A 141,060-nucleotide genomic window follows, 5' to 3' on the forward strand; every position below is an offset into this window, starting at 1 on the left:
TCTGGATGAAGGGACTGAGTCTAATTTATCCAAATTTGCGGATGATACAAAACTAGGTGGGACAGTAAGCTGTGAGAACACAAGAATCTGCAAGATATATATATATATATATATAGATAGACTATGTGAGTGGGCAGTAAGGTGGCAGATGGAGTATAATGTAGGGAAATGTGAGGTTATTCACTTTGGTAGGAACAACAGAAGAACAGAGTATCTTTTAAATGATGAGAAACTTTTAAACGTTGGGGTTTTGAGAGATTTGGGGTGTCCTTTTGCAAGACACACAGAAAGTGAGCATGCAGGTACGCAAGCAATAAGGAAGGTAAATGGTTTGTCCTTTATTGCAAGGGGTTACAGTATAAAAGTAAGGAGGTCTTGCTACAATTGTACAGGGCCTTGGTGAGACCACACCTAGTGTACTGGGCACACTTTGGTCTCCTTATCTAAGGACGGAAACACTTGCCTTGGAGACGGTGCAACAAAGGTTCACAAGATTGATTCCTGGGCTGTCTTATGATGAGATAGTGTGTAGAATGGGCCTATACACTCTCGAGTTTAGAATAATGAGAGGTGATCTCATTGAAACATACAAGGTTCTGAAGGGGATTGACAGGTTAGATGCTAAGAGGTTGATTTGCCTGGCTGGACTGTCTAGAACTAGGGGGCACAGCCTTAGGATAAGTGGTAAGCTATTTAAGACAGAGATGAGGAGGAATTTCTTCATTCAGAGGGCTGTGAATCTTTGGCATTCTCTCCCCCAGAGGGCTGTGAACGCTCAGTGTATTCAAGGTTGAGATAGATAGATTTTTGTATATTAAGCGAATCAAGGGATATCGAGATCAGGCGGGAAAGTGGAGTTGAGGGCGATGATCAGCCATGATCTCATTGAATGGCAGTGCAGGTTCGAGGGACCTTAAGGCCTCCTCCTGCCGCTATTTCTTATGTTGATATCCAGGGGGCTCTAGATTTATTAGTCCCACCCTTTTTCTTGAAGGTAATATACTTCCTCTGAACCCTCATTATCTCCTCATTGAATGCCTCCCACTGCTCTGAGACTGATTTAACTTCAACATAAGAACATAAGATTTCAGAGCAGGAGTATGCCATTCGGCCCCTCGACCTGCTCTGCCATTCAATGAGATCATGGTTGATCTTCTACCTCAACTCCACTTTCCTGCACTATTCCATATCCCTTGATTCCCTTAATTTACAAAAATCTATCGATCTCTGTCTTAAATATGCTCAAAAACAGAGCCTCCACAGCCCTCTGGGGTAGAGAATTACAAAGATTAAGAGTAAATAAGTTTCTGCTCATCTCAGTCCTAAATGGCCAACCCCTTATTTTGAGACTGTGACCCCTGGTTCTAGACTCCTCAGGCAGAGGAAACATCCTTCCTGCATCTATCCTGTCATGCCTTGTAAGAATTTTGTATGTTTCAATGAGATCATCTCTCATTCTTCTAAACTCTAGAGAATACATGCCTAGTCTACTCAATCTCTCCTCATAGCACAATCCTCCCATCCCAGGAATTCAGTTTGGTGAACCTTCGTTGCCATCCTCAACGGCAAGTACATCCTTCCTTTGGTAAGCAGCCAAAACTGTACACAATACTCCAGGTGTAGTCTCACCAGGGCCCTATATAATTGCAGTAAGACGTCTTTACTCCTGTACTCAAATACTCTTGTAATAAAGGCCAACATACCATTTGCTTTCTTCATTGCTTGCTGTACCTGCATATTAACTTTCAGTGATTCGTGTACAAGGACACCAACGTCCCTCTGAACATCAAGGTTTCCCAATCTCTCACCATTTCAAATAGCTGTTTCGAGTTCACTTTGGCTAAATCACATCTCAGCTTCGTAAAATTGGCTTCTCCCCAATTGAGAACTTTTATTCCTAGTCTATCTTTGTCCTTTTCCATAACTACCCTAATTCTAACTGAATTATGATCACAAGCACCAATGCTCTCCCACTGATACCCCTTCCACCTGTCCAGCTTCAGTCCCTAATACAAAGTCCAGAATTTCCCCTTCTCTTGTTGGGCTTGCTACATACTGGCTAAAAAGTTCTGCTGGTTGCTGACCCCTCTGTTAAGGGAAATAGGTCCGTCCTATCCACTATATCTAGGCCCCTCATAATTTTATACACCTCATTAAAGTCTCCCCTCAGCCTCCTTTGTTCCAAAGAAATCAAACTATTAAGAGGGTTGTTGGGCTGGAGGAGGTTACATAGATAGCGAAGGGTGAGACCCTGGAGAGAGTTGAACATGAGAATGCGTATTTTAAAGGCTGATGCCACCAGCCATCTCGCCCAGCACAGAATGTAACTCACTACTAACAGAAAGGATGTTACTTTAATACTACGAATGCATAATGCGGGGAAATCAATATCTGTCCCTTTAACTAACAGCGTCATGGAAAGAGGGAAATGAATGACCTTTAAACAACTGATTAACTTGGCACTGAAGTGTCAGAAACTCATAATTGGAACTCCAGGAAAACAAAATACTGAGCAATGTTGCATTGCTTTTTTAACAAAAGAAATCTCGACTTAACTTTTAAAAGATAAATTGTTTAACAGGGGTTCACACAGACTCACCCGACAGGCCGACTCAGGATCCACCCCTCAAGCACCACGATTGGTTGCAGAACTCGCTGCTCACTGGGCCCAACGTCCCCTGACCTCTTTCCTGTTGGTTCCCAGGGCAATCAATCATCACTCGCCAACATTATACTGCCAGATTAAGTTGAGGGGCTTGAAGAAAGAAATAAAACAAGACTGTAAACATGAGTGAAGAAATAAAATTAGAGAAGCATGATGAAATAAACGAGGAGAGACAATATAAACTAAAGGGTACAATCCGAAAGGGGGTGCATGAACAGTGAGACCTGCGGTTATATGTGCACAAATCACTGAAGGTGGCAGGACAGGTTGAGAAAGCAGTTAAAAAAGCTTACCGGTTTCTGGGCATCACAGAGTACAAAAGCAAGGAAGTTATGATGAACCTTTGTAAAACACTGCTTCGGTCTCAACTGGAGCATTGTGTCCAATTCTGGGCAGCGCACATTAGGATGTGAAGGCCTGAGAGGGTGCAGAAAAGATTGACAAGAATGATTCATGAGATGAGGGACTTCGGTTACGTGGATTGACTGGAGAAGCTGGGGTTGTTCCCCTTGGAGCAGAGAAGGTTGAGAGGAGAATTGATAGAAGTGTTCAAAATCATTAGGGGTCTGGACAGAGTAGATAGAGAGATACTGTTCCCACTGGCAGAAGGGTAGAGAATCAGAGGAGATGGATTTGAGGTGAATGGCAAAAGAACCAAAGGTGACATCAGAAAATCTATTTTACGCAGCGAGTGGTTAGGATCCGGAAAGCACGGCCTGAAAGGGTGGTGGAGACAGAGTCAATCACAGCTATCTAAAAAAAAAGTTGGATAAGTATCTGAAAGAAAACATTTGCAGGACTGGGGGAAAGGGCAGGCAGTGGGACTAGCTGGGAGCAGGCAAGGGTTCGATGGGCCGAATGGCCTTCCGTGCTGTAACCATTCTCTGATTGTGTGAATAGAACCACTCTGTTCCCTGACTCAATCTAAAGCCTTCCTGATTGTGAGCACCTCTGTTAAACCTGCCCTGCATCTTCACTGCTCCAAGGAGAACCACCCCAGATGCTGCAGCCATCATCTTATTGAATGGCGGCAGGATCGAAGGGCCAAAGGGCCGACTCATCTCCTATTTCTGATGTTCTCATGTATTCATGTCACTGGTCCCCATCCTGCACCTGCACCCTGCAGTAAGATGGCCGCCGCGCATGTTCCCTGCCCTGCAGCGGGACAATGGAAAGTATTGTGACATCGAGGAAGTCCCGCCCCCCGTGGCGGGCGGACCTGTGCTGCCCAAAGATGGCGGCCAAACTCCCGGCAACTCCCGACAGTAACTAAGGCCTGTTCCCGGCCGAAGGTGCCCCACAAGCCGACTCAGCGGCAAATCTCACCGCCCGCAAGTGTCCGTGAGTCTGTGAGTCCACAGGGAGGCTGGGCGCACTGCCTGGGCTGCTCATCCATTCTCCGCGGGGGAGGCAATCCGCAGCTAATCTCCCACAATAGGCTGGCCCCGCGCCTGCGCACAACTCCGCCCCGCCTCACCTGGACCCCGAGCTCAAAGGCTGCGAGCGGAGCACACCAACAAACCCCTCAACCGCAACACTCAGCCCGCAGCCAATGGCGAGGCGGTGCGGGGCACCAGCTCAACGCTCCGCACCAATCAGTGGCGGGGGGCGGGGCCGCGGCATCAATCAATCACTGGTCCATGAAGGTACTGACTCTGGCTGGGTTCAGATCTACACTCACTTGTTCCCATCCCCTGAAGGTACTGACTCTGTCTGGGTTCAGTTCTGCACTCACTGGTTCCCCTCCCCTGAAGGTACTGACTCTGGCTGGGTTCAGGTCTACACTCACTGGTTCCCCTCCCCTGAAGGTACTGACTCTGGCTGGGTTCAGTTCTACACTCACTGGTTCTCCTCACCTGAAGGTACTGACTCTGGCTGGGTTCAGTTCTACACTCACTGGTTCCCCTCCCCTGAAGGTACTGACCCCTACTGGGTTCAGTTCTACACTCACTGGTTCCCCTCCCCTGGAGGTGCTGACTCCGGCTGGGTTCAGTTCTACACTCACTGGTTCCCCTCCCCTGAAGGTGCTGACTCTGGCTGGGTTTAGTTCTGCACTCACTGGTTCCCCTCCCCTGAAGGTGCTGACTCTGGCTGGGTTTAGTTCTACACTCACTGGTTCCCCTCCCCTGAAGGTGCTGACTCTGGCTGGGTTTAGTTCTACACTCACTGGTTCCCCTCCCCTGAAGGTGCTGACTCTGGCTGGGTTCAGTTCTACACTCACTGGTTCCCCTCCGCTGATGGTACTGACTCTGGCTGGGTTCAGTTCTACACTCACTGGTTCCCCTCCCCTGAAGGTGCTGACTCTGGCTGGGTTCAGTTCTACACTCACTGGTTCCCCTCCCCTGAAGGTACTGACTCTGGCTGGGTTCAGTTCTACACTCACTGGTTCTCCTCCCCTGAAGGTACTGACTCTGGCTGGATTCAGTTCTACACTCACTGGTTCCCCTCCCCTGAAGGTACTGACTCTGGCTGGGTTCAGTTCTACACTCACTGGTTCTCCTCCCCTGAAGGTACTGACTCTGGCTGGGTTCAGTTCTACACTCACTGGTTCCCCTCCCCTGAAGGTACTGACTCTGGCTGGGTTCAGTTCTACACTCACTGGTTCCCCTCCCCTGAAGGTACTGACCCCTGCTGGGTTCAGTTCTACACTCACTGGTTCCCCTCCGCTGGAGGTGCTGACTCCGGCTGGGTTCAGTTCTACACTCACTGGTTCCCCTCCCCTGAAGGTGCTGACTCTGGCTGGGTTTAGTTCTACACTCACTGGTTCCCCTCCCCTGAAGGTGCTGACTCTGGCTGGGTTTAGTTCTACACTCACTGGTTCCCCTCCCCTGAAGGTGCTGACTCTGGCTGGGTTCAGTTCTGCACTCACTGGTTCCCCTCCCCTGAAGTTACTGACTCTGGCTGGGTTCAGTTCTACACTCACTGGTTCCCCTCCCCTGAAGGTACTGACTCTGGCTGGGTTCAGTTCTACACTCACTGGTTCCCCTCCCCTGAAGGTACTCACCCCTGCTGGGTTCAGTTCTACACTCACTGGTTCCCCTCCGCTGGAGGTGCTGACTCCGGCTGGGTTCAGTTCTACACTCACTGGTTCCCCTCCCCTGAAGGTGCTGACTCTGGCTGGGTTTAGTTCTACACTCACTGGTTCCCCTCCCCTGAAGGTGCTGACTCTGGCTGGGTTTAGTTCTACACTCACTGGTTCCCCTCCCCTGAAGGTGCTGACTCTGGCTGGGTTCAGTTCTGCACTCACTGGTTCCCCTCCCCTGAAGGTACTGACTCTGGCTGGGTTCAGTTCTACACTCACTGGTTCCCCTCCCCTGAAGGTACTGACTCTGGCTGGGTTCAGTTCCAGACACTGACATCATTCACTTTGTTCCTGCACAAATATGGCCGCGCATGCGCGCTGCTACTCTCTGAATCAAAATGGCGGAGCGCTGAACCTGACTTCCTGCACGAAGATGGCCGCAGTCAGCCTGTGACCGGGAGAAAGCCCCGAAGCTGCAACCGCCGATATTTTGGTTATTATTACCGGCTTGCGGCGGGCACGGGTTGTTTATGAAGCCTCCACGACTCCCTGCTGGTCCATTACTCCACTCCGCCCCGCCGAAATGGACACTTCTCAGGAACCTCTGAAAAACATGTCCCTCCGCCATTACATGCGCCGCGCATGCTCCAAACACTGTCTGGGCCCGCGCCTGCGCACTGAAATCCTGTAGTCTGGGTGCGGCAAATTCTCCCCCGCGGGGCATGCTGGGTACATAGCACCATGAGAAATCGGAGCAGGAGTGGGCAAGACACTGCACGGTTATATACAGAGTAAAGCTCCCTCGATGCTGTCCTAAAGAATCCTAGGGCAGGTACAGCACGAGTTCGTCACAATTTAAAGCTTGCTGTACGCTGATTCATCAAACACTCCCAAGGCAGGTACAGCACATGTTAAATACTCAGCAAGGATCCATATGCACTGTCCCACCATGTATTCCCAGGGTATGCACAGCACAGGTTAGATACAGAATAAAACTCCCTCTGCACTGTCCCAAGAACCAATCCCAGGGCAGGTACATCACAACTATTTTGTTGTTGACCTGTAAATCAAATGCATCCTGATTAAAGGAGGGAGGGGAACTATAACCGACAAAATAAACCAAATAAACTTTGGACGGTAATCTTAAATCAAATTAAAATTTTGCTTGCTGGAGGTGATGATGCACTCCAGTCCCTCCGGCGCCGACCTCTTAAAGAAGGCGGCAAGCGTACTGGTGGCAGGTACAGCACATGTTAGATACAGAGTAAAGCTCCGTCTACACTGTCCCATCAAACACTGCCAGGGTAAGCTTGCAGGGAATGGAGTACGAGAAGAAGCTTGCAGGGAATGGACTGCGAGAAGAAGCTTGCAGGGAACATTAAGGCGGATTGCAAAAGTTTCTAAAGGTATGTAAAGAGAAAAAGGTTAGTAAAGACAAACGTAGGTCCCCTGCAGTCAGAATCAGGGGAAGTCATAACGGGGAACAAAGAAATGGCAGACCAATTGAACAAGTACTTTGGTTCGGTATTCACGAAGGAGGATACAAACAACCTTCCGGATATAAAAGGGGTCAGAGGGTCTAGTAAGGAGGGGGAACTGAGGGAAATCTTTATTAGTCGGGAAATTGTGTTGGGGAAATTGATGGGATTGAAGGCCGATAAATCCCCAGGGCCTGATGGATTGCATCCCAGAGTACTTAAGGAGGTGGCCTTGGAAATAGCGGATGCATTGACAGTCATTTCCCAACATTCCATTGACTCTGGATCAGTTCCTATGGAGTGGAGGGTAGCCAATGTAACCCCACTTTTTAAAAAAGGAGGGAGAGAGAAAACAGGGAATTATAGACCGGTCAGCCTGACCTCAGTAGTGGGTAAAATGATGGAATCAATTATTAAGGATGTCATAGCAGTGCATCTGGAAAATGGTGACATGATAGGTCCAAGTCAGCATCGATTTGTGAAAGGGAAATCATGCTTGACAAATCTTCTTGAATTTTTGAGGATGTTTCCAGTAAAGTGGACAAAGGAGAACCAGTTGATGTGGTATATTTGGACTTTCAGAAGGCTTCGACAAGGTCCCACACAAGAGATTAATGAGCAAAGTTAAAGCACATGGGATTGGGGGTAGTGTGCTGACGTGGATTGAGAACTGGTTGTCAGACAGGAAGCAAAGAGTAGGAGTAAACGGGTACTTTTCAGAATGGCAGGCAGTGACTAGTGTGGTGCCGCAAGGTTCTTTGCTGGGGCCCCAGCTGTTTACATCGTATATTAATGATTTAGACGAGGGGATTAAATGCAGTATCTCCAAATTTGCGGATGACACTAAGTTGGGCGGCAGTGTGAGCTGCGAGGAGGATGCTATTAGGCTGCAGAGTGACTTGGATAGGTTAGGTGAGTGGGCAAATGCATGGCAGATGAAGTATAATGTGGATAAATGTGAGGTTATCCACTTTGGTGGTAAAAACAGAGAGACAGACTATTATCTGAATGGTGACAGATTAGGAAAAGGGAAGGTGCAACGAGACCTGGGTGTCATGGTACATCAGTCATTGAAGGTTAGCATGCAGGTACAGCAGGCGGTTAAGAAAGCAAATGGCATGTTGGCCTTCATAGCGAGGGGATTTGAATACAGGAGCAGGGAGATGTTGCTACAATTGTACAGGGCCTTGGTGAGGCCACACCTGGAGTATTGTGTACAGTTTTGGTCTCCTAACATGAGGAAGGACATTCTTGCTATTGAGGGAGTGCAGCGAAGGTTCACCAGACTGCTTCCCGGGATGGCGGGACTGACCTATCAAGAAAGACTGGATCAACTGGGCTTGTATTCACTGGAGTTCAGAAGAATGAGAGGGGACCTCATGGAAGCGTTTAAAATTCTGACGGGTTTAGACAGGTTAGATGCAGGAAGAATGTTCCCAATGTTGGGGAAGTTCAGAACCAGGGGTCACAGTCTGAGGATAAGGGGTAAGCCATTTAGGACCGAGATGAGGAGAAACTTCTTCACCCGGAGAGTGGTGAACCTGTGGAATTCTCTACCACAGAAAGTAGTTGTGGCCAATTCACTAAATATATTCAAAAGGGAGTTAGATGAAGTCCTTACCACTCGGGGGATCAAGGGTTATGGCTAGAAAGCAGGAAGGGGGTACTGACGTTTCATGTTCAGCCATGAACTCATTGAATGGCGGTGCAGGCTAGAAGGGCTGAATGGCCTGCTCCTGCACCTATTTTCTATGTTTCTATGTTTCTATGTACAGCACATGTTAGATACAGTGTAAAGCTCCATCTACAGTGACGAATCAAACACCCCCAGGTCAAGTACAGAACCGGTTGGATACGGAGTAAAGCTCCCTCAACACTGTCCCATTAAACACTCCCAGTGCAGGTACAGCATGGGTTAGATACAGAGTGAAGCTCCGTCTCCACTGTTCCATTAAACACTCCCAGGGCAAGTACAGCATAATTTAAATGCAGGGTAAACCTCTCTCTAAACAGCCAATCCAAAAATCCACAGGACAAGCACAACACAGGTTCGGTACACATCATCATCATCACAGGCAGTCCGTCAAAATCGAGGAAGTCTTGCTTACACTCTCAAGGTGAGTTCTTACGTGACTAAACAATCCAGTACGGGAATTACTATCGCTGTCACAGGTGGGACAGCCAGTCGTTGAACGACAGGGTGGGTGGGACTGGTTTGCCGCATGCTCCTACGCTTGGTTTCTGCATGTTCTCGGCGATGAGACTCGAGGTGCTCAGAGCCCTCCCGGATGAACTTCCTCAACTAAGGACGGACGTTTGTCAGGGACTCCTAGGTATCGGGGGGTTGTTGAATTTTATCAAGGAGGCTTTGAGGGTGTCGTTGAAAGGTTTCCTCTGCCCACTGTAGGATCGCTTTCCATGTAGGAGTTCCGAGTAGAGCCTTGCTTTGGGAGTCTTGTGTCAGGCAGGTGAACAATGTGTCGAGCCAGGGTATCGCTGGAGATTGAGCATGCAGTGTCCACCGGTAGACTCGTGGCCTTCCATGAGAGGTGAGCACCAGAGAGACTGGAGTGCATCATTCCAGAGGGAACAGAATTGTAATATTAATTCATTTGATTTGATTTGACAAAAGTTACCTTTATGTTGAATTGTTAATTTGTGTTTTTGATTCCCCCCAAAAAAACAAGGGGGCACGTTAATGAAAGTTTCTGGAGTGTGACCCCCCTCCACCCTTTAATCAGGAGGAACCTGATGATTGCTCCACTTAAAATAGTTGTGAACAATGTGGACCACCCAATGCAGCTGGTCGAGTGTGGTCAGTGCTTCGATGCTGGGGATGTTAGCCTGATCGAGGAAACACCAGGACTGGTTTGATGAGAATGACCAGGAGATGCAAGAGCTAATTAATCACAAGCACAGGGTATTTCAGAACCTAAAACAACAACCCAACTCGGGAGCAGCAAAGCAGCATTATAGACGGCTGAAGGCTGAGGTCCAAGAAAAAACCTGTGACCGAAAGCATAGATGGTGGGTGGAGAAATCACAGGAGTTTCAGCAGCTGGCCGACAGCCATGATGTGCGAGGATTCTTCACCGCAGTCAAGGCCACCTATGGTCCAATAACCCAAGGCACCGTCACACTGCTGGCCAAGAATGGGGAAACACTCATCAAGGACACTGAGGCAGTCAGGACCCGCTGGAAGGAGCAATTCGAAGATGTCCTTAACCGAGACTCTGCCTTTGACTCGAGTGTCCTCGACTCCATCCTGCAGCATGCTACCCGCCAACATCTCAGCAAAACCTCAGCCCTGCACGAGATAGAAAAGGCCACGCACCAGCTCAAGAACAACAAGTCAATGAGAGCGGATGCAATCCCCGCTGAGGCACTAAAGTATGGTGGAGAGGCAATATTGGCATGAATGCATGACCTCATCTCTCTCATCTGGAAGGAGGAGAGCAGGCCTGGAGATCTCAGAGATGCAGTAATCGTGACCATCTTTAACAAAGGGGACAAGTCCGACTGTTGCAATTACAGATGAGTCTCCCTGTTACCAGCCACTGGGAAAGACATCGCTAGAACCCTCCTCAACCGTCTTCCCCTGTGGCTGAGGAGCTCCTACTGGTGTCACAATGTGGAATTCGTCCTCTACGGAGTACAACGGACATGGAGTAGATACAGATTAAAGCTCCCTCTACACTGTCCCATCAGACATTACCAGGGCAAGTACAACATGGGTTATGTTATGTATGCAACACTGTGTAACCAGCAATATACCGCCATCAGAGGGCATATATGTTGGAGTCCCAAGGGATCCCAGCATCCCTTGGGAGCACTGTATATAAGCAGGCCTCCCATGCTGTACGTGCAATCTGGAGTTAGAAAAACGAGACCAAGATCACACTTACTCATGTCTACAGTAGTCAATCACGTTACTTTAAGCTGGACATAACAATTGGCGACGAGATAATGAACCATCATGTGAAAATGCAGAGAACTGTTGGTATCCTGGAGACATTCTCAGAAGGGGACGATTGGGAGGTCTTCATGCAGCGACTCGACTAATACTTCATGGCCAACGAGCTGGCAGGGAATGTGAATGCTGCCAAACAAAGGGTGATCCTCCTCACTCTCTGCGGGGCAACAACCTATGGCCTCATGAAGAATTTTCTTGCTCCGGTGAAACCAACAACCAAATCGTATGAAGAACTGTGTACACTGGTCCAGGAGCACCTAAATCCGAAGGAGAGCATTCTGATGGCAAGGTATCGATTTTACAAATGTCAACGGTCTGAAGGCCAGGAAGTGGCGAGCTACGTCGACGAAATTAGGCACCATGCAGGATATTGCGAATTTGAAGGATGCCTGGAGTAAATGCTGAGAGATTTTTTGTGCTTGGCATTGGCCATGAGGATATCCTTCACAAACTATTGACTGTTGAAGCACTGCACCTGAGCAAAGCCATAACGATAGCCTCGGCATTTATTCCACCTGCGATAACACCAAACAGACTTCGCAGCGTAGAGATGTTTCGGCAAGTACTGTACACAAAGTAACATCGTTTTCAGGCAGGAATGCATATGGCACAATGTGCACGCCTGCAGCTGCATGATCTCAGATGATTCAGAGTCTGCCATCAAGCGCTAATGCGAGGCAGTTAACAGTTCGTTGGCACTGCGGAGCTGATCATCGAGCCCATTAATGCAGCTTCAAACACTGTGCTTGCAAAGGCTGTGGAACACGGGGACACCTCCAGCAAATGTGCAGATGAGTTGCCAACACTGCAAAGCACCACATTGCAGTGGAAGACCGATCCATGGTGGATCAAACTGAATTAGAGACTCAAACCGAGGAGGCAGAAGTGTATGGGGTACACACCTTCATCAGGAAATGTCCACCGATCATGTTAAATGTTGAACTGAACGGAATTCCAGTATCCATGGAATTGGACATGGGTGCGAGTCAGTCCATCATGGGAAAAGGGCCTTCGACTGGCCCAAGCTGAGCCCCATTCACACCAAACTGAAAACTTACACTAAAGAGCTGATCCCTGTAATTGTCAGCACAGTATTAAAAGTCTCTTATGATGGAACCGTGCACGAACTACCACTAAGGATAGATTCAGTAGATGGCCCCACACTATTCGGCAGAAGCTGGCTGAAAAAAATACGCTGGAACTGGGAGGGCATCTGAGCGCTTTCATCCATCGATGATGCCTCATGTGCCCAACATCTGAGCAAGTTTCCTTCGTTGTTTGAGCCAGAGATCTGAAGTTTCTTGAGGGCGAAGGTGCAGATCCACTTGATTCCCGGTACATGACCCATCCATCACAAGGCAAGGACAGTGACATCTATGATGCGAGAGAAAGTGGAGATCGAGTTCGACAGGCTGCAAAGAGAGGGCATCATCGCACTGGTGGAGTGCAACGAGTGGGCCAGTCAGATTGTTCTGGTTCTCAAGGGCGATGTCATGGTCAGAATTTGCGGGGACTATAAAGTAATGATGAACCATTTTTCGCTGCAGGACCAGTACCCTCAACCAAAGGCAGACGAACTATTTGTGACACTGGCAGGAGAAAAGACATTCACCAAGTTGGACCTGACCTGGACCCACATGATGCAGGAGCTGGCGGAATCTTAAAAAGGCCACACCTGCATCAACACGCAAAGGTCTGTTCATCGACATTAGATGCACGTTTGGAATTCGATCGACCGTGGCTATTTTTAAAAGGGACATGGAGAGTCTGCTAAAGTCGGTTCTGCACATCGTGGTTTTCCGGGATGATATACTGGTCACAGGTCGGGACACCATCGAGCACGTGCAGAACGTGGAAGAGGTTCTAAGTCGGCTAGGTCATGTGAGACTCAGGTTGAAACGTTCGAAGTGTGTTTTCCTGTCGCCAAAGGTCGAGTTTTTAGGGAGAAGAATCGTGGCAAATAGCATGAGACGCACTGACACCAAGATGGAGGCCATCAAGAACGCGCCGAGACCAAAGGACGTGACGGATCTGCGATCGTTCCTGGGTCTCCTCAATTATTTTGGTAATCTCCTACCCGGGTTAAGCACCTTGCTAGAACCTCTACATATATGGCTGCGCAAGTGAGATTATTAGGCATGGGGGAGATCAAAAGAGACTGCTTTTGAGAAAGCCCAAAACCTGTTATGTTCCAACAAACTTCTTGTCCTTTATGATTCATGAAAATGTTCAGTGCTAGCTTGCGATGCATCTTTGTACGAGCTCGGGTGTGTGTTACAATATGCAAACGAATTGGGAACATTGCAACCGGTCGCCTATGCGTCCAGGAGATCGTCCAAGGCCGAAAGCACCTACAGCATGATTGAAAAAGAAGCTCTGGCATGCGTTACGGGGAGAAAAAATGCACCAGTATCATTTTGGGCTTTAGTTCGAGTTAGAAACTCATCATAAGCCGCTCATATCGCTATTCACAGAGAGCAAAGGTATTAATACAAATGCTTCTGCTCGCATCCAAAGATGGGTGCTCACGCTGTATGCATATAAATATGTAATTCACCACTGGCCAGGCACAGAGAACTGCGCTGATGCCCTCAGTCGTCTACTTTTCCCACCACCGGGGTGGAAATGGCACAGCCTGCAGAATTGCTCTTGGTGATGGATGCATTTGAAAATGAAAATTCACCCGTTACGGCCGCCATATGTGGACCTGGACCAGCCAGGATCCTTTACTGTCCTTTGTAAAAACGGTGTCCTCCATTGGAGTTGGTCCAGCGCCCCAGCGGAGATGCATGAAGAGATCAAGCTGTTCCAGCAGCGTAAAGACGAAATGTCCATACAGAGGGACTGTCTTTTCTGGGGTAATCATATAGTTTTGCCCACGAAAGGCAGGGAAATGTTCAAACGCGACCTACACTGTGCCCACCCAGGCATAGTAATGATGAAAGCTATAGCCAGACACATGTGCGGTGGCCCGATATCGACTCAGATTTGGAGTCTTGTGTGCGCCAATACACCACTTGCTTGTAACTGAGCAATGCACCCAGGGCACCCAAGTTTGTGGTCATGGCCCTCCAAACCGTGGTCTAGGATCCACGTTGACTTTGCTGGCCCATTTCTAGGCAAAATGTTCTTCGTTCTTGTGGATGTTTATGCTAACTGGATTGAGTGTGTAATAATGTCTGTAAGCACGTCCACTGCCACCCTCGAAAACCTACGAGCCACGCTGATATCCTTGTCAGCGACAATGGGCCATGCTTCACCAGCGCTGAATTCAAGGAATTCATGACACGTAATGGGATCAAGCACATCACATCTGCACCGTTCAAGCCCGCATCCAATGGCCAGAGAGAACGTGCAGTCCAAACCATCAAGCAAAGCTTGAAACACATGTCAAAAGGCTCCCTGCAGACCCACCTGTCCCGAGTCCTGCTCAGCCACTGCACCAGACACCATTCTCTCACCGGGGTTCCCCAGCTGAGCTGCTCCAGAAAAGGGTGCTCAAAACAAGGCTTTCTCTCGTTCACCCTGATCTCCATGATCAAGTCGAGGGCAGGCGGCATCAACAAAGCATGTACCGTGATCTCACAAATTTGTCACACAATATTGAAGTCAATGACCCTGTATTTGTACTTAACTATGGACCTGGTCCCAAATAGCTTGCTGGCACTGTCGTAGCCAATGAAGGGAAGAGGATGTTTCAGGTCAAACTCGCAAATGGAATAACTTGCAGAAAGCATTTGGACCAAACCAAACTGCGATTCACAGACAGCCACAAGCAACCAACTTCGACCATCTGACGCACACACAAGTCGCAACCAACATCATGGTTGACCACGAAGCTGAACTCATCATCACCAGCAGCCCAGCAAGGTCAGCTGCGCAGCAGACCAGCGAAGAACCAACCAACTCACCTGCACCTGCATTTGTACTGAGACGATCGACTCGGGAGCGAAAAGCCCCAGATCGCCTCAACTTGCAAATAAGTGTACTATTGACTTTGGGAGGGAGTGATGTTATGTATACAACCCTATGTAACCAGAATTCTATCACCACCACAGGGCGTATCTGTTGGAGTCCCAAGGGATCCCAGCGTCCCCTGGGAGCACTGTATATAAGCAGACATTCCATGTTGTACGTGCACTCTGAAGTTAGAATAAAGAGACAGGTCACACTTACTCACGTCTACAGTACTCAATCACATTACGTTTTCTGGACTTAACAGGTTAAATATAGAATAAAGCTCCCTCTATACTGTTCCACCAAACGTTTCCAGTGCAAGTACAGCACAGGTTAGACACAGACTACATCTCCCTCTAACTTGTCCCAGCCATTCCAGGGCAGATACAGCATCTGTTAGATGTCGAGAAAATCTTCCTCTATACTGTTCCAGCGGATATTCGTGGGGCAGGTGTAGCAAGGGTGAGATACAGAGTAAATCTCCCTCTACACTGTCCCATCACACACTCCCAGGACAGACACAGCATGGGTTAGAGACAGAGTAAAGTTTCCTCTACACCGTCTCAGTAACCATTCCCTGGGCAGGTACTACCAAGCTCATGGTCTACAGGGCTGTAGTAATACCCGCCCTCCTGTATGGCTCAGAGGCATGGACACTGTGCAGTAGACAATTTTTCTCGCTGGAGAAATATCACCAATGATGTCTCCGCAAAATCCTACAAATCACCTGGCAGTACAGGCACACCAGCATCAGCGTCCTCGTCCAGGCTAACGTCCCCAGCATTGAAGCACTGACCACACTCGATTAGCTCCGCTACGCAGACCACATAGTTCGCATGCCAGACACGAGACTCCCAAAGCAAGTGCTCTATCTGGAGCTTCTTCACGGAAAATGAGCCAAATGTGGGCAGCGGAAACTTTACAAGGACACCCACAAAGCCTCCCTGATAAGGTGCGATATCCCCACTGACATCTGGGATTCCCTGGCCAAAGACCACCCTAAGTGGAGGAAATGCATCCGGGAGTCTCATCGCCAAGAGCATGCAGAAAACAAGTGCAGCAGTGGAAAGAGCGTGCTGCAAAGCAGTCCCAGCCACCCCTTCCTTCAACGACTATCTGTCCCACCTGTGACAGAGTCTGTGGCTTTCGTATTAGACTGTTCAGCCACCAAGTAATTCACTTCAGTTGTGGAAGCAAGTCTTCCTCGATTCCGAGGGACTGCCTATGATGATAATGATGATGACAACACAGATTAGATGCAGAGTAAAGCTCCCTCTGCAATGTCTCACCAGACATTCCCAGGCAGAGACAGCTTTGGTTTTTGAAGGTTAAATCTCCCTCTATCCTGTCCCAAACACTCCCAGGGTTGGTACAGCATTGGTTAGATACAGAGTCTAATCTCCCTCTACACTGTCCCATCAAACACTCGCACAATAGGCACAGCATGGGTTAGTCAGAGAGTAAAGCTCTCCATAGACTTATCCATCAAACACTCCCATCGCAGTTACGGCATGGGTTAGATATAGAGTACAACTCCTGCGACATTGTCCCATCAAACACTCCCAGCGCAGGTACAGCACAGGTTACATACACTGTAAAGCTCCCCCGACACTGTCCATCAAACACTTCCAGGACAGGTAAAGCACGGGTTAGATACAGAGTAAATCTCCCTCTACACCGTCCCATCAAACACACCCAGGGGAGGAACAACACGGGTTAGATACTGAATAAAGCTCACCCTACACTCTCCTATCAAACACTCCATGGAAAGATACAGCACGGATTAGATAAGAGAGAAAAGCTTGCTTTCCACTATCGCATCAAGAACTGCCAGAGCAGATAGAGCATGGATGAGACAGAAAGTTTTAGGCTGGGTTTTCCAGAACTTGGAGCCTGGGCAACAGAAGGCACAGCCACCAATTATAATCAGGGATGCTCAGGAAGACAGATATTTCATAGGCGGTGTGGTGGGTGGGGGGGTGGTGGCTGGTGGCGGTGTGGTGCTGGTTGGGGCTGGAGGAGTTTACACAGCCAGGGAGGGGCGAGGCCATAGAGAGTTTTGAAAATAAGTATTAGAATTTTGAAATCAAAGCGTTGCTGAACCAGAAGCCAATGTAGTTCAGCGAGCACAGGGCTGATGGGTGAGCTGGACTTGGTGAGAGTTAGGGCACGGGCAACCTAATTTTGGATCCACTCTAGTTTATGCAGGTGAGAATGTGTCAGGACTGCGTTGGAATAGTCAAGTCCATAAGTAACAAAGGCAGGGATGAGGGGTCAGCAGCGGATGAGCTGAGGCAAGGGCGATGTTACAGAGGTGCAAATATGCATTCTTAATTATGGTGAGGATATGTGGTCAAAAACATACTTCAGGGTTAAGTATGGCACCATTGTTGCAAACAGTCCGGTTCAGGCACAGACATAAGTTGGGGAGAGGGATTGAGTCGGTGGCCAGGGAACTCAGTTTGTGGCAATGAAAATTACAAATTCAGAATATTTCACAGACTATCACGTGCAAAATGTGTGGATGCATTTTAAAATTCAATTGGTTCCAAAACCAGGTTACAGAAAGTAACGGATTTCAAATCTTATGCAAGGCAGTTCAATAAAGGGGCGGTCGAAAGACTTTCAGCTGAGTTTAAAGTAAGACACTGCAGTTAAGTCTACTACAACTACAACTCGTGTACTCAAACGGAACAAGTTTGGGGTTTGATATAATAGAAGGTGAACTAGGTGAGAAGTGATGTAAGTGAGATTAAGAAAATGCCCTAAAATGGAACAGTCGGTCACAGAACATCAATTGGTCTCCTCTGATCATGGAGGAATCAAATATTCGACATACTGTGTTAGAAACGAAGACAATTTGTTCAACATTTATACAAGATATTAATCTCCAGCCCATATATAGGAGTTATTAAGATAATAAGAAATAAACAAGAGCTGCCACAATGAACATGGTTCAGTGCCCAAAGCAATCCCAGTAAATCCTGTCCTAGTTACAAATGCAGCTTTTCTCCTCACACCATTTAAAACTGAGATGAGGAGGAATTTCTTCTCTCAGAGGGTTGTAATCTGTGGAATTCTCTGCCCCAGAGAGCTGTGGAGGCTTGGTCATTGAATATATTTAAAGCTGAGGTAGACAGGTTTAACAGAGGTGCTCACACTTAGGAAGGCTTTAGATTGAGTCAGGGAACAGAGAGGTTCTGCTCACAAAATCAGAGGATGGTTACAGCACGGAAGGGCATTCGGCCCGTCGAGCCCTTGCCGGCTCCCAGCTAGTCCCATTGCCCCGCCCTTTCCCCCCGGTCCTGCAAATGTTTTCTTTCGGATACTTATCCAATTCCCTTTTGAAAGCTGTGATTGAGTCTGCCTCCACCAACCTTTCAGGCCGTGCATTCCAGATCCGAACGACTCACTGCATAAAATAGATTTTTCTTACACTGTCTTTGGTTCTTCTGCTCATCCACCTTAAATCCGTCTCCTCTGGTTCTCGACCCTCCACCAATGCGAACAGTATCTCTCTATCTACTCTGTCCGGACCCCTCATGATTTTGAACACCTCTATCAATTCTCCTCTCAACCTTCTCTGCTTCAAGGAGAACAACCCCAGCTTCTCCAGTCAATGCACGGAACTGAAGTCCCTCATCTCGTGAATCATTCTTGTCAATCTTTTCTGCACCCTTTCTCAGGCCATCACATCCTAATCTGCGGTGCCCAGAATTGGACACAACGCTCCAGTTGAGACCGAACCAGTGTTTTATAAAGGTTCATCATAACTTCCTTGCCTTTGTACTCTGTGATGCCCAGGATCCTGTAAGCTTTTTTAATTGCTTTCCCAACCTGTCCTGCCACCTTCAGCGATTTGTCCACATATACCCGCAGATCTCACTGTTCTTGCATCCCCTTTAGGATTGTACCCTTTAGTTTATATTGTCTCTCCTCGTTCATTTAATCATGCTTTTCTAATTGTATTTTTCAACTCAGATTCACGGCCTCATTTTATTTCTTCCTCTGATCCGCTCAAATTAATCTGGCAGTGTAATGTTGGCGAGTGGTGATTGATTGTCCTGGGAACCAACAGGAAGAGAGGTCAGAGGCCGGAGGGCCAAGGGAGCAACGTGTTCTGCAACCAATCGCGGTGCTTGAGGGGTGGATCTTGAGACGGCCGATCAGGTGAATCTGTGTGAATCGCTGTTAAACTATTCATCTTTTAAAATTAAATCGAGATTTCTTTTGTCAACAAAACAGTTTAACATCTGTCAATATTTTATTTCCATTTATGAGTTCCTATTATGAGTTTCAGACACTTCAGTGCCAAGTGGACCAGGTATTTAAAGGTCATTCATTTCCCTCTTTCCATGTCACTGTTAGTTAAAGGGACAGAGATTGATTTCCTCTCATTATGCATGCGTAGTAGTAAACATAACATCCTTCCGCTTGGTATTGAGTTACATTCTGTGCTGGGCGAGATGGCTGCTGGCATCAGCCTTTAAAATACACATTCTCTTGTTCAAGTCTCTCCAGGGTCTCACCCTTCCCTATCTCTGTAACCTCCTCCAGCTCACCAACCCTCTAAATAGTTTGTTTTCTTTGGAACAGAGGAGGCTGAGGGCAGACGTTAATGAGGTGTATAAAATTATGAGAGGCCTAGATAGAGTGGAGAGGAAGGACCTATTTCCCTTCGCAGAGGGGTCAGCAACCAGCTGAACCTTTTAGCCAGTACTTAGCAAGCCCAACAAGAGAGGGGGAAGTTCTGGACTTAGTATTAGAGACTGAAGCTGGGCAGGTGGAATGGGTATCATTGGGAGAGCATTGGTGCTAGTGATCGTAATTCAGTTAGATTTAGGGTAGTTATGGAAAAGGACAAAGATAGACCAGGAATAAAAGTTCTCAATTGGGGAAAAGCCAATTTAACTAAACTGAGATGTGGTTTAGCCAAAGTGGACTGGAAACAGCTACTTGAAATGGTGAGAGATTGGGAAATGTTGGTGTTCAGAGGGACCTTTGTGTCGTTGTACACAAATCACTGAAAGTTAAAATGCAGGCACAGCAAACCATTAAGAAAACAAATGGTATGTCGGCCTTTATTACAAGAGGAGTTGAGGATAATAGTAAACATAAGAAAAGGAACATGAGAAATAGGAACTGGGGTCGGCCATACCCCTCGAGCCTGCTCCGCCATTCAATCAGATCATGGCTGATCTGATCATAGACTCAGCTCCACTTACCCGCCCGCTCTCCATAAACCCTCATCCCCTTATCATTTAAGAAACTATTTCTGTCTTAAATTTATTCAATGTACCAGCTACCACAGTTCTCTGAGGCAGCGAGTTCGACAGATTTACAACCCTCTGAGCGAAGAAATTCCTCCTCAACTGTTTTAAATGGGCGGCCCCTACTTCGAAGATCATGCCCTCTAGTTCGAGTCTCCCCCCATCAGTGGAAACATCAGCTCTGCATCCACCTTGTTTCGATAAGATCACCTCTCATTCTTCTTAATTCCAATGAGTCGAGGCCCAAACTATTCAACCTTTCCTCATAAGTCAACCTGCTCATCCCTTATATCAACCTATTGAACCTTATCTGAACTGCCTTCAAAGCAATCGTAAATATGGAAAACAAAACTGCATGCAGTATTCCAGGTGTGGCCTCACCAAAACCTTATATAGCTGTAACAAGACTTCCCCACTTTTATACTCCATCCCCTTTGCAAAAAAAGTCAAGATACCATTGGCCTTCCTGATCAATTGCTGTACCTGCATACTATCCTTTTGTGTTTCATGCACAAGTAACCCCAGGGCCTGCTGTACTGCGGCACATTGCAATCTTTCTCAATTTAAATAATAGCTTGCTCCTAGACATCTTACTGCAATTATATAGGACCCTGGTGAGAATACACCTGGAGTATTGTGTACAGTTTTGATTGCTTACCTAAGGAAGGATGTACTTACTATTGAGGATGGCAACGAAGGTTCACCAAACTGATTCCTGGGATGGGGCATTATCCTTTGAGGAGAGATTGAGTAGACGAAGCCTATATTCTGTACAGGATAGAAGAATGAGAGGTGATCTCATTTTAAAATATACAAAATTCTTACGGGGCTTGACAGTGTAGATCAGAGGTGTCAAACATACGGCCCGCGGGCCGGACACGGTCCCGCAAGTCCCTTCCTCCGGCCGCCACGTGTTTTAATTCATGTGACCCCCTTCCCCCCCGGCCCCAGCCCCGATATTTTGCTTGCTGACTGGAACACAACCTGAATTTGTCGGCCGTCACGGAGCAGGAGGAGGGTGGCGGAGGCACGGGGAAGGTCAGTCAGTGTCCACGGGGAGCAATTCTAGGACAACGAGGGCACTCACATGGATTGTCAATGGGAGATAAGATTTGAGTGAGGCAGTGAGTAGATAAATACCGAGAGAGAGGGGGAGGAGTGTCGCTGGAACTCCAGGTGATGTAACAGATGATGGGGGTTAGTGCAGGGTAGGTAGTGAGGGGGTTGTGTTCCTGCAATTCTCCGCCATCCTCGGCCCCAGTGAGGCGCTGATTTTGAAATTCTCAGCATCCTGTTCACACCCCTCGATGGCCCCGCCCCTCACTATCTCTGTAACCTCCTCCAGCCCCTACACCCCTTCCTCTCTCTGTAACCTTCTCCAGCCACTACACCCCTCCGTTTCTCTGTAACCTCCTCCAGTCAATGGGAGATAAGATTTGAGTGAGGCAGTGAGTAGATAAATACCGAGAGAGAGGGGGAGGAGTGTCGCTGGAACTCCAGGTGATGTAACACCCCTCCCTATCTCTGTAAACTCGTCCAGTCCCTACACCCCTCCCTATCTCCGTAACCTCCTCCAGCCCTACACTCCTCCCTATCTCTCTAACCTCTTCGAGCCCCGACAGCTCTCCCTGTCTCTCTAAGCTTGTTAGGGTTAACTTCAAACCACCACTAGGATTCTGTTAGCCTTAAAGTAAATGCAGGTTTTATTAATACAAGCCGGCAGGGGAGCTATCCTTGAAGGAATGCTCGAAGATACTGCCAGAGACATCTTACTTTATACAGTTTCAGATTATAGCATTAAGTAATTACGCAAGTTACAATGATTTCATGCTGATTGATTAATACATGATTGATTGGTACAGCGCTTCCTCCAATCTGGCATCTACATGCCTTAATTGGCAATTCCAAATACATGTTGTTATGATTATTTTATTTAACTCTTATTTTGTTATACAATTCCAATTCTATGTTATCTGTGTCCATACCCAGCTCCCAAGGCCTTTAGTCTATGAATTGGAGCATCTGCTCCTCTGTGGAAGGCATCCCTCACATGCTTCCCACAAAAAACAGGCTGTGGGTTCCATTTTAAAAACCTGTTAACTCCATTTTAAAACATCACAATTATTATTATTCATTGTAATTACAATTTGTAATCTGCCCTTTCAGTCCCTCCTGTTGGTCCCTGATTATTTCTAAATAATCAGCTGACCACATATATGTTCTGAGCCATCTGCTGGAAATGGTGATATCAAGTCCATATCCCTGGGATCACTTGTAGTTCCATCTTTTGCGGAGTCTTTACATACTACCCCTGACCATTTCCCTGGGATATTGGCACATCACTTATATTTCGTTTTGTACATACAGTGCATAAGCTCGGGGTCTTGGTTGTTTCCCTAACGCGTTCCAAAGTCACTCGCCTCCCTATCATGCCTACATTACATAATTAACAGGGCTGTTTGCTGTTCGGCTAGAACCACGTGGTTGTATATCTCTCTGATCTTACACATCAGATATAGTTGGATCACGATACATATCCCTTCCACTACCATTATTACCACAATTGAATGCCACATCAATTTGAGGACTGCGTAGGCTTTAGGTGATCAGCCCTTAAAAAACCCACCATGAACAACAATTTTCCATTCCCTGCCTTATCCTTACCTGATTCCTATTTCTCCCGCCTCCGTTTCGTTGGTCAGGCGACAGGATTGGGACACTCATGACTCAGATCAGGTATTCATGCCGTCTTTTTGTTTGATTAACCTTCTTTGGATCTAGCAAAGGCTTTCTGCGTTCTTGGTTACGGGTCTTGGCCAATCTCTTCTTTCTGCGCCTCTTGTATCTGCCTGTACAGTCTCCCAGTAGCATCAACACCACTATCAGCTGCACTAGGACTAACACATGGGATATAATTCTAATCCCTATCTTGTAACTTTGCTCGGGTAAGCCTCACCTGTCTTTGCACTTGTTACATAACATCACCAACTAACTCAAGGCTATTACTATCTGTATTGCCACTAGGGTATGGGAAAGGATCCTTATCCAGGAATGTATAATCTCAAGTACCAAGGCGGGTTTTTCAGGTTATCCTTTATTTCACTCTCCAGTTCTTCAGCTTTCTCCTTCAGCTCTTAATATCTTTTAATGTTATTTCTTGAGCTAGTTAAATATTCAAGTAACAGGGGAATTGATTGTGCTTGCTCTTCCATGTAAACATCAATATCTTGCTTAATCTCATCGCTTACATTGTCTTCCTGGCATGTCATGCGTGCTCTTCCCCCTGCCACGAACAGTCTTGGAGTAACGTAAGTTCCCAGGCTAGTTACCACACAATATTGTCCTCGCCCTTGATACGTGTAATGTAGGTTCGGGCAGGTTTTATTCCAATGACGCACCCTTCCGTAGTATTGTCAAACCCGCATCTATCCTTGCTCCCGTCTCCCACTAGATGAGGACCTATAGTTAGGGTTCCTCCTCTCCGGCACATGGATAAAGATATTCCCCTTATATTACCATTCTTTTTGATCTCATACTGATCCATCGCGGATGTACTCTTCCCCTCGTATTTTGTTTGTTTCCCCTCTCATCCTCCTGTAACCGCATACACCCTTGTCATTCCTTTCAAAAAGGGCCACATTACAGCAAAGTCTAAAGGGACAAAGCGTGTTAAAAAGACAAGCCTGAAGGCTCTGTGCCTCAATGCGAGGACTATTCGTAATAAGGTGGATGAATTAACTGCACAGGTAGCAATTAATGAATATGATATAATTGGCACCACGGAGACATGGCTGTCCTGAGGCTGTGTCCCCTGGTTCTGGACTTCCCCAACATCGGGAACAAGCTACCTGCATCTAACCTGTCCCGTCCCGCCAGAATCTTTATGTTTCTAGGAAATCCCCTCTCATCCGTCTAAACTCCAATGTATAAAAACCAAGTTGATCCAGTCTCTCCTCATATGACAGTCCAGCCATCCCGAGAATCAATCTGGTGAACTTTCGCTTCACTTGCTCAATAGCAAGAACGTCCTTCCTCACATTAGGAGACCAAAACTAAACACAATATTCCAGGTGAGGCCTCACCAAGGCCCTGTACAACTGCAGTAAGAATCTGTTAAATCTGCATTTTACTGCAATTTTATGACATTCTGAACCGATAAAGAAATGGAATCGTGTCTCTCAGTCTCTGCCTCACTCTCTACCTCTGTCTCTTTAGAGATCTGTGCATGTGTTTGCGTGTTTGAGTCTTTGTCTCCCTCACTCTGCCTCTCTCTGACTCACTCTGTCTCTCCCTGTTTCTCTGTTTGTCTCGGTCTCTCAATCTGCCCGTGTCTTTCTCACAGTGTCCAGTTCTGTTGCAATGGGATTCTCTCAGTTTCTCTGTCTGACTGTCTCTCTCTTTCCCATCATTACTGTCTGTCTATGTCTCTGCCTGCCTGTCTCTCTTTGCCTGTCTCTGTTCGATCCTGTCCGTAACCTGTTGAGTATTTCCATCATTTTTTGTTTTTATCTCTGTCTCTCTCTCTCTATCTTCTCTCTCACTATCTCTCTCTCTCTCTTTGTCGCTTTCTTTGTCCATGTCTTTTTCTTTGTCTCTGGTTTTCCATTACTATTTGCCTCTCTCTCTTTATGGAGCACACACACACACACACACATCTCTGTGTATGTGTGTGTTTGAGTCTTTGTCTCACTCAGTCTCCCTATCCCTCTCAGTCTCACAATTGATCTCTCTCTATTTCTCTAGCTCGCTGTCTGTCTCTCCCTGTTTCTCTGTTTGTGTCTGTCTCTCAAAGTGTCTGTCTCTTTCTCATGATGTCCACTTCTTTTCACAGCTCGATTCCTGCTGTCTCAAAATCTACACCCGTCAGTCCATCATTGGTATAGTCGTGCGTATCCCTGCCTGTCACGCGGGAGGAATCATTTTCGAAATGTAGAATTGTACCTCTGTTATTCGGTATAGATTCATATTAACAGTTCCAGAGCAACATAGAAGAGTAAAAATACAGCAAGAGGAGATTGGCTCTTCCAGAATTTTAGGAAACAGAGACTTTTTCAGGACTCTGCGGCGTTCTGATGCAGAGAGATGGATGATTGAGTTTTATGTGAGTAACATTTAAAGAGGTAGAAACCCAGTCGTCGTGCCTGGGTGATTAAGGCGATGGACCAAAAAACCCACTGGGGTTTCACCGTGCAGGTTCGATACTGTCGACTACCGATTTCAGCGTTTTGCATTCCATTTCACAATTTAACCAGATCCCTGCAAAACGGATCCTGAGTTCGGTGGAATAACGTCCCACACCTTGCAACACTGACATTTTTTTCTCATGTTCATTAATTTGCAATATTCACGATACATACGGATAGAAAAACGCAAAAATCAGCCAAATTAGCGACAGTGATTCAGCCTGTCGATCCTTCTTTATACTAAGGCACTCTGTGTATGTCCATTGGTGCGTGTATATTTTTGGTTGTGTGTGTGTGTGTCTCTGTATCTGTCTATCTGTATGCATGTCACTGTGTATGTGCAACTGTCTGTGGATATCATCACCATGCATTTGGTATGTCCTGGAACTTTTTAAAAAGACTTGGGGAAAATAATATAGTTGTGACATTTGATATCGGCTTTGGTTCAGCGGCAGCATTTTCGACTTCAAGTCCCACTCCTGAGACTTGAGCAGAAAATCTTGGCTGACACTCAAGTGCAGTACTTGCGGAATTTTGCATCGTTGAAGCTGTTGACTTTTGGATGAAATGTCAAATTGAAGCTCCGTCTGCTCTCTCCGGTGAATGCGAAAGTTCCCACAGCATTATTAGATAAAGAGTAGTGAGTTGTCCCCGTGTCACTTTTATATAAATATTCTGAACTGCTCACTGAAAACCTGTGTGTATGCGTGTGTCTGTGAGGGTGGAGCTCAAGCCCAGATTCTCATCGAGACAGAATGTGAAGGTTCGCAAGTCCAGAATGGCTGAGTGTATAAGTCGTTGCATTTAGGATCTAATGGGTTTATACCCGCGTGGGTTCGAACCCCACTCCTCGTAGCTCTTGAATTTTGCACCGATTTTCTCCCATCCTGCTCAATGTTACCCGAATACCTTCTGTTGAATCTGTAACTCTGTCACACTCTCAACTGACAAAGAAATGGGATTGTGAAATGTATCTGTGCCTCTCACTCTCTGTCTTTAGAGAGCCCTGTATATCTTTATGTGTTTGAGTCTCTGTCACTCTCTGACTCACTCTGTCTGTGGACCTAGAAGCTGAATTCAGGGAGCTCGGAGTTAAATTAAAAAGTAGGACCTCAATGGTCGCAAACTCAGGATTGCTACCAGTGCCACCTGCTAGTCGGAGCAGGAATCGCAGGATAGCTCAGATGAATACGTGGCTTGAAATGTGGTGCAGATGGGAGGTATTCAAGTTCCTGGGACTTTGGAACCGGTTCTGGGGGAGGTGGGACCAGAACTAAACCGGAAGGTCTGCACCTGGGCAGGACCCAAAACAATGTCCAAGGGGGAGTGTTTGCTAGTGTTATTGGGGAGGGTTTAAAGTAATATGGCAGGGCGACGGGAGACAGAGGGAAGTCGAATGGGAACAGAACGAAAGATTAAAAGTAAAGGTGGAGGGCAGAGAATCCCACTGCAAAAATCAAATAGGGCCACTTTACAGCCAAATTCTAAAGGGTCAAAATGTGCTACAATAACAAGCCTGAAGGCTCTGTGCCTCATTGTGAGGTGTATTCGTAATAAGGCGGATGAATTAACTGCACAAGCAGCAATTACTGAATATGATATAATTGGCATGACGGAGACATAGCTCCAGGGTGACCAAGGCTGGGAATTCAACATTCAGGAAGCATAGGCAGAAATGAAAAGGTGTTGGGGTAGCGTTGCTGGTTAAAGAGGAAATTAAGGCAATAGTAAGGAACGACATTAGCTTGGAAGATGTGGAACATGTATGGGTGGTGCTGCGGAATACCAAAGGGAAGAAAACGCGAGAGGAGTTGTGTACAGATCAGCAAACAGTAGTAGTGAGGTTGGGGACAGCATCAAAGAAGAAATTTAGGAATGCATGCCATAAAGATACAGCAGTTATCAAGGACGACCTTGCTCTAAATGTAGATTGGGCTAATAAAACAGGAAGCAATACGGTGGAGGAGGATTTCCTCGAGCGTATTAGGGATGGTTTTCTCGACCAATATGTCGAGGGACCATCTAGAGGGCTGGCCATCCTAGACTGGGTGGTGTGTAATGAGAAAGGACAAATTAGCAATCTTGTTGTGCGAGGCCCCTTGGGATGAGTGGCCATAATAAGGTAGAATTCTTTATTAAGGTGGCGAGTGCCACAGTTAATTCAGAGACTTGGGTCCTGAACTTAAGGAAAGGTAACTTCGATGATATGAGACGTGAATTGGCTAGAATAGACTGGCGAATGATACTTAAAGGGTTGACGGTGGATAGGAAATGGCAAACATTTAAAGATCACATAGACGAACTTCAACAATTGTATTTCCCTGTCTGGAGTAAAAATAAAACTGGGAAGGTGGCTCAACAGTAGCTAACAAGGGAAATTAAGGATAGTGCAAGGAAGAGGCATATAAATTGGCCAGAAAAAGACGCAACCTGAGGACTGGGAGACATTTAGAATTCAGCAGAGGAGGACAAAGGGGTTAATTAGGAGGGGGAAATTGGATTATGAGAGGAAGCTTGTTGGAAACATAATAAAGTTCTATAGATATGTGAAGACAAAAAGATTAGAGAAGACAAACGTAGGTCCCTTGCAGTCAGATTCAGGTGAATTTATAATGGGGAACAAAGAAATGGTAGACCAGTTGAACAATTACTTTGGTTCTGTCTTCACGAAGGAAGACACGCATAACCTTCAAAAATACTAGGGCACCAAGGATCTAGCGAGAAGGAGGAACTGAAGCAAATCCTTATCAGTCAGGTAATTGTGTTAGGGAAATTGATGGAATTGAAGACCGATAAATCCCCGGGGCCTGATAGTCTGCATTGGAAAGTACTTGAGGAAGTGGCCCTAGAAATAGCGGATTCATTAGTGATCATTTTCCAACAGTCCATGGACTCTAAATCAGTTCGTATGGACTGGAGATTAGCTAATGTAACACCACATTTTAAAAAAGGAGGGAGATAGAAAATGGATAATTATAGACCGGTTAGCCTGACATCAGTAGTGGGGAAAATGTAGGAATCAATTATTAAAGATGAAATAGCAGTGCATTTGGAAAGCAGTGAAAGGATCGGTCCAAGCTGCATGAATTTATGAAAGGGAAATCAAGCTTGACAAATCTTCTGGAATTTATTGAGGATGTAACTAGTATAGTGGACAAGGGGAACCAGTGCATGTGGTGTAATTACTTTCAAAAGGCTTTCAACAAATTCCCACTCACGTATTGGTGTGCATAGTATTGGGAGTAATGTACTGACGTGGATAGAGAACTGGTTGGCAGACAGGAAGCAGAGAGTCGGGATAAACGGGTCCTTTTCAGAAAAGCAGGCAGTGACTAGTGGGGTGCCGCAGGGCTCAGTGCTCGGACCCCAGCTATTTACAATATACATGAATGATTTAGATGAAGGAATTGAGTGTAATATCTTCAAGTTTACAGATGATACCAACAGGGTGGCGGTTTGAGCTGTGAGGAGTACGCTAAGAGGCTGCAGGGTGACTTGGACAGGTTAGGTTAGTGGGCAAATGCATGGCAGATGCAGTATAATGTGGATAAATGAGAGGTTATCCACTTTGGTGGCAAAAACACGAAGGCAGAATATTATCTGTATGGCGGCAGTTTAGGAAAAGGGGAGGTGCAATGGGAGCTGCGTGAGGTGGTACACCAGTCATTGAAAGTTGACATGCAGTTGCAGCAGGCGGTGAAGAAGGCAAATGGTATGTTGACCTTTATAGCTAGGGGTTTTGGGTATAGGAGTACTGAGGTCTTACCGCTGTTGTACAGGGCCTTTGTGAGACCTCACCTGGAATATTGTGTTCAGTTTTGGTCTCGTAATCTGAGGAAGGACTTTCTTGCTATTGAGGGAGTGCAGCGAAGTTTCACCATACTGATTCCCGGGATGACAGGACTGACATATGAGGAGAGACTGGATCGACTGGGCTTGTAGTCACTGGAGTTTAGAAGTAAGAGAGGGGATCTCATAGAAACATAAAAAATTCGGACGGGACTTTAAGGTTAGATGCAGCAAGAACGTTCCCGATGTTGGGGAAGTCCAGAATTAGGGGACACAGTCTAAGGATAAGGGGCAGGCCATTTAGGATCGAAGTGAGGAGAAACTTCTTCACTCAGAGAGTTGTTAACCTGTGGAATTCCCTATCGCAGAGAGTTGTTGATGCCAGTTCATTGGCTATATTCAAGAGGGCGTTAGATATGGCCATGAAGGCTAAAGGCATCAAGAGGTATGGAGAGAAAGCAGGAAAGGGGTACTGAGCTGAATGATCAGCCATGATCTTATTGAATGGTGGTGCAGACTCGAAAGCCCGAATGGCCTACTCCTGCACATATTTTCTATGTTTCTCTGTTTGTCCCTATCTCTCAATCTGTCTCTTACTTTCTCACGGTGTCAAAGTTCTGCTCCAATGGGATTCTCTCAGTCTCCCTGTCTATTTGGCTCTCTCTTTCCCATCATCCCTCTCTGTCTGACTGTCTCTCTCTATCTGTCTATGTCTCTGCCTGCTGTCTTTCTTTGCTCTGTCTCTAACCTGATGAGTATTTCCATCATTTTCTCTTTTAGTCTCTATCTCTCTTTCTCGATCAGTCTCTCTCCTTGTCACTGTCTTTATCATTGTCTTTCTCTCACTCTTTCCCTCTCTCTCTGAATAGATCACACACACACATCTCTGTGTATGTATGTATTTGAGTATTTTTCACACTCAGTCTGCCACTCCTTCATTGTCTCACACTTTCTGTCTCTCGTTGTCTCTATCTCGCTCTCTGTCTCTCCCTGCTGTCGGACTAGAAATCCATTGGGATTTTCCCACGCAGATTCGAATCCTGCCAACTACGATTCTCAGCATTTTTCATTCCATTGCACAATTTAACCAGTTCTCTGCCAAACTGATCATGAGATAAATGGAATAACGTCCCACACCTTTCAACACTGACATTTGTTTCTCATTTTTATTAATCTGCAATATTCACGATACATCCGTTTAAAACATCGCAAAAATCAGTCAAAGTTGCGACAGTGATTCAGCCTGTCTATCCCTCGAGATGTCTCAGGCATCTGTGCATGCCCGTTGGTGCGTGTAAATTTTTGGTTATGTGTGTGTGTGTCTCTGTGTCTGTCTATCTCTATTTTTGTCTCTCCATATGTGCAACTGTCTGTGGAAATCATCACCATGAATTTGGTATGTCCTAGAACTTATAAAAAAGACTTGGGGAAAATAATACGGTTGTGAACTTTTGTATCGGCTTTGGTTCAGTGGCAGCATTCTCGACTGAATCGGGAGTTTGTGTGTTCATGTCGAACTCCTTGGACTTGAGCATATCATCTTGGCAAACACTCAAGTGCAGCACTTGGGGAATTTTGCAATGTTGAAGCTGTTGACTTTCGGATGAAATGTTAAATTGAAGCTCCGCCTGCACCCTCGGGTGGATATGAAAGCTCCCAGAGCATTACTCGAAACAGAGTAGGAGAGTTGCCCCCGTGTCAATATTCCTAAAAATGTTCGTAAATGCTCACTAAAAGACTATGTGCATGTGTTTGTATGTGGGGTTGGGGTTGAAGCCTAGTTTGTCACAGAGACAGAATCCAAGCTCTCACAGGACCAGGATAGCCGAGTGGTTAAAGCGTTGGCCTTAAACCTCAAAGGGTTTTCCCAGCGTGGGTTCTTCCCCGCTCCTGGTTTTTATTTAAATTAACACGGATATCCTCCCATTCTGATCAATGATGTCCGATTTTCATCGGTTGAATCAACAATTTTCTGTAACTGTGTGACACTCTGAACCGATAATGAAATAAAATTGTGAAAGGTATCAGTGTCGCTCGGTCCCTGCTTCTCTCTTTCTCTTCACAGAGTTGTGTATGTGTTTGGATGTTTGAGTCTTTGTCTCTCTCAGTCTGACTCAATCTGTCTGTCCCTGTTTCTCCGTTTGTCTCAGTCTCTCAATCTGTCTCTTTCTCACGGTGCCCACGTCTGTTCCAATGGGATTCTCTCAGATTCTTTGTCTGACTGGCTCTCTCTTTCCCATCATTTCGGTCTGTCCATGTCTTTGCCTGCCTCTGTTAGTCCCTGCCTCTAACCTGAGAAGTATTTTCATTATTTTCTGTTTTAGTCTCTATCTCTCTCTCTCTATCTGTCTCTCTCCTTGTCACTGTCTTTTTCATTGCCTTTCTCGCACTCTTTCCCTCTCTCTCTTAATAGATCACACACACACATCTCTGTATATTTATGTGTTTGAGTCTTTTTCTCACCCATTCTGCCTCTCCTTCTCAGTCTCACACTTTCTGTCTCTCGTTGTCTCTATCTCGGTGTCTGTCTCTCCCTGTTTGTCGGTTTGTCTCTGTCTCTCAATGTGTCTGTTGACTTCTCATTGTGTCCAGTTCTGTTCACAGCTCGATTCCTTCTCCAACAGAGCAGTTACCCGTCAGTTCCTCGTTAGTATAGTGGTGAATATCCTCGCCTGTCACGCAGGATCCCTGGGTTCAATTCACCGTGCGGGAAGGCAGTTGTTTCAAAATGTAGAATTTTACTTTTGTTTCTTGGTAGAGATACATATTAAAAATTACAGAGCGCTATCGAACTGCAAACATACAGGGAGAGGAGTTTGCCTCTTCCAGATTTTTAGCAAACGGAGACGTTTTCAAGATTCTTTGGCCGTCTGCTGCACAGAGATGGATGACTGAGTTTTTTCTGAGTAACGTTTAAAAAGCCAGCGACACAGTAGTCGTGGCCGAGTGGTTAAGGCGATGAACTAGAAATCCATTGGGATTTTGCCGCGCAGGTTCGAATCCTGCCGACTACGATTCTCAGCATTTTTCATTCCATTTCACAATTTAACCAGTTCACTGCCAAACTGATCATGAGATAATTGGAATAACGTCCCACACCTTTCAACACTGACATTTGTTCTCATTTTTATTAATCTGCAATATTCACGATACATTCGTTTAAAAAATCGCAACAATCAGTCAAAGTTGCGACAGTGATTCAGCCTGTCTATCCCTCGAGATGTCGAAGGCAGCTGTGCATGCCCGTTGGTGCGTGTAAATTTTTGGTTATGTGTGTATCTGTGTCTGTCTATCTCTATTTTTGTCTCTGTGTATGTGCAACTGTCTGTGGAAATCATCACCATGAATTTGGTATGTCCTGGAACTTATAAAAAAGACTTGGGGAAAATAATACGGTTGTGAACTTTTGTATCGGCTTTGGTTCAGTGGCAGCATTCTCGACTGAATCAGGAGTTTGTGTGTTCAAGTCGCACTCCTTGGACTTGAGCATATCATCTTGGCTAACACTCAAGTGCAGCACTTGGGGAATTTTGCAATGTTGAAGCTGTTGACTTTCGGATGAAATGTTAAATTGAAGCTCCGTCTGCCCCCTCGGGTGGATGTAAAAGGTCCCAGAGCATTACTCGAAACAGAGTAGGAGAGTTGCCCCCGTGTAAATATTACTAAAAATGTTCGTAAATGCTCACTAAAAGACTATGTGCATGTGTTTGTATGTGGTGTTGGGGTTGAAGCCCAGTTTGTCACAGAGACAGAATCCAAGCTCTCACAGGGCCAGGATAACCGAGTGGTTATGTCGTTGGCCTTAAACTTCAAAGGGTTTTCCACCGTGGGTTCTTCCCCACTCCTGGTTTCTATTTATTTTAACACAGATTTCCTCCCATTCTGATCAGTGATGTCCGATTTTCATCGGTTGAATCAACAATTTTCTGTAACTATGTGTCACTCTGAACCGATAATGAAATGAAATTGTGAAATGTATCTGTGTCGCTCGGTCTCTGCCTCTCTCTCTCTCTCCACAGAGCTGTGTATGTGTTTGTATGTCTGAGTCTTTGTCTCTCGCAGTCTGACTCACTCTGTCTGTCCCTGTTTCTCCGTTTGTCTCAGTCTCTCAATCTGTCTCTTTCTCACGGTGCCCACGTCTGTTCCAATGGGATTCTCTCAGATTCTTTGTCTGACTGGCTCTCTCTTTCCCATCATTTCGGTCTGTCCATTTCTTTGCCTGTCTCTGTTAGTCCCTGCCTCTAACCTGAGAAGTATTTCCATCATTTTCTGTTTTAGTCTCTATCTCTTTCTCTCTATCTGTCTCTCTCCTTGTCACTGTCTTTATCATTGTCTTTCTCTCACTCTTTCCCTTTCTCTCTTAATAGATCAAACACACAAATCTCTGTCTCTGTATGTGTTTGAGTCTTTTTCTCACCCAATCTGCCTCTCCTTCTCAGTCTCACACTTTCTGTCTCTCGTTGTCTCTATCTCGGTGTCTGTCTCTCCCTGTTTGTCGGTTTGTCTCTGTCTCTCAATGTGTCTGTCGACTTCTCATGGTGTCCAGTTCTGTTCACAGCTCGATTCCTGCTCCGACAGAGCAGCTATCCGTCAGTTCCTCGTTAGTATAGTGGTGAGTATCCCCGCCTGTCACACGGGAAAACGGCGTTCAATTCCCCGACGGGGAGGCAGATGTTTCAGAATGTTGATTTTTACTTCTGTTTCTTGGTAGATGCATATTAAAAATTCCAGAGCGAAATCGAACTGTGAAAATACTGGTAGAGGAGTTTGCCTCTTCCAGATTTTTAGCAAACGGAGACTTTTTCAGGATTCTTTGGCCGTCTGCTGCACAGAGATGGATGACTGAGTTTTTTCTGAGTAACGTTCAAAAAGCCAGTGACACAGTAGTCGTGGCCGAGTGGTTAAGGCGATGGACTTGAAATCCATTGGGATTTTCCCGTGCAGGTTCGAATCCTGCCGACTACGATTCTCAGCATTTTTCATTCCATTTCACAATTTAACCAGTTCTCTACCAAACTGATCATGTGATAATTGGAATAACGTCCCACACCTTTGAACACTGACATTTGTTCTCATTTTTATTAATCTGCAATATTCACGATACATCCGATTAAAAAATCGCAACAATCAGTCAAAGTTGCGACAGTGATTCAGCCTGTCTATCCCTCGAGATGTCTAAGGCATCTGTGCATGCCCGTTGGTGCGTGTAAATTTTTGGTTATGTGTGTCTCTGTGTCTGTCTATCTCTATTTTTGTCTCTGTGTATGTGCAACTGTCTGTGGAAATCATCACCATGAATTTGGTATGTCCTGGAACTTATAAAAAAGTCTTGGGGAAAATAATACGGTTGTGAACTTTTGTATCGGCTTTGGTTCAGTGGCAGCATTCTCGACTGAATCAGGAGTTTGTGTGTTCAAGTCGCACTCCTTGGACTTGAGCATATCATCTTGGCTAACACTCAAGTGCAGCACTTGGGGAATTTTGCAATGTTGAAGCTGTTGACTTTCGGATGAAATGTTAAATTGAAGCTCCGTCTGCACCCTCGGGTGGATATGAAAGGTCCCAGAGCATTACTCGAAACAGAGTAGGAGAGTTGCCCCCGTGTAAATATTACTAAAAATGTTCGTAAATGCTCACTAAAAGACTATGTGCATGTGTTTGTATGTGGGGTTGGGGTTGAAGCCCAGTTTGTCACAGAGACAGAATCCAAACTCTCACAGGGCCAGGATAACCGAGTGGTTATGTCGTTGGCCTTAACTTCAAAGGGTTTTCCACCGTGGGTTCTTCCCCACTCCTGGTTTCTATTTATTTTAACACAAATTTCCTCCCATTCTGATCAGTGATGTCCGATTTTCATCGGTTGAATCAACAATTTTCTGTAACTATGTGTCACTCTGAACCGATAATGAAATGAAATTGTGAAATGTATCTGTGTCGCTCGGTCTCTGCCTCTCTCTCTCTCTCTCCACAGAGCTGTGTATGTGTTTGTATGTCTGAGTCTTTGTCTCTCTCAGTCTGACTCATTCTGTCTGTCCCTGTTTCTCCGTTTGTCTCAGTCTCTCAATCTGTCTCTTTCTCACGGTGCCCACGTCTGTTCCAATGGGATTCTCTCAGATTCTTTGTCTGACTGGCTCTCTCTTTCCCATCATTTCGGTCTGTCCATTTCTTTGCCTGTCTCTGTTAGTCCCTGCCTCTAACCTGAGAAGTATTTCCATCATTTTCTGTTTTAGTCTCTATCTCTTTCTCTCTATCTGTCTCTCTCCTTGTCACTGTCTTTATCATTGTCTTTCTCTCACTCTTTCCCTTTCTCTCTTAATAGATCAAACGCACAAATCTCTGTCTCTGTATGTGTTTGAGTCTTTTTCTCACCCAATCTGCCTCTCCTTCTCAGTCTCACACTTTCTGTCTCTCGTTGTCTCTATCTCCGTGTCTGTCTCTCCCTGTTTGTCGGTTTGTCTCTGTCTCTCAATGTGTCTGTCGACTTCTCATGGTGTCCAGTTCTGTTCACAGCTCGATTCCTGCTCCGACAGAGCAGCTATCCGTCAGTTCCTCGTTAGTATAGTGGTGAGTATCCCCGCCTGTCACGCGGGAGAACGGGGTTCAATTCCCCGACGGGGAGGCAGATGTTTTAGAATGTTGATTTTTACTTCTGTTTCTTGGTAGATACATATTAAAAATTCCAGAGCGAAATCGAACTGTGAAAATACAGGTAGAGGAGTTTGCCTCTTCCAGATTTTTAGCAAACGGAGACTTTTTCAGGATTCTTTGGCCGTCTGCTGCACAGAGATGGATGACTGAGTTTTTTCTGAGTAACGTTCAAAAAGCTAGCGACACAGTAGTCGTGGCCGAGTGGTTAAGGCGATGGACTAGAAATCCATTGGGATTTTCCCGCGCAGGTTCGAATCCTGCCGACTACGATTCTCAGCATTTTTCATTCCATTTCACAATTTAACCAGTTCTCTACCAAACTGATCATGTGATAATTGGAATAACGTCTCACACCTTTGAACACTGACATTTGTTCTCATTTTTATTAATCTGCAATATTCACGATACATCCGATTAAAAAATCGCAACAATCAGTCAAAGTTGCGACAGTGATTCAGCCTGTCTATCCCTCGAGATGTCAAAGGCATCTGTGCATGCCCGTTGGTGCGTGTAAATTTTTGGTTATGTGTGTCTCTGTGTCTGTCTATCTCTACTGTTGTCTCTGTGTATGTGCTACTGTCTGTGGAAATCATCACCATGAATTTGGTATGTCCTGGAACTTATAAAAAAGACTTGTGGAAAATAATACGGTTGTGAACTTTTGTATCGGCTTTGGTTCAGTGGCAGCATTCTCGACTGAATCAGGAGTATGTGTGTTCAAGTCGCACTCCTTGGACTTGAGCATATCATCTTGGCTAACACTCAAGTGCAGCACTTGGGGAATTTTGCAATGTTGAAGCTGTTGACTTTCGGATGAAATGTTAAATTGAAGCTCCGTCTGCACCCTCGGGTGGATATGAAAGGTCCCAGAGCATTACTCGAAACAGAGTAGGAGAGTTGCCCCCGTGTAAATATTACTAAAAATGTTCGTAAATGCTCACTAAAAGACTATGTGGGGTTGGGGTTGAAGCCCAGTTTGTCACAGAGACAGAATCCAAACTCTCACAGGGCCAGGATAACCGAGTGGTTATGTCGTTGGCCTTAACTTCAAAGGGTTTTCCACCGTGGGTTCTTCCCCACTCCTGGTTTCTATTTATTTTAACACAAATTTCCTCCCATTCTGATCAATGATGTCCGATTTTCATCGGTTGAATCAACAATTTTCTGTAACTATGTGTCACTCTGAACCGATAATGAAATGAAATTGTGAAATGTATCTGTGTCGCTCGGTCTCTGCCTCTCTCTCTCTCTCTCCACAGAGCTGTGTATGTGTTTGTATGTCTGAGTCTTTGTCTCTCTCAGTCTGACTCACTCTGTCTGTCCCTGTTTCTCCGTTTGTCTCAGTCTCTCAATCTGTCTCTTATTCACGGTGCCCACGTCTGTTCCAATGGGATTCTCTCAGATTCTTTGTCTGACTGGCTCTCTCTTTCCCATCATTTCGGTCTGTCCATTTCTTTGCCTGTCTCTGTTAGTCCCTGCCTCTAACCTGAGAAGTATTTCCATCATTTTCTGTTTTAATCTCTATCTCTTTCTCTCTATCTGTCTCTCTCCTTGTCACTGTCTTTATCATTGTCTTTCTCTCACTCTTTCCCTTTCTCTCTTAATAGATCAAACACACAAATCTCTGTCTCTGTATGTGTTTGAGTCTTTTTCTCACCCAATCTGCCTCTCCTTCTCAGTCTCACACTTTCTGTCTCTCGTTGTCTCTATCTCGGTGTCTGTCTCTCCCTGTTTGTCGGTTTGTCTCTGTCTCTCAATGTGTCTGTCGACTTCTCATGGTGTCCAGTTCTGTTCACAGCTCGATTCCTGCTCCGACAGAGCAGCTATCCGTCAGTTCCTCGTTAGTATAGTGATGAGTATCCCCGCCTGTCACGCGGGAGACCGGGGTTCAATTCCCCGGCGGGGAGGCAGATGTTTCAAAATGTTGATTTTTACTTCTGTTTCTTGGTAGATACATATTAAAAATTCCAGAGCGAAATCGAACTGTGAAAATACAGGTAGAGGAGTTTGCCTCTTCCAGATTTTTAGCAAACGGAGACTTTTTCAGGATTCTTTGGCCGTCTGCTGCACAGAGATGGATGACTGAGTTTTTTCTGAGTAACGTTTAAAAAGCCAGCGACACAGTAGTCGTGGCCGAGTGGTTAAGGCGATGGACTAGAAATCCATTGGGATTTTCCCGCGCAGGTTCGAATCCTGCCGACTACGATTCTCAGCATTTTTCATTCCATTTCACAATTTAACCAGTTCTCCACCAAACTGATCATGTGATAATTGGAATAACGTCCCACACCTTTGAACACTGACATTTGTTCTCATTTTTATTAATCTGCAATATTCACGATACATCCGATTAAAAAATCGCAACAATCAGTCAAAGTTGCGACAGTGATTCAGCCTGTCTATCCCTCGAGATGTCTAAGGCATCTGTGCATGCCCGTTGGTGCGTGTAAATTTTTGGTTATGTGTGTCTCTGTGTCTGTCTATCTCTATTTTTGTCTCTGTGTATGTGCAACTGTCTGTGGAAATCATCACCATGAATTTGGTATGTCCTGGAACTTATAAAAAAGACTTGGGGAAAATAATACGGTTGTGAACTTTTGTATCGGCTTTGGTTCAGTGGCAGCATTCTCGACTGAATCAGGAGTTTGTGTGTTCAAGTCGCACTCCTTGGACTTGAGCATATCATCTTGGCTAACACTCAAGTACAGCACTTGGGGAATTTTGCAATGTTGAAGCTGTTGACTTTCGGATGAAATGTTAAATTGAAGCTCCGTCTGCACCCTCGGGTGGATATGAAAGGTCCCAGAGCATTACTCGAAACAGAGTAGGAGAGTTGCCCCCGTGTAAATATTACTAAAAATGTTCGTAAATGCTCACTAAAAGACTATGTGCATGTGTTTGTATGTGGGGTTGGGGTTGAAGCCCAGTTTGTCACAGAGACAGAATCCAAACTCTCACAGGGCCAGGATAACCGAGTGGTTATGTCGTTGGCCTTAACTTCAAAGGGTTTTCCACCGTGGGTTCTTCCCCACTCCTGGTTTCTATTTATTTTAATACAAATTTCCTCCCATTCTGATCAGTGATGTCCGTTTTTCATCGGTTGAATCAACAAATTTCTGCAACTATGTGTCACTCTGAACCGATAATGAAATGAAATTGTGAAATGTATCTGTGTCGCTCGGTCTCTGCCTCTCTCTCTCTCTCCACAGAGCTGTGTATGTGTTTGTATGTCTGAGTCTTTGTCTCTCTCAGTCTGACTCACTCTGTCTGTCCCTGTTTCTCCGTTTGTCTCAGTCTCTCAATCTGTCTCTTTCTCACGGTGCCCACGTCTGTTCCAATGGGATTCTCTCAGATTCTTTGTCTGACTGGCTCTCTCTTTCCCATCATTTCGGTCTGTCCATTTCTTTGCTTGTCTCTGTTAGTCCCTGCCTCTAACCTGAGAAGTATTTCCATCATTTTCTGTTTTAATCTCTATCTCTTTCTCTCTATCTGTCTCTCTCCTTGTCACTGTCTTTATCATTGTCTTTCTCTCACTCTTTCTCTTTCTCTCTTAATAGATCAAACACACAAATCTCTGTCTCTGTATGTGTTTGAGTCTTTTTCTCACCCAATCTGCCTCTCCTTCTCAGTCTCACACTTTCTGTCTCTCGTTGTCTCTATCTCGGTGTCTGTCTCTCCCTGTTTGTCGGTTTGTCTCTGTCTCTCAATGTGTCTGTCGACTTCTCATGGTGTCCAGTTCTGTTCACAGCTCGATTCCGGCTCCGACAGAGCAGCTATCCGTCAGTTCCTCGTTAGTATAGTGGTGAGTATCCCCGCCTGTCACGCGGGAGACCGGGGTTCAATTCCCCGATGGGGAGGCAGATGTTTCAAAATGTTGATTTTTACTTCTGTTTCTTGGTAGATACATATTAAAAATTCCAGAGCGAAATCGAACTGTGAAAATACAGGTAGAGGAGTTTGCCTCTTCCAGATTTTTAGCAAACGGAGACTTTTTCAGGATTCTTTGGCCGTCTGCTGCACAGAGATGGATGACTGAGTTTTTTCTGAGTAACGTTTAAAAAGCTAGCGACACAGTAGTCGTGGCCGAGTGGTTAAGGCGATGAACTAGAAATCCATTGGGATTTTCCCGCGCAGGTTCGAATCCTGCCGACTACGATTCTCAGCATTTTTCATTCCATTTCACAATTTAACCAGTTCTCCACCAAACTGATCATGTGATAATTGGAATAACGTCCCACACCTTTGAACACTGACATTTGTTCTCATTTTTATTAATCTGCAATATTCACGATACATCCGATTAAAAAATCGCAACAATCAGTCAAAGTTGCGACAGTGATTCAGCTTGTCTATCCCTCGAGATGTCTGAGGCATCTGTGCATGCGCGTTGGTGCGTGTAAATTTTTGGTTATGTGTGTCTCTGTGTCTGTCTATCTCTATTTTTGTCTCTGTGTATGTGCAACTGTCTGTGGAAATCATCACCATGAATTTGGTATGTCCTGGAACTTATAAAAAAGACTTGGGGAAAATAATACGGTTGTGAACTTTTGTATCGGCTTTGGTTCAGTGGCAGCATTCTCGACTGAATCAGGAGTTTGTGTGTTCAAGTCGCACTCCTTGGACTTGAGCATATCATCTTGGCTAACACTCAAGTGCAGCACTTGGGGAATTTTGCAATGTTGAAGCTGTTGACTTTCGGATGAAATGTTAAATTGAAGCTCCGTCTGCACCCTCGGGTGGATATGAAAGGTCCCAGAGCATTACTCGAAACAGAGTAGGAGAGTTGCCCCCGTGTAAATATTACTAAAAATGTTCGTAAATGCTCACTAAAAGACTATGTGCATGTGTTTGTATGTGGGGTTGGGGTTGAAGCCCAGTTTGTCACAGAGACAGAATCCAAACTCTCACAGGGCCAGGATAACCGAGTGGTTATGTCGTTGGCCTTAACTTCAAAGGGTTTTCCACCGTGGGTTCTTCCCCACTCCTGGTTTCTATTTATTTTAACACAAATTTCCTCCCATTCTGATCAGTGATGTCCGATTTTCATCGGTTGAATCAACAATTTTCTGTAACTATGTGTCACTCTGAACCGATAATGAAATGAAATTGTGAAATGTATCTGTGTCGCTCGGTCTCTGCCTCTCTCTCTCTCTCTCCACAGAGCTGTGTATGTGTTTGTATGTCTGAGTCTTTGTCTCTCTCAGTCTGACTCACTCTGTCTGTCCCTGTTTCTCCGTTTGTCTCAGTCTCTCAATCTGTCTCTTTCTCACGGTGCCCACGTCTGTTCCAATGGGATTCTCTCAGATTCTTTGTCTGACTGGCTCTCTCTTTCCCATCATTTCGGTCTGTCCATTTCTTTGCCTGTCTCTGTTAGTCCCTGCCTCTAACATGAGAAGTATTTCCATCATTTTCTGTTTTAGTCTCTATCTCTTTCTCTCTATCTGTCTCTCTCCTTGTCACTGTCTTTATCATTGTCTTTCTCTCACTCTTTCCCTTTCTCTCTTAATAGATCAAACACACAAATCTCTGTCTCTGTATGTGTTTGAGTCTTTTTCTCACCCAATCTGCCTCTCCTTCTCAGTCTCACACTTTCTGTCTCTCGTTGTCTCTATCTCGGTGTCTGTCTCTCCCTGTTTGTCGGTTTGTCTCTGTCTCTCAATGTGTCTGTCGACTTCTCATGGTGTCCAGTTCTGTTCACAGCTCGATTCCGGCTCCGACAGATCAGCTATCCGTCAGTTCCTCATTAGTATAGTGGTGATTATCCCCGCCTGTCACGCGGGATACCGGGGCTCAATTCCCCGACGGGGAGGCAGATGTTTCAAAATGTTGATTTTTACTTCTGTTTCTTGGTAGATACATATTAAAAATTCCATAGCGAAATCGAACTGTGAAAATACAGGTAGAGGAGTTTGCCTCTTCCAGATTTTTAGCAAACGGAGACTTTTTCAGGATTCTTTGGCCGTCTGCTGCACAGAGATGGATGACTGAGTTTTTTCTGAGTAACGTTTAAAAAGTCAGCGACACAGTAGTCGTGGCCGAGTGGTTAAGGCGATGGACTTGAAATCCATTGGGATTTTCCCGCGCAGGTTCGAATCCTGCCGACTACGATTCTCAGCATTTTTCATTCCATTTCACAATTTAACCAGTTCTCCACCAAACTGATCATGTGATAATTGGAATAACGTCCCACACCTTTGAACACTGACATTTGTTCTCATTTTTATTAATCTGCAATATTCACGATACATCCGATTAAAAAATCGCAACAATCAGTCAAAGTTGCGACAGTGATTCAGCTTGTCTATCCCTCGAGATGTCTGAGGCATCTGTGCATGCGCGTTGGTGCGTGTAAATTTTTGGTTATGTGTGTCTCTGTGTCTGTCTATCTCTATTTTTGTCTCTGTGTATGTGCAACTGTCTGTGGAAATCATCACCATGAATTTGGTATGTCCTGGAACTTATAAAAAAGACTTGGGGAAAATAATACGGTTGTGAACTTTTGTATCGGCTTTGGTTCAGTGGCAGCATTCTCGACTGAATCAGGAGTTTGTGTGTTCAAGTCGCACTCCTTGGACTTGAGCATATCATCTTGGCTAACACTCAAGTGCAGCACTTGGGGAATTTTGCAATGTTGAAGCTGTTGACTTTCGGATGAAATGTTAAATTGAAGCTCCGTCTGCACCCTCGGGTGGATATGAAAGGTCCCAGAGCATTACTCGAAACAGAGTAGGAGAGTTGCCCCCGTGTAAATATTACTAAAAATGTTCGTAAATGCTCACTAAAAGACTATGTGCATGTGTTTGTATGTGGGGTTGGGGTTGAAGCCCAGTTTGTCACAGAGACAGAATCCAAACTCTCACAGGGCCAGGATAACCGAGTGGTTATGTCGTTGGCCTTAACTTCAAAGGGTTTTCCACCGTGGGTTCTTCCCCACTCCTGGTTTCTATTTATTTTAACACAAATTTCCTCCCATTCTGATCAGTGATGTCCGATTTTCATCGGTTGAATCAACAATTTTCTGTAACTATGTGTCACTCTGAACCGATAATGAAATGAAATTGTGAAATGTATCTGTGTCGCTCGGTCTCTGCCTCTCTCTCTCTCTCTCCACAGAGCTGTGTATGTGTTTGTATGTCTGAGTCTTTGTCTCTCTCAGTCTGACTCACTCTGTCTGTCCCTGTTTCTCCGTTTGTCTCAGTCTCTCAATCTGTCTCTTTCTCACGGTGCCCACGTCTGTTCCAATGGGATTCTCTCAGATTCTTTGTCTGACTGGCTCTCTCTTTCCCATCATTTCGGTCTGTCCATTTCTTTGCCTGTCTCTGTTAGTCCCTGCCTCTAACATGAGAAGTATTTCCATCATTTTCTGTTTTAGTCTCTATCTCTTTCTCTCTATCTGTCTCTCTCCTTGTCACTGTCTTTATCATTGTCTTTCTCTCACTCTTTCCCTTTATCTCTTAATAGATCAAACACACAAATCTCTGTCTCTGTATGTGTTTGAGTCTTTTTCTCACCCAATCTGCCTCTCCTTCTCAGTCTCACACTTTCTGTCTCTCGTTGTCTCTATCTCGGTGTCTGTCTCTCCCTGTTTGTCGGTTTGTCTCTGTCTCTCAATGTGTCTGTCGACTTCTCATGGTGTCCAGTTCTGTTCACAGCTCGATTCCGGCTCCGACAGATCAGCTATCCGTCAGTTCCTCATTAGTATAGTGGTGATTATCCCCGCCTGTCACGCGGGATACCGGGGCTCAATTCCCCGACGGGGAGGCAGATGTTTCAAAATGTTGATTTTTACTTCTGTTTCTTGGTAGATACATATTAAAAATTCCATAGCGAAATCGAACTGTGAAAATACAGGTAGAGGAGTTTGCCTCTTCCAGATTTTTAGCAAACGGAGACTTTTTCAGGATTCTTTGGCCGTCTGCTGCACAGAGATGGATGACTGAGTTTTTTCTGAGTAACGTTTAAAAAGTCAGCGACACAGTAGTCGTGGCCGAGTGGTTAAGGCGATGGACTTGAAATCCATTGGGATTTTCCCGCGCAGGTTCGAATCCTGCCGACTACGATTCTCAGCATTTTTCATTCCATTTCACAATTTAACCAGTTCTCGAACAAACTGATCATATGATAATTGGAATAACGTCCCACACCTTTCAACACTGACATTTGTTCTCATCTTTATTAATCTGCAATATTCACGATACATCCGATTAAAAAATCGCAACAATCAGTCAAAGTTGCGACAGTGATTCAGCCTGTCTATCCCTCGAGATGTCTAAGGCAGCTGTGCATGCCCGTTGGTGCGTGTAAATTTTTGGTTATGTGTGTCTCTGTGACTGTCTATCTCTATTTTTGTCTCTGTGTATGTGCAACTGTCTGTGGAAATCATCACCATGAATTTGGTATGTCCTGGAACTTATAAAAAAGATTGGGGAAAATAATACGGTTGTGAACTTTTGTATCGGCTTTGGTTCAGTGGCAGCATTCTCGATTGAATCAGGAGTTTGTGTGTTCAAGTCGCACTCCTTGGTCTTGAGCATATCATCTTGGCTAACACTCAAGTGCAGCACTTGGGGAATTTTGCAATGTTGAAGCTGTTGACTTTCGGATGAAATGTTAAATTGAAGCTCCGTCTGCACCCTCGGGTGGATATGAAAGGTCCCAGAGAATTACTCGAAACAGAGTAGGAGTGTTGCCCTCGTGTAAATATTACTAAAAATGTTCGTAAATGCTCACTAAAAGACAATGTGCCTGTGTTTGTATGTGGGGTTGGGGTTGAAGCCCAGTTTGTCACAAAGACAGAATCCAAGCTCTCGCAGGGCCAGGATAAACGAGTGGTTATGTCGTTGGCCTTAAACATCAAAGGGTTTCCACCGTGGGTTCTTCCCCACTCCTGGTTTCTATTTATTTTAACACAGATTTCCTCCCATTCTGATCAGTGATGTCCGATTTTCATTGGTTGAATCAACAATTTTCTGTAAATATGTGTCTCTCTGAACCGATAATGAAATGAAATTGTGAAATGTATCTGTGTCGCTCGGTCTCTGCCTCTCTCTCTCTCTCCACAGAGCTGTGTATGTGTTTGTATGTCTGAGTCTTTGTCTCTCTCAGTCTGACTCACTCTGTCTGTCCCTGTTTCTCCGTTTGTCTCAGTCTCTCAATCTGTCTCTTTCTCACGGTGCCCACGTCTGTTCCAATGGGATTCTCTCAGATTCTTTGTCTGACTGGCTCTCTCTTTCCCATCATTTCGGTCTGTCCATTTCTTTGCCTGTCTCTGTTAGTCCCTGCCTCTAACCTGAGAAGTATTTCCATCATTTTCTGTTTTAGTCTCTATCTCTTTCTCTCTATCTGTCTCTCTCCTTGTCACTGTCTTTATCATTGTCTTTCTCTCACTCTTTCCCTTTCTCTCTTAATAGATCAAACACACAAATCTCTGTCTCTGTATGTGTTTGCGTCTGTTTCTCACCCAATCTGCCTCTCCTTCTCAGACTCACACTTTCTGTCTCTCGTTGTCTCTATCTCGGTGTCTGTCTCTCCCTGTTTGTCGGTTTGTCTCTGTCTCTCAATGTGTCTGTCGACTTCTCATGGTGTCCAGTTCTGTTCACAGCTCGATTCCTGCTCCGACAGAGCAGCTATCCGTCAGTTCCTCGTTAGTATAGTGGTGAGTATCCCCGCCTGTCACGCGGGAGACCGGGGTTCAATTCCCCGACGGGGAGGCAGATGGTTCAAAATGTTGATTTTTACTTCTGTTTCTTGGTAGATACATATTAAAAATTCCAGAGCGAAATCGAACTGTCAAAATACAGGTAGAGGAGTTTGCCTCTTCCAGATTTTTAGCAAACGGAGACTTTTTCAGGATTCTTTGGCCGTCTGCTGCACAGAGATGGATGACTGAGTTTTTTCTGAGTAACGTTTAAAAAGTCAGAGACACAGTAGTCGTGGCCGAGTGGTTAAGGCGATGGACTTGAAATCCATTGGGATTTTCCCGCGCAGGTTCGAATCCTGCCGACTACGATTCTCAGCATTTTTCAATCCATTTCACAATTTCACCAGTTCTCGAACAAACTGATCATGTGATAATTGGAATAACGTCCCACACCTTTCAACACTGACATTTGTTCGCATTTTTATTAATCTGCAATATTCACGATACATCCGATTAAAAAATCGCAACAATCAGTCAAAATTGCGACAGTGATTCAGCCTGTCTATCCCTCGAGATGTCTAAGGCAGCTGTGCATGCCCGTTGGTGCGTGTAAATTTTTGGTTATGTGTGTCTCTGTGTCTGTCTATCTCTATTTTTGTCTCTGTGTATCTGCAACTGTCTGTGGAAATCATCACCATGAATTTGGTATGTCCTGGAACTTATAAAAAAGACTTGGGGAAAATAATACGGTTGTGAACTTTTGTATCGGCTTTGGTTCAGTGGCAGCATTCTCGACTGAATCAGGAGTTTGTGTGTTCAAGTCGCACTCCTTGGACTTGAGCATATCATCTTGGCTAACACTGAAGTGCAGCACTTGGGGAATTTTGCAATGTTGAAGCTGTTGACTTTCGGATGAAATGTTAAATTGAAGCTCCGTCTGCACCCTCGGGTGGATATGAAAGGTCCCAGAGCATTACTCGAAACAGAGTAGGAGAGTTGCCCCCGTGTAAATATTACTAAAAATGTTCGTAAATGCTCACTAAAAGACTATGTGCATGTGTTTGTATGTGGGGTTGGGGTTGAAGCCCAGTGTGTCACAGAGACAGAATCCAAACTCTCACAGGGCCAGGATAACCGAGTGGTTATGTCGTTGGCCTTAACTTCAAAGGGTTTTCCACCGTGGGTTCTTCCCCACTCCTGGTTTCTATTTATTTTAACACAAATTTCCTCCCATTCTGATCAGTGATGTCCGATTTTCATCGGTTGAATCAACAATTTTCTGTAACTATGTGTCACTCTGAACCGATAATGAAATGAAATTGTGAAATGTATCTGTGTCGCTCGGTCTCTGCCTCTCTCTCTCTCTCTCCACAGAGCTGTGTATGTGTTTGTATGTCTGAGACTTTGTCTCTCTCAGTCTGACTCACTCTGTCTGTCCCTGTTTCTCCGTTTGTCTCAGTCTCTCAATCTGTCTCTTTCTCACGGTGCCCACGTCTGTTCCAATGGGATTCTCTCAGATTCTTTGTCTGACTGGCTCTCTCTTTCCCATCATTTCGGTCTGTCCATTTCTTTGCCTGTCTCTGTTAGTCCCTGCCTCTAACATGAGAAGTATTTCCATCATTTTCTGTTTTAGTCTCTATCTCTTTCTCTCTATCTGTCTCTCTCCTTGTCACTGTCTTTATCATTGTCTTTCTCTCACTCTTTCCCTTTCTCTCTTAATAGATCAAACACACAAATCTCTGTCTCTGTATGTGTTTGCGTCTTTTTCTCACCCAATCTGCCTCTCCTTCTCAGTCTCACACTTTCTGTCTCTCGTTGTCTCTATCTCGGTGTCTGTCTCTCCCTGTTTGTCGGTTTGTCTCTGTCTCTCAATGTGTCTGTCGACTTCTCATGGTGTCCAGTTCTGTTCACAGCTCGATTCCTGCTCCGACAGAGCAGCTATCCGTCAGTTCCTCGTTAGTATAGTGGTGAGTATCCCTGCCTGTCACGCGGGAGACCGGGGTTCAGTTCCCCGACGGGGAGGCAGATGTTTCAAAATGTTGATTTTTACTTCTGTTTCTTGGTAGATACATATTAAAAATTCCAGAGCGAAATCGAACTGTGAAAATACAGGTAGAGGAATTTGCCTCTTCCAGATTTTTAGCAAACGGAGACTTTTTCAGGATTCTTTGGCCGTCTGCTGCACAGAGATGGATGACTGAGTTTTTTCTGAGTAACGTTTAAAAAGCCAGCAACACAGTAGTCGTGGCCGAGTGGTTAAGGCGATGGACTGGAAATCCATTGGGACTTTCCCGCTCAGGTTCGAATCCTGCCGACTACGATTCTCAGCATTTTTCATTCCATTTCACAATTTAACCAGTTCTCTACCAAACTGATTATGTGATAATTGGAATAACGTCCCACACCTTTCAACACTGACATTTGTTCTCATTTTTATTAATCTGCAATATTCACGATACATCCGATTAAAAAATCGCAACAATCAGTCAAAGTTGCGACAGTGATTCAGCTTGTCTATCCCTCGAGATGTCTGAGGCATCTGTGCATGCGCGTTGGTGCGTGTAAATTTTTGGTTATGTGTGTCTCTGTGTCTGTCTATCTCTATTTTTGTCTCTGTGTATGTGCAACTGTCTGTGGAAATCATCACCATGAATTTGGTATGTCCTGGAACTTATAAAAAAGACTTGGGGAAAATAATACGGTTGTGAACTTTTGTATCGGCTTTGGTTCAGTGGCAGCATTCTCGACTGAATCAGGAGTTTGTGTGTTCAAGTCGCACTCCTTGGACTTGAGCATATCATCTTGGCTAACACTCAAGTGCAGCACTTGGGGAATTTTGCAATGTTGAAGCTGTTGACTTTCGGATGAAATGTTAAATTGAAGCTCCGTCTGCACCCTCGGGTGGATATGAAAGGTCCCAGAGCATTACTCGAAACAGAGTAGGAGAGTTGCCCCCGTGTAAATATTACTAAAAATGTTCGTAAATGCTCACTAAAAGACTATGTGCATGTGTTTGTATGTGGGGTTGGGGTTGAAGCCCAGTTTGTCACAAAGACAGAATCCAAGCTCTCGCAGGGCCAGGATAAACGAGTGGTTATGTCGTTGGCCTTAAACATCAAAGGGTTTCCACCGTGGGTTCTTCCCCACTCCTGGTTTCTATTTATTTTAACACAGATTTCCTCCCATTCTGATCAGTGATGTCCGATTTTCATTGGTTGAATCAACAATTTTCTGTAAATATGTGTCTCTCTGAACCGATAATGAAATGAAATTGTGAAATGTATCTGTGTCGCTCGGTCTCTGCCTCTCTCTCTCTCTCCACAGAGCTGTGTATGTGTTTGTATGTCTGAGTCTTTGTCTCTCTCAGTCTGACTCACTCTGTCTGTCCCTGTTTCTCCGTTTGTCTCAGTCTCTCAATCTGTCTCTTTCTCACGGTGCCCACGTCTGTTCCAATGGGATTCTCTCAGATTCTTTGTCTGACTGGCTCTCTCTTTCCCATCATTTCGGTCTGTCCATTTCTTTGCCTGTCTCTGTTAGTCCCTGCCTCTAACCTGAGAAGTATTTCCATCATTTTCTGTTTTAGTCTCTATCTCTTTCTCTCTATCTGTCTCTCTCCTTGTCACTGTCTTTATCATTGTCTTTCTCTCACTCTTTCCCTTTCTCTCTTAATAGATCAAACACACAAATCTCTGTCTCTGTATGTGTTTGCGTCTTTTTCTCACCCAATCTGCCTCTCCTTCTCAGACTCACACTTTCTGTCTCTCGTTGTCTCTATCTCGGTGTCTGTCTCTCCCTGTTTGTCGGTTTGTCTCTGTCTCTCAATGTGTCTGTCGACTTCTCATGGTGTCCAGTTCTGTTCACAGCTCGATTCCTGCTCCGACAGAGCAGCTATCCGTCAGTTCCTCGTTAGTATAGTGGTGAGTATCCCCGCCTGTCACGCGGGAGACCGGGGTTCAATTCCCCGACGGGGAGGCAGATGGTTCAAAATGTTGATTTTTACTTCTGTTTCTTGGTAGATACATATTAAAAATTCCAGAGCGAAATCGAACTGTCAAAATACAGGTAGAGGAGTTTGCCTCTTCCAGATTTTTAGCAAACGGAGACTTTTTCAGGATTCTTTGGCCGTCTGCTGCACAGAGATGGATGACTGAGTTTTTTCTGAGTAACGTTTAAAAAGTCAGAGACACAGTAGTCGTGGCCGAGTGGTTAAGGCGATGGACTTGAAATCCATTGGGATTTTCCCGCGCAGGTTCGAATCCTGCCGCCTACGATTCTCAGCATTTTTCAATCCATTTCACAATTTAACCAGTTCTCGAACAAACTGATCATGTGATAATTGGAATAACGTCCCACACCTTTCAACACTGACATTTGTTCGCATTTTTATTAATCTGCAATATTCACGATACATCCGATTAAAAAATCGCAACAATCAGTCAAAATTGCGACAGTGATTCAGCCTGTCTATCCCTCGAGATGTCTAAGGCAGCTGTGCATGCCCGTTGGTGCGTGTAAATTTTTGGTTATGTGTGTCTCTGTGTCTGTCTATCTCTATTTTTGTCTCTGTGTATCTGCAACTGTCTGTGGAAATCATCACCATGAATTTGGTATGTCCTGGAACTTATAAAAAAGACTTGGGGAAAATAATACGGTTGTGAACTTTTGTATCGGCTTTGGTTCAGTGGCAGCATTCTCGACTGAATCAGGAGTTTGTGTGTTCAAGTCGCACTCCTTGGACTTGAGCATATCATCTTGGCTAACACTGAAGTGCAGCACTTGGGGAATTTTGCAATGTTGAAGCTGTTGACTTTCGGATGAAATGTTAAATTGAAGCTCCGTCTGCACCCTCGGGTGGATATGAAAGGTCCCAGAGCATTACTCGAAACAGAGTAGGAGAGTTGCCCCCGTGTAAATATTACTAAAAATGTTCGTAAATGCTCACTAAAAGACTATGTGCATGTGTTTGTATGTGGGGTTGGGGTTGAAGCCCAGTGTGTCACAGAGACAGAATCCAAACTCTCACAGGGCCAGGATAACCGAGTGGTTATGTCGTTGGCCTTAACTTCAAAGGGTTTTCCACCGTGGGTTCTTCCCCACTCCTGGTTTCTATTTATTTTAACACAAATTTCCTCCCATTCTGATCAGTGATGTCCGATTTTCATCGGTTGAATCAACAATTTTCTGTAACTATGTGTCACTCTGAACCGATAATGAAATGAAATTGTGAAATGTATCTGTGTCGCTCGGTCTCTGCCTCTCTCTCTCTCTCTCCACAGAGCTGTGTATGTGTTTGTATGTCTGAGACTTTGTCTCTCTCAGTCTGACTCACTCTGTCTGTCCCTGTTTCTCCGTTTGTCTCAGTCTCTCAATCTGTCTCTTTCTCACGGTGCCCACGTCTGTTCCAATGGGATTCTCTCAGATTCTTTGTCTGACTGGCTCTCTCTTTCCCATCATTTCGGTCTGTCCATTTCTTTGCCTGTCTCTGTTAGTCCCTGCCTCTAACATGAGAAGTATTTCCATCATTTTCTGTTTTAGTCTCTATCTCTTTCTCTCTATCTGTCTCTCTCCTTGTCACTGTCTTTATCATTGTCTTTCTCTCACTCTTTCCCTTTCTCTCTTAATAGATCAAACACACAAATCTCTGTCTCTGTATGTGTTTGCGTCTTTTTTTCACCCAATCTGCCTCTCCTTCTCAGTCTCACACTTTCTGTCTCTCAATGTGTCTGTCGACTTCTCATGGTGTCCAGTTCTGTTCACAGCTCGATTCCTGCTCCGACAGAGCAGCTATCCGTCAGTTCCTCGTTAGTATAGTGGTGAGTATCCCTGCCTGTCACGCGGGAGACCGGGGTTCAATTCCCCGACGGGGAGGCAGATGTTTCAAAATGTTGATTTTTACTTCTGTTTCTTGGTAGATACATATTAAAAATTCCAGAGCGAAATCGAACTGTGAAAATACAGGTAGAGGAATTTGCCTCTTCCAGATTTTTAGCAAACGGAGACTTTTTCAGGATTCTTTGGCCGTCTGCTGCACAGAGATGGATGACTGAGTTTTTTCTGAGTAACGTTTAAAAAGCCAGCAACACAGTAGTCGTGGCCGAGTGGTTAAGGCGATGGACTGGAAATCCATTGGGACTTTCCCGCTCAGGTTCGAATCCTGCCGACTACGATTCTCAGCATTTTTCATTCCATTTCACAATTTAACCAGTTCTCTACCAAACTGATTATGTGATAATTGGAATAACGTCCCACACCTTTCAACACTGACATTTGTTCGCATTTTTATTAATCTGCAATATTCATGATACATCCGATTAAAAAATCGCAACAATCAGTCAAAATTGCGACAGTGATTCAGCCTGTCTATCCCTCGAGATGTCTAAGGCAGCTGTGCATGCCCGTTGGTGCGTGTAAATTTTTGGTTATGTGTGTCTCTGTGTCTGTCTATCTCTATTTTTGTCTCTGTGTATGTGCAACTGTCTGTGGAAATCATCACCATGAATTTGGTATGTCCTGGAACTTATAAAAAAGACTTGGGGAAAATAATACGGTTGTGAACTTTTGTATCGGCTTTGGTTCAGTGGCAGCATTCTCGACTGAATCAGGAGTTTGTGTGTTCAAGTCGCACTCCTTGGACTTGAGCATATCATCTTGGCTAACACTCAAGTGCAGCACTTGGGGAATTTTGCAATGTTGAAGCTGTTGACTTTCGGATGAAATGTTAAATTGAAGCTCCGTCTGCACCCTCGGGTGGATATGAAAGGTCCCAGAGCATTACTCGAAACAGAGTAGGAGAGTTGCCCCCGTGTAAATATTACTAAAAATGTTCGTAAATGCTCACTAAAAGACTATGTGCATGTGTTTGTATGTGGGGTTGGGGTTGAAGCCCAGTGTGTCACAGAGACAGAATCCAAACTCTCACAGGGCCAGGATAACCGAGTGGTTATGTCGTTGGCCTTAACTTCAAAGGGTTTTCCACCGTGGGTTCTTCCCCACTCCTGGTTTCTATTTATTTTAACACAAATTTCCTCCCATTCTGATCAGTGATGTCCGATTTTCATCGGTTGAATCAACAATTTTCTGTAACTATGTGTCACTCTGAACCGATAATGAAATGAAATTGTGAAATGTATCTGTGTCGCTCGGTCTCTGCCTCTCTCTCTCTCTCCACAGAGCTGTGTATGTGTTTGTATGTCTGAGTCTTTGTCTCTCTCAGTCTGACTCACTCTGTCTGTCCCTGTTTCTCCATTTGTCTCAGTCTCTCAATCTGTCTCTTTCTCACGGTGCCCACGTCTGTTCCAATGGGATTCTCTCAGATTCTTTGTCTGACTGGCTCTCTCTTTCCCATCATTTCGGTCTGTCCATTTCTTTGCCTGTCTCTGTTAGTCCCTGCCTCTAACCTGAGAAGTATTTCCATCATTTTCTGTTTTAGTCTCTATCTCTTTCTCTCTATCTGTCTCTCTCCTTGTCACTGTCTTTATCATTGTCTTTCTCTCACTCTTTCCCTTTCTCTCTTAATAGATCAAACACACAAATCTCTGTCTCTGTATGTGTTTGCGTCTTTTTCTCACCCAATCTGCCTCTCCTTCTCAGACTCACACTTTCTGTCTCTCGTTGTCTCTATCTCGGTGTCTGTCTCTCCCTGTTTGTCGGTTTGTCTCTGTCTCTCAATGTGTCTGTCGACTTCTCATGGTGTCCAGTTCTGTTCACAGCTCGATTCCTGCTCCGACAGAGCAGCTATCCGTCAGTTCCTCGTTAGTATAGTGGTGAGTATCCCCGCCTGTCACGCGGGAGACCGGGGTTCAATTCCCCGACGGGGAGGCAGATGTTTCAAAATGTTGATTTTTACTTCTGTTTCTTGGTAGATACATATTAAAAATTCCAGAGCGAAATCGAACTGTCAAAATACAGGTAGAGGAGTTTGCCTCTTCCAGATTTTTAGCAAACGGAGACTTTTTCAGGATTCTTTGGCCGTCTGCTGCACAGAGATGGATGACTGAGTTTTTTCTGAGTAACGTTTAAAAAGTCAGAGACACAGTAGTCGTGGCCGAGTGGTTAAGGCGATGGACTTGAAATCCATTGGGATTTTCCCGCGCAGGTTCGAATCCTGCCGACTACGATTCTCAGCATTTTTCATTCCATTTCACAATTTAACCAGTTCTCGAACAAACTGATCATGTGATAATTGGAATAACGTCCCACACCTTTCAACACTGACATTTGTTCGCATTTTTATTAATCTGCAATATTCATGATACATCCGATTAAAAAATCGCAACAATCAGTCAAAATTGCGACAGTGATTCAGCCTGTCTATCCCTCGAGATGTCTAAGGCAGCTGTGCATGCCCGTTGGTGCGTGTAAATTTTTGGTTATGTGTGTCTCTGTGTCTGTCTATCTCTATTTTTGTCTCTGTGTATGTGCAACTGTCTGTGGAAATCATCACCATGAATTTGGTATGTCCTGGAACTTATAAAAAAGACTTGGGGAAAATAATACGGTTGTGAACTTTTGTATCGGCTTTGGTTCAGTGGCAGCATTCTCGACTGAATCAGGAGTTTGTGTGTTCAAGTCGCACTCCTTGGACTTGAGCATATCATCTTGGCTAACACTCAAGTGCAGCACTTGGGGAATTTTGCAATGTTGAAGCTGTTGACTTTCGGATGAAATGTTAAATTGAAGCTCCGTCTGCACCCTCGGGTGGATATGAAAGGTCCCAGAGCATTACTCGAAACAGAGTAGGAGAGTTGCCCCCGTGTAAATATTACTAAAAATGTTCGTAAATGCTCACTAAAAGACTATGTGCATGTGTTTGTATGTGGGGTTGGGGTTGAAGCCCAGTTTGTCACAGAGACAGAATCCAAACTCTCACAGGGCCAGGATAACCGAGTGGTTATGTCGTTGGCCTTAACTTCAAAGGGTTTTCCACCGTGGGTTCTTCCCCACTCCTGGTTTCTATTTATTTTAACACAAATTTCCTCCCATTCTGATCAGTGATGTCCGATTTTCATCGGTTGAATCAACAATTTTCTGTAACTATGTGTCACTCTGAACCGATAATGAAATGAAATTGTGAAATGTATCTGTGTCGCTCGGTCTCTGCCTCTCTCTCTCTCTACACAGAGCTGTGTATGTGTTTGTATGTCTGAGACTTTGTCTCTCTCAGTCTGACTCACTCTGTCTGTCCCTGTTTCTCCGTTTGTCTCAGTCTCTCAATCTGTCTCTTTCTCACGGTGCCCACGTCTGTTCCAATGGGATTCTCTCAGATTCTTTGTCTGACTGGCTCTCTCTTTCCCATCATTTCGGTCTGTCCATTTCTTTGCCTGACTCTGTTAGTCCCTGCCTCTAACCTGAGAAGTATTTCCATCATTTTCTGTTTTAATCTCTATCTCTTTCTCTCTATCTGTCTCTCTCCTTGTCACTGTCTTTATCATTGTCTTTCTCTCACTCTTTCCCTTTCTCTCTTAATAGATCAAACACACAAATCTCTGTCTCTGTATGTGTTTGAGTCTTTTTCTCACCCAATCTGCCTCTCCTTCTCAGTCTCACACTTTCTGTCTCTCGTTGTCTCTATCTCGGTGTCTGTCTCTCCCTGTTTGTCGGTTTGTCTCTGTCTCTCAATGTGTCTGTCGACTTCTCATGGTGTCCAGTTCTGTTCACAGCTCGATTCCGGCTCCGACAGAGCAGCTGTCCGTCAGTTCCTCGTTAGTATAGTGGTGAGTATCCCCGCCTGTCACGCGGGAGACCGGGGTTCAATTCCCCGACGGGGAGGCAGATGTTTCAAAATGTTGATTTTTACTTCTGTTTCTTGGTAGATACATATTAAAAATTCCAGAGCGAAATCGAACTGTGAAAATACAGGTAGAGGAGTTTGCCTCTTCCAGATTTTTAGCAAACGGAGACTTTTTCAGGATTCTTTGGCCGTCTGCTGCACAGAGATGGATGACTGAGTTTTTTCTGAGTAACGTTTAAAAAGCCAGCGACACAGTAGTCGTGGCCGAGTGGTTAAGGCGATGGACTAGAAATCCATTGGGATTTTCCCGCGCAGGTTCGAATCCTGCCGACTACGATTCTCAGCATTTTTCATTCCATTTCACAATTTAACCAGTTCTCCACCAAACTGATCATGTGATAATTGGAATAACGTCCCACACCTTTGAACACTGACATTTGTTCTCATTTTTATTAATCTGCAATATTCACGATACATCCGATTAAAAAATCGCAACAATGAGTCAAAGTTGCGACAGTGATTCAGCTTGTCTATCCCTCGAGATGTCTGAGGCATCTGTGCATGCGCGTTGGTGCGTGTAAATTTTTGGTTATGTGTGTCTCTGTGTCTGTCTATCTCTATTTTTGTCTCTGTGTATGTGCAACTGTCTGTGGAAATCATCACCATGAATTTGGTATGTCCTGGAACTTATAAAAAAGACTTGGGGAAAATAATACGGTTGTGAACTTTTGTATCGGCTTTGGTTCAGTGGCAGCATTCTCGACTGAATCAGGAGTTTGTGTGTTCAAGTCGCACTCCTTGGACTTGAGCATATCATCTTGGCTAACACTCAAGTGCAGCACTTGGGGAATTTTGCAATGTTGAAGCTGTTGACTTTCGGATGAAATGTTAAATTGAAGCTCCGTCTGCACCCTCGGGTGGATATGAAAGGTCCCAGAGCATTACTCGAAACAGAGTAGGAGAGTTGCCCCCGTGTAAATATTACTAAAAATGTTCGTAAATGCTCACTAAAAGACTATGTGCATGTGTTTGTATGTGGGGTTGGGGTTGAAGCCCAGTTTGTCACAGAGACAGAATCCAAACTCTCACAGGGCCAGGATAACCGAGTGGTTATGTCGTTGGCCTTAACTTCAAAGGGGTTTCCACCGTGGGTTCTTCCCCACTCCTGGTTTCTATTTATTTTAACACAAATTTCCTCCCATTCTGATCAGTGATGTCCGATTTTCATCGGTTGAATCAACAATTTTCTGTAACTATGTGTCACTCTGAACCGATAATGAAATGAAATTGTGAAATGTATCTGTGTCGCTCGGTCTCTGCCTCTCTCTCTCTCTCTCCACAGAGCTGTGTATGTGTTTGTATGTCTGAGTCTTTGTCTCTCTCAGTCTGACTCACTCTGTCTGTCCCTGTTTCTCCGTTTGTCTCAGTCTCTCAATCTGTCTCTTTCTCACGGTGCCCACGTCTGTTCCAATGGGATTCTCTCAGATTCTTTGTCTGACTGGCTCTCTCTTTCCCATCATTTCGGTCTGTCCATTTCTTTGCCTGTCTCTGTTAGTCCCTGCCTCTAACATGAGAAGTATTTCCATCATTTTCTGTTTTAGTCTCTATCTCTTTCTCTCTATCTGTCTCTCTCCTTGTCACTGTCTTTATCATTGTCTTTCTCTCACTCTTTCCCTTTCTCTCTTAATAGATCAAACACACAAATCTCTGTCTCTGTATGTGTTTGAGTCTTTTTCTCACCCAATCTGCCTCTCCTTCTCAGTCTCACACTTTCTGTCTCTCGTTGTCTCTATCTCGGTGTCTGTCTCTCCCTGTTTGTCGGTTTGTCTCTGTCTCTCAATGTGTCTGTCGACTTCTCATGGTGTCCAGTTCTGTTCACAGCTCGATTCCGGCTCCGACAGATCAGCTATCCGTCAGTTCCTCATTAGTATAGTGGTGATTATCCCCGCCTGTCACGCGGGATACCGGGGCTCAATTCCCCGACGGGGAGGCAGATGTTTCAAAATGTTGATTTTTACTTCTGTTTCTTGGTAGATACATATTAAAAATTCCATAGCGAAATCGAACTGTGAAAATACAGGTAGAGGAGTTTGCCTCTTCCAGATTTTTAGCAAACGGAGACTTTTTCAGGATTCTTTGGCCGTCTGCTGCACAGAGATGGATGACTGAGTTTTTTCTGAGTAACGTTTAAAAAGTCAGCGACACAGTAGTCGTGGCCGAGTGGTTAAGGCGATGGACTTGAAATCCATTGGGATTTTCCCGCGCAGGTTCGAATCCTGCCGACTACGATTCTCAGCATTTTTCATTCCATTTCACAATTTAACCAGTTCTCGAACAAACTGATCATATGATAATTGGAATAACGTCCCACACCTTTCAACACTGACATTTGTTCTCATCTTTATTAATCTGCAATATTCACGATACATCCGATTAAAAAATCGCAACAATCAGTCAAAGTTGCGACAGTGATTCAGCCTGTCTATCCCTCGAGATGTCTAAGGCAGCTGTGCATGCCCGTTGGTGCGTGTAAATTTTTGGTTATGTGTGTCTCTGTGTCTGTCTATCTCTATTTTTGTCTCTGTGTATGTGCAACTGTCTGTGGAAATCATCACCATGAATTTGGTATGTCCTGGAACTTATAAAAAAGATTGGGGAAAATAATACGGTTGTGAACTTTTGTATCGGCTTTGGTTCAGTGGCAGCATTCTCGATTGAATCAGGAGTTTGTGTGTTCAAGTCGCACTCCTTGGTCTTGAGCATATCATCTTGGCTAACACTCAAGTGCAGCACTTGGGGAATTTTGCAATGTTGAAGCTGTTGACTTTCGGATGAAATGTTAAATTGAAGCTCCGTCTGCACCCTCGGGTGGATATGAAAGGTCCCAGAGAATTACTCGAAACAGAGTAGGAGTGTTGCCCTCGTGTAAATATTACTAAAAATGTTCGTAAATGCTCACTAAAAGACAATGTGCCTGTGTTTGTATGTGGGGTTGGGGTTGAAGCCCAGTTTGTCACAAAGACAGAATCCAAGCTCTCGCAGGGCCAGGATAAACGAGTGGTTATGTCGTTGGCCTTAAACATCAAAGGGTTTCCACCGTGGGTTCTTCCCCACTCCTGGTTTCTATTTATTTTAACACAGATTTCCTCCCATTCTGATCAGTGATGTCCGATTTTCATTGGTTGAATCAACAATTTTCTGTAAATATGTGTCTCTCTGAACCGATAATGAAATGAAATTGTGAAATGTATCTGTGTCGCTCGGTCTCTGCCTCTCTCTCTCTCTCCACAGAGCTGTGTATGTGTTTGTATGTCTGAGTCTTTGTCTCTCTCAGTCTGACTCACTCTGTCTGTCCCTGTTTCTCCGTTTGTCTCAGTCTCTCAATCTGTCTCTTTCTCACGGTGCCCACGTCTGTTCCAATGGGATTCTCTCAGATTCTTTGTCTGACTGGCTCTCTCTTTCCCATCATTTCGGTCTGTCCATTTCTTTGCCTGTCTCTGTTAGTCCCTGCCTCTAACCTGAGAAGTATTTCCATCATTTTCTGTTTTAGTCTCTATCTCTTTCTCTCTATCTGTCTCTCTCCTTGTCACTGTCTTTATCATTGTCTTTCTCTCACTCTTTCCCTTTCTCTCTTAATAGATCAAACACACAAATCTCTGTCTCTGTATGTGTTTGCGTCTTTTTCTCACCCAATCTGCCTCTCCTTCTCAGACTCACACTTTCTGTCTCTCGTTGTCTCTATCTCGGTGTCTGTCTCTCCCTGTTTGTCGGTTTGTCTCTGTCTCTCAATGTGTCTGTCGACTTCTCATGGTGTCCAGTTCTGTTCACAGCTCGATTCCTGCTCCGACAGAGCAGCTATCCGTCAGTTCCTCGTTAGTATAGTGGTGAGTATCCCCGCCTGTCACGCGGGAGACCGGGGTTCAATTCCCCGACGGGGAGGCAGATGTTTCAAAATGTTGATTTTTACTTCTGTTTCTTGGTAGATACATATTAAAAATTCCAGAGCGAAATCGAACTGTCAAAATACAGGTAGAGGAGTTTGCCTCTTCCAGATTTTTAGCAAACGGAGACTTTTTCAGGATTCTTTGGCCGTCTGCTGCACAGAGATGGATGACTGAGTTTTTTCTGAGTAACGTTTAAAAAGTCAGAGACACAGTAGTCGTGGCCGAGTGGTTAAGGCGATGGACTTGAAATCCATTGGGATTTTCCCGCGCAGGTTCGAATCCTGCCGACTACGATTCTCAGCATTTTTCATTCCATTTCACAATTTAACCAGTTCTCGAACAAACTGATCATGTGATAATTGGAATAACGTCCCACACCTTTCAACACTGACATTTGTTCTCATTTTTATTAATCTTCAATATTCACGATACATCCGATTAAAAAATCGCAACAATCAGTCAAAGTTGCGACAGTGATTCAGCCTGTCTATCCCTCGAGATGTCTAAGGCAGCTGTGCATGTCCGTTGGTGCGTGTAAATTTTTGGTTATGTGTGTCTCTGTGTCTGTCTATCTCTATTTTTGTCTCTGTGTATGTGCAACTGTCTGTGGAAATCATCACCATGAATTTGGTATGTCCTGGAACTTATAAAAAAGACTTGGGGAAAATAATACGGTTGTGAACTTTTGTATCGGCTTTGGTTCAGTGGCAGCATTCTCGACTGAATCAGGAGTTTGTGTGTTCAAGTCGCACTCCTTGGACTTGAGCATATCATCTTGGCTAACACTCAATTGCAGCACTTGGGGAATTTTGCAATGTTGAAGCTGTTGACTTTCGGATGAAATGTTAAATTGAAGCTCCGTCTGCACCCTCGGGTGGATATGAAAGGTCCCAGAGCATTACTCGAAACAGAGTAGGAGAGTTGCCCCCGTGTAAATATTACTAAAAATGTTCGTAAATGCTCACTAAAAGACTATGTGCATGTGTTTGTATGTGGGGTTGGGGTTGAAGCCCAGTTTGTCACAAAGACAGAATCCAAACTCTCACAGGGCCAGGATAACCGAGTGGTTATGTCGTTGGCCTTAACTTCAAAGGCTTTTCCACCGTGGGTTCTTCCCCACTCCTGGTTTCTATTTATTTTAACACAAATTTCCTCCCATTCTGATCAGTGATGTCCGATTTTCATCGGTTGAATCAACAATTTTCTGTAACTATGTGTCACTCTGAACCGATAATGAAATGAAATTGTGAAATGTATCTGTGTCGCTCGGTCTCTGCCTCTCTCTCTCTCTCTACACAGAGCTGTGTATGTGTTTGTATGTCTGAGTCTTTGTCTCTCTCAGTCTGACTCACTCTGTCTGTCCCTGTTTCTCCGTTTGTCTCAGTCTCTCAATCTGTCTCTTTCTCACGGTGCCCACGTCTGTTCCAATGGGATTCTCTCAGATTCTTTGTCTGACTGGCTCTCTCTTTCCCATCATTTCGGTCTGTCCATTTCTTTGCCTGTCTCTGTTAGTCCCTGCCTCTAACCTGAGAAGTATTTCCATCATTTTCTGTTTTAGTCTCTATCTCTTTCTCTCTATCTGTCTCTCTCCTTGTCACTGTCTTTATCATTGTCTTTCTCTCACTCTTTCCCTTTCTCTCTTAATAGATCAAACGCACAAATCTCTGTCTCTGTATGTGTTTGAGTCTTTTTCTCACCCAATCTGCCTCTCCTTCTCAGTCTCACACTTTCTGTCTCTCGTTGTCTCTATCTCGGTGTCTGTCTCTCCCTGTTTGTCGGTTTGTCTCTGTCTCTCAATGTGTCTGTCGACTTCTCATGGTGTCCAGTTCTGTTCACAGCTCGATTCCTGCTCCGACAGAGCAGCTATCCGTCAGTTCCTCGTTAGTATAGTGGTGAGTATCCCCGCCTGTCACGCGGGAGACCGGGGTTCAATTCCCTGACGGGGAGGCAGATGTTTCAAAATGTTGATTTTTACTTCTGTTTCTTGGTAGATACATATTAAAAATTCCACAGCGAAATCCGAACTGTGAAAATACAGGGAGAGGAGTTTGCCTCTTCCAGATTTTTAGCTGACGGAGACCTTTTCAGGATTCTTTGGCCGTCTGCTGCACAGAGATGGATGACTGAGTTTTTTCTGAGTAACGTTTAAAAAGCCAGCGACACAGTAGTCGTGGCCGAGTGGTTAAGGCGATGGACTAGAAATCCATTGGGATTTTCCCGCGCAGGTTGGAATCCTGCCGACTACGATTCTCAGCATTTTTCATTCCATTTCACAATTTAACCAGTTCTCGAACAAACTGATCATGTGATAATTGGAATAACGTCCCACACCTTTCAACACTGACATTTGTTCTCATTTTTATTAATCTGCAATATTCACGATACATCCGATTAAAAAATCGCAACAATCAGTCAAAGTTGCGACAGTGATTCAGCCTGTCTATCCCTCGAGATGTCTAAGGCAGCTGTGCATGCCCGTTGGTGCGTGTAAATTTTTGGTTATGTGTGTCTCTGTGTCTGTCTATCTCTATTTTTGTCTCTGTGTATGTGCAACTGTCTGTGGAAATCATCACCATGAATTTGGTATGTCCTGGAACTTATAAAAAGGACTTGGGGAAAATAATACGGTTGTGAACTTTTGTATCGGCTTTGGTTCAGTGGCAGCATTCTAGACTGAATCAGGAGTTTGTGTGTTCAAGTCGCACTCCTTGGACTTGAGCATATCATCTTGGCTAACACTCAAGTGCAGCACTTGGGGAATTTTGCAATGTTGAAGCTGTTGACTTTCGGATGAAATGTTAAATTGAAGCTCCGTCTGCACCCTCGGGTGGATATGAAAGGTCCCAGAGCATTACTCGAAACAGAGTAGGAGAGTTGCCCCCGTGTAAATATTACTAAAAATGTTCGTAAATGCTCACTAAAAGACAATGTGCATGTGTTTGTATGTGGGGTTGGGGTTGAAGCCCAGTTTGTCACAAAGACAGAATCCAAGCTCTCACAGGGCCAGGATAAACGAGTGGTTATGTCGTTGGCCTTAAACTTCAAAGGGTTTCCACCGTAGGTTCTTCCCCACTCCTGGTTTCTATTTATTTTAACACAGATTTCCTCCCATTCTGATCAGTGATGTCCGATTTTCATCGGTTGAATCAACAATTTTCTGTAAATATGTGTCACTCTGAACCGATAATGAAATGAAATTGTGAAATGTATCTGTGTCGCTCGGTCTCTGCCTCTCTCTCTCTCTCCACAGAGCTGTGTATGTGTTTGTATGTCTGAGTCTTTGTCTCTCTCAGTCTGACTCACTCTGTCTGTCCCTGTTTCTCCGTTTGTCTCAGTCTCTCAATCTGTCTCTTTCTCACGGTGCCCACGTCTGTTCCAATGGGATTCTCTCAGATTCTTTGTCTGACTGGCTCTCTCTTTCCCATCATTTCGGTCTGTCCATTTCTTTGCCTGTCTCTGTTAGTCCCTGCCTCTAACCTGAGAAGTATTTCCATCATTTTCTGTTTTAGTGTCTATCTCTTTCTCTCTATCTGTCTCTCTCCTTGTCACTGTCTTTATCATTGTCTTTCTCTCACTCTTTCCCTTTCTCTCCTAATAGATCAAACACACAAATCTCTGTCTCTGTATGTGTTTGCGTCTTTTTCTCACCCAATCTGCCTCTCCTTCTCAGTCTCACACTTTCTGTCTCTCGTTGTCTCTATCTCGGTGTCTGTCTCTCCCTGTTTGTCGGTTTGTCTCTGTCTCTCAATGTGTCTGTCGACTTCTCATGGTGTCCAGTTCTGTTCACAGCTCGATTCCTGCTCCGACAGAGCAGCTATCCGTCAGTTCCTCGTTAGTATAGTGGTGAGTATCCCCGCCTGTCACGCGGGAGACCGGGGTTCAATTACCCGACGGGGAGGCAGATGTTTCAAAATGTTGATTTTTACTTCTGTTTCTTGGTACATACATATTAAAAATTCCAGAGCGAAATCCGAACTGTGAAAATACAGGGAGAGGAGTTTGCCTCTTCCAGATTTTTAGCTGACGGAGACCTTTTCAGGATTCTTTGGCCGTCTGCTGCACAGAGATGGATGACTGAGTTTTTTCTGAGTAACGTTTAAAAAGCCAGCGACACAGTAGTCGTGGCCGAGTGGTTAAGGCGATGGACTAGAAATCCATTGGGATTTTCCCGCGCAAGTTCGAATCCTGCCGACTACGATTCTCAGCATTTTTCATTCCATTTCACAATTTAACCAGTTCTCGAACAAACTGATCATGTGATAATTGGAATAACGTCCGACACCTTTCAACACTGACATTTGTTCTCATTTTTATTAATCTGCAATATTCACGATACATCCGATTAAAAAATCGCAACAATCAGTCAAAGTTGCGACAGTGATTCAGCCTGTCTATCCCTCGAGATGTCTAAGGCAGCTGTGCATGCCCGTTGGTGCGTGTAAATTTTTGGTTATGTGTGTCTCTGTGTCTGTCTATCTCTATTTTTGTCTCTGTGTATGTGCAACTGTCTGTGGAAATCATCACCATGAATTTGGTATGTCCTGGAACTTATAAAAAGGACTTGGGGAAAATAATACGGTTGTGAACTTTTGTATCGGCTTTGGTTCAGTGGCAGCATTCTCGACTGAATCAGGAGTTTGTGTGTTCAAGTCGCACTCCTTGGACTTGAGCATATCATCTGGGCTAACACTCAAGTGCAGCACTTGGGGAATTTTGCAATCTTGAAGCTGTTGACTTTCGGATGAAATGTTAAATTGAAGCTCCGTCTGCACCCTCGGGTGGATATGAAAGGTCCCAGAGCATTACTCGAAACAGAGTAGGAGAGTTGCCCCCGTGTAAATATTACTAAAAATGTTCGTAAATGCTCACTAAAAGACAATGTGCATGTGTTTGTATGTGGGGTTGGGGTTGAAGCCCAGTTTGTCACAAAGACAGAATCCAAGCTCTCACAGGGCCAGGATAAACGAGTGGTTATGTCGTTGGCCTTAAACTTCAAAGGGTTTCCACCGTAGGTTCTTCCCCACTCCTGGTTTCTATTTATTTTAACACAGATTTCCTCCCATTCTGATCAGTGATGTCCGATTTTCATCGGTTGAATCAACAATTTTCTGTAATTATGTGTCACTCTGAACCGATAATGAAATGAAATTGTGAAATGTATCTGTGTCGCTCGGTCTCTGCCTCTCTCTCTCTCTCCACAGAGCTGTGTATGTGTTTGTATGTCTGAGTCTTTGTCTCTCTCAGTCTGACTCACTCTGTCTGTCCCTGTTTCTCCGTTTGTCTCAGTCTCTCAATCTGTCTCTTTCTCACGGTGCCCACGTCTGTTCCAATGGGATTCTCTCAGATTCTTTTTCTGACTGGCTCTCTCTTTCCCATCATTTCGGTCTGTCCATTTCTTTGCCTGTCTCTGTTAGTCCCTGCCTCTAACCTGAGAAGTATTTCCATCATTTTCTGTTTTAGTCTCTATCTCTTTCTCTCTATCTGTCTCTCTCCTTGTCACTGTCTTTATCATTGTCTTTCTCTCACTCTTTCCCTTTCTCTCTTAATAGATCAAACACACAAATCTCTGTCTCTGTATGTGTTTGCGTCTTTTTCTCACCCAATCTGCCTCTCCTTCTCAGTCTCACACTTTCTGTCTCTCGTTGTCTCTATCTCGGTGTCTGTCTCTCCCTGTTTGTCGGTTTGTCTCTGTCTCTCAATGTGTCTGTCGACTTCTCATGGTATCCAGTTCTGTTCACAGCTCGATTCCTGCTCCGACAGAGCAGCTATCCGTCAGTTCCTCGTTAGTATAGTGGTGAGTATCCCCGCCTGTCACGCGGGAGACCGGGGTTCAATTCCCCGACGGGGAGACAGATGTTTCAAAATGTTGATTTTTACTTCTGTTTCTTGGTACATACATATTAAAAATTCCAGAGCGAAATCCGAACTGTGAAAATACAGGGAGAGGAGTTTGCCTCTTCCAGATTTTTAGCTGACGGAGACCTTTTCAGGATTCTTTGGCCGTCTGCTGCACAGAGATGGATTACTGAGTTTTTTCTGAGTAACGTTTAAAAAGCAGGCGACACAGTAGTCGTGGCCGAGTGGTTAAGGCGATGGACTAGAAATCCATTGGGATTTTCCCGCGCAGGTTCGAATCCTGCCGACTACGATTCGCAGCATTTTTCATTTCATTTCACAATTTAACCAGTTCTCGAACAAACTGATCATGTGATAATTGGAATAACGTCCCACACCTTTCAAAACTGACATTTGTTCTCATTTTTATTAATCTGCAATATTCACGATACATCCGATTAAAAAATCGCGACAATCAGTCAAAGTTGCGACAGTGATTCAGCCTGTCTATCCCTCGAGATGTCTAAGGCATCTGTGCATGCCCGTTGGTGCGTGTAAATTTTTGGTTATGTGTGTCTCTGTGTCTGTCTATCTCTATTTTTGTCTCTGTGTACGTGCAACTGTCTGTGGAAATCATCACCATGAATTTGGTATGTCTTGGAACTTATAAAAAAGACTTGGGGAAAATAATACGGTTGTGAACTTTTGTATCGGCTTTGGTTCAGTGGCAGCATTCTCGACTGAATCAGGAGTTTGTGTGTTCAAGTCGCACTCCTTCGACTTGAGCATATCATCTTGGCTAACACTCAAGTGCAGCACTTGGGGAATTTTGCAATGTTGAAGCTGTTGACTTTCGGATGAAATGTTAAATTGAAGCTCCCTCTGCACCCTCGGGTGGATATGAAAGGTCCCAGAGCATTACTCGAAACAGAGTAGGAGAGTTGCCCCCGTGTCAATATTCCTCAAAATGTTCGTAAATGCTCACTAAAAGACTATGTGCATGTGTTTGTATGTGGGGTTGGGGTTGAAGCCCAGTTTGCTACAGAGACACAAACCAAACTCTCACAGGGCCAGGATAGCCGAGTGGTTAAGGCGTTGGTCTGAAACTTCAAAGGGTTTTTCCAGCGTGGGTTCTTCCCCACTCATGGTATCTATTTAATTTAACACGGATTTCCTCCCATTCTGATCAGTGATATCCGATTTTCATCGGTTGAATCAACAATTTTCTGTAACTATGTTACACTCTGAACCGATAATTAAATGAAATTGTGAAATGTATCTGTGTCGCTCGGTCTCTGCCTCTCTCTTCACAGAGGTTTGTATGTTTGAGTCTTTGTCTCTCTCAGTCTGACTCACTCTGTCTGTCCCTGTTTCTCCGTTTGTCTCAGTCTCTCAATCTGTCTCTTTCTCCCTTTGCCCACGTCTGTTCCAATCGGATTCTCTCAGATTCTTTTTCTGACTGGCTCTCTCTTTCCCATCATTTCGGTCTGTCCATGTCTTTGCCTGTCTCTGTTAGTCCCTGCCTCTAACCTGAGAAGTATTTCCATCATTTTCTGTTTTAGTCTCTATCTCTTTCTCTCTATCTGTCTCTCTCCTTGTCACTGTCTTTATCATTGTCTTTCTCTCACTCTTTCCCTCTCTCTCTTAATAGATCACACACACATCTCTGTCTCTGTATGTGTTGGAGTCTTTTTCTCATCCATTCTGCCTCTCCTTCTCAGTCTCACACTTTCTGTCTCTCGTTGTCTCTATCTCGGTGTCTGTCTCTCCCTGTTTGTCGGTTTGTCTCTGTTTCTCAATGTGTCTGTCGACTTCTCATGGTGTCCAGTTCTGTTCACAGCTCGATTCCTGCTCCGACAGAATACTTGCCCGTCAGTTCCTCGTTAGTAAAGTGGTGAATATCCCTGCCTGTCACGCGGTGAGACCGGGGTTCAATTCCCCGACAGGGCGGCAGTTGTTTCAAAATGTTGAATTTTACATTTGTTTCTTGGTAGAGATACATATTAAAAATTCCAGAGCGACATCGAACTGTGAAAATACAGGCAGAGGAGTTTGCCTCTTCCAGATTTTGAGCTAACGGAGACTTTTTCAGGATTCTTTGGCCGTCTGCTGCACAGAGATGAATGACTGAGTTTTTTCTGAGTAACGTTTAAAAAGCCAGCGACACAGTAGTCGTGGCCGAGTGGTTAAGGCGATGGACTAGAAATCCATCGGGATCTTCCCGCGCAGGTTCGAATCCTGCCGACTACGATTCTCAGCATTTTTCATTCCATTTCACAATTTAACCAGTTCTCTGCCAAACTGATCATGAGATAAATGGAATAACGTCCCAAACCTTTCAACACTGACATTTGTTTCTCATTTTTATTAATCTGCAATATTCACGATACATCAGTTTAAAAAAATCGCAAAAATCCGTCAACGTTGCGACAGTGATTCAGCCTGTCTATCCCGCGAGATGTCTGAGGCATCTGTGCATGCCCGTTGGTGCGTGTAAATTTTTGGTTACGTGTGTGTGTCTCTGTGTCTGTCTATCTCTATTTTTGTCTATGTATATGCGCAACTGTCTGTGGAAATCATCACCATGAATTTGGTATGTCCTGGAACTTATAAAAAAGACTTGGGGAAAATAATACGGTTGTGAACTTTTGTATCGGCTTTGGTTCAGTGGCAGCATTCTCGACTGAATCAGGAGTTTGTGTGTTCAAGTCGCACTCCTTGGACTTGAGCATATCATCTTGGCTAACACTCAAGTGCAGCACTTGGGGAATTTTGCAATGTTGAAGCTGTTGACTTTCGGATGAAATGTTAAATTGAAGCTCCGTCTGCACCCTCGGGTGGATATGAAAGGTCCCAGAGCATTACTCGAAACAGAGTAGGAGAGTTGCCCCCGTGTAAATATTACTAAAAATGTTCGTAAATGCTCACTAAAAGACAATGTGCATGTGTTTGTATGTGGGGTTGGGGTTGAAGCCCAGTTTGTCACAAAGACAGAATCCAAGCTCTCACAGGGTCAGGATAAACGAGTGGTTATGTCGTTGGCCTTAAACTTCAAAGGGTTTCCACCGTAGGTTCTTCCCCACTCCTGGTTTCTATTTATTTTAACACAGATTTCCTCCCATTCTTATCAGTGATGTCTGATTTTCATCGGTTGAATCAACAATTTTCTGTAAATATGTGTCACTCTGAACCGATAATGAAATGAAATTGTGAAATGTATCTGTGTCGCTCGGTCTCTGCCTCTCTCTCTCTCTCCACAGAGCTGTGTATGTGTTTGTATGTCTGAGTCTTTGTCTCTCTCAGTCTGACTCACTCTGTCTGTCCCTGTTTCTCCATTTGTCTCAGTCTCTCAATCTGTCTCTTTCTCACGGTGCCCACGTCTGTTCCAATGGGATTCTCTCAGATTCTTTGTCTGACTGGCTCTCTCTTTCCCATCATTTTGGTCTGTCCATTTCTTTGCCTGTCTCTGTTAGTCCCTGCCTCTAACCTGAGAAGTATTTCCATCATTTTCTGTTTTAGTCTCTATCTCTTTCTCTCTATCTGTCTCTCTCCTTGTCACTGTCTTTATCATTGTCTTTCTCTCACTCTTTCCCTTTCTCTTAATAGATCAAACACACAAATCTCTGTCTCTGTATGTGTTTGCGTCTTTTTCTCACCCAATCTGCCTCTCCTTCTCAGTCTCACACTTTCTGTCTCTCGTTGTCTCTATCTCGGTGTCTGTCTCTCCCTGTTTGTCGGTTTGTCTCTGTCTCTCAATGTGTCTGTCGACTTCTCATGGTGTCCAGTTCTGTTCACAGTTCGATTCCTGCTCCGACAGAGCAGCTATCCGTCAGTTCCTCGTTAGTATAGTGGTGAGTATCCCCGCCTGTCACGCGGGAGACCGGGGTTCAATTCCCCGACGGGGAGGCAGATGTTTCAAAATGTTGATTTTTACTTCTGTTTCTTGGTACATACATATTAAAAATTCCAGAGCGAAATCCGAACTGTGAAAATACAGGGAGAGGAGTTTGCCTCTTCCAGATTTTTAGCTGACGGAGACCTTTTCAGGATTCTTTGGCCGTCTGCTGCACAGAGATGGATGACTGAGGTTTTTCTGAGTAACGTTTAAAAAGCCAGCGACACAGTAGTCGTGGCCCAGTGGTTAAGGCGATGGACTAGAAATCCATTGGGATTTTCCCGCGCAGGTTGGAATCCTGCCGACTGCGATTCTCAGCATTTTTCATTCCATTTCACAATTTAACCAGTTCTCGAACAAACTGATCATGTGATAATTGGAATAACGTCCCACACCTTTCAACACTGACATTTGTTCTCATTTTTATTAATCTGCAATATTCACGATACATCCGATTAAAAAATCGCAACAATCAGTCAAAGTTGCGACAGTGATTCAGCCTGTCTATCCCTCGAGATGTCTAAGGCAGCTGTGCATGCCCGTTGGTGCGTGTAAATTTTTGGTTATGTGTGTCTCTGTGTCTGTCTATCTCTATTTTTGTCTCTGTGTATGTGCAACTGTCTGTGGAAATCATCACCATGAATTTGGTATGTCCTGGAACTTATAAAAAGGACTTGGGGAAAATAATACGGTTGTGAACTTTTGTATCGGCTTTGGTTCAGTGGCAGCATTCTCGACTGAATCAGGAGTTTGTGTGTTCAAGTCGCACTCCTTGGACTTGAGCATATCATCTTGGCTAACACTCAAGTGCAGCACTTGGGGAATTTTGCAATGTTGAAGCTGTTGACTTTCGGATGAAATGTTAAATTGAAGCTCCGTCTGCACCCTCGGGTGGATATGAAAGGTCCCAGAGCCTTACTCGAAACAGAGTAGGAGAGTTGCCCCCGTGTAAATATTACTAAAAATGTTCGTAAATGCTCACTAAAAGACAATGTGCATTTGTTTGTATGTGGGGTTGGGGTTGAAGCCCAGTTTGTCACAAAGACAGAATCCAAGCTCTCACAGGGCCAGGATAAACGAGTGGTTATGTCGTTGGCCTTAAACTTCAAAGGGTTTCCACCGTAGGTTCTTCCCCACTCCTGGTTTCTATTTATTTTAACACAGATTTCCTCCCATTCTGATCAGTGATGTCCGATTTTCATCGGTTGAATCAACAATTTTCTGTAAATATGTGTCACTCTGAACCGATAATGAAATGAAATTGTGAAATGTATCTGTGTCGCTCGGTCTCTGCCTCTCTCTCTCTCTCCACAGAGCTGTGTATGTGTTTGTATGTCTGAGTCTTTGTCTCTCTCAGTCTGACTCACTCTGTCTGTCCCTGTTTCTCCGTTTGTCTCAGTCTCTCAATCTGTCTCTTTCTCACGGTGCCCACGTCTGTTCCAATGGGATTCTCTCAGATTCTTTGTCTGACTGGCTCTCTCTTTCCCATCATTTCGGTCTGTCCATTTCTTTGCCTGTCTCTGTTAGTCCCTGCCTCTAACCTGAGAAGTATTTCCATCATTTTCTGTTTTAGTCTCTATCTCTTTCTCTCTATCTGTCTCTCTCCTTGTCACTGTCTTTATCATTGTCTTTCTCTCACTCTTTCCCTTTCTCTCTTAATAGATCAAACACACAAATCTCTGTCTCTGTATGTGTTTGCGTCTTTTTCTCACCCAATCTGCCTCTCCTTCTCAGTCTCACACTTTCTGTCTCTCGTTGTCTCTATCTCGGTGTCTGTCTCTCCCTGTTTGTCGGTTTGTCTCTGTCTCTCAATGTGTCTGTCGACTTCTCATGGTGTCCAGTTCTGTTCACAGCTCGATTCCTGCTCCGACAGAGCAGCTATCCGTCAGTTCCTCGTTAGTATAGTGGTGAGTATCCCCGCCTGTCACGCGGGAGACCGGGGTTCAATTCCCCGACGGGGAGGCAGATGTTTCAAAATGTTGATTTTTACTTCTGTTTCTTGGTACATACATATTAAAAATTCCAGAGCGAAATCCGAACTGTGAAAATACAGGGAGAGGAGTTTGCCTCTTCCAGATTTTTAGCTGACGGAGACCTTTTCAGGATTCTTTGGCCGTCTGCTGCACAGAGATGGATTACTGAGTTTTTTCTGAGTAACGTTTAAAAAGCAGGCGACACAGTAGTCGTGGCCGAGTGGTTAAGGCGATGGACTAGAAATCCATTGGGATTTTCCCGCGCAGGTTCGAATCCTGCCGACTACGATTCGCAGCATTTTTCATTTCATTTCACAATTTAACCAGTTGTCGAACAAACTGATCATGTGATAATTGGAATAACGTCCCACACCTTTCAAAACTGACATTTGTTCTCATTTTTATTAATCTGCAATATTCACGATACATCCGATTAAAAAATCGCGACAATCAGTCAAAGTTGCGACAGTGATTCAGCCTGTCTATCCCTCGAGATGTCTAAGGCATCTGTGCATGCCCGTTGGTGCGTGTAAATTTTTGGTTATGTGTGTCTCTGTGTCTGTCTATCTCTATTTTTGTCTCTGTGTATGTGCAACTGTCTGTGGAAATCATCACCATGAATTTGGTATGTCTTGGAACTTATAAAAAAGACTTGGGGAAAATAATACGGTTGTGAACTTTTGTATCGGCTTTGGTTCAGTGGCAGCATTCTCGACTGAATCAGGAGTTTGTGTGTTCAAGTCGCACTCCTTCGACTTGAGCATATCATCTTGGCTAACACTCAAGTGCAGCACTTGGGGAATTTTGCAATGTTGAAGCTGTTGACTTTCGGATGAAATGTTAAATTGAAGCTCCGTCTGCACCCTCGGGTGGATATGAAAGGTCCCAGAGCATTACTCGGAACAGAGTAGGAGAGTTGCCCCCGTGTCAATATTCCTCAAAATGTTCGTAAATGCTCACTAAAAGACTATGTGCATGTGTTTGTATGTGGGGTTGGGGTTGAAGCCCAGTTTGCTACAGAGACACAAACCAAACTCTCACAGGACCAGGATAGCCGAGTGGTTAAGGCGTTGGTCTTAAACTTCAAAGGGTTTTTCCAGCGTGGGTTCTTCCCCACTCATGGTATCTATTTAATTTAACACGGATTTCCTCCCATTCTGATCAGTGATATCCGATTTTCATCGGTTGAATCAACAATTTTCTGTAACTATGTTACACTCTGAACCGATAATGAAATGAAATTGTGAAATGTATCTGTGTCGCTCGGTCTCTGCCTCTCTCTTCACAGAGGTTTGTATGTTTGAGTCTTTGTCTCTCTCAGTCTGACTCACTCTGTCTGTCCCTGTTTCTCCGTTTGTCTCAGTCTCTCAATCTGTCTCTTTCTCCCTTTGCCCACGTCTGTTCCAATCGGATTCTCTCAGATTCTTTTTCTGACTGGCTCTCTCTTTCCCATCATTTCGGTCTGTCCATGTCTTTGCCTGTCTCTGTTAGTCCCTGCCTCTAACCTGAGAAGTATTTCCATCATTTTCTGTTTTAGTCTCTATCTCTTTCTCTCTATCTGTCTCTCTCCTTGTCACTGTCTTTATCATTGTCTTTCTCTCACTCTTTCCCTCTCTCTCTTAATAGATCACACACACATCTCTGTCTCTGTATGTGTTGGAGTCTTTTTCTCATCCATTCTGCCTCTCCTTCTCAGTCTCACACTTTCTGTCTCTCGTTGTCTCTATCTCGGTGTCTGTCTCTCCCTGTTTGTCGGTTTGTCTCTGTTTCTCAATGTGTCTGTCGACTTCTCATGGTGTCCAGTTCTGTTCACAGCTCGATTCCTGCTCCGACAGAATACTTGCCCGTCAGTTCCTCGTTAGTAAAGTGGTGAATATCCCTGCCTGTCACGCGGGAGACCGGGGTTCAATTCCCCGACAGGGCGGCAGTTGTTTCAAAATGTTGAATTTTACATTTGTTTCTTGGTAGAGATACATATTAAAAATTCCAGAGCGACATCGAACTGTGAAAATACAGGCAGAGGAGTTTGCCTCTTCCAGATTTTGAGCTAACGGAGACTTTTTCAGGATTCTTTGGCCGTCTGCTGCACAGAGATGAATGACTGAGTTTTTTCTGAGTAACGTTTAAAAAGCCAGCGACACAGTCGTCGTGGCCGAGTGGTTAAGGCGATGGACTAGAAATCCATTGGGATTTTCCCGCGCAGGTTCGAATCCTGCCGACTACGATTCTCAGCATTTTTCATTCCATTTCACAATTTAACCAGTTCTCTGCCAAACTGATCATGAGATAAATGGAATAACGTCCGAAACCTTTCAACACTGACATTTGTTTCTCATTTTTATTAATCTGCAATATTCACGATACATCAGTTTAAAAAAATCGCAAAAATCCGTCAACGTTGCGACAGTGATTCAGCCTGTCTATCCCGCGAGATGTCTGAGGCATCTGTGCATGCCCGTTGGTGCGTGTAAATTTTTGGTTACGTGTGTGTGTCTCTGTGTCTGTCTATCTCTATTTTTGTCTATGTATATGCGCAACTGTCTGTGGAAATCATCACCATGAATTTGGTATGTCCTGGAACTTATAAAAAAGACTTGGGGAAAATAATACGGTTGTGAACTTTTGTATCGGCTTTGGTTCAGTGGCAGCATTCTCGACTGAATCAGGACTTTGTGTGTTCAAGTCGCACTCCTTGGACTTGAGCATATCATCTTGGCTAACACTCAAGTGCAGCCCTTGGGGAATTTTGCAATGTTGAAGCTGTTGACTTTCGGATGAAATGTTAAATTGAAGCTCCGTATGCAACCTCGGGTGGATATGAAAGGTCCCAGAGCATTACTCGAAACAGAGTAGGAGAGTTGCCCCCGTGTCAATATTCCTAAAAATGTTCGTAAATGCTCACTAAAAGACTATGTGCATGTGTTTGTATGTGCGGTTGGGGTTGAAGCCCAGTTTGTCACAGAGACACAAAGCAAGCGCTCACCGGACCAGGATAGCCGAGTGGTTAAGGCGTTGGCCTTAAACTTCAAAGGGTTTTTCCAGCGTGGCTTCTTCCCCACTCCTGGTATCTATTTAATTCAACACGATTTCCTCCCATTCTGATCAGTGATATCCGATTTTCAACGGTTGAATCAACAATTTTCTGTATCTATGTGACATTCTGAACCGATAATGAAATGAAATTGTGAAATGTATCTTTGTCGCTCGGTCTCTCCCTCTCTCTCTCTCGCCACAGAGCTGTGTATGTGTTTGTATGTTTGAGACTTTGTCTCTCTCAGTCTGACACACTCTGTCTGTCCCTGTTTCTCCGTTTGTCTCAATCTCTCAATCTGTCTCTTTCTCACGGTGCCCACGTCTGTTCCAATGGGATTCTCTCAGATTCTTTTTCTGACTGGCTCTCTCTTTCCCATCATTTCGGTCTGTCCATGTCTTTGCCTTTTTCTGTTAGTCTCTGCCTCTAACCTGAGATGTATTTCCATCATTTTCTGTTTTAGTCTCTATCTCTCTCTCTCTATCTGTCTCTCTCCTTGTCACTGTCTTTATCATTGTCTTTCTCTCACTCTTTCCCTTTCTCTCTTAATAGATCACACACACACATCTCTGTCTCTGTATGTGTTGGAGTCTTTTTCTCACCCAATCTGCCTCTCCTTCTCAGTCTCACATTTTCTGTCTCTCGTTGTCTCTATCTCGGTATCTGTCTCTCCCTGTTTGTCGGTTTGTCTCTGTCTCTCAATGTGTCTGTCGACTTCTCATGGTGTCCAGTTCTGTTCACAGTGGCTCGATTCCTGCTCTGACAGAAATGGTACACGTCGGTTCCTCGTTAGTATAGTGGTGAGTATCACCGCCTGTCACGCGGGGAAACCGGGTTTCAATTCCCCGACGGGGAGGCAGTTGTTTCAAATTGTAAAATTTTACTTCTGTTTCTTGGAAGAGATACATATCAAAAAGTTCCAGAGCAATATCGAACTGTATAAATACAGGTGGAGGAGGTTGCCTCGTACAGATTTTTAGCAAACGGAGAATTTTTCAGGAGTCTTTGGCCATCTGCTGCACAGAGATGGATGACTGAGTTTATTCTGAGTATCGTTTAAAAAGGCAGCGACACAGTAGTCGTGGCCGAGTGGTTAAGGCGATGGAGTCGAAATCCATTGGTTTATTCTGCGCAGGTTCGAATCCTGCCGACCACGATTCTCAGCATTTTTCATTCCATTTCACAACTTAACCGGTTCTCTGCCAAACTGATCCTGAGATAGATGGAATAACGTCCCACACCTTTCAACACTGACATTTTTTTCTCATTTTTATTAATCTGCAATATTCACGATACATCCGTTTCAAAAATCGCAAACATCAGTCAAAGTTCCGACAGTGATTCAGCCTGTCTATCCCTCGAGATGACGAAGGCATCTGTGCATGCCCGTTGGTGCGTGCAAATTTTTGGTTATGTGTTTGTGTGTCTCTGTGTCTGTCTATCTCTATATATGTCTCTTTGTATGTGCAACTCTCTGTGGAAATCATCACCATGAATTTTATATGTCCTGGAACTTATAAAACAGACTTGGGGGAAATAATAAGGTTGTGAACTTTTGTATCGGCTTTGGTTCAGTGGCAGCATTCTCGACTGAATCGGGAGTTTGTGTGTTCAAGTCGCACTTCTGAGACGTGAGCATTATGATCTTGGCAAACACTCAAGTGCAGAACTTCGGGAATTTTGCAATGTTGAAGCTGTTGGCTTTCGGATGAAATGTTAAATTTAAGCTCCGTCTGCACCCTCGGGTGGAGATGAAAGTTCCCAGTGCATTACTCGAAAAAGAATAGGAGAGTTGCCCCCGTCTCAATATTACTAAAAATGTTCGCAAATGCTCACTGAAAGCCGATGTGTATGTGTTTGTATGTGGGGTCGGGGTTGAAGCCCAGATTCTCACAGAGACAGAATGCAGGTTCTCACAGGACCAGGATAGCCGAGTGGTTGAGGCGTTGTCCTTGAATTTTAATGGCTTTTTCCCGCGAGGTTTCGTACCCCACTCCTGGTATCTCTTTAATTTAACACGGATTTCCTCCCATTGTGATCAGTGAGACCGGATTTTCATCGGTTGAATCAGCAATTTTCTGTAACAATGTGACACTTTGAACCGATAATGAAATGAAATTGTGAAATATATCTGCGTCGCTCGGTCTCTACCTCTCTCTCTCTCTTCAGAGAGTTGTGTATGTGTTTGTATGTTTGAGTCTTTGTCTCTCTCAGTCTGACTCACTCTGTCTGTCCCTGTTTCTCTGTTTGTCTCTGTCTCTCAACCTGTCTCTTTCTCACGGTGCCACGCCTGTTCCAATGGGATTCTCTGAGACTCTTTGTCTGACTGACTCTCTCTTTCCCATCATTTCGGTCTGTCCATGCCTTTGCCTGTCTCTGTTAGTCCCTGCCTGTAAGCTGAGAAGTATTTCCATCATTTTCTGTTATAGTCTCTATCGCTCTCTCTCCATCTGTGTCTCTCCTTGTCACTGTTTTTATCATTGTCTTTCTATCACTCTTTCCCTCTCTCTCTGAATAGATCACACACACACATCTCTGTATATGTATATGTTTGAGTCTTTTTCTGACTCAGTCTGCCTCTCCTTCTCAGTCTCACACTTTCTGTCTCTCGTTATCTCTATCTCGCTGTCTGTCTCTCCCTGTTTGTCGGTTTGTCTCTGTCTCTCAATGTGTCTGTCGACTTCTCATGGTGTCCAGTTCTGCTCACAGTTGCTCGATTCCTGCTCTGACGGAAGTGGTGCACGTCAGTTCGTCGTTAGTATAGTGGTGAGTATCCCCGCCTGTCACGCGTGGAGACCGGGGTTCAATTCCCCGACGGGGAGGCAGTTGTTTCAAATTGTAAAATTTTACTTCTGTTTCATGGAAGAGATTCATATCAAAAAGTTCCAGAGTAATATCGAACTGTAAAAATACAGGTAGAGGAGGTTGCCTCGTATAGATTTTAAGCAAACGGAGAATTTTTCAGGAGTCTTTGGCCATCTGCTGCACAGAGATGGATGACTGAGTTTTTTCTGAGTGACGTTTAAAAAGGCAGCGACACAATAGTCGTGGCCGAGTGGTTAAGGCGATGGACTAGAAATCCATTGGGTTATCCCGCGGAGGTTCGAATCCTGCCGACTACGATTCGCAGCATTTTTCATTCCATTTCACAATTTAACCGGTTCTCTGCCGAACTGATCCTGAGATAGATGGAATAACGTCCCACACCTTTTAACACTGACATTTTTTTCTCATTTTTATTAATCTGCAATATTCACGATACATCCGTTTCAAAAATCGCAAACATCAGTCAAAGTTCCGACAGTGATTTAGCCTGTCTGTCCCTCGAGATGACGAAGGCATCTGTGCATGCCCGTTGGTGCGTGCAAATTTTTGGTTATGTGTGTCTCTGTGTCTGTCTATCTCTATATATGTCTCTGTGTATGTGCAACTCTCTGTGGAAATCATCACCATGAATTTTATATGTCCTGGAACTTAGAAAACAGACTTGGGGGAAATAATAAGGTTGTGAACTTTTGTATCGGCTTTGGTTCAGTGGCAGCATTCTCGACTGAATCGGGAGTTTGTGTGTTCAAGTCGCACTTCTGAGACTTGAGCATTATCATCTTGGCTAACACTCAAGTGCAGCACTTGGGGAATTTTGTAATGTTGAAGCTGTTGGCTTTCGGATGAAATGTTAAATTGAAGCTCCGTCTGCACCCTCGGGTGGATATGAAAGTTCCCAGTGCATTATTCGAAAAAGAATAGGAGAGTTGCCCCCGTCTCAATATTACTAAAAATGTTCGTAAATGCTCACTGAAAGCCAATGTGTATGTGTTTGTATGTGGGGTTGTGGTTGAAGCCCAGTTTCTCACAGAGACAGAATGCAGGTTCTCACAGGACCAATATAGCCGAGTGGTTGAGGCGTTGGCCTTAAATTTTAATGGCTTTTTCCCGCGCTGTTTCGTACCCGACTCCTGGTATCTCTTTAATTTAACACGGATTTCCTCCCATTCTGATCAGTGAGACCGGATTTTCATCGGTTGAATCAGCAATTTTCTGTAACAATGTGACTCTCTGAACCGATAATGAAATGAAATTGTGAAATATATCTGCGTCGCTCGGTCTCTACCTCTCTCTCTCTCTTCAGAGAGTGGTGTATGTGTTTGTATGTTTGAGTCTTTGTCTCTCTCAGTCTGACTCACTCTGTCTGTCCCTGTTTCTCTGTTTGTCTCTGTCTCTCAATCTGTCTCTTTCTCACGGTGCCACGCCTGTTCCAATGGGATTCTCTGAGACTGTTTGTCTGACTGGCTCTCTCTTTCCCATCATTTCGGTCTGTCCATGCCTTTGCCTGTCTCTGTTAGTCCCTGCCTGTAAGTTGAGAAGTATTTCCATCATTTTCTGTTTTATTCTCTATCGCTCTCTCTCCATCTGTCTCTCTCCTTGTCACTGTCTTTATCATTGTCTTTCTCTCATTCTTTCCCTCTCTCTCTTAATAGATCACACACACACATCAATGTATATGTATATGTTTGAGTCTTTTTCTCACTCAGTCTGCCTCTCCTTCTCAGTCTCACACTTTCTGTCTCTCGTTGTCTCGATCTCGCTGTCTGTCTCTCCCTGTTTGTCGGTTTGTCTCTGTCTCTCCATGTGTCTGTCGACTTCTCATGGTGTCCAGTTCTGCTCACAGTTGCTCGATTCCTGCTCTGACGGAAGTGGTGCACGTCAGTTCCTCGTTAGTATAGTGGTGTGTATCCCTGCCTGTCACGCGGGAGACCGGGTTTCAATTCCCCAACGGGGAGGCAGTTGTTTCAAGATGTAGAATTTTACTTCTGTTTCTTGGAAGAGATTCATATTAAAGATTTCCAGAGCAATATCGAACTGTAAAAATACAGGTAGATGAGATTGCCTCGTTTCGATTTTTAGCAAACGGAGAATTTTTCAGGAGTCTTTGGCCGTCTGCTGCACAGAGATGGATGACTGAGTTTTTTCTGAGTAACGTTTAAAATGACAGTAACAAAGCAGTCGTGGCCGAGTGGTTAAGGCGATGGACTAAAAATCCATGGGGTTATCCCGCGCAGGTTCGAATCCTGCCGACTACGATTCTCAGCATTTTTCATTCCATTTCACAAGTTAACCGGTTGTCTGCCAAACTGATCCTGAGATAGATGGAATAACGTCCCACACCTTTCAACACTGACATTTCTTTCTCATTTTTATTAATCTGCAATATTCACCATCCATCCGTTTCAAAAATCGCAAACATCAGTCAAAGTTGCGACAGTGATTCAGCCTGTCTATCCCTCGAGATGTCTGAGGCATCTGTGCATGCCCGTTGGTGCGTGTAAATTTTTAGTTATGTGTGTGCGTGTCTCTGTGTCTGTCTATTTCTATATATGTCTCTGTGTATGTGCAACTGTCTGTGGAAATCATCACCATGAATTTGGTATGTCCTGGAACTTATAAAAAAGACTTGGGGGAAATAATAAGGTTGTGAACTTTTGTATCGGCTTTGGTTCAGTGGCAGCATTCTCGACTGAATCGGGCGTTTGTGTGTTCAATTCGCACTTCTGCGACTTAAGCATTATCATCTTGGCTAACACTCAAGTGCAGCACTTGGGGAATTTTGCAATGTTGAAGCTGTTGATTTTAGGATGAAATGTTAAATTGAAGCTCCGTCTGCACCCTCGGGTGGATATGAAAGTTCCCAGTGCATTACTCGAAAAACAATAGGAGAGTTGCCCCCGTCTCAATTTTACTAAAAATGTTCGTAAATACTCACTGAAAGCCGATGTGTATGTGTTTGTATGTGGGGTTGGGGTTGAAGCCCAGATTCTCACAGGGACAGAATGCAGGTTCTCAGAGGACCAGGATAGCCGAGTGGTTGAGGCGTTGGCCTTAAATTTTAAAGGTTTTTTCCCGCGTAGGTTCGTACCCCACTCCTGGTATCTCTTTAATTTAACACGGATTTCCTCCCATTCTGATCAGTGAGACCGGATTTTCATCGGTTGAATCAGCAATTTTCTGTAACAATGTGACACTCTGAACCGATAATGAAATGAAATTGTGAAATGTATCTGTGTCGCTCGGTCTCTGCCTCTCTCGCTCTCTTCAGAGAGTTGTGTATGTGTTTGTATGTTTGAGTCTTTGTCTCTCTCAGTCTGACTCACTCTGTCTGTCCCTGTTTCTCTGTTTGTCTCTGTCTCTATATCTGTCTCTTTCTCACGGTGCCACGTCTGTTCCAATGGGATTCTCTGAGACTCTTTTTCTGACTGGCTCTCTCTTTCCCATCATTTCGGTCTGTCCATGTCTTTGCCTGTCTCTGTTAGTCCCTGCCTGTAAGCTGAGAAGTATTTCCATCATTTTCTGTTTTGGTCTCGATCGCTCTCTCTCCAACTGTCTGCTTGTCACTGTCTTTATCATTGTCTTTCTATCACTCTTTCCTTCTCTCTCTTCATAGATCACACACACACATCTCTGTATATGTATATGTTTGAGTCTTTTTCTCACTCAGTCTGCCTCTCCTTCTCAGTCTCACACTTTCTGTCTCTCGTTGTCTCTATCTCGCTGTCTGTCTCTCCCTGTTTGTCGGTTTTTCTCTGTCTCTCAATGTGTCTGTCCACTTCTCATGGTGTCCAGTTCTGTTCACAGTGGCTCGATTACTGCTCTGACAGAACTGGTACACGTCAGTTCCTCGTTAGTATAGTGGTGAGTATCCCCGCCTGTCACGCGGGAGAGAGGGGTTCAATTCCCAACGGGGAGGCAGTTGTTTCAAGATGTCGAATTTTACTTCTGTTTCTTGGAAGAGATGCATATTAAAAAGTTCCAGAGCAATCTCGAACTGTAAAAATACAGGTAGATGAGATTGCCTCGTCCAGATTTTTAGCAAATGGAGAATTTTTCAGGAGTCTTTGGCCGTCTGCTGCACAGAGATGGATGACTGAGTTTTTTCTGAGTAACGTTTAAAATGACAGTGACAAAGCAGTCGTGGCCGAGTGGTTAAGGCGATGGACTAGAAATCCATGGGGTTATCCCGCGCAGGTTCGAATCCTGCCGACTACGATTCTCAGCATTTTTCATTCCATTTCACAAGTTAACCGGTTGTCTGCCAAACTGATCCTGAGATAGATGGAATAACGTCCCACACCTTTCAACACTGACATTTCTTTCTCATTTTTATTAATCTGCAATATTCACGATCCATCCGTTTCAAAAATCGCAAACATCAGTCAAAGTTGCGACAGTGATTCAGCCTGTCTATCCCTCGAGATGTCTGAGGCATCTGTGCATGCCCGTTGGTGCGTGTAAATTTTTAGTTATGTGTGTGCGTGTCTCTGTGTCTGTCTATTTCTATATATGTCTCTGTGTATGTGCAACTGTCTGTGGAAATCATCACCATGAATTTGGTATGTCCTGGAACTTATAAAAAAGACTTGGGGGAAATAATAAGGTTGTGAACTTTTGTATCGGCTTTGGTTCAGTGGCAGCATTCTCGACTGAATCGGGCGTTTGTGTGTTCAATTCGCACTTCTGCGACTTAAGCATTATCATCTTGGCTAACACGCAAGTGCAGCACTTGGGGAATTTTGCAATGTTGAAGCTGTTGATTTTAGGATGAAATGATAAATTGAAGCTCCGTCTGCACCCTCGGGTGGATATGAAAGTTCCCAGTGCATTACTCGAAAAACAATAGGAGAGTTGCCCCCGTCTCAATTTTACTAAAAATGTTCGTAAATACTCACTGAAAGCCGATGTGTATGTGTTTGTATGTGGGGTTGGGGTTGAAGCCCAGATTCTCACAGGGACAGAATGCAGGTTCTCAGAGGACCAGGATAGCCGAGTGGTTGAGGCGTTGGCCTTAAATTTTAAAGGTTTTTTCCCGCGTAGGTTCGTACCCCACTCCTGGTATCTCTTTAATTTAACACGGATTTCCTCCCATTCTGATCAGTGAGACCGGATTTTCATCGGTTGAATCAGCAATTTTCTGTAACAATGTGACACTCTGAACCGATAATGAAATGAAATTGTGAAATGTATCTGTGTCGCTCGGTCTCTGCCTCTCTCGCTCTCTTCAGAGAGTTGTGTATGTGTTTGTATGTTTGAGTCTTTGTCTCTCTCAGTCTGGATGGAATAACGTCCCACTCCTTTCAACTTTGAAATTTTTTTCTCATTTTTATTGATCTGAAATATTCACGATACATACGTTTCAAAAATCGCAAACATCAGTCAAAGTTGCGACAGTGATTCAGCCTGTCTTTCCCTCGAGATGTCTGAGGCATCTGTGCATGCCCGTTGGTGCGTGCAAATTTTTAGTTATGTGTGTGTGGGTCTCTGTGTCTGTCTATCTCTTTATATGTCTCTGTGTATGTGCAACTGTCTGTGGAAATCATCACCATGAATTTGGTATGTCCTGGAACTTATAAAAACGACCTGGGGAAAATAATACGGTTGTGAACTTTTGTATCGGCTTTGGTTCAGTGGCCGCATTCTCGACTGAATCGGGAGTTTGTCTGTTCAAGTCGCACTCCTGAGACTTGAGCATATCATCTTGGCTAACACTCAAGTGCAGCACTTGGGGAATTTTGCAATGTTGAAGCTGTTGACTTTCGGATGAAATGTTAAATTGAAGCTCCGTCTGCACCCTCGGGTGGATATGAAAGTTCCCAGTGTATTACTCGAAAAAGAATAGGAGAGTTGCCCCCATGTCAATATTACTAAAAATGTTCGTTAATGCTCACTGAAAGCCGATGTGTATGTATTTGTATGTGGGGTTGGGTTTGAAGCCCAGATTCTCACAGAGACAGAATCCAGGTTCTCACAGGACCAGAATAGCCGAGTGGTTGAGGCGTTGGCCTTAAAACTCAACGGGTTTGTCCCGCGTGGGTTCGTCCCCCACTTCTGGTATCTCTTTAATTTAACACGGATTTCCTCCCATTCTGATCAGTGAGACCGGATTTTCATCGGTTGAATCAGCAATTTTCTGTAACAATGTGACACTCTGAACCGATAATAAAATGAAATTGTGAAATGTATCTGTGTCGCTCGGTTTCTGCCTCTCTCTCTCTTCAGAGAGTGTTGTATGTTTGAGTCTTTGTCTCTCTCAGTCTGACTCACTCTGTCTGTCCCTGTTTCTCTGTTTGTCTCTGTCTCTCAATCTGTCTCTTTCTCACGGTGCCACGTCTGTTCCAATGGGATTCTCTCAGACTCTTTGTCTGACCCGCTCTCTCTTTCCCATCATCATTTCGGTCTGTCCATGTCTTTGCCTGTCTCTGTTAGTCCCTGCTTGTAAGCTGAGAAGTATTTCCATCATTTTCTGTTTTAGTCTCTATCGCTCTCTCTCTATCTCTCTCTCTCCGCGTCACTGTCTTTATTCATTGTCTTTCTCTCACTCTTTCCCTTTCTCTCTTAATAGATCACACACACACATCTCTGTATATGTATATATTTGATTCTTTTTCGCACTCAGTCTGCCTCTCCTTCTCAGTCTCACACAAACTGTCTCTCGTTGTCTCTATCTCGCTGTCTGTCTCTCCCTGTTTGTCGGTTTTTCTCTGTCTCTCAATGTGTCTGTCGACTTCTCCTGGTGTCCAGTTCTGTTCACAGTGACTCGATTCCTGCTCTGACAGAGCTGGTACACGTCAGTTCCTCGTTAGTGTAGTGGTGAGTATCCCTGCCTGTCACGCAGGAGACCGGGGTTCAATTTCCTGATGAGGAGGCAGTTGTTTCAAGATGTCGAATTTTACTTCTGTTTCTTGGAAGAGATGCATATTAAAAAGTTCCAGAGCAATATCTTGTGTTGGGGGACTTTACGAACCGAGCTACCATTACCAGTCGCTCCCTTCTGTACTGTGCAATGATTGTAAAGCTAATTCAGTGACTTGAGCCATTCTAAAATGTCTCACTGTTTTTGATGATGCATTTCACTTGCTTGTCTAATTTGGAAAGAGTTCAGAATTGTGCATTGTGACGAAGTTTTCCTTTACAGGTGGAGCCAAATTTGTTTAAAAATATTCTGTTCCCACCCTGCCCCAACCCCCCCCCCCCCCCACCGCACCCCCAACCCCCAATTTCAGAACACTGCAGTACTGACTGGGACGGTCACAAGTTCGATCCTTGATCTGGGCTGTTAGTTGAGCTCAGCCAAGGCAGCAGTTCACAGGTTATAATTGTCCTCTGTACAACTGGGAAGTGTGTGGATGTCATTTGAGGACAGGAGTTGAGGCTGGGATGCCTACCACAGTGGAAATCCTGCTGGCACTCACTGAATCGACTGACCGTGAGGCACTAGAGGTTAACTAATGTCTGTGGAATTGCACCGAGCCAGATTCAGCACTTTCTGGAGATAATAAAGCTCAGGCGATGAAATGAATGTTGATTTTAGACAGTAAATGTCTAGAATAAGGAATTTCGGAGGGACAGGAGGGGACAGAATGTTCCATAGAATCTAGAATTGTCTATTCTTAATTTATATCCTGTATTTAAAGTAACAACGTTTGTAACCACCATTTATTTGCAGGGTATTAGAAGGGGAGGATCTGCAACTGGGAAATGCAATCCAGACATCGTGTCAAGATTTGACAGATTCCCCAGATTGATCAGGATCATCTTATCATCAGCCTTTGTAAAAACACCAATCACAGCGGGGAGAAACAGGACACCTGTTCTGTGTGTGGATGCTCCTACAACCAATCGTTCAGCCTGTGAGACTCGTGCACCCACCTGACTCAACACTGTAAATGTGGGGACAGCGGGAATGGATGCTGTTGTGCGTGGAAAGAGATTCAGTCGCTCATCTCACCAACTGACATTCGAGCAGATAGATAACAAACTTTCCCCTGTGAATATAGAGCTGGGTTGTTAGTCCGTGATGTGTTCACTTATTCATCTTGGTGACTCTAAACCTTTGCCAATTATTTCATGTGATCAGTTTACATGTACATATTTTTTAAAATGCATTTGCTGAGTGGATTCAAATTTAAATTGAACCCAGGTTTGCAGGCGGGATGCTCCATTCACACATCGAAGGTGAGAGAGATGCTGTGGGGCACACGCTAAGTCCAGTATCTGAAAGTGATTACCAGACTGGGAACTTGTCCCGGAGAGTAACTGATGGTATGAGAACTGTAATAATCCAGAATTAGAAAGAAGAAAAGGCCCAAATTGGTGCAGTCAGTAACAGGACATCAGTTAGTCCCCTCTGGTCTTGGAGATATCAAATATCGACACACTGTGTTATTTGAAACATGAAAATATTAAGCTCTAGCCCAGTTATAGGTTATTCACATCAACAGAAACAAACCCCAAGTGATACAACAAACATGATTCAATCAGGATGCGATTAACACTCAGAGCAGCTGAACGGGCTCTCCCCAGTGTGACTGTGACCATGCATTTTCAGCTTACAAGGTTGGGTTCAGTTCTGCAACCGCTGTGCGCAGAGTGAGAATAAAATCAATGAGCTGCCGATTCTCTCCGCTGGACAATGGGTCTTTTGTGCTGGCCCAATAGGGTGAGACGGGCTGGCCGAATAGGGTGAGCCCAGGCTGGCCCAATAGGTGAGTCCAGGCTAGTCCAATAGTGTGAGCCGGGCGGGCCCAATAGTGTGAGCCGGGCTGGCCTAGTAGGGCGTGGCCAGGCTGGCCCAATAGGTGAGCCCGGGCTGGCCCAATGAGTTGAGCCTGGGATGGCCTGGGCCAGGTGAGCCTGGGCTAGCCCAATAGGGTGATCACAGGCTGGCCCAATAGGGTGAGCCAGTTTGGCCCAGAGTCACCAGACAACAATCACCAGAACAACAAGGTTCCCTTTCAGGGGCCACTGATCTGGGCACAAACATGATGACCAATAAAACTGACAGACACCCTGAAGCCCCGCCCACCCAATGTCCCTGCCGTGTCGAAACTCCGAATGGAGCACTTGCTTTAGGAGGCTTGTATTGGGAATATGGACAGCAGAAATTGTAGAGTACACTCCATAACGCCTCATGGTTGACCTTGTCAAAGGCCTTCGTCATGTCAAAGAATGTTGAACCAAAGCCTCAGTCACTGACACCAAGTTCCTCCCATGTGATATAAACCAACCCTTGTCACTGACAACAAGTGGACTGGGAAAATATGTTGGAGGATAAGACTGTAGAAATGCAATGGCAAACATTTAAGGATATATTTCATAACTCTCAGCAAAGATTTATTCAAGTGAGAAATAAAGATGCTAAGAGAAGGATGAACCATCCCTGCCTGACTAAGGAAGTAAAGGATGGTATCAAATTGAAAAAAGGCATATAATGTTGCGAACGACAGTGGAAGGCCTGAGGATTGGGAAATTTTTAGAAACCAGCAAAGGACGACGAAAAAATGATAAAGACAGTGAAGATAGCAGATGAAAGCAAATTAGCAAGGAATATGGAAACAGAAAATAAGAGCTTCTACAGGGATATAAAACGGAAACGAGCAGCTGAGGTCCCTTAGAAGGTGAAACTGGAGTATTAATAATGGGAAACACGGAAATGGCAGAGACTTTAAAAAAATAATTTTGAATCGGTCTTCATGGTAGAGGGCACCTAAAAACTTCCTAATAGTTGATAACCAAGGAGCTATTGCGGGGGGCGGGGGAGCGGGGGAGCAATCACTATCACTAGAGATCAAGTACTAATCAAACTAATGGGACTAAAGACGGACAAGTCCCCTGGACTTGATTACATGCATTCTAGGTTCTGAAAAAAGTGGCTGCAGAGATAGAGGGTGCATCGGTTGTAATCTAACAAAATTCCCTAAATTCTGGCGAGGTCCCAGTGGACAGGAATACCGCAAATGTAACACCCCTAATTAAAAATGAGTGAGACAGAGAGCAGGAACCAATAGACCAGTTAGCCTACCATCTGTCAGTGGAAAAATACTGGAGTCCATCATTAAGGAAAAGTAGCAAGACATTTAGAAAATCATATTGCAGTCAAGCAGAGTCAGCATGATTTTATGAAAGAGAAATCATGTTGACAAATTTCCTGAAGTTGTTCGAGGATGTAACGAGCGAAGTGGATACAGGAGATCCAGTTGATGCTGTATATTTGGATTTCCATAAAGCATTCCATATGGTGCTACACAAAAGGCTAATGCACAAGCTAAGAGCTCATGGGGTTGGGGTTAATGTATCACCGTGGATGGAGGATTGGCAAACTAACAGAAAACAGAGAGTCGGGATAAATGGATCATTTTCAGGTTGGCAAACTGTAACTAGTGGAGTGCCACAGGGATCAGTGCTGGGGCCTTAACTATTTACCATTTATATTAATGACTTGGATGAAGGGACCGAGTGTAACATAATCAAATTTGCTGATGATACAAAGATAGTTGGGAAAACAAGCTGTGAGGAGGACGCAAATAATCTACGAAAGGATATAGCCAGGCTCAGTGAGTGGGCAAAATCTGGCAGATGGACTGTAATGTGTTAAAATGTCAGCTTATCCCCTTTGGTAGTACAAATAAAAAAGCAAATTATTCTTTAAATGGGGACGATTACAAAATGCTGCAGCACGGAGGGATCTGGCGGTTCTTGTACATGAAATGCAAATATTTAGCATGCAGGTACAGCAATAATCAGGAAAGCAAATGGTATGCTGGCCTTTATTGCAAGGGAGATGGAGTATGAAAGTAGGGAAGTCCTGCTATAAATGTACAGGGCGTTGGTAAGACCACACCTGGAGCACGGCACACAGTTTTGGTTTGGACTTGACTCCATTGCCGTGCCAGGGGTTTTGCTACACCAGATGGGGGACACCATTTGGGGATACTGATTCCCCACCAATTCACATTCCCCTTCTTTCTGGTGGATAATGGAGGGGCCGCTATGTGTAATGTGCAAGTCAGTAAGAATTGTCAGCAAGCTCTATCTAATTGGAGATTATATTCAGTACAAACGTTTACATTATTATAGATTGTGTACCAAAGATCAAGGTAGGATTAAAGTAAAAGTTCATAATTTTATTTTTGAGAGTTGCTGAATTAAGGGGAAAGATAACACACAGAGTTTTTAAATGGACACTGCAGCCCCGAGAACACAATCAGCAATATATCCAGAATACTAAGGTCCAGCCCAGTTTCAGGGTTATTATCAGCAGAAACAAACCCCAACTATGAGAATGAACATGGTTCAGTCGGGATGTGATTAACAGCAGCAATAACAGCAGATTCTAACCCTTTGTGTTACTTGTGAACTCGCTGGTGTGGCAGCAAGTCGGATGACTGAGTGAATCCCTTCCCACACTCAGAGCAGGTGAACAACCTCTCCCCAGTATGAACTCACTGGTGTGTCAGCAGGTGGGATGACCGAGTGAATCGCTTCCCACACTCAGAGCAGGTGAACTTGTTCTCCCATGTGTGAACTCGCTGGTATTTCAGCTGGTGGGATGATGCAGTGAATCCCTTTCCACACAGAGAGCAAGTGAATGGCCTCTCCCCAATGTGACTACGTCGATGAATTTCCAGTTCTGACGGCGATCTGAGTCCATTCCCACAGTCACCACATTTCCACGGTTTCTCCGTGGTGTGGGTGTCCTTGTGAATCTCCACAGTTGGTCGATCAGTTGAAGCCTAACCCATGTGCACAAAACGTTGACAGTTTCTCGGTGCTTTGTATGCTGCGATGTTTTCTTCAGGCTGTGTAACTGGTTAAAGCTCTTTCCACAGTCCGTGCACTGGAACACTCACTCGGGAGTGTGTGTCTCAGTGCCTTTCCAGTCAAACTGATGTTTGAAATCTTTTCCCACAGGCAAGACAGACAAACATTGCTCCTTTCACTTTCAAAGGCCGATGATATTCAGGTCCTGATGCATCGAGTGACTCTGTCAGATCTTGACATGATATTTGGTTTGTGTTTCCTGTCTGAAAATCTCCCCTTCTAATACGCTGTAAAATGGGATAACAAAACTCATCGCTGCCAGTACAGGACAGAAATTCAGGATATACTCATCTAGTTTCCATGGAACATGCTTATCTCCCTTGTCCTTCCAAAGCTATAAATCCCTCTCCCACACGTTGGCCCACCTGCTGTGCTGAAATCCAAATCAACACAAATTTCGAGACAGTTTCTCCTCCACTCCCAGTTTTCACTACCAATTTTGGTTGGGTTCAGGTTTACACTCACTGGTTCCCCTCCGTCTCCTTCCCAGAATGTGCTGACACTGGCTGGGTTCAGTTCTACACTCACAGGTACACTTCCTTCTCCTAAAGGTGCTGACTCTGGCTGGGTTCAGTTATACACTCACTGGTTCCCCTCCCCTGAATGTGTTAAATGTGGCTGGGTTCAGTTCTACAATCACTGGTTCCCCTTCCCTGAAGTTGCTTCCTCGAGCTGGGTTCAGTTCCAGACACTGATATCATTCACTTTGTACCTGCACCAAGATGGCCGCACATTGCACTGTGCGACTAACTGAATCAAGATGGCGGAGCGCTGAACCTGCCTTCCTGCACCAAGATGCCCGCTGTTAGCCTGGGCCTGTGATTGGGAAAAAGACCCAAAGCTGCAATCGCCGATATTCTGGTTACTATTCCGGGCTTGCGGCGGGTACCGGTTGTTAATGAAGCCTCCCTTACTCCCTGGTGGTCCATTATTCCCCTTCGTCCCACTGAAAAGGATACTTCTGTAGAGCCTGCCCGAAATGTGTCTCCTCCACTATTACACGAACCGCGCATACTCCAAACAAAGCCATGACCAGCACCGGCGCACTGAGCTCCTGGACTCTGCGTGCGGCACATTCTCCCCCACGGGGCATGCTGGGTACATAAGACCATGAGAAATAAGAGCAGGAGGGGGCCACCCGGCCCCCGGAGCCTGCTCCCTATTCAATAACATTGGACGGGATAGTCTAGGGGGGGGGCTTTACTCCATATCTAATCCGTGCTGTACTTGCTGTGGGAGTATTTGACGCGACATTATCGAGGGAGCTTTACTCTGTGTCTAACCCGTGCTGTACCTGCCCTGGGAGTGTTTGATGGGACAGTGTAGAAGAAGCTCTAATCTGTATCTAACCAATGCAGTATCTGCTCTGGAATGCTTGGGGCAGGGTTGAGGAAGATATACTCTGTATCTAACCTGCTTTGTACCTGCCCTTGCAATGTCTGCTGGGAGAGTGTTGAGGGAGCTTTATTCTGTTTCTAAGCAAGGCAAATATATCCTTCCTTAGATAAGGCGACCAAAACTGTGCACAATTCTAGAGAGATTAGAGAGAGAATTACACTGTATCAACATTGTGCTGTAGCTGTCCTTGGAGTGTTTATTTCGACAGTGTAGAGGGAGCTTTACTTAGTGTATAACCAATGCAGTACCTGCTCTGGGAGTGTTTGATCGAACAGTGTAGAGGGAGATTTACTTTATATGTAACAAATGCTGTATCTGCAACGGAATGGCTGGGTCAGGGTAGAAGGAGATGTACTCCGTGTAACCTGTGCTGTACCTGTCCTGGGAGTGTTTGATGGGGCAGTGTAGAGTGAGTTCTACTCCGTATCTGACGCTGCTGTACCTGCCCTGCGAGTGTTTGATGGGAAAGTGTAGAGGGAGCTTTACTCTGTATCTAACCACGTGCTGTACCTGCACTGGGAGTGTTTGATGGGACAGGGCAGAGGGAGCTTTACTCTGTATCTAACCCGTGCTGTACCTGCCCTGAGAATGTTTTGTGGCAGGGTTGAGGAAGATATACTCCATGCCTAACCTATACTGCACCTGCCCTGGGACTGGTTAATGGCAAAGTGTAGAGGGAGCTTTATGCTGTATCTAAACCATGTTGTACGTGCCTTGGGAGCATTTGGGATATTGTAGTCTGAGATTTACTCTGTATCAACCCTGATAGTGTTTGAGACAGGATAGAGTGAGATTTACTCTGTATCTAACCCGTGCAATACTGGTAGTTCTGATATCAGTAGTAGTGAAAATGCTAAAATCTATTATTAAGCACGTAGTATGTAATAACACGATTGGGCAGAATGAACACGGATTTATGAGAGGGAAATTGTACTTGACAAATCTGTTAGCATTTCTTGAGTTTGTCACTCGCAGGATAGACAAGGGCGAAGCACTTGATGTGGTTTATTTAGATTTACAAAAGGCATTCAATGAGGTGCCACAAAAGGGATTATTAAACAAAATTATCGCTCGTGAGATTAGGGGTAATATATGAACAAGGATTGGTTAACGGTCAGAAAACAGAGAGTAGGAATAAACGGGTGATTTTCGGGTGGGCAGGCTGTAACTGGTGGGGTGCTGCAAGGATCGGTGCTTGGGCCCCAGCTATTCACAATCTATATCAATAATTTGGATGAGGGGACCAAATGTAATATATCGAAGTTTGCTGAGGCTACAAAGCTAGTTGGGAATGTAAGTGTGAGGAGGATGAAAAGAGGTTTCAAAGGGATAGAAAAAGGCTCAGTGAGTGGGCAAGAACATGGTAAATGGAATATAATGTGAAGAAATGTTAAGTTAGATACTGACAGTAAAAATAGAAAGGCAGAGTATTTATTTTAAATGGTGAGTGATTGGGAAATGTTGGTGTTCAGAGGGACCTGGGTGTTCTTGTATACAAATCGCTAAAAGCTTATATGCAAGCAATTAAGAAAGCAAATGGTATATTGGCCTTTATTACAAAAAGATTTGAGTATAAGAGTAAAGACATCTTACTGCAATTATAAAGGGCTCTGGTGAGACCACACCTGGAGTATTGTGTGCAGTTTTGGTCTCCTTACGTAAGGAAAGATAAACTTGCTATAGAGGGAGTGCAATGAAGGTTCGCCAGGCTGATTTCTGGGATGGGGGGATTGTCCTATGAGAGATTGAGTAGACTAGGCCTATATTCTCTCTCGTACAGAAGAATGAGAGATGAGAGGCGAGGCCCACATCCCATGAACGAATTTTTAAAAAGAGATGTGAGGTGTTTAAATTTGATCAAGGACACCAGCCAAATTATTAGAGACTCTCCCTGTCCTTCAGGACCTGTGTCCAGGGGTGAAGCTGATGGGTTTATCTGATCATCTTTGGATTAAATATTGTGATCATTGAGCTGAGCACCTCGTGCTAGCATCAAACACTCTCCAGTCGGGCACAGCGCGGGTGAGATACAGAGTGAACCCATCGGTCGCTCCCCGACACAGATACTGAGGGACAGGGAATGTCTGGGACAATGACATTTCGCACTCAATAAGGTATAAATTGATCCTATACCTCTCCCCATTAATCCTGAGCTTCACACGGGTCATATACTGCTCCTGCTTCCCTTCCTGTAACAACACTGAGCTCAACACAGACCAAAATGATCAGGGCTCAGGGAGGTTGGTTGTTAGGCACTTTAGTGATGTCATAAAGCAGGGCCATCAGCCCAGCTAGTCCTCTCCATATCCCTTTAAAGGAGGAGAACTGGGACATCCTGTCTCAACACATATCCCTCTGTTCATACTGAGAATCCCCGGGAAAGGCCCAAGGCCCATAGTGTGGAACACAACCAAGGGGGAAAGAGGAGGAGAGCTGGGATATCCTGTCTCAACACACATCCCCCTGTTCATACTGAGAATCCCCGGGGAAGGCCCAAGGCCCAGAGTGTGGAACACAACCAAGGGGGAAAGAGGAGGAGAGAAGGGGACGTAAATCAAGGAGTGGGGACTGAGGGCCACCAAGCTTCAGTTTTAGAGCCTGTAGACTTCAGGAGGGATAAGCGAGTTCTGTAGTTTCAGGATCCAGGGAGAGAACAAGGAGCAGATGGGGAGACTGGTGTGGATTCCAGCACAGTGAGGATGCAGGGCGAGAGAGATTGTGTCGGGCTGTGTATTAGGGTTGTGGGAGGGACAAGAGAGGAAAGGTTAGAGGAGGAATTACTGCAGCAGTGTCCATCAATAGTGAAAGAGAGAAGGTGGGGGTCGGAGTGGGCCCTGGACAGGCCGGTAAACTGTTTGTTTGCTGTGACCAGCTTTCCTTCTGTCACAAATAGCCTCCTGTAGCCCACTGACAAAAACAGCCCATTAAACGCCCAATGTCCTTTGGTCTGGTGAGGTCTCCCTTTGTGAAACATGGGTTGTTGTTAAAGCTTCTCATTCTGACTCACTAGTGAGACAGTATCCGCTGTCCCTTTTATTACATGGGCTTCATCTTTGCCGGTATTGGTAACACGCCCGGGATCACTAAATACAAAACCCAGTCTGTGAATCACTTTCAGCTACTGGACTGAGTGTGTGCTCCACAGCATCTCTCTCACCTTCAATGTGTGAATAGAGCATCACGCCCGCAAAGCTCGTTTAAGTTCATTTCCACGCAGCAAATCTATTTAAGAAAAGCCTGTCGGCCGATGAGACACTGTTCAGGTGCCAGTGTGCTGCTGGTTTGTCCGGCATTTTGCCTGTAATGGAAAATAACTGAACATTTCTCCCAGTGTAACCATTGCTGTAATGAAATGTGTCTTTTAATCAGCCTCACGTCCTTGCTCATGTCTGCTGCAATTGTGTACAAAGGGGATGTGTGAACAGATGGTCTTTGTATTGAGATGTGAAACAAGGAAACGGTATCTGTGTGTGGCAGTGACACAGCCTTGTTGTCAGAGGCAGAACCATGCACCGATATCCTTGTGCTTATGGTTTGAGCAGGGTTAGTTCATGAATGCTCAAGCTAAGAGGTGCCAGGCATTGGGAGCAGCGGCAGTAAATAAAATCTAAATGCAAATTCCGATGTAGTTTATCTTCATTTATTCCTATTTTAATGGCTTTTGCTGAATGTGTCCCATGCCAAGTGCCAGGATATTGAATCAGGCCCACCCGAAAAAATGAGTTTGACATCCTGAGGTAGACAATGTCAACCGGATTCCCCCATCCACATCCTGACAACTTCTTTACAAACTCAAGCTAGTTTGTAAGACATGACCTTGTTTTCCGGAATCCATGTTCAGTATCTCTAATGGCCCCTTCACTTTCCCCATGATGGAAAACAGCATCTCTCAGGATCCCTTCAAGCACCTTCCCAGTGATGGAGGTCACGTTGATGGGCCTTCAGTTCCCGAGCTCTGACTTGTGCACAATTGAAAAATGGGATCTACATCGGCTACCTTCCAATCTCAGGGAACAACCCATGAATCTACTGAGCTGTTGGCGATATGGGCAAGTGGCTGGCAGAGCACCCATCCCATCTCTTTTAGCACCCTTGCGTGGATATCATCCACACCTTACACTGTCAAGATTTACCCGCACGGGTTGCTGTCAGTGAAGAGAGATGAGAAAGACCAAAGTGCCATTTGCCCCTCTCAGTATGACCCTGAAGGGCTGTGTCCATGCTAAAGTTCTTCCCCCATATGATCCTCCCCCCAGCTTGTCCTCTCTGAGCTCCAGCCAGGTGATGCTAAACACTCGGGTAGGAAAGAGAAAAATCTACAGCAATGTGTTGAAAGCAACACGAATTTATTTGTCTCCATCCCAAATATTAAACTCCAGTCCAGTTGCAGGAGTTTTCATCAGCGAAAACAAACCCCAACTGTCAGAATGAACATGGTTCAGTCGGGTTGTGATTAACAGCAGCAATAACAGCATAATCCAACCCCGACAATCATTTGTGAACTCGCTGGTGCCTCAACAGGTGGGATGACTGAGTGAATCCTTTCCCACACTCAGAGCAGGTGAACGGCCTCTCCCCAGTGTGAATTCGCTGGTGCCTCAACAGATGGGATGACCGAGTGAATCCCTTCCCACACTCAGAGCAGGTGAATGGCCTCTCCCCAGTGTGAGCTCGCTCGTGCCTCAACAGGTGGGATGACTGAATGAATCACTTCCTGCAATCAGAGCAGGTGAACGGCTTCTCCCCGGTGTGAATTCGCTGGTGTGTCAGCAGGGTTGATGACTGAGTGAATCGCTTCCCACACACGGAACAGGTGAACGGCCTCTCCCCAGTGTGAATTCGCTGATGTATCAGCGGGTTGGATGACTGAGTGAAACCCTCCTGACACTCGGAGCGGGTGAACGGCCTCTCCCCACTGTGAACTCGCTGGTGTATTTCCAGCTGGGACGGGTAGTTGAAACGTTTCCCACAGTCCCCACATTTACACAGTTTCTCCCCAGTGTGACTGCGCTTGTGTCTCTCCAGGTTGGATGATCGGCTGAAGCCTTGTCCACACACAGAGCACGTGTCCACTTTCTCCCCGCTACGAACAGTGCTTTTTGTATCCATAGTTGCTGGATGATAATCCATTCCCGATGAATCGAGTGATTTCGTCAGATGTTAATCTGATGTTTGGTTTGAGCCTCCGGTCGATAAATCCTCCCATTTTAATACCCTGAAAAGTGAATTTCAGTCAAGAAAAAGGGTGGATGAGAGAGAATCCACAAAAACACAAAGGCACTTTGAGAAATTCAGCTTAATGAACTTGGTAATTTGTGGGGCCAGCCCTCGAAATAGTAACCATGAAAATTGCCAGTCTGTGGTAAAACCCAACTGGTTTATCAATGTCCTTCAGGAAATGGAACCCACCTCCATTGACAGCTCCACATGGGGAATTGTTGGTCCCACTGGGCCCAGAAATACTGGGGGTGAAACCCAGCAGCTTCTCCTCCATCTCCACTCCAGCTCAAACAAATGCAACAAACAGACCCACACAGGAGGCCAGGTATCCAAAGCGTCTTTCTAACATTTGCAGCACAGTTGAGAGGCGATTTATTCTAATTTGTCCGAGATTTGTAGACTTCAGATTCTAGATTTTACATAAGAACATAAGAACAGAAGAATTAGGAACAGGAGTAGGCCATCTAGCCCCTCGAGCCTGCTCCGCCATTCAATAAGATCATGGCTGATCCGGCCGTGGACTCAGCTCCACTTACCCACCCTCTCACCGTAACCCTTAATTCCCTTATTGGTTAAAAATCTATCTATCTGTGACTTGAATACATTCAATGAGCTAGCCTCAACTGCTTCCTTGGGCAGAGAATTCCATAGATTCACAACCCTCTGGGAGAAGAAATTCCTTCTCAACTCGGTTTTAAATTGGCTCCCCCGTATTTTGAGGCCTTGCCCCCGAGTTCTAGTCTCCCCTACCAGTGGAAACAACCACTCTGCCTCTATGTTGTCTATCCCTTCCTTGATTTTAAATGTTTCTATAAGATCACCCCTCATCATTCTGAACTCCAACGAGTAAAGACCCAGTCTACTCAATCTATCATCACAAGGTAACCTCCTCATCTCCGGAATCAGCCGAGTGAATCGTCTCTGTACCCCCTTCAAAGCCAGTATATCCTTCCTTAAGTAAGGTGACCAAAACTGCACGCAGTACTCCAGGTGCAGCCTTACCAATACCCTATACAGTTGCAGCAGGACCTCCCTGCTTTTGTACTCCATCCCTCTCGCAATGAAGGCCAACATTCCATTCGCCTTCCTGATTACCTGCTGCACCTGCAAACTAACTTTTTGGGATTCATGCACAAGGACCCCCAGGACCCTCTGCACCTCAGCATGTTGTAATTTCTCCCCATTCAAATAATATTCCCCTTTGCTGTTTTTTTTCCCAAGGTGGATGACCTCACACTTTCCGACATTGTATTCCATCTGCCAAACCTTAGCCCATTTTCTTAACCTATCCAAATTTCTTTGCAGCCTCTCTGAGTCCTCTACAAAACCCGCTTTCCCACTAATCTTAGTTTCATCTGCAAGTTTTGTTACACTACACTTTGTCCCCTCTTCCAGGTCATCTATGTATATTGTAAACAGTTGTGGTCCCAGCACCGATCCCTGTGGCACACCACTAACCACCGATTTCCAACCCGAAAAGGACCCATTTATCCCGACTCTCTGCGTTCTGTTCGCCAGCCAATTCTCTATTCATGCTAATACATTTACTTTGACGCCACATACCTCTATCTTGTGCAGTAACCTTTTGTGTGGCACCTTATCGAATGCCATTTGGAAATCTAAATACACCACATCCATCGGTACACCTCTATCCACCATGCTCGTTATATCCTCAAAGAATTCCAGTAAATTAGTTAAACATGATTTCCCCTTCATGAATCCATGCTGCGTCTGCTTGATTGCATTATTCCTGTCTAGATATTCCACAATGATTTTGCTTTGTACTGGAATCCAGGTCAGCGATTGGAGCATGGGCAGGACCATCGGAACGGCCCAGGTACAGCAGGCGATGCGGCAAGCAGCAGAGGAGTGGTGAAGTCGGGGTGGAGTAGCGCCGGGAGATCGGGCCTGAGAGACTGCGGCCTACAAGAGGCGAGAGTTCGGGGCTGAGAGTTTGGGCCAAGGAGAGGCAAGAGTTCGGAATGGAGAGATTGGGGCCAAGGAGAGGCGAGAATTTGGGGAGGAGAGATTGGAGCCAAGGAGAGGTGACAGTTCGGGGAGGAGAGATTGGGGCCAAGGAGAGGCTAGAGTTCAGGGCATAGAGATTGGGGCCCACAAGCGGCGAGAGTTCTGGGTGGCGACATTGGGCCCCATGAGAGGCGAGACTTCGGGCGGAGAGATTGGGGCCCACGAAAGGCGAGAGTTCGGGGCGGAGAGATTGGGCCCCACGAGAGATGAGAGTTTGGGGTGGAGAGATTGGAGCCACAAGAGGTGTGAGTTCGGGGCCCAGAATCGGCAAGGGTCCAGGGACAGCATGGGCCAGACCGCACTGCGATCTATGGGCATTGCAAATATGTGCACCAGGTCAGTGCAGCAGAGCTTGGTCGCCAGTCGTCTTGGTTAACCTTTGCCACTGGACCAAGACCTCACTTTGTTCAGCCCGTGTGGTGGCTGGTGTGCAACGGTTACCCACATTAAAAGAATCCACACACAAGCTTCTTCCACACTTTAATATGTAGTTCTGGACCTGGAATATCAGGTCTCATCGTGAAACATCTGTGAACTCATCCGTTTTGGTGTGGAAGTGGGTCATCATCGATTCAAGGGACTGCCTAATTCTATACTGTACAGGAGGCCAGGGAGTGACTTCCGCATTCAGTGCCCACCCTGTGTAAACGCAAGTATTTGTTTTCGTGGTGTGGCGGAGGCACTGCACCCGGGGTTTGCTGGTGCCAGGCCCGGAGGCTTTGACACGCAGGCTGAGAGCCGCATTCGGTGTTGCCCGGGACCCGAGAGCCACACTCGGTGTTGCCCGGGGCCTGAGAGCCGCACTCGGTGTTGCCCGGGGCCTGAGAGCCACTCTCGGTGTTGACCGGGGCCTGAGAGCCACTCTCGGTGTTGACCGGGGCCTGAGAGCCACACTCGGTGCTGCCCGGGACTGAGAGTCACACTCGGTGTTGCCTGGTGCCTAACAGCCACACTTGGTGATGCTAATGCCGTACTAGCTCCTATCAGTTCCCGGGAGCCTCTCCGCACAGGGGCGTGCTCTCCAGGGACCAGCTCTACCCAAGTTGCCCGCCTGCTGATGGAGATAGGACGTTTTCCGACGGGCAGAGCACTCTGGGTAAGATCATCCGCCATTGTCCCCGAGAGGACGGCACAGGAGGCCATGCAGCCCATCCTGTTGTACCGGCTCTTTGGTGGGCTGTTCAATGAGTCTCACTCATCTGCTCTTTACCCATTGCTAGATATATTTTTCCCAGCAAGTATTTATACAATTCCCTTTTAAAAGTTACAATTCAATCTGCTTCCACCACCATTTCAGACAGTGCAATCTGGATCATAACAATTCGCTGAGTAACAAATGATCCCACATCTCACCTATCGTTATTTTGCCAATCATCGGAAGTCTGACTCCTTTGGTTACCTACCCTAATGCCACTGGAAACACCTTCTCCATATTTACTCTATCTAAATCGTTCATAATTTTGTACATCTCCATCAAATCTCCTTTTATCATTTCCTGCTCTCTGGAGAAAACGTCACCAGGCTCTCCACATCACGGAAGTCTCATCTCCCTGGCACCATTCCTTCTGCACCTTCTCTAAAAGCTTGCCATCATTACGAAAGTTTGGAGCCCAAACTTGAACACAATTCTCCAGCTGAGGCTTAACCAGTGTTTTATAAAGGTTTAGCAAATTAAACATCAAATGCTGATATTTCTCTGATGGGGTTTAAAGGGCGAGGTCCATCTCGTCACTTGGATGTGTCAATGAGACTGTGAACCTAAAGAAGTGCATTTAGAGTGGAGAGCCAGGACATGCTGTGTAACCGGGCGCAAACACTCCTGCACAGCCCACACATCACTTGTTTCCCATTTGGCATGAAAGTAATGTGTTAATTGCAACAATTCATTTGATTTGATTTCAAATAGTTTAGGATAGAAATTGAATCATGTTTCTATGATTTTTCCCCAACTCAGATTCAAGGCCTCAATCTCAAAACCTGAGACTGTACATTGGGATTCCAATCCTGGTACTGTACATGGGGATTCTAACCCTGGGAGAGTACTTGGGCATTCTAACACTGGGAGAGTACATGGGGATTCTAACCCCGGGACCATACATGGGGGTTCTAACCTAGGCACTGTAAATGGGGATTCTAACCCGGGACTGTACATGGGGATTTTATCCCTGGGAGAGTATGTGGGCATTCTAACCCTGGGAGAGTACATGGGGAATCTAAACCTGGGACTGTCCATGGGGATTCTAACGCTGGCATTGTACATGCGGATTCTGACACTGCGAATGTAGAGAGGGATTCTAACCCTTGGATTGTACATGGGGATTCTGACCCTGGGAATGTACATGGCGTCCAGGCATTCGGGCCCCCTTCAGAGATGACTGAGCCTCTACTTCCCCGCAGTGCTCCAGGTGTGGTCTAGCCAGGGCTTTGTGCAGCTGCAGTGGGATGGCAGCACCCATGGAGCAGTACGAAGGCAGGTAGGTTACTACTGACTTTCATTTTAAACTTTTAATCAACTTGGGAAAACTTCTAAAACTTCAAGAGAAACTTTTAAACAACTTGGGTAAACTTTAAAAAACTCTGGAGAAAATTTTAAATAATTTGGGAAACCTTTTTTAAAACTCCTGGAGAAACTTTTAAAACTTCTGAAGAAACTTTTAAACAACGTGGAGGAACTTTTAAGAATAATTTTCTTTTAAAAATGTTTTATTAAGCAATTGAATACTGTACCCCAATCTAAATAGAAAATAGTTTGGTGTGTTTTATTAGCATCATTTTCAGCCGTTTGAAAGCAGGTTACTCACGACGATGCCCAGCAAGCAGGTGTGCCTCCGACCCGGCGACCGCGACATCACCCAGCCCCTCCTGCGGCGGGCCTACATCCCTCGAGCGGCGGGTTTTCGTCCCTCCAGCAGCGGGCCTATATGTCTCTCCTCGTCGATGGCTGGACCTCCCCTTCCCCACCGGTGGCCTGGCTATGATTCTTTCACCCTCCTACCTCTTGCTGACCTCCCACTTGGAACTCCAGCAGATAACTGACTTCCTAATGCCTGCCCCCAACTAAGCCTCGGACCACTTACCAACAAGGGTGCTCCTCAACGCCGAGATTGCAGCCAACATTTCGCCTTAGGCAATTCGGCTCATACAGAAGTGCCTGGTCTCCAGTCGTCTTGGATCCCTTGCCACTGGACCAAGACCTTGCTCAGCTATGCCGCCCCACGTTAAAAGAACTCACACACAGGCATCTTCCACTCTGTTAACATGAAGTTCGGGACCTGAAACGACAGGACTCCCATTGGACAGGCCAGAATGCCACACCACCATAGTTGCCCAGGAACTTAGAAGCTTTGACATCGACATCGCCACCCTAAGCGAGATCCGGCAGGCAGGGGAAGGCTAGCTCAAGGAACAAGATGGAGGTTACACCTTTTTCTGGAAAAGAAAACCAGAGGAAGAACGCCACCTTCATAAAGTCGGCTTCGCCATCAAAATGAACTGGTCGACAGCCGCAAAGACACCCCTGTGTGGTTAACTAACGCCTCTTGATGCTTCAACTCACCCTATCCCGGAACCAATGCGCCACAGTCATCGGTGCGTATGCCCCAACACTGGATGCAATGGATGAGACCAAAGAGGGTTTTTATTCCAACCTCGAAACATCCCTGTCCTGTGTCCCCGCAGGTGACAAACTGATCCTCCTCGGTGACTTCAATGCCAGGGTCGGCAAAGAAATAGCCCTCTGGGGATGCGTGATTGGCAGTGAGGGGGTAGGGAAAGCCAACTCCAGCAGTATCCTACTCCTGACAAAATATCTAGAACATGAACATCTCATCACCAACACTTTGTTCCGCCAGAAGGAAAAATACAAGGCATCGTGGCAACACCCTTGCTCCAAATGCTGGCACCTGCTCGACTATGTCATCGTCTGAGCCAGTGATCGCAAGGGTGTGCGCATCACCCACGTAATGACAGGAGCTGACGACTGTTGGCCGGACGACCGCCTGACTCATCATCGACATTAACCCCAAAGTGGAGGGGACAGCAGAAGCAGTGCCACAAGAAAGTCAATGCCGGGGCACTTAAAGACCCAGCTAAAACAGCCCTATACAGCCAACGCTTCACAGCTAACCTGACGTGCCTTGATGACGCTGAGATGCTGAATGCCCACAGTTCTTGGTCTGCCCTCAAGGCCTCATAACCAGTGCCTGTAAAGAGACACTTGGTCAGTCAACCAGAACACACGAGAACTGGTTTGATGAGAATGATCAGAGATCCAAGAATTTTTATTTCTGAGGCTCAAGCAAAAACCCAACTCAGGAGCAGCAAAGCAACACTACAGGCGGCTCAAAGCTGAGGTCCAACAAAAAATCTGGCACCTAAAGAACAGGTAGTGGATGGAGAAAGCACAGGAGATACAATAACTGGCCAACAGCCATGATGTGCGAGGATTCTTCATATCAGTCAAGGCCACCTACGGTCCAAACGCCCAAGGCTCCACCCGACTGCTGGCCAAGAATGGGGAAACACTCATCAAGGACACCGAGGTTGTCAAGGCCTGCTGGAAGGAGCACTTCGAAGATCTCCTCAATCGACATTCTGACTTTGACTTGAGTGTTCTCGACTCCATCCCACAGCATGCGTCCCGCCCCCACTTCAGTGAAACAACAACGTTGCATGAGGTAGGAAAAGCCATAAGGCAGCTCAAGAACAACAAGGCTACGGGAGCGGATGGAATCCCTAATGAGGCGCTAAAGCATGGCGGAGATGTGCTGTTGGCATGGATACATGACCTCATCGCTCTCATCTGGAGGGAGGAGAGCATGACGGGAGATCACAGAGAGGCAGTGATCGTGACCATCTTTAAAAAAAGGGGGGCAATTCCAACTGCAGCAACTACAGAGGGATCTCACTGCTAATCAGCCACTGGGAAAGTTTTTGCTCGAGCCCTCTTCAACCATCTTCTCCCTGTGGCCGAGGAGCTCCTCCTGGAATCACAGTGCCCCACGGGGCACTTCGGACATGATCTTTGCAGCGCGACAGCTGCAGGAAAAATGCAGGGACCAGCGCCAGCTGTAATACATGGGCTTTTTCAACCGTACAAAGGGATTTGACACTGTGAACCATGAGGCTCTATGGAGCGTCCTCCTCCATTTTGGATGCCCTCAAAAATGTGTCAACATCCTTCACCTGCTCCATGATGACATGCATGTAATAATCCTTACAAACGGATCCATTACAGATCCAATCCACGTCCGGACCAGTGTCAAACAGGGCTGCGTCATTGCTCCCACCCTCTTCTCAATCTTCCTCGTTACCATGCTCTACCTCACAGTCAACAAATTCCCTGCTGGAGTGCAACCAAACTATAGAACCAGCAGGAAGCTGTTTAATCTTCGCTGCCTCCGGGACAAAGTCCAAGATAACCCCAACCTCTGTTGTTGAGCTACAGTACGTGGACAACGCCTGTGTCTGCGCACATTCTGAGGCTGAACTCCAGGATATAGTCGACGTATTTACTGAGGAACACGAAAGCATGGGCCTTACGCTAAATATCCGTAAGACAAAGATCCTCCACCAGCCAGTACTCAACGTACAACACTGCCAGCCAGTCATCAAGATCCACGGCGCAGCCCTCGACAACATGGACCATTTCCCATACCACGGGAGCGTCTTATCAACAAAAGCAGACATTGATGAGGAGATTCAACACCACCTCCAGTGCGGCAGTGCAGCCTTCAGCCGGCGGAGGAAAAGAGTGCTCAAAGACCAGGCCCTCAAAGCTACCACCAAGCTCATGGTCTATAGGGCTGTAGTAATACCCACCATCCTTAATGGCTCAGAGGCACGGATTATGTACAGCAGACACCTCAAGTCGTTGGAGATATATCACCAATGATGTCTCCACAAGATCCTACAAATCCCCTGGAATGACAGGCGCACCAACATCAGTGTGCTCGTCTAGGATAACATCCCCAGCATTGAAGCACTGACCACACTCGATCAGCTCCGCTGGGCAGGCCACACAGTTTGCATGCCAGACATGAGACTACTGAAGCAAATGCTCTTTGTGGAGGTCCTTCATGGCAAACAAGCCAAACGTGGGCAGCAGAAAGGTTACAAGGACACCCTCAAAGCCTCCCTGATAAAATGCGACATCCCCACTGACACCTGGGAGTCCCTGGCCAAAGACCGCACTCAGCGGAGGAAGTGCATCCGGGAGGGCGCTTGAGTCTCAATGCAGAGAGCATTCAGAAATCAAGCGCAGGCAGCGGAAAGAGCGTGCGGCAAACCAGTCCCACCCACCCCTTCCCTCAACGACTATCTGTCCCACCTGTGACAGAATCTGTGGCTCTCGTATTCGACTGTACAGCCGCCAATAAACTCAGTTCAGGAGTGGAAGTAAGTCTTCCTCGATTCAGAGGGACTGCCTATGATAATGATGAGATGGGGATTCTAACCCTGAGACTGAACAAACGGATTCTAACCCAAGGAGTGAATATTTCTGGGCCTTCTCTGTTACAATTATGTAGGACTTAAACCATATGGTCGGTACTAAGCATCGCCTTTAGGGGAGATGGTGAGAAATTCGAGGTGTGGAGAAGAGAAATTATCTGAAAAATACTTTGCCCACTGGGACCCGGTTGGAAACAGACACTGACATCGCTCACTTTGTTCCTGAACCAAGATGGTCGCGCATGCGCGGTGCGACTCACCGAATCAACATGGCGGAGCACTGAACCCGCCTTCCTGCACGAAGATGGCCGCCGTTAGCCTGGGCCTGTGACCGGGAGAAAGACCCGAAGCTGCAACCGCCGATATTCTGGTTTTTATTCCGGGCTGGCGGCGGGCACCGCTGGTTTATGAAGGCTCCCCCGCCATCCGCTGGTCCATTGCCCCCCTCCACCCGCTCAAATTGAGCGCTTCTGCGGAGGGCATGTTACCCATTTCTCCTTCGCCACTACACTCGCCGCGCATGCTCCAAACCCAGCCAGGACACGCGCCTTCGCACTGAACTCCTGCAGTCTGGGTACGGCATTTTCTTCCTCGTGGTGCATACTGGGTAAATACGCCGCCATTGCAATACTGCGTTGGTGAATTGAACAGGATTTACTGGGATTGCATTGGGCATTGAACCATATTCATTCTGGCAGTTATTGTTTGTTTCTGCTGATCTTAATAACCCCTATATCTGCGCTGGAGATTAATGTTCTATATTAATGTCCTGTGATAGTTTGAACTGGTGCTCTCCTCGCTCTATCCTGTGACATTTGGAGCTGGTGCTCTCCACTCTCTCTCCTGCGACATTTGGAGCTGGTGCTCTCCACTCTCCCGTTGGTGTCGGAGGGAGGGCTTTAGTTTCCTGAACAATTGGGACCGCTTCTGGGGAAGGTGGGACCTGTGCAAGTCGGGACAGGATACACCTCAACAGCGACGGGACCAATGTTCCCGCGCGTGGTTTTGAAAGTACAGTTGGGAGGGCTTTAAATTAGCTTGGCAGGGGGATGGGTACCCAGGAGAGGTCTCTGAGCTACCTGGAGTGGGTGAGAGCTCAGATGAACAGAACCCCAAGAAAGAATGCAAAAGCCAGGAGGCAACAAAGCAGAGTAGCACTGGTGGAAGTGGAAACCACAAGGTGATAAGAAGGAACAATATGTATGAATATAAAGGGGCTGCAGGAGGGGTCAAAACTAAAAATCATGGTGTAAAAATTAGTATTAAAATACTCTACCAAAACGCACGCAGCATTCGAAATAATGTAAATGAGTTGACGGCGCAAATCATTACAAATGGGTATGATTTGGTGGCCATTACAGAAACGAGGTTGCAGGGTGGCCAAGACTGGGAATTAAACATACAGGTTATCTGACAATTCGGAAAGATAGACAAGACGGGAAAGGAGGGGTGTTAGCTCTGTTAATAAAGGATGATATCAGGGCAGTTGTGAGAGACGATATTGGCTCTAATGAACAAAATGTTGAATCATTGTGAGTGGAGATTAGAGATAGTAAGGGGAAAAAGTCACTGATGGGCATAGTTTATAGGCCCCCAAATAATAACTTCACGGTGGAGCGGACAATAATCAAGGGAATAATGGAGGCATGTGAAAAAGGAACAGCAGTAATCATGGGGGATTTTAACCTACATATCGATTGGTCAAATGAAATCACACGGGGTAGAAACATAGAAACATAGAAAATAGGTGCAGGAGTAGGCCATTCAGCCCTTCTAGCCTGCACCGCCATTCAATGAGTTCATGGCTGAACATGAAACTTCAGTACCCCCTTCCTGCTTTCTCGCCATACCCCTTGATCCCCCGAGTAGTAAGGGCTTCATCTAACTCCCTTTTGAATATATTTAGTGAATTGGCTTCAACTACTTTCTGTGGTAGAGAATTCCACAGGTTCACCACTCTCTGGGTGAAGATGTTTCTCCTCATCTCGGTCCTAAATGGCTTACCCCTTATCCTTAGAGTGTGACCCCTGGTTCTGGACTTCCCCAACATTGGGAACATTCTTCCTGCATCTAAACTGTCTAAACCCGTCAGAATGTTAAACGTTTCTATGAGGTCCCCTCTCATTCTTCTGAACTCCAGTGAATACAAGCCCAGTTGATCCAGTCTTTCTTGATAGGTCAGTCCCACCATCCCGGGAATCAGTCTGGTGAATCTTCGCTGCACTCCCTCAATAGCAAAGATGTCCTTCCTCAAGTTAGGAGACCAAAACTGCACACAATGCTCCAGGTGTGGCCTCACCAAGGCCCTGTACAACTGTAGCAACGCCTCACTGCCCCTGTACTCAAATCCCCTCGCTATGAAGGCCAACATGCCATTTGCTTTCTTAACCGCCTGCTGTACCTGCATGCCAACCTTCAATGACTGATGTACCATGACACCCAGGTCTCGTTGCACCTCCCCTTTTCCTAATCTGTCATCATTCAGATAATAGTCTGAGCCTCTGTTTTTACTACCAAAGTGGATAACCTCACATTTATCCACATTATATTTCATCTGCCATGCATTTGCCCACTCACATAACCTATCCAAGTCACTCTGCAGCCTCATAGCATCCTCCTCGCAGCTCACACTGCCACCCAACTTAGTGTCATCCGCAAATTTGGAGATACTACATTTAATCCCCTCGTCTAAATCATTAATGTACAATGTAAACAGCTGGGGTCCCAGCACAGAACCTTGCGGTACTCCACTAGTCACTGCCTGCCATTCTGAAAAGTACCCATTTACTCCTACTCTTTGCTTCCTGTCTGCCAACCAGTTCTCAATCCACGTCAGCACACTACCCCCAATCCCATGTGCTTTAACTTTGCACATTAATCTATTGTGTGGGACCTTGTCGAAAGCTTTCTGAAAGTCCAAATATACCACATCAACTGGTTCTCCTTTGTCCACTTTACTGGAAACATCCTCAAAAAATTCCAGAAGATTTGTCAAGCATGATTTCCCTTTCACAAATCCATGCTGACTTGGACCTGTCATGTCACCATTTTCCAAATGCGCTGCTGTGACATTCTTAATAATTGATTCCATCATTTTACCCACGACTGAGGTCAGGCTGAGCGGTCTATAATTCCCTATTTTCTCTCTCCCTCCTTTTTTTAAAAGTGGGGTTACATTGGCCAGCCTCCACTCCATAGGAACTGATCCAGAATCAATGGAATGTTGGAAAATGGCTGTCAATGCATCCGCTATTTTCAAGGCCACCTCCTTAAGTACTCTGGGATGCAGTCCATCAGGCCCTGGGGATTTATCGGCCTTCAACCCCATCAATTTTCCCAACACAATTTTCCGACTAATAAAGATTTCCCTCAGTTCCTCCTCCTTACTAGACCCTCTGGCCCCTTTTATATCCGGAAGGTTGTTTGTGTCCTCCTGAGTGAATACCGAACCAAAGTACTTGTTCAATTGGTCTGCCATTTCTTTGTTCCCCGTTATGACTTCCCCTGATTCTGACTGCAGGGGACCTACGTTTGTCTTTACTAACATTTATCTCTTTACATACCTATAAATACTTTTGCAATCCGCCTTAATGTTCCCTGCAAGCTACTTCTCGTACTCCATTTTCCCTGCCCTAATCAAACCCTTTGTCCTCCTCTGCTGAGTTCTAAATTTCTCCCAGTCCCCGGGTTCGCTGCGATTTCTGGCCAATTTGTTTGCCACTTCCTTGGCTTTAATACTATCCCTGATTTCCCTAGATAGCCACGGTTGAGCCACCTTCCCTTTTTTATTTTTACGCTAGACAGGAATGTACAATATTTGTAGTTCATCCATGCGGTCTCTAAATGTCTGCCAGTGCCCATCCACAGTCAACCCCTTAAGTATCATTCGCCAATCTATCCTCGCCAATTCACGCCTCATACCTTCAAAATTTCCCTTCTTTAAGTTCTCTGAATTAACTGTTTCATTCTCCATCCTAATGCAGAATGCCACCATATTATGGTCACTCTTCCCCAAGGGGCCTCGCACAATGAGATTGCTAATTAATCCTCTCTCATTACACAACACCCAGTCTAAGATGGCCAACCCCCTAGTTGGTTCCTCGACATATTGGTTTAGAAAACCATCCCTTATGCACTCCAGGAAATCCTCCTCCACCGTATTGCTTCCAGTTTGGCTAGCCCAATCTATGTGCATATTAAAGTCACCCATTATAACTGCTGCACCTTTATTGCATGCAGCCCTAATTTCCTGTTTGATGCCCTCCCCAACATCACTACTACTGTTTGGAGGTCTGTACACAACTCCCACGAACGTTTTTTGCCCTTTAGTGTTCTGCAGCTCTACCCATATAGATTCCACATCATCTAAGCTAATGTGTTTCCTATTGCATTAATCTCCTCTTTAACCAGCAATGCTACCCCACCTCCTTTTCCTTTTATTCTATCGTTCCTGAATGTTGAATACCCCTGGATGTTGAGTTCCCAGCCCTGATCATCCTGGAGCCACGTCTCCGTAATCCCAATCACATCATATTTGTTAACATCTATTTGCACAGTTAATTCATCCACCTTATTGCGGATACTCCTTGCATTAAGACACAAAGCCTTCAGGCTTTTTTTTTAACACCCTTTGTCCTTTTAGAATTTTGCTGTACAGTGGCCCTTTTTGTTCTTTGCCTTGAGGAGGAATTCATAGAATGCATACGGGATAGTTTCTTAGAACAGTATGTTACAGAACCTACAAGGGAGCAAGCTATCTTAGATCTGGTCCTGTGTAATGAGACAGGAATACTAAACGTTCTCACAATAAAAGATCCTCTCGGAATGATTGATCACAGTATGGTTGAATTTGTAATACACATTGAGGGTGAGGAAGTAGTGTCTCAAAGGAGCGTACTATGCTTAAAAAAGGAGACTACAGTGGGATGAGGGCAGAGTTAGCTAAAGTAGACTGGGAACACAGACTAAACGGTGGCACAATTGAGTTACAGTGGAGGACTTTTAAGGAGCTCTTTCATAGTGCTCAACAAAAATATATTCCAGTGAAAAAGAAGGGTGGTAAGAGAAGGGATAACCAGCCGTGGATAACCAAGGAAATAAAGGAGAGTATCACATTAAAAACCAATGCGTATAAGGTGGCCAAGGTTAGTGGGAAACTAGAAGATTGGGAAAATTTTAAACGACATCAAAGAATGACTAAGAAAGCAATAAAGAGGAAGATAGATTATGAATGTAAACTTGCACAAAACATAAAAACAGATAGTAAAAGCTTTTACAGATATATAAAATGGAAAAGAGTGACGAAAGTAAATGTTGTTCCCTTAGAAGATGAGAAAGGGGATATAATAATGGGAAATGTGGAAATGGCTGAGAACTTAAGCAATTATTTTGCTTCGGTCTTCACAGTGGAAGACACAAAAACCATGCCAAAAATTGCTGGTCACGGGAATGTGGGAAGGGAGGACCTTGAGATAATCACTTTCACTAGGGGGGTAGTGCTGGACAGGCTAATGGGACTCAAGGTAGACAAGTCCCCTGGTCCTGATGAAATGCATCCCACGGTATTAAAAGAGATTGCGGAAGTTATAGCAAATGCTTTCGTTATAATCTACCAAAATTCTCTGGACTCTGGGGAGGTGCCGTCGGATTGGAAAGCAGCTAATGTAACGCCTCTGTTTAAAAAAGGGGGCAGACAAAAAGCAGGTAACTATAGGCCGGTTAGTTTAACATCTGTAGTGGGGAAAATGCTTGAAGCTATCATGAAGGAAGAAATAGCGGAACATTTAGATAGGAATACTGCAATCAAGCAGACGCAAGCTGGATTCATGAAGGGGAAATGATGTGTAACTAATTTATTGGAATTCTTTGAGGATATAAAGAGCATGATGGATAGAGGTGTACCGATGGATGTGGTGTATTTAGATTTCCAAAAGGCATTCGATAAGGTGCCACACAAAAGGTTACTGCAGAAGATTAATGTACGCGGAGTCAGAGGAAATGTTTTAGCATGGATCGAGAATTGGCTGGCTAACAGAAAGCAGAGAGTCGGGATAAATGGGTCCTTTTCGGGTTGGAAATCGGTGGTTAGTGGTGTGCCATAGGGATCGGTGCTGGGACCACAACTGTTTACAATATACATAGATGACCTGGAAGAAGGGACTGAGTGTAGTGTAACAAAATTTGCAGATGACACAAAGATTAGTGGGAAAGCGGGTTGTGTGAGGACACAGAGAGGCTGCAAAGAGATTTAGATAGGTTAAGCGAATGGGCTAAGGTTTGGCAGATGGAATACAATGTCGGAAAATGTGAGTTCATCCACCTTGGGACAAAAAACAGTAAAAGAGAATATTATTTGAAAGGGGAGAAATTACAACATGCTGCAGTGCAGAGGGATCTGGGGGTCCTCGTCCATGAATCCCAAAAAGTTAATTTGCAGGTGCAGCAGGTAATCAGGAAGGCAAATGGAATGTTGGCCTTCACTGCAAGAGGGATGGAGTAAAACGCAGGGAGGTCCTGCTGCAACTGTACAGGGTATTGTTGAGGCCGCACCTGGAGTACTGCGTGCAGTTTTGGTCCCCTTTCTTAAGGAAGGATATATTAGCTTTGGTAGGGGTACAGAGACGATTCACGAGGCTGATTCCGGAGAAGAGGGGGTTACGTTATGATGATAGATTGAGTAGATTGGGTCTTTACTCGTTGGGAGTTCAGAAGGATGAGGGGTGATCTTATAGAAACATTTAAAATAATGAAGGGGATAGACAGGATAGAGGCAGAGAGGTTGTTCCACTGGTCGGGGAGACTAGAACTAGGGGGCACAGCCTCAAAATACGGGGGAGCCAATTTAAAACCGAGTTGAGAAGGAATTTGTTCTCCCAGAGGGTTGTGAATCTGTGAAATTCTCTGCCCAAGGAAGCAGTTGAGGCTAGCTCATTGAATATATTCAAATCACAGATAGATAGATTTTTAACCAGTCAGGGAATTAATGGTTATGGGGAGCGGGCGCATAAGTGGAGCTGAGTCCACGGCTCGATCAGCCGTGATCTTGTTGGGTGCCGGAGCAGGCTCGAGGGGCTAGATGGCCAACTCCTGTTCCTAATTCTTATGTTCTTCTGTTCTTATGTTCTTATTAATGTTGGGGAAGTCCAGAACCAGGGGTCAGAGTCTTAGGATAAGGGTAAGCCATTTAGGACCGAGATGAGGAGAAACTTCTTCACCCAGAGAGTGGTGAACCTGTGGAATTCTCTACCACAGAAAGTTGTTGAGGCCAATTCACTAAATATATTCAAAGAGGAATTAGATGTAGTCCTTACTACTCGGGGGATCAAGGGGTATGGTGAGAAAGCAGGAATGGGGTACTGAAGTTGCATGTTCAGCCATGTACTCATTGAATGGCGGTGCAGGCTCGAAGGTACAAATGGCCGACTCCTGCACCTATTTTCTATGTTTCTATAAATATTGAATAAATCAGCTTGGTTCAAACACAGTGTGTCGAATGTTTGATTTCTCCATAATAATAACTAATTAATGTTCTGTTACCGACTGTTCCATTTTGGGCCTTTTCTTACTATAGATTATTTCACTTCTACCCCAGTTGATCTTTTATGATATCAAATACCAAGGTTGTTCTCTATGAGTATACAGCTTGTGGGTGTCATAAACTGAACCGGAATGTTTCACATTACACTCATATGACATTCCTTTCAAGCAACCATTGAAAGTATTATGTTGCTTAAGACTGGAAATCTATTATTTTGTACATTGTTTAACGCTTTTTGAATGTGGTTACTATATGTAATCGTCTTTGAAATGTGTGATCTTTTTAACTGTCTTTCCTGATGTAATAGTTTTGTTGATATAATTTCTTGTTACTAACATAGCTTGCAGAATTTCTTGCATCAAGATAATTGTTGAAATACTTCCATTATCGGGTCTTTAGCTCCTCCACTGATCCCTGTGAACAACCTTTGATTCGGGACTGGGTTTGGGCGCGGGTTTAGGGTTTAGTGGTTGTGGTTATTTGTTAGGATTGGGGTTAGTGGTTGGGATAGTCAGTAGGATATTAGGCACCTTGGAATCCCTGGCCAAAGTCCACCATAAGCGAAGGAAGAGCTTCCAGGAGGGCACTGAACACCTCGAGTCTCATCGCCGAGAGCATGCAGAAAACAAGCGAAGGTAGTGAAAGGAGCATCTGACAAAGCAGACTCCTCACCCAGACTTTCCATCAGCGACTGTCTGTCCCACCAGTGACAGTGACTATAATTCCCATATTGCACTGTACAATCACCTGAGAACTCACTTTTAGAGTGGAAGCATTTCTTCCTCAATTTCGAGGGATTGTCTATGATGATGATGATGAGGCTTAGGAGATAGTAATTCTCTGAACACCTCGAGTCTCAACGCCGAGAGCATGCAGATATCAAGTGCAGGCAGCAGAAAGAGCGTACACAAACCAGTCCCACCTACCCGTTCCCTCAACGACTATCTGCCCCATCTGTGACAAGTCAGTGGCTCTCGTATTGGATTGTTCAGCCACCAAAGAACTTACTACAGGAGTGGAAGCAAGTCTTCCTTGATTCCGAGGAACAGCCTATGATGATGAGTAATTAACACAGAAACCATTATTGACAATATAAGTGTCACTGGTTGTGTTCTTTTCCATTTCATGCCTTTAACCTCATGCAGACGAGTCACAAACCTGCCTCACAAACTGTTCATTCAAAGAACCTTCTTTCCTGCAAGCCTCATTTCCTCCCTTCTCTACAAATCTCACCGAACATTTAATTAGGGACATTAGATTTTGGTATTTTGGAACAAGAACAGACGGATACGTTTGCTGTGCTGGTTACATCAAATTAGCAGCCTGTCTGAAAAGTGCTTCTGACAATAACCTATTACAAAATTGAAAAAAATAGAAAAGCAAATTATAATTTAAATGGAGAAAAATTGTAAAGTGCTGCAATACAGAGGGAGTTGGGGGTCCTTGTGTATGAAACACAAAGCGTTAGTATGCAGGTACAGCAAGTAATCAGGAAGGCAAATGGAATGTTGGACTTTATTGCAAGGGGGATGGATTAGAAAAGCTGGAATTCCTACTGCAACTGCACAAGGTATTGGTGAATCCAAACCAAGAGTACTGCATACAGTTTTCATCTCCGTATTTAAGGAGGAATATACTTGCATTGGAGGTGGTTCAGAGAAAGTTCACTGGGTTGATTGCAGTGATGAGGTGATTGACTTATGAAGATAGGTTGAGTAGGTTGGGCCTATGCTCATTGGAGTTCAGAAGAATGAGAGGTGATCTTATTGAAAAATATAGGATCATGAGGAAGCTCAACAATATGCTTGCAGAGAGGATATTTCCACGCACAGGGGAAACTAAAACTAGGGGGCAAAGTCTCAGAATAAGGGACCGCCCATTTAAAACTGAGATGAGGAGGAATTTCTTCTCTCAGATGGTTGTAAATCTGTGGAATTCTCTGCCCCAGAGAGCTGTGGAGGCTAGGTCATTGAATATATTTAAGGCGGAGATACGTTGATTTTTCAGCAATAAAGGAATAAAGGGTTATGGGGAACGGGCAGGAAAGTGGAGCTGAGTCCATGATCAGATCAGCCATGAGGGGCCAGGTGACCGACTCCTGTTCCTACTTATGTTCCTGTACCAGGCTCCACCAGTCACCATGTGATGCCACCATCATATCTTCATCCATTACTCAGCTTTTGCCCTCACTAGAGCTGGTTTCAGCATCATGACCATTGCCCACACTAAGACTCTCTAATTCCCGAATGGTGCACAAACACCAGCATGGACTGGTTATTCCGAATGGCCCATTTGTGTGTTGTAAATCCTGTGTAATTTTGTAGTCTCAGTGTAAGTGGTCCCTGGATTTGGTGCCGCAGTGTAACTGGTCCAAGGATCTCGTGTCGCAGTGTAAGTGGTCCCTGGATTTGGTGTCTCAGTGTAAGTGGTCCCTGGATTTGGTGTCTCAGTGTAAGTGGTCCCTGGATTTGGTGTCACAATGCGAGTAGTTTTTGGATTTGTTGTCGAAAGCACCTCGTCACTGGGACTGAGTGCAAACCCGCAGCCCAGCATTGCATTCAGCACAGAATGATCCCACTCAGTCTATTCCCAATTAACACGGTCCACATTAATTCAACAGAAACAACCCAGTGCCCACAAGTAACTGCTGCCCCTTATTTAACATCAGTGAATTATAAACATTTTAAAATAAAAATGAACCGCATCATAGCACAACAGAGGTGATTAATTTCAGTAAATCCCTTTCACTCATACACCACCTTCACCCCGACTCTTCAACTCCCTCTCTACATACAACTCCTCACCCCAGCTCCTCTTTCCCACTGGAGGTAAATCTCAGGAGCTTCTGTGTGACGGTGCGATGATCACTGGACAATAAAGCGCAGAGACGGCGGGGAGGGGGGGTGGGGGCTGCTCATTATCCTCGATGTGATTTAATCCGCTTTCCCACTGATTACTGCAGACAGACATGGTCACCTTGTAACAGAATGGTCAATGTGACGTCACTTTTTGAACAAGAGCACACAAGACAATGTGTTATCAATAAATAGTAAAGTTATTAAACACCCCGCAATTGCATTGTAAACAGAATGGAAATAAATTGTTGGAAAATAATTGGTGAAAATAATTATTTATCTCTGTGGAATTGACTAGCAAACATTAAGAGTGTCGTGTTTTGTTTACAAACACACATAAATATTTATATATATAGCAAAGACTCTGTGTTTGCCCTTTTCAATTGTTCTGCTCAACCCGACCGATTTTGACGTGTGGAATTTAGGACCCTGCGGCAGCCCATCCGGCGGTGCTTGCTGGGTCAGGATACAAAGAGACCGTGCGCTGTTCCTCCTCCCACTGCCTGGGGGAATGGGGCAGGTATTTAAAGGGACAGGGACTCCCCTTTCTCTGCTTCTTTATAGTTAAAGGGACAGTCCAGTTTATCTTGGGGTGTCGGAGGACTTCACTAACAGAGCTCCCATTGACAGTCGCTCCCTTCTGTACTGTGCAGTGATTGTAAAGCTGTCCATTTCAGTTACTTGAACATTTCTAAAATGTCTCACTGATTTTGATGACCCAATTGTATAATTTGGAAAGAGTCCAGATTTGTGCAGTGTGAGGAAGATTTCATTTAAAGGTGGAGTAAAATTTGTTTCAAAATATTCTGTTCTAATCCTTCCCCAACCCCCCAAATTTTAGAACACTACAATACTGACTGGGAAGGTCCCAAGTTCAATCCTTGAACTGGGCTGTTGGTTGACCTCAGCCAAGGCAGCAGTTCAGGGGTTATAATTGTCCTCAATACCATTGGGCTAAATAGGGTAAAAATCAGACACTGCCCCTGCTCTTCAGACCGATCAAGTGACGTCAACTGGGAAGTGTGTGGATGTCATTTGAGGACAGGATTTGAGGCTGTGATGCCTACCACAGTGGGAATCCTGCTGGCACTCACTGTGTCGACTGACGGTGAGGCACGAGAGGTTTTCTAATGTCTGTGGAATTGTACCGAGCCAGATTCAGCATTTTCTGGAGATAATACATCTCAGGCGATGAAAGGAATGTTGATTTTAGAGAGTGAGGATGGAGGGTAGAGTCTTGAATAAGGAATTTACAGCTTAGGGGGGACAGGAGAGGACAGGATGTTCTGTAGAATTTTTGCCCACTCATTGAGCCTGTCTATATCCCTTTGTAGATTCTTTGCGTCCTCCTCACAACTTGCTTTCCCACCTATCTTTGTATCATCAATAATTTGGTTGCGTTACACTCGGTCCCTTCATCCAAGTCATTAATATCAATTATAAATAGTTGAGGTCCCAGCACTGATCCCTGCGGCACCCCACTAGGTACAGTTTGCAAAACTGAAAATGACCCATTTATCCCGACTCTGTTTTGTGTGTTACCCAATCCTCGATCCATGCCGATATATTATCGACAACCCCGTGAGCTCTTAGCTTGTGCAGTAACCTTATCGAATACTTTCTGGAAATCCAAATATACATCATCAACGGGTTGTCCTTTATCCACTCTGCTCGTTACATCTTGAAACAACTCCAGCAAATTTGTCAAACATGATTACCCTTTCATAAAACCATGCTGACTCTGCTTGACTGCAATATGATTTTCTAAATGTCCTGCTACTACTTCCTAAATGATGGACTCCAGTATTTTCCCATTGATAGATGGTAGGCTAACTGGTCTATAGTTTCCTGCTTTCTGTCTCCCTCCTTTCTTAAATAGGGATGTTAGATTTGCAGTATTCCAGTCCACTGGGACCTCTCCAGAATTCAGGGAATATTGGTAGATTACAACCAGTGCATCCACTATCTCTGCAGCCACTTCTTTTAAGACCCTGGGATGCATGTCATCAGGTCCAGGAGACTTGTCCACCTTTAATCCCATTAGTTTGCTTCCTACTTTATCTCTAGTGATAGTGATTCTTTTAAGGCCCCCACCCCCCACAATAACTCCTTTAACTACTATTGGGATGTTTTTAGTGTCCTCTACCGTGAAGACCGATAGAAAATATATGTTCAAAGTCTCTTCCATTTCCATTTTTCCCATGATTAATTCTCCAGTCTCATCTTCTAAGGGACTTTAGCTACTCGTTTCTTTTTTACATACCTGTAGAAGCTCTTACTGTCTTTTTATATTTCTTACTCGTTTGATCTCGTATGCTATCATCTCTGTCTTTATCATTATTATTAGTCCTCGTTCGCTGGTTTCTAAACATTTCTCAATCCTCTCGCCTTCCACTGTCCTTTGCAACATTGTATGTTTTTTTTCCAATTTGATACCATCCTTTACTTCCTTCGTTAGCCAGGGATGGTTCATCCTTCTCTTAACATCTTTATTTCTCTGCTGAGATTATGAAATATCTCCTTAAATGTTTGCCACTGCATTTCTACAGTCTTACCCTTGAACATATTTTCCCAGTCCACTTGGTGTCAGTGACAAGGGTTGGTTTATATCACATGGGAGGAGATTGGTGTCAGTGACTGTGGATTTGGGTCAACCTTCTTTGACCTGACCAAGGCCTTTGACACTGTCAACCGTGAGGGATTATGGGGTGTACTTTTCAAATTCGGCTGTCCTCAAAGATTTGTCACCATCCTCCACTTGCTTGGTGATAACATGCAAGCTGTGATCCTGAGCAATGGATCCACCACAGACCCAATTCATGTACGGACCGGGGTGAAGCAAGGCTGTGTCACTGCACCCACGCTCTTCTCCATCTTCCTTGCTGCATTGCTACATCTCACCGTCAGTAAGCTTCCCGCTGGAGTGGAGATAATCTACAGAATAAATGGGAAACTGTTCAACCTCCATCACCTTCAGACCAGATCCAAGGTCGTGCCATCCTCTGTCATCGAATTACAATATGCAGATGATGCTTGTGTCTGCACTCGCTCAGAGGACGAGCTCAAAACCATCGTCAACACGTTCACCGTAGTGTCTGAGAGTATAGGCCTTACACTAAACATCTCCGGAAAAGAAAGGTGCTCCACCAACCTATCCCCACCACACAGCACTGCCCTTCACCCCCACCCCACCCCAGTGATCAAAATCCACGATGAGGCCTTTGGCAAAATGGTCCATTTTTCATACCTCGAGAGCCTCCTGTCAACAAGGGCACATATCAATGACTAGGTCCAACACCACCTTCTGTGTGTCAGCACAGCCTTCGGTCGGCTAAGTCATAGAGTGTTTGAAGACCAGAACCGTAAAACCGGCACAAAGCTCATGGTCTACCGAGCAGTAGTGATACCTGCCCTCAGACACGCTTCTCAGACATGGACTATGTACAGCAGGCACATCAAAGTACTGGAGAAATAACATGCCTCCGGAAGATCCAGCAAATCCATTGGCAGGATAGACGCACCAACGTCTGTTCTCGCACAGACCAACATCCTCAGCATTGAAGCATTGACCTCGCTCGATCAGCTACGATGGATGGGACACATCGTCCACATGCCCGATACGAGACTCCCAAAGCAAGCGCTCGACTTGGAGCTTCAACATGGCAAGCGAGCCCCGGAGGCAGCGGAAACGCTTCAAGGGCACCCTCAAGGCCTCCTTGAAGTTCAACATCCCCACCGACACCTGGGAATCCCTGGCACAAGATCGCTCAGTGTGGAAGAGAATAATCCGTGAGGGCGTCGAACACTTCGAGTCTCTCCACCTGGAGCAAGCGGAGACCAAGTGCTGACGGTGGGAGGAGCACACGACAAAGCAAGCACTTCAACAAACCGGCACTTCAACCAATGTACTTTCAACCACCGTCTGTCCAACCTGCGACAGAGACTGTAGCTCCCGCATTGGACCGAACAGAGATCTGAGACCTCATTTGTAATGTGGAAGCAAGTCATCCTCGACTCCAAGGGCCTGTCTATGATCATGGTGGGTTTATATCAGACAGGAGGGGATTGGTGTCAGTGACTGTGGGGTGGGTTTATATCAGACAGGAGGGGATTGGTGTCAGTGACTGTGGGGTGGGTTTATATCAGACAGGAGGAGATTGGTGTCAGTGACTGTGGGTGGGTTTATATCAGGCAGGAGGAGATTGGTGTCAGTGACTGTGGGGTGGGTTTATATCAGACAGGAGGAGATTGGTGTCAGTGACTGTGGGTGGGTTTATATCAGACAGGAGGGGATTGGTGACATTGAATCATAGCAGTTTACAACACAGAAGGAAGCCATTTGGACCACTGTGTCTGTGTGGCAGAAAAACAGCGATCGAGCCTAATCCCACTTTCCAGCTCTTGGTTCAGAGCCCTGTCGGTTACGGCACTTGCAGTGCATATCCAAGTACTTTAGCAAATGCGATGAGGGTTCCTGCCTCTACTGTTCTTTCAGGCAGTAAGTTCCAGACTCTGGAGGTTATGCTAGGACCGTGTAAAACACTAGTTAGACCACAGCTAGAGTATTCGCACAGTCTGGTCACCACAGTGCAGGAAATATGTGATGCACTGGAGAGGGTACAGATGAGATTTACCTGGACTGGACTGAAGAATTTTAGCTGAAGAATGTTAAGATGGGCTGGTGTTGTTTTCTTTGGAATGGAGGAGGCTGAGGATAGAATTGCGTACAAAATTATGAGGGTCCCAGATGGAGTGGATAGGAAGGACATAAGAACATAAGGATAAATAAAGGACAAATAAGAACATAAGGACTACGGACCCCTCGAGCCCGCTCCACCATTCAATAAGATCATGGCTGATCTGATCTTAGTCCCAACTCCACTTCCCTGCACTCTCGCATAAACTGTTGACTCCCTTATTGATCAAAAATCTGTCTATCTCCACCTTAATTATGTTTAATGACCCAGCCTCCACAGTTCTCTCGGGTAGAGAATTCCAAAGATTCACGACCCTCTGGGAGATGAAATTCTTCCTCATTTCCATTTTAAATGGACAACCCCTTATTCTGAAACTATGCACCCTAGTTCTAGTTTCCCTCACGAGGGGAAACATCCTCTCTGCATCTACCCTGTCAAGCCCTCTCAGCATCTTATACATTTCAATATCACCTCTCAGTCTTCTAAACTCCAATGAGTATAGGCCCAACCTGCTCAACCTATCTTCATATGACAACCCCTTCACCTCAGGAATCAACCTTGTGAACCTTCTCTGAACTGACCTATTTCCCTTCGCAGAGAGGTCAATAACCAGGGAGCACAGATTTAAAGTAATTGGTAGAAGGATTAGAGGGGAGTTGAGCAGAAACTTTTCACCCAGAGGGTGGTGGGGGTCTGGAACTCACTGCCTGAAAGGGTGGTAGAGGCAGAAACCCTCACCACATTTGAAACATACTTGGATATGCACTGGAAGTGTCATAACCCACAAGGCTGTGGAGCAAGAGCTGGAAAGTGGGATTAGGCTGGATAGCTCTTTTTTGACCGGTACAGACACAGTGGGCCGAATGGCCTCCTTCTGTGCTGTAAATGTCTATGATTCTGTGGTAGTTGAAATCCCCGACTATTGCTGCCCTATTGGTTTTGGACTTCTCAGAAACATTCCTCCATATTTGCTTTTCTATCTCCCTCTGACTGTTTATAGTACACTCCCAACATTGTGATTGGCCCGCTTTTGTTCATCAGTTCAACACATATGGCCTCATTTGATGATCCTTCAAACATCTCATCCCTCCTCACTGCTGTAACAACACCTCAGCATATCTGCCTTATCCCCTAGACTTCTTGCATTGAAGTATATACCATTAAGCGCGGCCAAACTCCTTTGTTGTCGATTTTCTAGCCTTTGTTTCCACTGTCTTCCAAACTCATTTACGAATTTTCTGCTCCCATTTCCAAGCTTTGCTTCTCTCCCTCCTGAATCTGCGCTCAGGTTCCCATCCCCCTGCCAAGAAAGTTTAAACCCTCCCACACAGCATTAGCAAACCCCCGGGAGGATAATGGTAGGAGCCCTGTTGAGGTGTGATCTTATCCGGCTTGTACAGTCCCCAGTCCCTCAGGAATCTGTCTGTTCACGCTTGCCCCTCAGAATGTCCTGCAGCCTCTCAATGATATCCTTGACCCTGGCACCAGGAAGACAACCGACCATCCTGGAGTTATGTCGGTGGCCGCAGAAAGGCCTGTCTGTTACTGTAACTATTGAAACCCCTTTCACTATTGCCTACATGACCTTGCCCTTCCCCCCGTTCCATATAGTTGAGCCACCCATGAGGCCTTGGACTTGGCTCTGGCTGTACTCCCTGAGGAACCACCAGTACAGAGAGTGAGATGCACTGAAGGGGTCCTGCACTATCTGCCTGGTCCTCCATGTCTGTCTGGGCAGTCACCCATTCCCTCTCTGCCTGCACACTCTTATGCTGCGAGGTGACGACCCCCTGAAAGGTGCTATCCACGTAGCTCTCAGCCTCGTGGATGCAGTGACACTCGCTGCTGCTCAAGCTCCGAAACCCGGAGATCGAGCTCCTCCAGATGACGACACTTATTGCACACGTACTTGACCAGGACACGAGAAGCGTGGTTGTTCCACAATGACAGGGTTTCATCTGTTTAAACAAAAACAATTCCACTGTTATTCCCTGAAATAATCCCCACTGCCTGGCCTGAATGAATCCATGTCATTCCCAAACGCTGCAATGTTTGCTGCACCTCACAGGGTTCCATTTCTTTAAATGCACTCCCCAGCCAAAGTGCCTCCCCCAGCCAAAGTGCCTTACCCCAGTCCCAATATCTGCCTCCCCCAGCTGAAGTGCCTTACCCCAGTCCCAGTACATTCCTCCCCCAGTCCTGTTTCTCAGCACCACCTGCATGGAATGATTCGGGGGGAGCGGGGGCTAGACAGTGGGAGGGGCTTGTCGCCTGTCGGTCACAAAGTGCAGAACCAATAGTTCCTTTGGGTTAATAAACCCCGGGGTGGGGGTTACACAGCCCGAGTGCAGATCCAGTCCCGAGTGACAACACTCCGCACCATCCGCTTCACACACACCCAGGCTCGGGCCCAGGCCACCAATCACAGCCCGCAGGCCCCGTGTTCACCCCCAGTTCCAGGCCCAGCACACCCTATTGGGCCAGCACAAAAGACCCAGTATAAACCGAGACAGGGTCTAGTGTAATATAAACAGGGACAGAGTCTAGTGTAATATAAACTGTAGAAGGAAACAATCCATGTCCTAGGTTAAAGGAAGGGTTAAGTTCGCTTTTGCTGATTCTGTAGAATTCACGGAGCTAGAGAAAATTACCGAAACTTATCAGCCTCAAAGAACAGAATGTTGTATATACATGACTGTCTGGTCTTTTCATGAGTTTCCAGATACCTTGTTTATCAGCATAGGGACAGAGAGAAACTATGCAAGAAACAGATAAAGTGTGCCTACCGGGGTGAACTTTGGACTCAGAGTTTCGTATGAATAATGCTCATGTATAATAGATACAATGTTTATGTGTGGCGAGTTGCAGATAAAATTCCTGTTTCAACTGTATAAAGATAAACCGAGGTTGCTTGTAAAATTCAGAGTTCTGCCTTGGTGTGGACTAAGCAGGCTCTCCGAGATATTTTGTTAGTTTTAGAAATAAACTTCTCTCGAAGCTCATCTCTGAACGCCTCCGCCTGAGTTAATTTAACTTAGAAATTTCCTCGACAGTTTCTGGCGTAGTCGGCAGGATCTCTGATAACGAGATCCAAAAAGAACTAAATTTAACTTTTAAAAAAAAAAAGAAGAGGAATTTTAAAGCACCTTCCTAGCTGAAAGGAGGAAGGTGCCTGGGCAGTCCTAGTTAAAAAGGACGAGCCGCCGAGATCCCCAGGGGAGGGGTTGAGGCATAAGGTAGCTACCGTAAAGAAGCTAAAGTAACAAAAAGGCAAAAGGAGACCCCGAGCTGAGCAGAAAAGAGAACACCGGTGAGCGCTTTGTAAAATACTGTATATTTTGTAGGCGTGTACTAAACTCTCATTTCAGAAAGGATCGTGGGACATAACACCCGGACAAATGGGAAACGGCTCTAGTCGAGCAGAGCGCTCGCGTCCAGCTCCTAGAAAAGGAAAGAAAGACGATGCCTCGACTGAAAAAATGAAATTAGATCCTCAAACCGAGAAAAAAAATCCGTAAGGTAGTAAAGCAACGAGAGAAGGTAGGAGATCCCATTGTGCCGCCCGGCTCACCGGCAGACACTGTAATTAAAGAAACAGGAGACGACAGATATGCGGTAACGTTTAGTAGCGATTTGTACGGTTGGTCTGATGGGGATTGGCCATATGGAGGAAGTTTTAAGTTATCCTTGATAGAGGAATGGAGAAAAGTAACCAAAGAAGGAGGGGGAGATCCTACTTGGGATAAGGACTACATGGAAAACTGTTTTAAAAAATGGACAGAGGTTGCCAAAAGGCATCAACCCCCCCAAAAGTAAACCGGAAGAAAAAGAAAAACGAAAAGGTGGAAAACCTCCCTCTTACAGTCCTCCGGGTTTTCCTATCCCCTCAGCACCAGCAGTAGGACTTTACCCCCGTATAGAACCCCCAAAACAAGATAGTTGGCAGGAAATGAGAGAAATAATTGCGGCCCATAGAAATCAAGCTCCGAGGGAACTAGCAGCCCCTCCGGATCAGCCACCTAATGGAGGACCCGGTGGAGGAGATCCGGGAGCATCAGGATCAGGGGAAGCCGAAGCAGCAGAGGGAGGGGTAGCAAACCAGGACACAGGGAGGAGAGGTCCTCACCAAACAAGGCAACAAACGGCAAAAGAAGCCGCCGACTCTAGTTCCCAAACCCCCGTCGGCCAAAATCCTAGGGTAATGGTAGGAACTACAGCAGTCCTGAAACTCTGGTCTCCCGGAGAAGCCAGAGATATGATCTCGGCCGCCCCGAATCCGGTAAAAAGACCAATAGTTTTTCACAACCGGCTTGAGCAGACATGTACAATTTACAATCCACTCCCAGGAGATGTTAAATTATTATTGCAAGCGGCCTATGGGTCTTCCTGGCAGGGGGTAAAAGATATGTTCCCTATACCCGCCGGTGAAAACGGAGATTGGCGAAAAAATGATGAGGAAGAAGGAAATGAGTCCCGGGAACATTGGTTGCAACACAGGGGCAAGGATGCCATATTAAAGGGAGCTAAAAAGCACGGAGATATAGGGGAAGTCACCCGCTGCTTGCAGAAGGCGGAAGAATCAATGATAGGCTTCGCAGGCAGATGGAGAAATAGTTGGGAGGAACATGCAGGAATACCTATGGATCAAAATGAACCTTTGGCAGTACAAACCTTGTTAAATTGTATGTTGCCACAACACGCGAGAACCTATAAAATAAAGGTTTTGGACTGGCAAGGAAAAAGTTGGAAAGAGACAATTACAGTACTAGCTAATATGGATAGGGAGGGACTATTCACCTATAAAGACAATGAGGCCAAAACGACAGGTCAATACTATCAGCAAAAAGGAAGAGTGTACACACAAAATAATAAAGGAGGGTTTGGGGAACAAGGACGTGGAAGGGGAAGAGGACAGTGGCACCAACGAAATCGATCCCAAGATGAGTGTAGAAATTGCGGAAGAAAAGGGCATTGGGCCCGGGATTGCAGGTGCCCCCCGAAACAGGGTGGAGGATTGAAAGGGGGTTTCCCCGAACCTCCACCTCCCTTGGCCCCTCAGTTTTCATTCTCTAACCCCAACCCGCACCAATCAGCATAGGGATGCCCCGGAGGCTTAGTGGTACAAGCGGCAGCCCTCCGCTTATCAGCAAAGAAGAAAACCCTCTAGCAGTAGTAAAAGTGGGAAACACTTGTGAAGTTCCTGGTGGATACCGGTGCTACTATGTCTTCTGTACCACCCTCTGTGGGACTACCTGTAAGCAACACCACCGTCTTAAGTTTGGGCGTGGCCGGTATCCCCATGAAAGAATTTTTATCTGAACCTACCAGATTGATCATTGAAGGACAACAAGTTAATGACGAGGCTTTGATAGTCTCTAAAACAGCGCGTCTCCCTTTATTAGGAAGGCAGATTTTATGCAAACTAGGAGCCACAATTTATTGTACACAAGAGGGAATGTTCATGGAACTCCCACCTAATAAAATCCATCAGTTCCTCAAGGGGATTGAGGGAGAAAAGAGGGAAGATAATGAAGAATAGGCTACCCTCTATTATTGGCAGTTGAATGGCAACTCCTATTTCCCTTTGATACATGAAATTATACAAAACTTAAAAACTAAATTCGACTCTAATACCGAAGAATTGATGTATATAATTTTAACAAGCTTTGAGGCAGTTCAGCTTCACTGTACAGCCTGGTACACTCGACAAAAAGCTGAAACTTACCAGTGCTTAATACAGCCCTTTCTAAATAAAGAAGAAATAATAGAAGCTACACCCCGCATTTATTTCGGACCAGAAGGATTAGGGGTAGCCATGAATTTGACACCCTTACAGCAGAAGCGGTTTAAAGAAGAGACCTCGACACCCCATCTGACATTGGCTGTAAAACCGCCAGCGAAACCCAAAGATATGGGTCCGATGATTGTAGAAATTGAAAAGGAGAAACAGCAACCAGGCTATCGACCTTGGGCAGTAATAGAATTACAGAATGTTCAGATAGAATTCATCGCCTGCACCAGGGGGATTCTCTGGTGGAAAGGTAAAAGTTATGCCTCCACTTTTAAAAAACAGCAGCCCCCTGAACAACCAAGCCCTAAGCTGCCAATGGCATTGAATCAAGTATCTTCGGAACTTTGGGCAAAACATAAGAATCATGTTGGACAAGTACGCTCTGCAGTACCCCATCGGGTACAGCTAATAAAGAATGCCGTGTTACCAAGCATTAAGCAGTACAGACTGCCTCCAGAGGCAGAAGATGGGATAAAGCCAGTCATTTCTGCATTGTTGGAACAAGGAGTTCTAGAAAAGACACAGAGCCCATGTAACACACCGATACTGCCCATACCAAAGGTTAATAGGCCGAATGAGTGGAGATTTGTGCAAGATCTGAGAGCTATTAACAAGATAGTAGTCCCTATCACCCCTGTGGTGCCGGACACCAACATTATACTATCTGCTATCCCACCAATAGCAACTGTCTTTACGGTGATAGATCTGTGTTCAGCCTTTTTCTCCATCCCACTAAGTCAGGAGAATCAGTATCTGTTTGCCTTCACCTACAAGAAACAGCAGTACACCTGGACCAGGTTGCCCCAAGGGTATACAGAAAGCCCCGCTGTCTGTGCAGCAGCAGTAAAGAGAGACCTCGAAGACTGTACCTTATCAGACCAGTCCGTACTGCTGCAGTATGCGGACGACTTGCTTGTGGCTTCCAGCCACGGATATAGGTGTATGCAAGACTCCCTGAAACTATTACAACATCTGTGTGAAAGAGGGCATCGAGTGTCGTTACAAAAGTTACAGTTTTGTCAGACTCAAGTCCAGTACCTGGGTTTTATCATATCTCATGGGCAAAGGCAGCTAGGACCAGAAAGAATTCAGATAATTCAAAGAGCCACCATACCTAAGACAAAGAAGGATATCTTGTCATTTTTGGGGATGGTTGGGTACTGTAGACAATGGATCCCTGATTATCGGGAATGGGATGCAGTCCTAAGATCAGCTGCACTGAATGATGCCCTACCCAAGGTGGAATGGACCCCTGAGAGAGAAGAAGCATTTAAACAGTTAAAGAAAGCGATCACTAATGCCCCGGCGTTGGGACTTCCGAATTATGGAAAACCTTATCAAATGTATGTGAATGAAAAAGGAGGATTTGCAACAGCCGTACTGACCCAAGAACACGGTGGGGGAAATAGACCAGTGGCTTATTATTCGGTTTTGCTGCCTCCAGTGGTAAGGGGAATGTCAGCATGTCTACGTGCTGTAGCTGCTACTGCAGTCATGGTGGAGAAGTCGGTACCTATTGTTTTGGATTATCCATGTACTGTCATAACAGCCCATGCTGTGTTATTACCGTTGAATGCCACTGCCACACAACACTTTACAGCGTCTCGAAGAACAGGTTATGAAGTATTACTACTGTCACACCCTAATTACGCCTTTCGGCGCGCACCGGTAGTAAACCCAGCCACTTTCCTTCCTACTACTGACATAGAAGATCCAGACCAGCATGATTGTCTATTAACAGTGCAAGTAGCCACCTTATCAAGACCAGACTTGCTCACAGAACCTACGGACAATCCTGATCTCATTCTGTATACAGATGGATCATCATACAGGCCGTCAGATGATTTACTTTTGACAGGCTATGCAATTGTAAACCCCCTTGAAATGGTCAAAGCATTTGCCCTGCCTCCCGGAACCTCGGCTCAGGCTGCTGAATTGTTTGCCCTCACCAGAGCTTGTATAATAGCAAAAGATCAAACTGTCAATATCTATACTGATTCTAGGTATGCATTTGGTGTGGTCCATGATTTTGGGCAACTATGGAAAAACAGAGGCTTTATCACCTCTGGAGGAAAGCATGTTAAGCACTCTCAACTGGTGCTTAATCTATTAGACGCCATTCAGTTGCCAAGTAAGGTAGCCGTTATCAAATGTGCAGCTCACACAACCGGTGAGGATGAAGTGTCGGTAGGAAATAGGAGGGCTGACGAGGCAGCCAAACAGGCCGCTTCGGCACAGGCAGACTGCCTTCAAGCAGTCTCAGTCTCCCTTCCACAGACACTAGACATCCAACTACTTAAAACAGCCCAACAAGTTACTATGCAGGAAAGAAGGACTTGGGAAAACCAGGGTTGTTTTCTGAGAAACGACATTTGGTATCACCCTGATGGGCGAACTGTTTGCCCTAGGTCTCTATTCTTGCCCCTGTCTCGCCTGGCACACGGTCAGGCTCACATGGGCAAGGGAGGGATGATACATGCTATTAATGCACAGTGGTATGCACCAGGAATATCAATAATAATTGAGAAAGTTGCTAGAACATGCCAAATTTGTCAACAAAATAACAGAGGTAAAACACCTGCTGAATATGATCATCTACCCCAACCTAGTATGCCCTTTGAAAATTTGCAAATTGATTTTGTCCACATGCCTCCAGTATCAGGTCTTAAGTACCTATTGGTGATAATAGACATGTTCACAAGGTGGTTAGAAGCGTACGCCACTAGGAGAGACGATGCCCGAACAGTAGTAAAGATTCTATTTAAAGGAACAGTACCAAGATATGGGATACCTATGGGAATCAATAGTGATAGGGGAACACACTTCACAGGAAAGATAGTGCAAAATCTTGCAGAAGCATTAGGATTCCAGTGGAAGTTCCATCTCCCATATCAACCACAGTCCTCGGGAATGGTAGAGAGAGCGAATGGGATAGTAAAATCTACCCTCACCAAGGTATGTCAGGAAACAGGATTAAAATGGCCAGATGCCTTACCTTTGGTACTGCATACAATGAGAAACCAAAGAAACCGAAATACTGGTTTGACACCACATGAAGCCTTGTTGGGAAGACCAATGCCTACCGGCGTAAAACCACCATTGTTGGCTGAAAAAATAGCATTAATTTGGAATGATCAAAAATCACTAAAGTATGCTCAGGCCATGTGTGAAATAGCAAGGAGTCTGCATGAACAAATAAAGCAGACACAGGTGCCCCCGTCGGAAGGAAATATGCACCCTTTTATGCCTGGAGATCAAGTGTTGGTAAAAACATTAAACAAAGAATCCTTTTCTCCTAGGTGGAAAGGACCATATCAGATAATTCTCACAACACGAACCGCGCTGAAGTTGGCAAAGCACCCGAACTGGGTGCATGCAACCCGCTGTAAATATTATTTTCCCGACGAAATACAGACAAAAGAAAAGGCATTGAACCAGGACGTACTACGATTGCCTGACTAAGAAACAGGCCATCTTCTCGCTGAAGAACTGTACCTGCTCTTGTATTAAATATTTGGACTTGAAAGTACTGCCCAATAGTTCAGGAACAGATTATAACGACTTAATTCAAGAGTGGTATAGAAACAAACAAGAAAGGGAAGATGGGAAGGGATTCTTGGAAAAATTATAAATGGACGTTAGGTATACTGATCATTTTAGCGACAGGGAACTCCCGGCAGGAGGTAGAGGTCCTAAAAGAAGGAAGAGTATGGAAGGGAAATATGGTATGGGAAAGCAGTAATAGTGCAAGGCGGCAAGGAAATTTTAGATGCCCAGTAGGCCAAAGTTGTAAAGTAGGGAATTTTATGGCACGATGTGAGGCATGCGGAATGAAGGAAGAAAGAGGGGAATTCCAATTTATATTGGGGAAAGGGTATCAGTTGTTCATAGAATACCAGGCCGATGTGTGGATGAAGTGTACCCGGAACACAGGAAAAAACAAGAGATGGGGGTACATAGGAGGGCCGCACGAGAGAAAAGACTTCCTCCGTCATTCATTTACAAGTATGGTAGATGGGCAGCGGATGTTGTGCATGAACAACACCCCGGTGAATGGAGGAGACCCATTCGTGGTAAAATGGTCAGTAAAAGAATCCGGCCACACAGAAGACCGGGACCCGGGACATCTAAAAAGGATAGTGACCACTTGCATCCCAGTGGCAAGATCCCCAGGTGTATTAAATCTAACAATAAGAATTAAATATCCCCCAAAGAAAGAAGATGGTTGCCACACAACCAGTGTTAAGGTATCTTTTGAAAAAGAAAGACCCCAAAGAAAGAAACGGGATGTGTTAGGGACTGTGTTCGGCAGAGTGGGAGCAGGAATAGGAGCATTAAACACTATGGATATTGAGGCCCTACAAAATAAAATCAAGGTCATCGGAGGACTGATAGGGGAAGATATAAAGATCAGAAATGCCTGGGATGAAGGATTACAGCAATTACAGATATCAGGTTACGTCATAAATGAAATGACACTGAGATTGCAGAAATTGGACCGAATGAAATCTGTGTGACAGGAAGCTAATCTGTCTATCTGGATGGAATTCTATATAGGCCCCCCATTAATACATGCGTGAGAGAAGTATACACCTTGTATGACCCTGAAGAAAAAATAACTTATACCTTTGGGCAGTGGAAAAATGTAGAAAAATACCTGTCTGTGCATAGGATTGACCCCCTACCCGCTATAATTAATTTGACAAGACTGCACAATTTGATACGTAATGACAAGCAAATTGAGAAAGCTCTGTCTAAACGAGGCAGAGACATCCACCAATGGCCATACACCACATAGTAATCATGGGTGCAGTTCTGCTTGCGTTTTTGATAATCATTTGTGCAATGTGGATGAAATTGAAAAAATTAATTGGTCAAGTAATGGACCTAGTATCCCGCGTGGAAAGAAAAAGTGTGTTCATAAAAGAAAGGTTAAATCGCATAGAAGAAAATGCCTTGAAATGCGACCCTACCCTGAAGGGTATGAACCCCCTTTTAAACATGAAAAGAATATGAAAGCGTGTTGATCTGGAAAAGATCAACAAGGAGGGAGTTGTGGAAGAAAACAATCCATGTCCTAGGTTAAAGGAAGGGTTAAGTTCGCTTTTGCTGATTCTGTAGAATTCACGGAGCTAGAGAAAATTACCGAAACTTATCAGCCTCAAAGAACAGAATGTTGTATATACATGACTGTCTAGTCTTTGCATGAGTTTCCAGATACCTTGTTTATCAGCATAGAGACAGAGAGAAACTATGCAAGAAACAGATAAAGTGTGCCTACCGGGGTGAACTTTGGACTCACAGTTTCGTATGAATAATGCTCATGTATAATAGATACAATGTTTATGTGTGGCGAGTTGCAGATAAAATTCCTGTTTCAACTGTATAAAGATAAACCGAGGTTGCTTGTAAAATTCAGAGTTCTGCCTTGGTGTGGACTAAGCAGGCTCTCCGAGATATTTCGTTCGTTTTAGAAATAAACTTCTCTCGAAGCTCATCTCTGAATGCCTCCGCCTGAGTTAATTTAACTTAGAAATTTCCTCGACATAAACAGAGACAGGGTCTAGTGTAATATAAACCGAGACAGGATCTAGTGTAATATAAACAGAGACAGGATCTAGTGTAATATAAACAGAGACAGGGTACAGGGTAATATAAACGGAGACAGGGCCTAGTGTAATATAAACAGGGATCGGGTCTAGTGTAATATAAACAGAGACAGGGTCGAGTGTAATATAAACTGGGACAGGGTCTAGTGTAATATAAACAGAGACAGGGTCGAGTGTAATATAAACTGGGACAGGGTCTAGTGTAATATAAACAGAGACAGGGTCGAGTGTAATATAAACAGGGATAGGGTCTAGTGTAATATAAACCGAGACAGGGTCTAGTGTAATATAAACCGAGACAGGGTCTAGTGTAATATAAACAGGGACAGGGTCTAGTGTAATATAAACCGAGACAGGGTCTAGTGTAATATAAACCGAGACAGGGTCTAGTGTAATATAAACAGGGATAGGGTCTAGTGTAATATAAACCGAGACAGGGTCTAGTGTAATATAAACCGAGACAGGGTCTAGTGTAATATAAACAGGGATAGGGTCTAGTGTAATATAAACCGAGACAGGGTCTAGTGTAATATAAACCGAGACAGGGTCGAGTGTAATATAAACCGAGACAGGGTCTAGTGTAATATAAACAGAGACAGGGTCTCGTGTAATATTAACAGAGACAGTGCCCAGTGTAATATAAACAGAGACAGGGTCTAGTGCAATATAAAGAGAGACAGGGTCTAGTGTAATATAAAGAGAGACAGGATCCAGTGTAATATAAACAGGGACAGGGCCCAGTGTAATATAAACAGAGACAGGGTCTAGTGTAATATAAACAGAGACAGGGTCCAGGGTAATATAAACAGAGACAGGGCCCAGTGTAATATAAACAGAGACAGGGTCCAGTGTAATATAGATAGAGACAGTGCCCAGTGTAATATAGACAGAGACAGTGCCCAGTGTAATATAAACAGAAACAGGGCAGAGTGTAATATAAACAGAGACAGGGCCCAGTGGTATATAAACAGAGACAGGGTCTAGTGTAATATAAACAGAGACAGGGTCCAGTGTAATATAAACAGAGACAAGGTCTGGTGCACTAATAACTGACACAAGGCCTAGTTTTACATTCGAAACAAGTCTTTAATATTGAAATAATTTTTTGGCAATAATAATTGAGAGGTGATAGTGTCACACTAACAGAAGCCTTTAACACTTTAACAATACCAGAAACATTCTCTATAGAATACAAGAGACACGATCTACAGTTATAATAATAGAGGTGTGCACTAGAACTGGAACTACAGGGGCAGGTTATTTTCAGGTCTAGTGCAACAATTCCAGAGACAGGGTCCGGAGTAATAACAGCAAATGCATGGCCCACTGTGAGAGTAACAAAGACAGTGTTTGATCCAATAATAACAGAGGCAGACTCTAGTGTAATACTGAACACAATGCTGGATCGAGTGTGATGGTCACACAGGCAGTGTCCAGTGCAACAAAACAAAGATTGGGTCTCCTCTAATAGTGTGTGCAAGTCGGGGCCTATTGCTATAACCTCATTCACCCATCCCCCTGTGCTCACTGACCTACATTGGCTCCTGGTTAAGCAACGCCTCGATTTTAAAATTCTAATCTTTGGTTTCAAAACTCTCCATGGCCTCGCCCCTCCCTATCTCTGTAAACTCTTACAGCCCCACCACCCTCCGAGTTTCTGCACTCCTCCAAATCTGTCCTTGCCCATCCCTGATTTTAATCGCCCCACCATTGGTGGCCGTGTCTTCAGCTGCTGAAGCTCTAAGCTCTGGAATTCCCCCTAAACCTCCACCTCCTCTTTCAAGGTTCTTTTTAAAAACTACCTCTTCAATCAACCTTTTGGGAATCTGTCCTGATATCTTTCTCTGTGGCTCTGTGTCAAAAATGTTTTCTTATTGATATCGATCGTGTTAAGCGCCGTGAGTTGTTTCATTGCATTAAAGGCGCTATATTAATGTAAGTTCTGGTTGTTTTCTTGTTGTAACAAATGCTTTGCCGAATGTCTGATAAGAGAGTCAAGGCCCACTGCAGTATGAATGTGTGGGTCAGTGTAATAACACCAGCACAGTCTAGTGGAACGGGAACAGGGAACAGACCCTGTCAGCCTTGGCTCAGTGGTAACACTCTCGGCCGAGTGAGGGTTCAATTCCCAATCCAGAGCCCGAGCACATCATCTAGGCCCAGACTCCAGGTGTCAGTACAGAGGGAGTGCTGCACTGTCAGAGGTGCCGTCTTTCAGGTGAGACATTAAACCGATGCCCTGTCTAGATTTTAAGTTGGATGTAAAAGATCCCACAGCCACGATTCAGAGGAAGAACAGGCGGAGTTCACCCCAGTGTCCTGGGTAATGTGTATCCCTCAACTTGCATCACTGGGAACGGATTGTCTTGTCATCATTACATGGCTGTTTGTGGGATCCTGCTGTGCACAAATTGGCTACTGCATTTCCTACATTACATCTTCTCCCCAAAACCCCCTCACCCCAACCCCTCCTTCACCCCTACTCTCAAACCCCCCTCACCCCAACCCCTCCTTCACCCCTACTCTCCAACCCCCCTCACCCCTACTCTCCAACCCCCCTCACCCCATCCCCTCCTTCACCCCTATTCTCCAAACCCCCTCACCCCCGGGCCCCCTCCTTCACCCCTACTCCCGGCCCCTCTTGTGTCTTGAACTGCCTTCACTGTAATGGAAACTGACAATTGGTACCGGTCAGGATTTGAACGATATTTACAACAGATTCGAGATGTTCTGAGAGTCGGTATCTTGCTCTATCTGCCCATTCGAGGAGTTGGATGACCAACTTTCTCCTGTGAATATAGAGCTGGAGTATTGGGTCGTGATGTATTCACTAGTTCATCCTGTTGACTCTAAATATTGAGTCTTGTGGTTTCAGACACCAGATAATCAAGCTCAGGACACCAGACTGACTTTTACTGATGTTATTAACAGCACTGCAAACATACAGACAGTATAGTTACCGGATCCGGAGAACAGGGATAATGGAGTGGGTTCCCAGGGCTCCTCTCCCCAGGTGTGTCAAACAAGCTGCGGATACACTGGCGATATTTATACTGAACTGGTTTGCTACATTCCTGATCTGACCCTGCTCAAACTATAACCACAAGGATATCGGTGCATGGTTCTGCCTGTGACCACAGGCTGTGTCACTGTCACACACAGATACCGTTTCCTTGTTTCACATCTCCATACAAACACCATCACTTCACACATCCCCTTTCTACACAATTACAGCCGACATCAGCAAGGACATGAGCCACATTAAAATACACAAACATTTCATAATAGCAAAGGTTAAACTGGGATAACTGTTCAGTTATTTTCTGTTCAGGCAAAATGCAGAACAATCCAGCAGCTCACCAGCACCTTTACAGCGTCTCATTGGCCGACAGGCTTTCATTAAGTCGGGGTCGTCGGTGGGAGGGGGGGGTAGGGGCCGTTGCAGGGGGGGTGGGGGGCGTGAGGGTCTGGGGGTGGGGGGGGGACGTGAGGGTCTGGGGGTGGGGGGGGGGACGTGAGGGTCTGGGGGTGGGGGGGGGACGTGAGGGTCTGGGGGTGGGGGGGGGACGTGAGGGTCTGGGGGTGGGGGGGGGGCGTGAGGGTCTGGGGGTGGGGGGACGTGAGGGTCTGGGGGTGGGGGGGGGACGTGAGGGTCTGGGGGTGGGGGGGGACGTGAGGGTCTGGGGGTGGGGGGGGACGTGAGGGTCTGGGGGTGGGGGGGGGACGTGAGGGTCTGGGGGTGGGGGGGTGTGAGGGTCTGGGGTGGGGGGGCGTGAGGGTGTGGGGGTGGGGGGGCGTGAGGGTGGGGGGGCGTGAGGGTTTGGGGGTGGGGGGGCGTGAGGGTCTCGGGGTGGGGGGGCGTGAGGGTCTGGGGTGGGGGGGGCGTGAGGGTCTGGGGGTGGGGGGGGCGTGAGGGTGTGGGGGCGTGAGGGTCTGGGGGTGGGGGGGGGACGTGAGGATCTGGGGGTGGGGGGGGGACGTGAGGGTCTGGGGGTGGGGGGGGGGGTCGTGAGGGTCTGGGGGTGGGGGGGGACGTGAGGGTCTGGGGGTGGGGGGGGACGTGAGGGTCTGGGGGTGGGGGGGGGACGTGAGGGTCTGGGGGTGGGGGGGTGTGAGGGTCTGGGGTGGGGGGGGCGTGAGGGTGTGGGGGTGGGGGGGCGTGAGGGTGGGGGGGCGTGAGGGTTTGGGGGTGGGGGGGCGTGAGGGTCTCGGGGTGGGGGGGCGTGAGGGTCTGGGGTGGGGGGGGCGTGAGGGTCTGGGGGTGGGGGGGGCGTGAGGGTGTGGGGGCGTGAGGGTCTGGGGGTGGGGGGGGCGTGATGGTCTGGGGTGGGTGGGGCGTGAGGGTGTGGGGGTGGGGGGGCGTGAGGGTCTGGGGGTGGGGGGATGCGTGAGTGGTCTCGGAGGTTGGGGAGGGGTTTGGGAGGAATCAGCTGGTGCAGGGTCACAGTCCAGCGGGTCAGTGATTGGCTGGTGGATTGGTAAATCTTTTTCTTTTGCTTTTCAGTAGGAAACCTTTGGCATTGTTGTAAGTCGGATCTGCCAGTAAATATATGTGAACTTTATTATCGAAGGAGAGCCAGTTAATTAAATCAGCGGATTGCTGAGTAGTTGCTGGGTGTATTTCTCTAAGGTTTAGAGTTTAGTTCTACTTGATAGTTGTGAGTGCAACTAGAGGGATGACAGGACAGCTCAGTCCCGTGGATTACACATCCTGTGGCATGTGGGAAATCCCGGAAGCTTCACACAGCCGGGACGACCACATGTGCAGGAGGTGTCTCCAGCTGCACCAACTCCAGCTCCGCGTTTTGGAGCTTGAGCGGCGGCTGGAGTCACTGCGGTGCATCCATGAGACTGAGAGCTCCGGAGATCTCACGTTTCTAGAGGTGGTCACCCCGCAGCTTAAGAATGTGCAGGCAGAGAGGGATTGGGTGACCCCTGGACAGAAGAGGAGGACTAGGCAGGTAGTGCAGGAGTCCCCCGAGTCCATCTCACTCTCCAACTGGTTCTCTGTTCTGAGTACTGGTGAGGGCGATGGTGGCTCTGGGGAGTGAGCCAGAGCCAAATCCACGGCACCACGGGTGTCTCAGCTGCACGGGGAGGGGGGGAGGAAAGAAGAATGGAAGATCTATAGTGGGAGGGGATACAATAGTCGGGGAGCAGACAGGTGTTTCTGCAGCCACAGACGTGACTCCAGGATGGTATGTTGCCTCCCTGGTGCCAGAGTCAAGGATGTCACTGAGTAATTGCAGGGCATTCTGCGGGGAGAGGGTGAACAGCCGGAGGTTGTGGTCCACATCGGGACCAATGACATGGGTCGAGGAAACTAACAATATTCCGATAGTGGATAGTCAAGAGGCTGTAGGGTGGGGGAGGAACGTAACACAATTACAATCACTCAGGTGGTGGTACTCAGTAAGATAATGGGACTGAAGACAGATAAATCCCCTGGACCTGATGGATTACATCCTAGGGTCTTAAGAGAAGTAGCGGCAGGGATTGTGGATGCATTGGTTGTAATTTACCAAAATTCCCTGGATTCTGCGGAGGTCCCAGCAAATTGGAAAATTGCGTATGTAACGCCCCTTTTTAAAACAGAAGGCAGACAAAAAGCAGGAAACTATAGACCAGTTAGTCTAATATCTGTGGTTGGGAAAATGTTCCGGTCCATTATTAAAATAGCAGTTGCAGGACATTTGGAAAAGCAAAATTCAGTCAGGCAGAGTCAGCATGGATTTATGAAGGGGAAGTCATGTTTGACAAATTTGCTGGAGTTATTTAGGATGTAACGAACAGGATGGAAAAAGGGAAACCAGTGGATGTGGTGTGTTTGAATTTCCAGAAGGCATTTGACAATGTGCCATATAAAAGGGTAGAGAAAAGGGGGGGGGGCCATGGTGAGTTTGAAACCAAAGATTAGAATTTTAAAATCGAGGCATTGCTTAACCAGCGGCCAATGTAGGTCAGTGAGCACAGGGGGATGGGTGAATGAGGTTATAGCACTAGACACTGTCTGTGTGACCATCACACTAGATCCAGCATTGTGTTCAGTATTACACTAGAGTCTGCCACTGTTATTATTGGATCAAACACTGTCTTTGTTACTCTCACAGTGGGCCATACATTTGCTGTTATTACTCCAGACCCTGTCTCTGGAATTGTTACATTAGACCTGAAAATAACCTGTCCCTGTAGTTCCAGTTCTAGTGCACACCTCTATTATTATAACTGTAGATCGTGTCTCTGTTGTATTCTACAGAGTATGTTTCTGGTGTTGTTAAAGTGTTAAAGGCTTCTGTTAGAGGGGATAGTGTCACACTTTGTTATTATTGCAAAAACGCTGTTTCAATTATTAAATACTTGTTTATAGTGTAAAACTAGGCCTTGTCTCTGTTTGTGTTAGGCTGGACCCTGTCTCCGTTTGTGTTACACCGGACTCTGGGTCTTTTGTGCTGCCCAATAGTGTGTGCCCAGGCTGGAACCGGGGTGCAAACACGGGGCCTGCGGGCTGTGATTCGGGGCCTGGGACCGAGCCCCGGTGTGTGTGTAACAGATGGTGCGGAGTGTTGTCTCTCGAGCCCGATCCCGCGCTCGGGCTGCGTGACCCCCCCGGGGTTTATTAACGCAGGGAACTATTTGTTCTGCACTTTCCTGATGGATAGGCGACAAGCCCCGCCCCCTCTAAGCCCGAATCATTCCATGCAGGTGGTGCCGAGAAACAGGACTGGGGTTAGGCACTTCGGCTGGGGGAGGCATAAACTGGGACTGGGGTAAGGCACTTCGGCTGGGGGAGTCATGCACTGGGAGTTGGGTAAGGCACTTCAGCTGCGGGAGTCATGCACTGGGAGTTGGGTAAGGCACTTCGGCTGGGGGAGTCATGCACTGGGAGTGGGGTAAGGCACTTCAGCTGGGGGAGGCATGCTTGAGCATGGGGTTTCAGAGCTTGAGTAGCAGCGAGTGTCAGTGCATCCGCGAGGCTGAGAGCTACGTGGATAGCACTTTTCAGGGGGTCGTCACCTCGCAGCATAAGAGTGTGCAGGCAGAGAGGGAATGGGTGACTGCCCAGACAGACATGGAGGACCAGGCAGGTAGTGCAGGACACCTCTCAGTGCATCTCACTCTCTATACTGGTGGTTCCTCAGGGAGTACAGCCAGAGCCAAGTCCAAGGCATCATGGGTGGCTCAACTGTAAAGAAGGGTCAGTGGGAAGAGGAAGGTGAGAGATACGGAGGGGTGTCGGGCTGGAGGAGGTTAGAGAGATAGAGAGGTGTGTAGATGCTGGAGGAGGTTAGAGGGATAGGGAGGGTGTAAAAGCTGGAGGAGGTTACAGAGGAGGAGGGGTCTAGTGCTGGAGGAGGTTACAAAGGGGAGGATTGTAGTGATGGAGGGGGTTATAGGGAGAGGTGTAGAACCTGCAGGAGGTTAGAGATAGGGCGGGGTTTAGGGCTGGAGGAGATTACAGAGTTAGGGAGGGATGTAGGGGCTGGAGGTTACAGAGATAGGGAGGGGTTTAGGGCTGGAGGAGATTACAGAGATAGGGAGGGATGTAGGGGCTGGAGGTTACAGAGATAGAGAGGGGTTTAGGGCTGGAGAAGCTTTGAGAGATCAGGATGAGTTTAAGGGCTGGAGGAGGTTAGAGATAGAGATGTTTGTAGGGTCTGGAGGAGGTTACAGAGATAGGGAGGGTTGTAGGGCTGCAGCTGGTTACGGAGATAGGGAGGTGTGCAGTGCTGGATGAGGTTACAGAGATAAGGGGCTGGAGGAGATTGCAGAGATAGGGAAGGTTCTGGTATTGGAGGTGGTTATGGAGATGGGGAGGGGTGGAGGACTGGAGGAGATAACAGAGATAGGGAAAGGTGTAGGGGCTGTAGGTTACAGAGATAGGGAAGGGTGTAGGGGCTGTAGGTTACAGAGAGAAGAAGGGGTTTGGGGCTGGACGAGGTTAGAGATAGGGAGGGGTTTAGGGGCTGGAGGAGGTTAGAGATTGGGAGGGGTGTAGGGGCTGGAGGAGGTTAGAGATTGGGAGGGGTGTAGGGGCTGGAGGAGGTTAGAGACATAGGGAGGCTGTAGGGGCTGGAGGAGGTTGCAGAGATTGGGAGGGGTGTAGGGGCTCGGGGAGGTTACAGAGAAAGTTGGGTTGTCTGGCTGGAGCTGGTTACGGAGATAGAGAGGGGTGTAGGGGCTGGAGGAGGTTAGAGATCGGGACGGGTGTCGGGTCTGGAAGAGGTTACAGAGATAGGGAGGGGTGTAGGGGCAGGAGCAGGTTACAGAGATAGGGAGGGGTGTAGGGGCAGGAGGAAATTAGAGATAGGGATGGGGTCAGGGCTGGAGGAGGTTCGAGATAAGGAGGGGTGTAGGGTTGGAGGAGGTTACAGAAATAAGCAGGTGCTGGAGAAGGTTGCAGAGATATGGAGGGGTGCCGGGGCTGGAGGAGGTTAGAGAGATATGGATTGTGTAGGGCGGGAGGAGGTTAGAGAGATATGGAGGAGTGTAGGGCTGGAGGAGGTTAGAGTGATATGGAGGAGTGTAGGGCTGGAAGAGCTTATAGATATAGGGAGGCTTGTAGGGGCTGGAGGTTGTTACAAGGATAGGGAGGGTTGTCGGGGCTGGAGGTGGTTGCAGAGATTGGGAGCGTTGTGCGGGCTCGAGGAGGTAAGAGATAGGGAGTGGTGTAGGGGCTGGAGGAGGTTACACGGATAGGAAGAGGTGTAGTGCTGAAGGAGCTTACAGATAAAGGGAGGGGTGTAGGGGCTGGAGGAGGTTACAGAGATAGGGAGGATGTAGGGGCTGGAAGAGACAACAGAGATAGGGAGGGTTGTAGAGGCTGAAGGAAGTTCCATAGATACGGAGGGCTGTAGGGCTAGAGAAGGTTACAGAGATAAGTAGGGGTGTAGGGGCTGGAGGTTACAGAGATAGGGAGGGTTGTAGGAACAGGAGGTGTTTACGGAGATCGGGAGGGGTGTTGGGCCTGGAGGAGATTAGAGGTAGGGAGAGATTTAGGGCTGGAGGAGGTTACAGAGATAGGGAGCTGTGCAGGTGCTGAAGGTTACAGCGATAGGGACGAGTGTCGGGGCTGGAGGAGGTTAGAGAGATGTGGAGGTGTGTTGCACTGGAGGAGGTTACAGATGGGGAGGGGCGCAGGGCTGGAGGGGTGGAGGGCTGGAGGAGATTGCAGAGATAGCGAGGGGTGTAGGGTCTGGAGGAGGTTACAGAGATAGGGAGGGGTGTAGGGTCTGGAGGAGGTTACAGAGATAGGGAGGAGTGTAGGGGCTGGAGGAGGTTACAGGGATAGGGAGGAGTGCAGGGGCAGGGGGAGGTTAGAGAGATAGGGAGGGGTGTAGGGGCAGGGGGAGGTTAGAGAGATAGCAAGGGTTGTAGGGGCAGGGGGAGGTTAGAGAGATAGCAAGGGGTGTAGGGCTGGAGGAGTTACAGAGATAGGGAGGTGTATAGGGGCTGGATGGGGTTAGAGATAGGGAGGTGTGTAGGGGCTGGAGGAGGTTTAGAGAGATAGGGAGGGATGTAGGGCTGGGGCTTTGGGGCTAGTGGAGGTTTAGAGAGATATGAGAGGTGTCGGTGCTGGAGGAGGTTTAGAGAGATAGGGAGGGGTGCAGGGCTGGAGGAGCTTACAGAGATCGGGAGGGTTGTAGGGCTAAGGAGGTTACAGAGATAGGGAGGTGTATAGGGGCTGGAGGAGGTTACAGAGATAGGGAGGTGTATAGGGGCTGGCGGAGGTTACAGAGATGGGATGGGGAGGGATGGGGAGGGGAGGGGAGGGGAGGGGAGGGATGGGAAGGGGAGGGATGGGGATGGGAGGGAATGGGGAGGGGATTTGAACAGGAGGCTGAGAATTTTAAATCAGCGCCTCGCTGGGGCCGAGGAGGGGGGAGAAGTGCAGGAACACAACCCCCTCACTACCTACCCTGCACTAACCCCCATCATCTGTTACATCACCTGGAGTTCCAGCGACACTCCTCCCCCTCTCTCTCGGTATTTATCTACTCACTGCCTCACTCAAAGCTTATCTCCCATTGACGGTCCATGTGAGTGCCCTCGTTGTCCCAGAATTGCTCCCCGTGGACACCAACTGACCTTCCCCGTGCCTCCGCCGCCCTCCTCCTGTTCCGTGACGGCCGACAAATTCAGGTTGTGTTCCAGTCAGCAAGCGAAAGATCAGGAGTGGGGGTGTATAAATTAAAACACGTGGCAGCCGGAGGAAGGGGCTTGGGGGGGCCGTGTCCGGCCCGTGGGCCGTATGTTTGACACCCCTGAGCTACACTGTCAAGCCCTGTAAGAATTTTCTATGTGGAAAAGGGGAAATGAATGACCTTTAAACACCTGGTCCACTTGGCACTGAAGTGTCTGAAACTCATAATAGGAACTCCAGGGAAAAAAAATACTGACAAATGTTGAACTGTTTTGTTGACAAAAGAAATCTCGATTTAACTTCAAAAGATGAATTGTTTAACAGAGGTTCACACAGACTCACCTGACAGGCCGACTCAGGATCCACCCCTCAAGCACCACGATTGGTTGCAGAACACGCTGCTCCCTGGGCCCTCTGGCCTCTGACCTCTCTTCCTGTTGGTTCCCAGGGCAATCAATCACCAGTCGCCAACATTACACTCCCACATTAAGTTGAGGGGCTCGAAGGGAAAAATAAAATGAGGCCGTGAATCTAAGAAAAGAAATAAAATACGAAAAGCGTGATTAAATAAACAAGGAGGCAATATAAACTAAAGGGTGCAATCCTAAAGTGGGTGCGTGAACAGTGAGACCTGCGGGTAAATGTGCACAAA

At 45.7% G+C, this 141,060-nt stretch overlaps 37 non-coding genes across 37 annotated transcripts; all 37 read left to right on the forward strand.

The window, feature by feature from the left end:
- The first annotated feature begins 32,269 nt into the window (after positions 1 to 32,269).
- Positions 32,270 to 32,351, forward strand: trnas-aga (transfer RNA serine (anticodon AGA)). The gene has a single exon. It is a non-coding gene; the product is annotated as a tRNA-Ser (tRNA).
- A 1,869-nt stretch (positions 32,352 to 34,220) lies between these two features.
- Positions 34,221 to 34,302, forward strand: trnas-uga (transfer RNA serine (anticodon UGA)). Its single transcript has one exon. It is a non-coding gene; the product is annotated as a tRNA-Ser (tRNA).
- A 1,582-nt stretch (positions 34,303 to 35,884) lies between these two features.
- On the forward strand, positions 35,885 to 35,956 carry trnad-guc (transfer RNA aspartic acid (anticodon GUC)). Its single transcript has one exon. It is a non-coding gene; the product is annotated as a tRNA-Asp (tRNA).
- A 216-nt stretch (positions 35,957 to 36,172) lies between these two features.
- trnas-aga (transfer RNA serine (anticodon AGA)) lies at positions 36,173 to 36,254 on the forward strand. The gene has a single exon. It is a non-coding gene; the product is annotated as a tRNA-Ser (tRNA).
- Positions 36,255 to 38,108: 1,854 nt separating this feature from the next.
- trnas-aga (transfer RNA serine (anticodon AGA)) lies at positions 38,109 to 38,190 on the forward strand. The gene has a single exon. It is a non-coding gene; the product is annotated as a tRNA-Ser (tRNA).
- A 1,580-nt stretch (positions 38,191 to 39,770) lies between these two features.
- On the forward strand, positions 39,771 to 39,842 carry trnad-guc (transfer RNA aspartic acid (anticodon GUC)). The gene has a single exon. It is a non-coding gene; the product is annotated as a tRNA-Asp (tRNA).
- Positions 39,843 to 40,058: 216 nt separating this feature from the next.
- trnas-aga (transfer RNA serine (anticodon AGA)) lies at positions 40,059 to 40,140 on the forward strand. The gene has a single exon. It is a non-coding gene; the product is annotated as a tRNA-Ser (tRNA).
- Positions 40,141 to 42,010: 1,870 nt separating this feature from the next.
- Positions 42,011 to 42,092, forward strand: trnas-uga (transfer RNA serine (anticodon UGA)). The gene has a single exon. It is a non-coding gene; the product is annotated as a tRNA-Ser (tRNA).
- A 1,870-nt stretch (positions 42,093 to 43,962) lies between these two features.
- On the forward strand, positions 43,963 to 44,044 carry trnas-uga (transfer RNA serine (anticodon UGA)). Its single transcript has one exon. It is a non-coding gene; the product is annotated as a tRNA-Ser (tRNA).
- A 1,579-nt stretch (positions 44,045 to 45,623) lies between these two features.
- trnad-guc (transfer RNA aspartic acid (anticodon GUC)) lies at positions 45,624 to 45,695 on the forward strand. Its single transcript has one exon. It is a non-coding gene; the product is annotated as a tRNA-Asp (tRNA).
- A 216-nt stretch (positions 45,696 to 45,911) lies between these two features.
- On the forward strand, positions 45,912 to 45,993 carry trnas-uga (transfer RNA serine (anticodon UGA)). The gene has a single exon. It is a non-coding gene; the product is annotated as a tRNA-Ser (tRNA).
- A 1,870-nt stretch (positions 45,994 to 47,863) lies between these two features.
- On the forward strand, positions 47,864 to 47,945 carry trnas-gga (transfer RNA serine (anticodon GGA)). Its single transcript has one exon. It is a non-coding gene; the product is annotated as a tRNA-Ser (tRNA).
- A 1,580-nt stretch (positions 47,946 to 49,525) lies between these two features.
- On the forward strand, positions 49,526 to 49,597 carry trnad-guc (transfer RNA aspartic acid (anticodon GUC)). The gene has a single exon. It is a non-coding gene; the product is annotated as a tRNA-Asp (tRNA).
- Positions 49,598 to 49,813: 216 nt separating this feature from the next.
- On the forward strand, positions 49,814 to 49,895 carry trnas-uga (transfer RNA serine (anticodon UGA)). Its single transcript has one exon. It is a non-coding gene; the product is annotated as a tRNA-Ser (tRNA).
- Positions 49,896 to 51,421: 1,526 nt separating this feature from the next.
- Positions 51,422 to 51,493, forward strand: trnad-guc (transfer RNA aspartic acid (anticodon GUC)). The gene has a single exon. It is a non-coding gene; the product is annotated as a tRNA-Asp (tRNA).
- Positions 51,494 to 51,709: 216 nt separating this feature from the next.
- trnas-gga (transfer RNA serine (anticodon GGA)) lies at positions 51,710 to 51,791 on the forward strand. Its single transcript has one exon. It is a non-coding gene; the product is annotated as a tRNA-Ser (tRNA).
- Positions 51,792 to 53,371: 1,580 nt separating this feature from the next.
- Positions 53,372 to 53,443, forward strand: trnad-guc (transfer RNA aspartic acid (anticodon GUC)). The gene has a single exon. It is a non-coding gene; the product is annotated as a tRNA-Asp (tRNA).
- Positions 53,444 to 53,659: 216 nt separating this feature from the next.
- Positions 53,660 to 53,741, forward strand: trnas-uga (transfer RNA serine (anticodon UGA)). The gene has a single exon. It is a non-coding gene; the product is annotated as a tRNA-Ser (tRNA).
- Positions 53,742 to 55,321: 1,580 nt separating this feature from the next.
- Positions 55,322 to 55,393, forward strand: trnad-guc (transfer RNA aspartic acid (anticodon GUC)). Its single transcript has one exon. It is a non-coding gene; the product is annotated as a tRNA-Asp (tRNA).
- A 216-nt stretch (positions 55,394 to 55,609) lies between these two features.
- Positions 55,610 to 55,691, forward strand: trnas-aga (transfer RNA serine (anticodon AGA)). The gene has a single exon. It is a non-coding gene; the product is annotated as a tRNA-Ser (tRNA).
- A 1,870-nt stretch (positions 55,692 to 57,561) lies between these two features.
- trnas-uga (transfer RNA serine (anticodon UGA)) lies at positions 57,562 to 57,643 on the forward strand. Its single transcript has one exon. It is a non-coding gene; the product is annotated as a tRNA-Ser (tRNA).
- A 1,579-nt stretch (positions 57,644 to 59,222) lies between these two features.
- trnad-guc (transfer RNA aspartic acid (anticodon GUC)) lies at positions 59,223 to 59,294 on the forward strand. Its single transcript has one exon. It is a non-coding gene; the product is annotated as a tRNA-Asp (tRNA).
- Positions 59,295 to 59,510: 216 nt separating this feature from the next.
- On the forward strand, positions 59,511 to 59,592 carry trnas-uga (transfer RNA serine (anticodon UGA)). Its single transcript has one exon. It is a non-coding gene; the product is annotated as a tRNA-Ser (tRNA).
- A 1,582-nt stretch (positions 59,593 to 61,174) lies between these two features.
- On the forward strand, positions 61,175 to 61,246 carry trnad-guc (transfer RNA aspartic acid (anticodon GUC)). Its single transcript has one exon. It is a non-coding gene; the product is annotated as a tRNA-Asp (tRNA).
- A 217-nt stretch (positions 61,247 to 61,463) lies between these two features.
- On the forward strand, positions 61,464 to 61,545 carry trnas-aga (transfer RNA serine (anticodon AGA)). The gene has a single exon. It is a non-coding gene; the product is annotated as a tRNA-Ser (tRNA).
- Positions 61,546 to 63,125: 1,580 nt separating this feature from the next.
- trnad-guc (transfer RNA aspartic acid (anticodon GUC)) lies at positions 63,126 to 63,197 on the forward strand. Its single transcript has one exon. It is a non-coding gene; the product is annotated as a tRNA-Asp (tRNA).
- A 217-nt stretch (positions 63,198 to 63,414) lies between these two features.
- On the forward strand, positions 63,415 to 63,496 carry trnas-aga (transfer RNA serine (anticodon AGA)). The gene has a single exon. It is a non-coding gene; the product is annotated as a tRNA-Ser (tRNA).
- A 1,580-nt stretch (positions 63,497 to 65,076) lies between these two features.
- On the forward strand, positions 65,077 to 65,148 carry trnad-guc (transfer RNA aspartic acid (anticodon GUC)). Its single transcript has one exon. It is a non-coding gene; the product is annotated as a tRNA-Asp (tRNA).
- A 217-nt stretch (positions 65,149 to 65,365) lies between these two features.
- trnas-aga (transfer RNA serine (anticodon AGA)) lies at positions 65,366 to 65,447 on the forward strand. Its single transcript has one exon. It is a non-coding gene; the product is annotated as a tRNA-Ser (tRNA).
- Positions 65,448 to 67,302: 1,855 nt separating this feature from the next.
- trnas-aga (transfer RNA serine (anticodon AGA)) lies at positions 67,303 to 67,384 on the forward strand. Its single transcript has one exon. It is a non-coding gene; the product is annotated as a tRNA-Ser (tRNA).
- Positions 67,385 to 68,968: 1,584 nt separating this feature from the next.
- trnad-guc (transfer RNA aspartic acid (anticodon GUC)) lies at positions 68,969 to 69,040 on the forward strand. The gene has a single exon. It is a non-coding gene; the product is annotated as a tRNA-Asp (tRNA).
- Positions 69,041 to 70,919: 1,879 nt separating this feature from the next.
- On the forward strand, positions 70,920 to 70,991 carry trnad-guc (transfer RNA aspartic acid (anticodon GUC)). The gene has a single exon. It is a non-coding gene; the product is annotated as a tRNA-Asp (tRNA).
- Positions 70,992 to 71,208: 217 nt separating this feature from the next.
- On the forward strand, positions 71,209 to 71,290 carry trnas-aga (transfer RNA serine (anticodon AGA)). The gene has a single exon. It is a non-coding gene; the product is annotated as a tRNA-Ser (tRNA).
- Positions 71,291 to 73,144: 1,854 nt separating this feature from the next.
- Positions 73,145 to 73,226, forward strand: trnas-aga (transfer RNA serine (anticodon AGA)). Its single transcript has one exon. It is a non-coding gene; the product is annotated as a tRNA-Ser (tRNA).
- A 1,882-nt stretch (positions 73,227 to 75,108) lies between these two features.
- On the forward strand, positions 75,109 to 75,189 carry trnas-cga (transfer RNA serine (anticodon CGA)). Its single transcript has one exon. It is a non-coding gene; the product is annotated as a tRNA-Ser (tRNA).
- A 3,844-nt stretch (positions 75,190 to 79,033) lies between these two features.
- trnaf-aaa (transfer RNA phenylalanine (anticodon AAA)) lies at positions 79,034 to 79,114 on the forward strand. The gene has a single exon. It is a non-coding gene; the product is annotated as a tRNA-Phe (tRNA).
- Positions 79,115 to 80,993: 1,879 nt separating this feature from the next.
- On the forward strand, positions 80,994 to 81,074 carry trnas-aga (transfer RNA serine (anticodon AGA)). Its single transcript has one exon. It is a non-coding gene; the product is annotated as a tRNA-Ser (tRNA).
- The last annotated feature ends 59,986 nt before the right edge of the window (positions 81,075 to 141,060 follow it).

The sequence above is a fragment of the Pristiophorus japonicus genome, chromosome 23 (genome assembly GCF_044704955.1).
Source record: "Pristiophorus japonicus isolate sPriJap1 chromosome 23, sPriJap1.hap1, whole genome shotgun sequence".
NCBI lineage: Eukaryota > Metazoa > Chordata > Chondrichthyes > Pristiophoridae > Pristiophorus > Pristiophorus japonicus.